Here is a 144179-nt window from a genome sequence, read left to right on the forward strand (position 1 = left end):
AGAACACCCTCTTGATGGCTTTGTTATAAATGCCAATCAGATATTCCAATTTTAAATAATAATTTGGTTTATTAATAACAAATCAAATCACAGAATTTCGATAACCCACCAACAGCGAAGAAACTTGACAGAGTTTTCCCAGGAAATGTCAAGGGTGAACCGTGAGATACAGGGTCTGGCAGCCTGCTATCTCCCCCAACGGTTCACAAATTAGCCCTGTTTGGGGCTTGGGTTTTATACACTTTATTCAGCCCGCATTTCCCCATATTTCCCATTGTTTCCCCACCAACTATACAAATCCGGAAGTTGCCTCAACCAAGCAAAAAGAGTTCTTTTTCCCAGTTCAAATGTTAATGTCCAATTTCAATAGACCCTTATAGCTGGCGAGTGGTCGAGATATCGAAGATGTGGCTTGATGGTCCATGAAGCTGGCATCCAAGGTGTGAGTTGCTGGTGCCAGCTTATCTCCGGGGTCCCCTCCCTGGTGCTTGGGCAGCTGCGGGCTTTCCCAGAAAATCCCTTTGTTCTCTTATGAATGGAGGCGCCGGCTGTCTCAGGGCTGTCAGTTTCACCGGCTGCTGCAAGATCTCTTAAAACATAAACTTTTACCTGACATCACTTTATATGACTTTATAAATTTCTAATTTATCATAAGAACATGAATTAACTATCTATATTTATAACAGCTTTATGAATTAATCTCTGTACACACTGAAGCAAGCAAGGAATCATAACTATTACAATTATTATTAAAATCATTACATGTATTCTTATCATAAGAAAATCTTTTAGCCAAGGTGTCCAACCCCAGCCATTAAACAGGTTATCTAGCTAAGATCTAGATTCTACTTTTAGTTTAAACACACTGTAAAATATAAGGAATAATTATAATAATACATAATATAATGCTTAATACATAACTAAATTTCTAATATATTTATGGAGTCTTTTGCTTCTTAGGAGTTTATTCAACTATTCAAATCTATTATCTGTTTGCAGGTTTCTTACACTTTCTTTTAGGGCTGAGGCTTCATGATTTTTGCAACATAAACTGAATCTGTTACTAGATTAAAAGGAACAGAAAAATTTTGGAAAGCTCTGACAACAGTAGCAAGATCAATAATTTGAGGGGATTTTTCAAATGTGGATACATCTGATCTTTAGGCACTAGAAAAAAAGTCTCTTTATACTGTTACTGATTTATGAGAGCGATCAGAACCATCTGTGAATACTGTTAAGGCTTGAAGTGGAACTTTACTTCTCTTAGATTTTTCTATTATTTGAAATAAAGGTCTTAAAAGCTTATGTTTTGGAGGCTATATTGAGATTTGTCTGCAGAATTCAGCAAAGGCTATTTGATTAGCTTTAGATTTTTAAAATGTCTAATTCAAATAAAGATGATATGAGGCAGAAAAACAATAGAAAATTTCACTCTTGCAAGACAAGTTAGTCTCTGTCAGGCTTTAACAATTAGTTGAGCTATCATTTCATGTTGGGTACTGATGGTTTTGGTCGCTTGGTGAGGTAAAAAAATCAGTGATAAGCACAGGGCCTGGTGCTTTGGAGTCTCCTAGACATATCAAAGTGTGGGGCTGTTTTGCTAGATGCAAAATTGTTAAAAGGAAAGACAGTTTAAGTGCTTAGTGTGCAGCTTGCTGGTTTACCAAGCTCTGCAGTGCATCATTTCTGAAGCATCTTGATGGATCACATTGACAGCAAATACCTTGACTTTTTGAGATGCACAGTACTACAGTATTTCACGTATAACACATTTGAATTCAACATAGGTTTGATGACAAACTAAACAAGAGAAAGAGAGAAGCAGTTCTGCCTTAAGTTTTCACTCAAAGGCTGTAACCATTTGTTTAGAGTCTATCAAGAACAATTTAAAAGATTGAAAACATAAAAGAGCTTTCTGCAGTCTTCTCAGTAGGGATGTCATCCTCAACTCCCCCTTTCCTGTTAAGAACTTAAGAGACATTAATTTACCAAACTGTTTTTTGCTTGTTGGTTTGTTCTTTTTCTTTCTAGGTTAGTTTTAAAGTCACGTGCTTCAATGACTTTTATACAAAATCTGACTGCATAAAACTGCTCTACTGAGATAGAACATCTCTCTCTCACAAAATCAGTGGCTCAGACAGCACAAAAAGCTTGACAGTACCTACTTTCCTCTCAGGTCCTGTAATCTGTACCAAGTGTTGGCTTTGATAGGTTTGACTGCTTCTACTTACCTTTGAAAGGACCTGGGAGACAGGCATTAATGGCCAATCTTAGGCCATTGGTTTTAGGAGACAAGACTAATATTTGTGCTGGGATCAATGAGTCTGGTTAAAATTAACTCCTTGCTTTTTAGAGTCACTTTGCATTAGGATGTGGGATGCTGGGATGTAATACCTTCTGTTCAGAAAATTTGTGGTATCCCTGTTGAACCAAACCTGCCTCCTCTCTGATTTGCTATCGGGGGTGTGGATAAGGGGGCTGCTGAGAAAAGTACAAGCTGGGAGATTTTGGTCCCTGCTGGGACCACGCAGGGGGGCTGTGGGGTCTAAGCCATGATTTTTATTTCCCCAACCTTGTCAGAATCAATAATTCCTGGTAAAACAAACAATTCTGCTACTGAGGTAGAAGATCTATCTAAAAGCAAAGCATGGTGACCTGGTAGCAAAGGTCCGTAAATTCCTGTGCGGAGACAAAACACTGAGCAATTGGTCAACGTTACTGTATCACGGGTTGAAATGTCCAATCCGGCGCTCCCTGGGGTTGCTGGACATAGGTCGGAGATGGTCCGGCGGGCAGGGCCTGCGCTGGCTAGAAGCTGAAGGTTTATCGCCGTGCAGGCCTAGCCAGAAAACAGACTGGGGACACAGATCTGGGTGCAACAGAGCATGCAGGACAGAAGCCTGCCCCTTAGTTTATTTTGCCATTATATACCTGTGGCAAGGTGACCGTGGATTGGAGAAGGGTATCCCCACCTCTCCTACCACATTGGTCAAGGAGGCTGTCATTCAACCTCCCCTTCTCTTGGAGAAGGAATTCATAACATTGCCAATATTTACAAAACATGGTCCTGTGTTTACAATTCACGAACGTGAGAAACTGCACATTTCTCCTTTAATATGAACGCTCAGCAAACCAGGAAAATTCATGGCAACAGAGGTTGGTTCTGGTTGTGACAGCTGCTGGGTTGGCTGTGGGACTTGTGTCTGCACTGGTTGCTGTCCCGTGCTGTGAGATGATTTTCTGTAAAAGCTGGCCATTTGGTGAAACTTGAAGAAGCATTGATTAGTGAAATAAAGGCAAAGTCTCTGTCTTTAAGGGCTTTCTTTTGAATCTGTAACCAATTGTTATGCATATTTGAAGGGAATAAAACCGGATCTTAAGGCCAGGGTCAAAAGGCTCTCTGTCACTGCTAGAGTCAGAGTCCCCATAAGCGATTAGTGCTTGGCGGCTCTGGGGTCGCTGGTGGGATACCGGTCATGCTGCAGATGGGCTCTATTCCTGGCATTCATCAGGGACAGGGAACGGGATCTAGGCAGGTTTTGGTCTAGCACGACCTCCAGGGCCATCTCCGTGGTGGTATCGCAGGCTGCCTCGCTCCCTCTCTCTTTTTTAATCGCGTCCATAACCGCCCTCCATGCAGGAAGCAGGCATAGCTCTGGCTCGTGGCCAGGCAGTGTAGCCAGGTCGTAGAGATTTACACCGACCTTGTCCCAGTAGAAGAGCGTAAAAATAGAGGAAGGGGCGGTATCAGGGAACATGCGTGACACCCATCGTATGAGCGACTTAAGGTCCTTCTTAAGGATGGGGATCCATGCTTGCTCAGCAAGCATAGCATGGTTTTGTTAACGTCTCTCTCATTGGACACGTCCTGTCCCATACCTTGAGTTCCCCTGGCTCACCTGTCATGTCCAGCGTACAGATGATTGCAGGCTCAAACGCGGTTCTCTCACCATCACGATCAGTTCCAGGGGCGTCGCCAGTTGCCAACAGATAGACGATTCTTCTCTGGTCACACGGAGCACAAATATTGGCGATGATTGAGAAATGGGAAGACTGATTCGGTGATCAGAATTTGATTTTACTCAGGTTTTCCAAAAGCTTATATACTATTTCAAACAGGTTAATAATTTCTACTACAATAATCAGGTTAAAAATCACACTGAAAACTCATGCATTTTACAACAATTCTTTGCTTACAGAAGTTGATTGAATCTTCTCTCTTCCCGTAAGCAGGTTTAATACCATCTCCTGTAATTTTCACAGTTCTGTTTGTTCCTGCCATGGCATCTTGGTTAGGAAACCAGCTATGCTAATCAAGTCTGTTTGACTCTCTGTCTTGTGTATTTCCATACCAACAGTGTATTCTTCATGGCCAAATATACCATGGATTTTAAGGGGTGATATAATTGTGCAGCCAAAGGAATAATGATGTTTAAGTGCAGGCAATTGTTCAGAGGTGAAAGAAGAGACCTAAAGATAATAAGTATAGCACAGAAAAGACTGTCAAAATGGTGCTCGTGGAGAACCATTAAACACAGGAAACAGTGACAGTCAGCTGTACAAGAAATTACTGTGCAATGCAACTTATCTGTGCTCAGCGGTTAAAATGCTCATACCCCAAGTGATCAAGAGCCTTGGAAGATGTGTAGGAGATTCTCTGACATATTATACATCTATAATTTCATCTTTCCCCAAACTTTTGTGGCTGCTTCTCTAAAGACATCTGAACGCCATCTGGACATGTTCCTGTGTCACATACTCCAGATGCATTGGATGGTCCAGTTGGACTTGGGAGCAGAGCCTGGCACCCCCGGCTGCCCCCTCCTGTCAGGGAGTTGTGCAGAGCCAGAAGGTCCCTCCTGATCTTCCTTTTCTCTAGGCTGAACCTCCCCAGCTCCCTCAGCTACTCCTCGTGCTCCAGTCCCTTCCCTAGCTCCATTCCTTTCTCTGGACATCATTCCATGATGTTTATATGAGGTTGGATGTCCTGTGAGGCACCTTTACTTTACCTCACATCTCACTAGTCTTAGTATTTTTTTTTTTCCCAAAGTTGTGGTGTTAGAAGAAATGGTAATTTCACAATGGTGGCACTTGGCAGAGATGCAGCCATTGGGCTGAAGTACAGCATTGTGTTTTTGTGGCAGAAAAAAAATACTAAAATCCAAACAGATTTTTTATCTCTTAGCCTGGGAGGCAGCTGGGCCAGAAATAGTGCCTGTGGTCAGACACCCAGGGGTACCAGTAACACTGAAGTCCCCTGCAGTGTATTGGGATGGGTGATCAAATTGATTTCTGCAGTTGGGGGTCCACTTTTTAATTCCAGATTGGATTATGTGGGAAGATTCAACCACAAATTCCTTTCTAAACTGCGAATGCAGGGGAAGTATCACCATCAAGAAATATTTCCACAATTTTGTGAGTACCTTCAGCACTCTTGTGAACATGAGTGTGGAGGAGGGCCACCCAGGTAATCAGAGGGGTGGGGCACATCTCATACAAGGAAAGGCTGAAAGAATTGGGATTGTTCAGCTGGAGAGGAGAAGGCTCTGGGAAGACCTAATCCCCATACCCAAAATAGCCAACAAGAAAGATGGAGAAGACAATTTACAAAGACTTCAGTTGACAGGGCAAGGGCGAATGGCTTCACACTGGCACAGAGCAGGGTTAGATTAGGCATTGGGAAGAAAATTCTTCCCTCTGAGGGTGGTAAGGCCCTGGTACAGATGGTGGTGCTAGAGGCAATAAAGAATATCTTCAAAGTCAACACTCTTATCGTATTTTAGCCAAAAAGAAATGTCACAGACAGAAGACCCAAAGGAAACAATGGCAAGAAGTTGGAGGAGGGAAAAATACTTTAGGCCACTAAAACAATAATGGACCAACTTGGGCAACCAAGTAATAATAATACAATAATACAAGTAGAAAATGTATCTATCTCCATGCAGGATAGTGAATGCTATAAATGCCAATCCAAAAGTCCAATTGAAAATATGATTTGGTTTATTGAAAAATCAAATTACAGAATTTCAGTAAAAACCCCCAGCGGAGTTACATTGACGATGACCCGGGATCATCAACGGGTGAACTGGGATGCAGCCTCTAGCGCACCGCAGCCCCCCCATTCACAAATTTGCCTCATCTGGGGCTAAGGTTTTATACACTTTATTTTGCCCTTTGCACAAGATTTCCCCACAGTCTCTTTGTTCCTGGGACTGGTTATTCGCATTCATCGTTGTCATTAGTCTGGTGAAAAGATCCTCCTCTGGTAAGGAGAAGTGCCAATTTCGGGCTTCCTGTGGATGAATGGAGACCGAGGTTTGTGAATGGAAAATGTTCTTCTCCGGAGATTTAAACGGGATGATATTCTGATGGCTCGGCTGTCCACGGGAGGAAGGACTGATTGCTTATCTTAATGCATCCTCTTTTCCGATGCCAATGACGGAGCCTGGTTTCCCGACAATTCTTTGTCTTTTCCTAAATGGTAATTCTAGGGTGATACCTGCCTCGGGATTAGTAAATTCCAAGGCTGGCTGAAACTAAGGTTACATTTCATATAACATATTTACAGTGGTTACTTATGATTTTTAACATACCATAACCCATAAGAACACGAATTAACATTCCATGTTTTTTACAGTGAATAAGATGTATCTCCTTATCATTATTTGAAACAAAGGTTAGAATTTTAAGGAAGGATTTTTTCCCCTGAGCAGTTTTCTTCTGCCACCAAACAGTGTTTCCTTTCACTTAACACCTGAAGCATAAATCAAGAACTAGCCTCACCTGGCCACCTCCTAAACGCACTTACCATCTGGAAAGTCACAAGAAATAGGATATTCTAGTCTTACTGCTCCGCGCATAAGATAAGGCTGTTGTGTTTTCTTCAAACAATAGCCGGACCAGGCACTTACATTTATTTACAGTGCCAGATAAATCTTTGTAATATGAGAGGAGGAGGCAGCAGGTTGTTGCATTTCTGTGTGTGGCTCTGGCACCAACTAACCTCTCTCCTTGCACACCTGCAGATCACTGTGACTTTGGAAAGGGCTATTTTGGGATGGTTAAACCAAACTCACAACCATCGATCTGGAGCCCTCCTGTGTTTTGCGGGGTCTATAAGTGGACAAAGCAAGAAGTGAGTCACAAACTGCCTCAGCAGGCTCTTCATTGGTGCAGGCTTTTCTTAATGCATCATTCTTTTCTTGTTTTTCCCTATTTTGTCCCTATTTTAAGACAGTCACCAGCACAAACAATCAGCCAGAGTGAGATCTGCGAAGCAGCAGAGAAGCTTCTGTGTACAGGGCATGAAATAATCTGAGAACAATAAACACTTCCCCGGCTGTCCGTCCATCAAACTACCTGAAAATGGCTGAGCTGCACAGCAGGGAATCACTTTGGGTGGGCTAAGAGATCATGACAATGCTTGTTTATCACTTCATTACCTTGATGAACAACAAAGCCCCAGAAGTCAGTCCACTGATGGCTTGTTGTCTTTGGATGTAATTAATGCAGCCTTTCTATAATAACTCAAGAAAACAAGATTTGTGAAGTTCTCTGCTCCCAACTAACTGCTGCCTGTCTCAGAGGGTTCTGCTGCACAGTGTCCTAGTTTAGGACAAAATTCCACAACTCCCTTCCCCACCACCGGGTTCGGGAGGAATTTCCTCAGAGGAGAAAGTGGAAAAAATTTGTTTATTGAGAAACAACAAAAAAAAACCACTCCCCAACACAAGGAAAACAGTCCGAGATGACAAGAAATGTTTTCACCAGTCCAAGAGAGGGTGAGCAGTCTCTGCTGGGGAGGATGCCAAAGCTTCTTTCAGGTGCAGACTCCGGGGGGTGTTCCCTTGATGTTCCCGAAATCAGGGCCCGAAGCAGGTCCGATGTCTTCAGGGAAGGGAGGAAGGAAAGAAGGGGAAACACAAAAGCAGAAAAATGGCAAAAAAAAGCAAGCAAAAAGCAGAAAGCAAGAGAGCAAAGCCAGCAAAGCAGCCTAAAGCTAGCAGCAAGCCAAAAGCAAGCAGCCGGGGGAGGGGCTCAGCCACAGACAAAACAAACTGAGAACACGGGAACAGGGGAAAAAAACCAAAACAAAACAAAACAAAGCAAAACAAAACAAAAAAAACCCAAACCAAACCAAAACAAAACAAAACAAAAAAACCAACCACGATTTGGGATACAAAGCATGAAAATGTCCTGTCACCCCAGGACATTCCACCCCTTATCCCATACTGTGAACATGTTACTGAACACAATGAAAACAAACTTTCTTCTCACTTGCTCAAACCTTCCACACTTACACATTTCCTTCCATCTTACTTGCTCAGACCTTTGACACTTTCACGTTTCCTTCTGTTTCATATCTTTATGATCTAACGTACAGATAATGGTGGTAACGCTCAGCGAACAATGATATCATCCCACAATCAGATCTCCCTGAGGTACACAACGGGTTGTCCCATCTTTCTGCATTATCCACCAGGTATAACCTCGTCCTTGAGCAAAGACAATCCCACGAATGGGTTTGCCTGTACTCAAGGCAGGATTAATCCATACTGTCTTCCCCAACAAACCTCTGACATGGGCCACTGGGACTTTATCTCCATCTACTATATTAAGGGGCTCAGACTGGGCAGGACCTGCTCGGTTGGTGGAACCTCGAGTGTTAACTAACCAGGTGGCTCTTGCTAAATGCTGCTCCCAGTTCTTGAAAGACCCCCTACCCAGTGCTTTCAAAGTGGTTTTTAACAATCCATTGTACCTCTCCACTTTACCTGCAGCTGGTGCATGGTAGGGGATGTGGTACACCCACTCAATGCCATGTTCCCTAGCCCAGGTGTTAATAAGATTATTTTTAAAATGAGTCCCATTGTCTGACTCAATCCTCTCAGGAGTACCATGCCTCCAAAGGACCTGCTTTTCAAGGCCCAGGATGGTGTTGCGGGCTGTAGCATGAGACACGGGGTAGGTTTCCAACCATCCCGTAGTGGCTTCTACCATGGTTAGCACATGGCGCTTGCCTTGGCAGGTTTGAGGCAGTGTGATGTAATCAATCTGCCAGGCCTCCCCATACTTGTACTTGGACCACTGCCCCCCATACCAGAGGGGCTTCACCCGCTTAGCCTGTTTAATGGCAGCACACGTCTCACAGTCATGAATAACCTGAGAAATGCTATCCATGGTTAGATCCACCCCTCGGTCTCGTGCCCACTTATAGGTGGCATCTCTACCCTGGTGGCCTGAGGCATCATGGGCCCATCGTGATAGGAACAGCTCTCCTTTGTGCTCCCAGTCAAGATCTATCTTCAACTCCCCTATCTTTGCAGCCTGATCTACCTGCTGATTGTTCTGCTGCTCCTCATTAGCTCTGCTTCTAGGGACATGGGCATCTACATGGCGAACCTTCACAGGTAGTTTCTCTAACCGGGTAGCGATGTCTTTCCATTCTTCAGCAGCCCAAATTGGTTTTCCTCTGCGCTGCCAGTTCGCCTCCTTCCATCTCTTCAGCCATCCCCACAGAGCATTGTCTACCATCCAGGAATCAGTATAAAGGTAAAGTTTTGGCCACTTCTCTGCTTCAGCAATGTCCAGGGCCAACTGAATGGCTTTGAGCTCCATGAGTTGACTTGATCCACCTTCTCCTTCGATAGCTTGTGCGACTTGTCGTGTGGGGCTCCATACAGCTGCTTTCCACTTCCGGTTCATCCCCACAAGGCGACAGGAACCATCAGTAAAAAGAGCATAGCGTGTGTCTTCTGCCGGCAGTTGGTTATATGGTGGAGCTTCTTCAGCACGGGTCACTTGCTCTTCTCCCTCTTCACCAGTGAGACTGAAGCTTTCACCTTCAGGCCAATTGGTAATTACCTCCAGAATCCCAGGACGATTTAGTTTCCCAATTTGGGCGCACTGTGTAATGAGGGCAATCCACTTGCTCCATGTAGCATTGGTGGCATGGTGGGTAGAGGGAACCTTTCCTTTGAACATCCACCCCAGCACAGGTAGTCAGGATGCCAGGAAGAGTTGTACCTCGGTACCAATCACTTCTGAAGCAGCTTGGACTCCTTCATACGCAGCCAAGATTTCTTTCTCTGTTGGGGTGTAGTTGGCTTCAGACCCTCCGTAGCTCCGACTCCAGAATCCCAGTGGTCGGCCTCGAGTCTCACCAGGCACTTTCTGCCCAAGGCTCTAGGACAGGCCATGGTTCCCAGCTGCAGAGTAGAGCACGTTCTTCACCTCTGGTCCTGTCCTGACGGGGCCAAGGGCTACCACATGAGCAATCTCCTGCTTGATCTGGGCAAAGGCTTGCTGCTGTTCAGGGCCCCAATAGAAATCATTCTTCTTACAGGTAACCAAGTAAAGAGGGCTCACAATCTGACTATATTCAGGAATGTGCATCCTCCAGAAACCTATAGCACCTAAGAAAGCTTGTGTTTCCTTCTTTTAGGTTGGGACATAGCTGTGATTTTGTTGATGACATCAGTAGGAATCTGGCGCCGTCCATCTTGCCACTTCACTCCCAGGAACTGGATCTCCCGAGCAGGTCCCTTAACTTTACTTTTCTTAATGGCAAAGCCAGCTTCCAGGAGAATTTGGATGATTTTCTCTCCTTTCTCAAACACTTCTGCTGCTGTGTTTCCCCACACAATGATATTATCAATGTATTGTAAATGTTCTGGAGCCTCACCCTTTTCTAGCGTAGTCTGGATCAGTCCATGACAGATGGTAGGACTGTGCTTCCACCCCTGGGGCAGTCGGTTCCAGGTGTACTGCACGCCCCTCCAGGTGAAAGCAAACTGAGGCCTGCATTCTGCAGCCAGAGGAATGGAGAAAAACACATTAGCGATGTCGATTGTGGCATACCACTTTGCTGCCTTGGACTCCAGCTCGTACTGGAGTTCCAGCATGTCTGGCACAGCGGCGTTCAGCGGTGGAGTCACTTCATTCAAAGCACGGTAATCCATGGTCAATCTCCATTCTCCTTCAGATTTATGCACAGGCCAGATGGGACTGTTGAAGGGTGAGTGGGTTTTACTAACCACCCCTTGGCTCTCCAGCTCTCGGATCATCTTGTGGATGGGGATCACAGCATCTCGATTTGTTCAATACTGCCAGTGATGCACCATCGAGGTGGCAACAGGTACTTGTTGCTCTTCTACCTTCAGGAGTCCTACTGCAGATGGGTTCTCTGACAGTCCAGGCAAGGTGTTCAATTTCTTAATGCCCTCTGCCTCCACGGCAGCTATTCCAAAAGCCCATCTGAACCCCTTAGGGTCTTTGTAATAGCCATTCCTGAGATAGTCTATGCCCAGAATACTCGGAGCCTCTGGGCCAGTCACAATCGGATGTTTCTGCCACTCCTTCCCGGTCAGGCTCTCCTTGGCTTCCAACAGGGTCAGTTCTTGTGATCCCCCTGTCAAACTGGCAATAGAAATAGGTTCTGTTCCCTCATGTTCTGATGGCATTAGGGTACACTGAGAACCGGTGTCAACCAAAGCTTTATATTTCTGTGGCTCTGATGTGCCAGGCCATAGAACCCATATTGTCAAAAAAACTCGGTTTTCCCTAACCTCTACCTGGCTAGAGGCAGGGCCCCTCTAAGCCTGGTTATCCTTCTTTCCTGAGACATATGTCTTGGAGGTTCCTTCAAGGGGATCAGACAAGTCATCATCATCATTATGCCTGACAGTTCGAGTACGGGCAACTGGAGCTGCTTCCCTTTTCCTACCTTCCTTCAATTCACGCACCCGTTGTGCCAGAGCAGCAGTAGGCTTCCCATCCCATCTCCTCATGTTTTCTCCAGACTCGCATAGGAAGAACCACAACTCAGCTCGTGGGGTGTACCTTCTCTCCCCAACAGAGGAACGTCTGCGTTGGATACTAGGGCCTCTAATTTGTACAGCTGAGATTTGGAGGAGGTCCTCCTTAATCTCTTCCCTGAGTTTCTTACGACTTTCCTCTATTTTGTCTTCTAATTTCTGCAGTCGTGTTTCCACAGCTGCAATTCTGGCATGAGTTGGGCCATGTACAGCATCTGCATATGCCCAAAGCTTCTTTGCCATATCGAGCACAGTCTCATATACCTCATCCCGCTTCATTATTGCTAGAGCAGAAGCGTATTCAGGTGGCCCAAGGCGCACAAGTTTCCTCCACATTACAGGTGTGCACAGTACTAAGTCCGGATTCCTAGTTGTTATATCATCTGAAAAAATGATCTCTACCACTGCCATCTCCCTCAGGCGTTGGATCCCCTGTTCTATGGTCTTCCACCGTGTCTGCTGAATATAAAGGTCATCTGCACACAGGTATCTTTGTGCTACGCTGTCCAGGACCCGTTCCCAGAGGCTGTGAGGGCTAGCCCTCCTCATCATGCCTTGGTCGATGACAGGATCATGTGACAGGGATCCTAAATGCCTCGCTTCAGTGCCATCCAGAATGGTAGCCTCCCCTGCCGCATCCCAAAGGCGGACTAGCCAACTAATTATAGACTCATCAGGCTGTCGCCTATAATCCTTCCTAAGGCCTCAAAGGTCCTTCAGGGAGAAGGAATCAATATTGGCTCCGGAATCTATGCCACTTGCTGTGGTCTCTGATTTTGGTGATGGTCCTTCTCTTGGATCATCATCATCCTGCACCCTTCGGTCAGTCTTGCTTTTGCACTTTCCACCTCTTGTATTTGCAGCAACAGCCATTGGTTGGGGCTTACTCTCTGATTTAACTACTGGCCTGGAGCCTGGGATGTTTGCTGCAGCCTGAGTGACTGGGACAGTAACTAATTTATCTCCCTGTTCCCTTTCCTCTATCTGCTGCCCCACAGTATCTAGCAGGGTGCGATAAGCATGTGCCAGGGCCCAGCTCACTGCAATGATCCTTTCCTCCTTAGTGTTACCATGGCACCTCTCTTTCAGATACTTTACCACCTCAGCTGGGTTCTGAATTTGTTCAGATGGAAAGTCCCAGACTACAGGATCAGAAAACTCCTTTAAAATTTGGCCCATATCCTCCCATTTCCCATGCCACTCAGAATTCTTCACCCTTGGTTTTAGTCCTAAATCACGAGTCTCACCAGCCCCTCTAGAAATCTCAGCCTTCATCTTATATAAACTGCAGACAGTATAAAGAAAACTTACTAAATTGAATGCCACAAAGATGGTGTCCTTGGCAGTCAGGGAGGACCAAACATTTTCTAATAGAGATGTAAACAATTCGGAGGAGAAGAAGGAGATCAAAGGCTGAAAAGCCTCCTCCCCTGCTTCTCCCCTAACAAACTGAGTACACAACCATAACCATGAACCATACATTCCTGGAACCGATAACAACATTTTTATAAACCTCTTACAAATTATCACAACCAAGCCCAGCTCGATAAATATTCTGGTTAGCGCCCCATGGTTACAAAAGCTATGCATCAAGGACAATATCGGGGCTATTGCTGGATAAGAGAATAAACCTAATGACCAAAAAGGTATTAAAACTTCAAAGAACCCTAATGACCAGAAATAAAGGCAGGCTTTCACTCCAAATGACATTATACCTTCAAAAAGAGACATACCAATATGCCCACAAAACAACAGAAACCAAAATATTATTAGAATAAAGGTTTTTCCACTTTGTATGATCGTCTCCCCGTACGGGCCACCAAATATGTTTGTCCTAGTTTAGGACAAAATTCCACAACTCCCTCCCCCACCACCGGGTTCGGGAGGAATTTCCTCAGAGGAGAAAGTGGAAAAAACTTGTTTATTGAGAAACAACAAAAAAAACCACTCCCCAACACAAGGAAAACAGTCCGAGATGACAAGAAATGTTTTCACCAGTCCAAGAGAGGGTGAGCAGTCTCTGCTGGGGAGGGTGCCAAAGCTTCTTTCAGGTGCAGACTCCGGGGGGTGTTCCCTTGATGTTCCCGAAATCAGGGCCCGAAGCAGGTCCGATGTCTTCAGGGAAGGGAGGAAGGAAAGAAGGGGAAACACAAAAGCAGAAAAATGGCAAAAAAAAGCAAGCAAAAAGCAGAAAGCAAGAGAGCAAAGCCAGCAAAGCAGCCTAAAGCTAGCAGCAAGCCAAAAGCAAGCAGCCAGGGGAGGGGCTCAGCCACAGACAAAACAAATTGAGAACACGGGAACAGGGGAAAAAAAAAAAAACAAAAAAACCAAAAAAAACCCCATGATTTGGGATACAAAGCATGAAAATGTCCTGTCACCCCAGGACACACAGCAACAGAGGACTGTGGGCAAATGAAAACAGGCTTTTCCTCAGGTCTCTGAATCAGTCATTGCACTGAAGGAGACACAGTAAGGTTTTATTTATGTGCACACAGAGAAAGCTGTGACTATCAAATCTACTTTATTGTTTCTGCAGTAAGCTCTGCACCTATTTAAAATCAAAATTGCACACAAGTGCAGCTCTGTGATAAAAACTGTGTTTTATGTATGTATACTTAGTATGGTAGAGCTCTGATTCTTGGTGGATTTTCTTAGAAATCTTCCAGTTAGAAAGGGAAGAAAATAAAATATATTCTGAGACTTGAGCAACTGATTTTTCTCCCCTGGAATTCCCATTAAAATCTACTTCCTTTCTAGTTTTATACACATATTGTAGTTTTAATCCCAGCTGGCAACCAACCATCACAGCCACCCACTCACTACCCCACCAGCTGCATGGGGGAGAGAATCAGAAGCATAAAAGTGAGAAAACTTGTGGGATGAGACAAAAAAACCCCTAAACCCTAAGATTTTAATTGCTCTTCACTTAGTGCTACCTTCATGCCCAGTATCAATGTGACGTCAAATGAGGATTTGAATCTTTAAAACTAGTATTTGTATCATTTAAAGCACTGTAAAGGTGGTAAAGCTGTCTCCAGTGGAACTGCAAGGAGGGAGGAAAAGAGTTTAGTGAGATTGATGTAAAATCACAGTCATGACTTAGTACATCATAAATCAGAATAGGTGGGATGAAATATTTTTCTCCTCAACTCCAGATTCATATCATCAATGTGACAGAAAAACTTGCAGTCTGAATCTTTTAAGGACACATGTACATTCCTGTACCATGTAGCAGAGTGTCTGTGCTAGCTCTCATCTCTCTGCTCCCTGTAGCCTGGAGTTCAAACGTTGGGTATTTCTGAAGGGAAGAAAAAAAAGAAAAAAAGAAATGGGGCATAGAGCACCTCCTTTGTCAGTCACAGCCTTTGGAAGTTTTCCTATTTGCCTGGGTAGAAACCTGATTCCTGTAACCACAGTTAGCTGGGAAGGCAATGGATGCAGTACAGGCTGCCCCACAGGACACCTGTAGCTCCCGGAGGGAAGTGTTTCTGACCTGGTGTTGAACCACAACCTGTTCCAGAGGACATAAACATCCTGCCCCATGCAGATTAATTTCATGGGTTTGTTGCAAACACCTGTACATGCTCCTGGTACTCCTTATGTTCTTACAAAGGTTATTATCAACTTTTAAAAATTCCAGGAGAAGTGACAGAGAACCATACTGAAGCTAATCAGGTAGACACCATGTGCTCTCCAGAGAGAGCATTTAACGTTTCATTGTTAAATTCTACATTCCTTTTCTCTCCCACTTTCTGTTTCCGTATCGCTAAGTTTCATACTCTTGATATTATTACCATGTATGACTTTCCCTTGTACACCACACACCATTTCACACCTGTATTTTAATTCAGCTCCTTTGTCTGAGTGTGGCCCCCTTTTAGACAAACTTCTGAACTCCCAGCTCTCACTCCATGCCATGGCATCAGAGACACTCAGAGCTGTACTGGGGTCACAGTCTTGTTCAGATCAGTAGAATGGTAACAAAAACTGCATGGTGTTGCAGGGGAAATATGTGCTGCATATTTGGGATACATTTAAGCCTGCAGAAAACAACCCTTCAGTCTCACAAGTTGATACAGAGCTCATGGTAGCAAGGACTGAAACAAAATAGACATTTTCCATGCTTGAAAATTGGCCTGGCATTTAATTACATGAACTGTGAGAGTAATAAAAGGAAATATCCAAGCCCAGTAAAATCAGTTCTACTCATGCCATCCATTGCCCTCTGCTGCTCTGGTAACACAGCAGTGCCTGTACAAGGCTTGTGTCATGTCTGGGACACTGGCCTGCTGTGAATTTCATTTTCCTGCTGCTGACTCTGTTGGGTAAGTTCAAAAGTACACGGCTCAGTCGAGTTTGACCTTCAATTTCACTTAACTACTGTGAATTTATTTCTTTTCTGTGAAAAGTCATGTGCAGTGAAACCGCTTCAGTCCCGGCAGTTAAAGACTTGGGTAGTGGGAGTGTGACTCCCAGAGAGCCTCCTGACTGGTCAGTCTGGAAAGTTCCCTCAACCACCTCTGAGAGAGAGAGGCTGATCAGGAGAGAGGATATATTTGTATAAATAGATGTTGGGGGTTAGATTTGTTTGTTGTTTTGGTTTGGCTTGGTTTTTTTACTTATAGGATTTTTCCCCATAAATTGCTAGAAGACTAACTACTGGGTCTTTGACTGAAACAAAGAAGTGGTCAAAGGAGATTGTATCACCGGGCTAAACTATTGTTTTTGGGTCTCTGGAGTTTTCTCTCAGAGTTCAGAGGGAGGGGATAACGCGAGGTTTGGGAAAGGTAAAGGACAGCTGGGAGCAGTTTCGCTCTCTTGCTCTTGGCATTGAGGAGAATGGTCAGGCAGCTGCTTGCTGCGGGAAGAGTTCACAGTCATCACTCCGTCTCATCCTGGGAAATCTACCGTCATCTGCTCATGTACCCAGGAATTCTGAGCTCGCCTTCTCCTGCCCTGCTGGGCCAGCCCTGTCCCCACCGCTGCTACTTCTGGGTGCTTTGAGGCTTTTCTGCTACTCTGTAGCCCTGCCCTGCCCTACTCTGCCTGACATCCCTGCCGTTCCAGCAACCAGTGCAGTGCATCTGATCTCATCCACCAGCCTGGGACTTTCCACCCTTCCAGCTTGGTCTCTTGGAGTCCTGCAGGGGCACCGAGATCAGACTGCCCTGGGCTTTGTGAAAGAAAGCCCTCGAGGTTCCTGGTTCTGTTTATTATTAATGCTGTAGTTGTTGTTGTTTGTTTATTTTGTCATATATACTAGTAAAGAGCTGTTATTCCTATTCCCATACCTCTGCCTGAAAGCCCCTTTAATTTTCTAAATTAGAATAATTTGGAGGGAGGGGGTTTGAATTCTCCTACTCTAGGGGTGAAAAGAACAGGGCATATGCCTTTATTAATATTCACCTCATTATTAAAGTGATCAGCTCTTAATTAAAGTCATCGGCTGGATGATAGGGTCCAACAGGAGTTTTTCGCACTGCTGTAGCAATCCAGAGGAGCAGGTGCTGTCCCAGTTCATCACTGTCACCCTGGTTTTGAAGACTTTCCTAACCGTTCTGTAATGTTCTTCATATTGGAGGCAGAAATTTCACCATATCACACTTTCTACTATAAACATTGGCCATGTTTTGCTAACTGTCTTTCATTGTTTACACATTTCTAGGTGGGATGAGAAAGGTGATTGACAGTTAGCTTGACCAATGTGGATTGAGAGGTGGAACTCCATCCTCCAATCCACGGGCACCATAGGAAATGTATAAAACTGAGTTTTGTAAATAAACTCACCCCTTTTTCCTGCTTCACTCACCAGTGTGTCCTTGTGTGGTTCTTTCCATGTCCACTGTGACATCTGGTGACCCCGACATGTGTGGTAGGACTGTCTGGGTGAGCTCTGTCGGGCCTTTCACTCTTTGCCTAGGCTCTGTGGCTCTGTAGTGCCTTTCACTCCTTCCCTAGGTTCTGTGGCTCTGTCGTTTGGCGGGTTTACCCCCTTTTTCTGCTGCAGAATGCCTTTCGATACGGTCTTGAAAGAGGACTCCATGGCTTTGGATGTCTGGAAGTCTATTATGGAACGAAAGCACGTTCCTGTTTCCTGGGCAGAACTTCAGGGTTTGTTTGAATGGGCCCGGGGGCGTGGCTTCTTTAGTGATCCGGCAGACGCATTTTCTGGGGAGGTGTGGGGCAGTTTGGGGGAGTGCCTCATGGACTTTCTCTCCTCTCCCCTCATGCTGGAGGCAGCCAGGTTGTTAGTTGTGTGGCAAAAGATTGATCTCTTTTTCCAGGAAATGGATCCCGCTAGCTCGGAGATCTCGGCAGATTCTCTGAGCGACCCTCCCTCTCTGGTGGTAGGTGGGGGGCTGCAAAGGGACGCGGCTGCGGTGTTGGACGTGGGATTTCCGTCCGAGCTCGATCCCCTGTCTCCAAGGTCAGAGGATTCTTTTCCTCCCCCTCCGGCTGCTGCGCTGGATGATTTGTCCCTCTCCAATTCGGATGTCAAATTTTTGGGGAACAAGGGAAGCCTGAGCCCGCCCCGGCCGCTCGAATAGCAAGAGGGCCGGGCCCCACAGTCGTCACGGCTGGCCCCGCCCACTCCTGTGCCACAGTGCTGGAGAGTGGGGATGGGAGAGCCTTCCATTCAAGCCTTCCCAGCATTGATGGGTGGGGAGGAACCCATGGCACGGGCCCCGCCCCTTGTAGAGCATGATTCTATTACCATGCTCTGCCCGAACTGTGGAATTTCCACAACTTATCCTCTGGATACGTCAAGGGTGGAGCCGCCCCCGTGCCGCCCCACTTGGGCGCCGAGGGTGGCTCCTTGGGTGCCTCTGTGCCTGCGCCGTTGATCGCGGCGCGAGACGGGGATGCAGCCTCACGGGCAGCACCAGTGCCCACCTCCCGTTCCCCCCCCCCACGCTGAGTGCGCAGGTGCCCTTGACCACAGCGCACAGTGGAGCAAAAGCTCTGCCAGCCACACCCGTCCCAGCACATTGTAATCTGCCTGCACGGGACTCGGGGGTTCTATCGGAACCTACGCCTTTTGAAGAGCCCTATACCCATGCTGCGGCGGGCGCAGGCACCGCCGAGGCTGCGGAAGCGCCAGCGGGCCCGCCCCCGCAGCCTCCCACCGGCGCTGCGCCTGCGATGGGAGCAGGCACTACAGTTTTTAATTTCAGCACTGGTGGGGACGCAGCTGGGGTCCGGCCGGCCCTTCCCAGGGCCAAGAGACCCTGCACTCTGGGATCCTCCACCTGGACACTCCCTCCTTGTAATGTCGCAGTGCAGACCGATGTCACCCAGGTCGCCAAGTTTGGCCGGCTCAAGTATGTGCATGTCACAGTGGACACATTCTCCTCTGCAATAGGGGCTTTCAGGCAGAGGTATGGGAATAGGAATAACAGCTCTTTACTAGTATATATGACAAAATAAACAAACAACAACTACTACAGCATTAATAATAAACAGAACCAGGAACCTCGAGGGCTTTCTTTCACAAAGCCCAGGGCAGTCTGATCTCGGTGCCCCTGCAGGACTCCAAGAGACCAAGCTGGAAGGGTGGAAAGTCCCAGGCTGGTGGATGAGATCAGATGCACTGCACTGGTTGCTGGAACGGCAGGGATGTCAGGCAGAGTAGGGCAGGGCAGGGCTACAGAGTAGCAGAAAAGCCTCAAAGCACCCAGAAGTAGCAGCGGTGGGGACAGGGCTGGCCCAGCAGGGCAGGAGAAGGCGAGCTCAGAATTCCTGGGTACATGAGCAGATGACGGTAGATTTCCCAGGATGAGACGGAGTGATGACTGTGAACTCTTCCCGCAGCAAGCAGCTGCCTGACCATTCTCCTCAATGCCAAGAGCAAGAGAGCGAAACTGCTCCCAGCTGTCCTTTACCTTTCCCAAACCTCGCGTTATCCCCTCCCTCTGAACTCTGAGAGAAAACTCCAGAGACCCAAAAACAATAGTTTAGCCCGGTGATACAATCTCCTTTGACCATGAGCGATTTTGGGGGGAGGTTAAAGTCAAGATGGAGGAAGTGGAGGAATGCATGTGCACACATCATCCTCTGGAGTCTGAAAAGAGGCTCTTTAGCTCTACTGATGTTGTTTCTGATGCTGCTGGACCTCCGGTGTCTGGCATTCAGCTGGCCCCCAGCCAAGTGTCTGCCTCTGTCCCTGTGGAGCCCATGAGACAGGATGTGGAAGGTCCTGCCACCCTACCAGGAGGTCTCCAGGCTTTCCTTGTCATAACAGGTGTTACCCATAACACCCACCAGCCTTTGCATTGGAAAGCCTTGATGGAGCTTTGTGATAAGGTGAGGAAATATGGCCTGGGGTCTACTGAAGTAATGCAGATGCTCAGGTTTTTCAACCGTCATCTTTTAACGCCTTACAACATCCGGAGTCTAGCTCGGGGTCTGTTTCCACCTGTTGAATATGAAATTTTCAAATCAAAATGGAGTCAGCTAGCAAACAGCACAGTGGAGCAAAATGCCACATTAGGCCCAACTGATGTCAGGCGCATGGTTAATACCGATAAGCTGCTGGGCGTTGGAAATTATGCCGATGCCAATGGAAAAGTTGGGTTTGCGCCCTTGGTGCTTGAGCAGTGCCAGCAGGTAGGCATGGCAGCTCTGGTTCAGACCATAGCAATGGCTGCTCCAGAGGAATCGTTTGCCACAATTGTTCAAGGAGCTGATGAGCCATTCCTGGATTTTGCAGGAAGGCTGACTGCTGCAGTGGAAAAGCAGGTCGGTGATCCTGAGCATAGGGCTTCGGCTCACACTGGGGAAAAGGCCTGCGATGTCATTGCCCACTGGAGGCAGGCTTTTGCTGTACTATGCATACCTTCCATCGTGAAAACCAACAATGATCCTGCTTATGCCTCTCAACAGGTACGGCAGTTCCTACAGTCATGGGGTGTGACTCACAACTTTGGCATCCCCCATTCTCCAACAGGACAAGCAATTGTAGAGCGTGCTCATGGTACTCTCAAGCATGTTCTCCAGAAGCAAAAACGGGGAATGCAAGGTGAAACACCACAAAGTCGCTTGGCCAAAGCATTGTACACCATCAATTACCTTACAGTTCCGCAAAACTCAAGTAACCCTGTGATTGTGAACCACCTCCTCTCATTGCAGCCTTCAGATGACACGCATCAGCCTCAAGCGAAGGTTCGGGTCCGGAATTTAGTTACCAAACAATGGGAAGGACCCTATGACCTGATCGTTATGGGGCGTGGGTATGCGTGCGTGTCCACAGATACTGGGGCACTCTGGGTACCTTCGAAGTGTGTCCGTCCTGACCTGCGACAGCAGAGGCAGAATCCGGCCGACAGGCGAGGTGGAGGCCGTGACCAGACTGAAGGTCATCAAATGGATGAATCCTTGGGCGATGACTCGGACACAGATGACGCGAGTGATTTCTCTGATGATTCCTCCATGGATAATCACTGAACTCTGTACAGTTTTTTTCCATTGTAAAAATTGTTCATTTTTCTTTTTCTCTTTTTTCTTTTTTTAAAGATAAAAAGGGTGAGATGTCACCCTGGTTTTGAAGACTTTCCTAAGCCTTCTGTAATTCTCCAACTTCATATTGGAGTCAGAAATTTCACCATATCACACTTTCTACTATAAACACTGGCCATGTTTTGCTAACTGTCTTTCATTGTTTACATATTTCTAGGTGGGAGGAGAAAGGTGATTGACAGTTAGCTTGACCAATGTGGATTGAGAGGTGGAACTCCATCCTCCAATCCACGGGCACCATAGGAAATATATAAAACTGAGTTTTGTATATAAACTCGCCCCTTTTTCCTGATTCAGACGCTCATCAGCGTGTCCTCGTGTGGTTCTTTCCGTGTTCACTGTGACACATCACTCCACTGCAAATAGTAGGTGCCAAGTCTTTGTTCCCATGGGAACAGCTAGAAGCTCTCTCTGGTCAACCATCAGAAGGCAGAGCAGTGGAGGTCTGTTGCTGTAGTGCAGAGTAGCAGATGTCAGCTCTTCAGCTGGAAGAGCTCTTCAGGGAAAAACCTTGAGAATTTCCCACTCTCTGTCTGACACTTGAGCTGGCCCAGTCCCATTCCATTCAGACTCTTAACAGGTTATGGCGAACCTCCAAACCAGGCCAGGGGGGTGAGTCCACTCCTTCCTTGGCCAAGGCACCACCTGGATCTTTTCACCGTGTCCAGTCTTCCATTTTGGGGTGCCCTTCATCCCCAAAGAACTCTCTCCCAGCATGCTGTGTGTTCATCTTATTTGCATATGCCTGCCTCGAGTAGGCAGCATGTTGGTGGGGGGGTACTAGGTAAACTCCGATTACAGTAGGCACAGCTAGGACAATCACCTTGCTTTTAACATGCTAATGCAGGAATGCAGGACCAGCAGGATGGCTGCCCAGCCCCGCCAGGGACAGGAGAGGGTCGTCTGAGGTTCCGGGGCACTGGTGCCTCCCATTGCCCCCTCCAGAGCTCCACAGAACAACGCTTGGCACTCCCCCCCTTCCTGGGGGCAGGGGCTGCGACATCTTGGAGACATAACCCCACCACATCTCGGGCTATGGCAGCTACACAGGGGCAGCCTTTGGAGCATCCACACTCACTGAGAATTCATTCATAACAGGGGGGTCCTGCCCCTCCCTAGCAGATACCTGTTTTTCAAACCAAGACAATGGTATATACCCACATACATGGCTTGAATTAAGCAGAGCCAGAAGAGTTCAGGAGAGCTGCTGGAAAGAAACAAAAAGACCCACTACATGTATATTGTTTAGGAGTCACCCACCCGTGAAGCTGAAGCCCAAGTCCTTCAAATACCATCACTTTGTCAGTTTCTGAAGTTGCTCCTCTCATGCCAAAGCACCTATTGGAATTAGCTTTGAGCTTTGTCAAAGAGCAGGGAATAAGTATATTTTCTTAGCCACTGCCTGTGAAGCTTGGCCCAGAGCCACACAGTCCAGAAGTCACTTTAAATTTTAAAATCAGGTTTGAGAAGCCCTGTAGCCAGCCAGTAGCAGAAGGCAGACAGGCAGTGAGGAGATAAACTGCAGAGCAGCAGAGGTAACAAAAACAGGGTTAAAAAGGAGAAAGGGAGTTTTTTTCACCTGGCATAATAGCAAGCAGACCTGGAGAGTGCAGCTGCCTGTTTTTTTCAGGAAGCAGAAGGTAAGAGAAGACAAGAAAATAAGAGCTCCCTGCTTCAGGGAGAGATGTGCTGGCATACTCCAGTGGAGAGGCCAGTTGTGGTTTGGGAGAGAGGGATCATAATTAATCAGGTTTTCAAGGCTGTCTATACTTTGCTGGGCTATACAATCAGCTGCACTCCTCTGGCCATTAAATATTAAAGAATAGTATTTCTCCAGCTTGCAGCATGAACCTCCCATTTCTTTGTAAGAGTTTCCAAAGCAAATTTGGGACAGAAGCTTTTGCCTCCAGGGCAGACTGCTGCTAGGGCCAGGGCCACCACTAATGTCCCAGATTTAAGCCTGGCCAGCAACGAGCCCCATGCAACTGCTCACTCACTGTCCCTCCAGCAGGACTGGGGAGAGAATTAGGAGGGTAAAACTGAGAAAACTCATGTGATGAGATAAATACACTTTAGTAGGGAAAGAAAAACCCCACAGACAAGGAAAGCAAAACACGAAATTCATTCACCGTGGACAGGCAAGTGTTCAGCCATCCCCAGGAAACCTGGGCTCCATCACGGTGGCTTAGAAAGACAAAGGCTATCTCTCCAAACACACCCCCTTCCTCCTTCTTCCCCCAGCTCTGCATGCTGACCCCGACACCATATAGTCTGGAGTATCCCTCTGGTCAGTGGGATCACCTCTCCTAACTGTGCTTCTTCCCAAATCCTTGTGCATCCCCTTGCTGTTGTGGGGTGGTGTGAGATGCAGGAAAGGACTTGATGCTGTACAAGTTTTCTTCAGTGATAAAAAAAGATTCCTGTGTTATCAACACTGTTTCCAGCACAGAGCCAAAAAAGCCCTGTCCAGTAGCCTAGCTACTCTGAAGAAAATTAACATAATTAATATATCAGCCCAAACCAGCATACATACCAACCTCCAGGTAACAAGTGCTAGTGGATGGCAGGGTGCACCTTGCAGGACGCAAAGTCCTTAAATCTCCTTTGCAGCAAGGATTAGCTGCTGTCCTCTTAATGGGCTCAAGACCTCCTAATCCTGGTTTTGTGCTGCAGGCTGGCTTGCCCTCCTCACCTAGGGCAGGCACAGGCTCTGCGTGCGCTGTTGTCTGTTGCAAGTACCTTTTCCGGGGAAAAAATGAGGTTGTGTGGAGCCCCTGCCTCCGGGTGGGAGAGCGCTGGCCCCGTGGCTGCAAGTGCCCAGCTGATGGCAGTGTGTCCCCATGAGCCCGGCTGGAGGAGAAGGCGGTTCCCTTGTGCTTGCTGCCTTTTGCTGGCCAAATCAGTCACCGGCTTTACTCCAACGGGCATTTATATTTAATATTGGTTTTACCCGATCCTCCTAGGGGCATATCCTCTTCTGAAGTAGCTGCAGTTTTGCCAGTGGAAGTTGTTGTGAACATTTGGACAACTTTGTTAAAGGTCTGAAGAGCAAGGACAAGCCAGAGTGATGAAGGGTATGAATTTGCAAGCACTTCTGCTGGTTTTGACATGACCTGCATCATCCCAGGGCTTCTGCCACATCACCACGAGACCTGAGTCTAGGTTTTGCTTCTGAATGAAATGTAGCCAAATTGCTGCTTCTATTTATGTTTTTGTTGTCTTGTGGAGAGTGCAGTGCTAACAAGGGACCCGGCGTCTACCACTTCCACCTTAATGGTACTTGAAGGGTGAAGTTCAAACCCACCCTATATAAGATTCTTTGGTCAAGTAATTTTAAAGTGAGATGGTTGAAAGTACTTGAAAGTTCATTTCTGTTCTCCATTTTGCTTGCTGAGGGGGTCAGAGACAAGAATAATTGAAAATGCCACCCTGGCATTTTGTAGGGAGTGGTACCCCTGGTTTCCTCCACAAAGAGAGGAACTGTAGGATGGATGTGCAGTGCATCCAATTCCACTGTTGCCAGCAGAAATGAAGGAGATTAAAGCTTAAAACAGCATCAGAACTACATGGTCATCAGCTGATCTTGTAAAAGGCAGAGCAGAGATTTCAGTGTATTTCACCACCTGCTACGAGGGCAAGCCAGAGCTGGAGACAGCTTCCATTCTTTTTTTCTTTCTCTCAGGTGATGTTTAACCTGTAAGACAGACAGATTTTATATCTGGCTTAACAAATGACACAGAGAGATAGAGAGAGAGAGAGAGAGAGAGAGGTGGAAAGGTAAGGAACTTTACTTTATCCCAGGTTTCAGGAGCAGAGTTGGGGTGTGCAGCTGTGGCTGTGTGACACCTCAGGTCTGAGATGGAGGAGAAGTGACACAGAGGGAAGGTCTGGGTGGAGAAGACATGTGGATCACACGTGGTATGCAAAGCTGGGGCCATGGGTTTGATCTTGGAGAATGATGGGACAGCAGAAAACAGAGGGAGGCGCAACAAGTAAGGGTGAGGTGAGTGCATGGGGGAGAGAAGGGGCTTAAGGCAGATAATGGAGAAGGAAAACATCAGCAGAAGCCCAGTGAGTTTTACATGTGGCATTAAGACTTCCTGTGTGTTCAAAGAAAATTAAAAATTAGGACTACAGTGACTGAGATAAGTAAAAAGCAAAATTCAGGATGTGTGAGCCTGGGGGACAAGACTAGAATTACAAAAGGGTTGAAAAATCAACATTTCTGCACCTCTGTGAAGGCAGTATTGTGTATTCTTGTGTCCCCTCTCAAAAGAGCAGCAGTGGGTGATGGACCTGACCCCTCAACTTCCCAGATCTTGCAGGGTTAAATATTGGTAGCAATTTAAAACCTCCACTATGGTTGGGCATGATGAGGTAACACAAATCTGGAAACAGGAAGTGAGTGTTCTGACCCTGTTCTATGCTTTCTGTAAATGACACACAAAAGCAGAAGGTGACCTTTATGCCAAAGGCTGATTCTCTGCCACCTCTTAGAGAGCAGGAACCTCAGTTTGGTCACACAGGAGCCTGGAGAGATCATCTCCTGACTCTGGGCTGGAATAGTTGAGAGACAAGCTGCTCTTCTATTGACCATATTTCTGGCAGCACTCCTGCATTGTCTGCATCCAGGGAGCACTAAGGCACACAGCCAGCTCACTCAGGACAGGGCTGTCCCCAGGTGGAGCTGGTCCAGCAAGTGCCTTTGGAGACTGGAGATTTACTTGGGATTTTTTTTTCTGGTCAGAGATTTCATGTCTTGGGCTCTCAGGAGACAGACTGCACTTTGCTGGTTTGTTAGAGCCTAGAACAGATGTAAAAAAGAGCAGTGTGCTCTTGCAGGGGAAACCAGAAGAGGGCAAAAAAAAATTTCACTATTTCCTTCAAGAGAGTTGTGTTCAATGTCCAGTTGGAACACTGGGAGCACCATTGCTGGGGGGCTTCTAAATCCAGGGACTGCTGTATATCCATGCATGCTGTGAGAAGCAGTTATACACTGCCAAGATGTTAAATTAGATTCCCTAATTAACTCTGAGCTGCTAGTGAGATCCAGCAGTTCCAGAAAACTCAATTTGCAAGGATCTGCAGTGAAATGAGCAGGTCTGGTTTGGTTTCCTGATCATGCATAGGATAAAGAGGAGGCCAAGATTGTCCCAGAAGAATAACAATGGTCAACACACACAGTGTTGAAGTAAATGCAATTACTTATGGAGGATATTGCAGAGCTGAGCCTAACACTGGGTTGCTGCAGGTCCATGAGGGGAGCTATGGGCAGTCTAAAGCCTTTGCAGGTGACTTTCATAATTGTGCCCTCCTAGCTGTGCTGGGACAAGGGTACCACACAAAAAGCTTACTCTTCAGGTAGTCTGAGCACAGCATCCTGCAGAGAAATCCCTTTTGCTGGCAGCCCACGATGAAAATTGCTTCCTGACTTCTTTGTGACACTGCTTGAATAAACACATGGCAAGTTTCAGGGAATATGCATTTACTGTCATGCTGTTTTCATGTCAAAATTACTCAGTCAGCAGCATGTTTAAAATGCAGCTATGATGAAGCATTCTCATACTCATTGATTTTACTTGCTCTTCAGTGGTTGTGTGTTTCACAGCCATGTCACAATGGGTGGCAGTGTAGGTTATATTACCTGCTTCTCATGGTGTTACATACTTCTCTGTAGTGAAAAATTACTTAGTGTTTTCTTCTAAGAAAATCTTATGTTTTCTTCTAAGTGCACCTTGTATATAACATCAAATACTCCCAGCTTTTAAAGGGTTAAAGATCACTGTGGGCAACTTTGCCAAAGATTAGAGCATATTAATGGAAAACAACCATTAGCACATCTAAAATGTTCTTCTACATCCTACTAATGCATCATAATGTAACATAATTAAGTTGTGCAAGCTGAAAATGCTCAATTTCATGACAAACATCCATTTTAGGAGGCTACTCAGCAGCTAAAATTGGGGTGCTGGGCCATTGCTGGCAGCTGAATGTACCCAAAACTCACATGCTCTAACCTGAAAACAAGTTGTGAACTGGAGCCCTGGTTCCCTTCCATGCTGTGATGAGAAGAGTGACAGAAGAGGGAGGTGACAGAGAGGAATTTGCCTCTCCTGTGAAACATCCCAGTGCTGTGTTCCCAAGGCTTAAAAGCATGGTTCTCTCCTCTGTTTCTCTCACAAAATGGCTCCAGGTGTGGGAAGTCTTTTCCTCAAGTTTTTCCAGAGTGCGGGGGAATTGGGATAATTTTGGATGAGAAAACTGAGCAAGCAAATCAGCTGCACTGACCTTATGCTTTAAGCGGGTACTATTAAAAATTATTTTTGAAGTTGTAAGTAATAACAACCAAAACAATTGTGTGAAAGGATAGTATTATTTTCCTGTTGCTTTATAATTACAATAACAGTTTATTTCAATTAATGTTAAGGCTGCTGTGAATCATATCACCAGTGTAAGCCTGGACTCTTTGACAGCTTTATTGCAGCATGAAAAGGCTAATAATCCCCTATTTGGCTCTGTAAAGAAAGCACTTTATGGGTTGGAAGTGTTTATTGGCTGCTCTTCCTGAAAAAGCCCTTTTCTGGGCTTTGAGCACCTGGCTGGCACAAAAAAGAGCAATGGCTACAGTGCCCACGATTTAAACTGTTCACACTAATCAAAAAAGCAGTATCATATGTTTTTTCATTGTATATAAATCAGGAAACATGGCTTTTGTATTTCCTGCTGTGTATATGAAAACTGATGTCATTTGTTTTTGTATTGTCAAAGAGACTGCTTGATGTCTGATCATTTTGTATTTCCCCTCTGTGAAATTAAATCTAAAAGTAGTTGAGTTTTATTTGAATCTTTGTTGTTTTGTTGTTGTTATCAATATGGAGTAATCTACTTCCTTGGTTGAGGTTTGTTTCTTATTTGGGAGGTTTCTTTTGATCATTTATTTGTTTATTTTTCAGCATTAATAAGTGCTTCTCTTAAAATATATATGTATTTCAGTCTGGAAGCATATTACTAGGAGTGATATCTGGATGAAATCAGCAAGATTTAACCGTAAAATATTAATTACTCTGCTATTGAGGGGGAGAAGTGTATTTTCTTCAGCTGAAAAAGAAATAATTACTTTTGAAAAAGAGACTTCTCATGCAGTCTGTATCTACTGCATATGCAGTGAAAGCTAAGTTTCTATAGTTTTCCATTGCTGTCCCATGAGAAACAGTAGCAAATGTCTTTTTAAAGCAGAAAAGATAAAAATAAATCACCAGTGAAATGCTGTTTATATAATCTGCCAGAGACATTTTCTCCTGCTATGCCAAGTTATGGCCTTAGTGAAGCATTAGGGTGACCTTTATCACATTAAGGAATATAGCTTTCTACAATAGAAAAAAATCCAAAACACACACACACAAACCCAAACCAAACAAACAAATCCCACCAAAACCCAAAAAACAAACACTTGTTTTGCCGCTTCATGAAAGAGTGATGTGAACTGTGAAGTGTCATTTCAAATGGTCAATGTAGCCTAAAAACTGTAGGGGTAATCATGTAATGATTTCCCTACAGCTGGTGGGGGCAAAAACTTCTATATTCACATTTTGTGCATCTCTGAAGGAAACAGTGAAACACAGAACATAATTACTGTTTGCCTAAACTGCTTGCCTAATTGACAATTAAGGAAATAACACTGTTTATGAAGTTCTTTGTAGATGAATTGTATATGAAATAACCCAGTTCAGAAATATTCTATGCAGTTCATTGAATATACTGGGGTACTTTCCTTCCTTCCTTCCTTCCTTCCTTCCTTCCTTCCTTCCTTCCTTCCTTCCTTCCTTCCTTCCTTCCTTCCTTCCTTCCTTCCTTCCTTCCTTCCTTCCTTCCTTCCTTCCTTCCTTCCTTCCTTCCTTCCTTCCTTCCTTCCTTCCTTCCTTCCTTCCTTCCTTCCTTCCTTCCTTCCTTCCTTCCTTCCTTCCTTCCTTCCTTCCTTCCTTCCTTCCTTCCTTCCTTCCTTCCTTCCTTCCTTCCTTCCTTCCTTCCTTCCTTCCTTCCTTCCTTCCTTCCTTCCTTCCTTCCTTCCTTCCTTCCTTCCTTCCTTCCTTCCTTCCTTCCTTCCTTCCTTCCTTCCTTCCTTCCGCACCTTCCGCACCTTCCGCACCTTCCGCACCTTCCGCACCTTCCGCACCTTCCGCACCTTCCGCACCTTCCGCACCTTCCTTCCTTCCTTCCGCACCTTCCTTCCGCACCTTCCTTCCGCACCTTCCTTCCGCACCTTCCTTCCTTCCTTCCGCACCTTCCTTCCTTCCTTCCGCACCTTCCTTCCTTCCTTCCTTCCGCACCTTCCTTCCTTCCTTCCTTCCTTCCTTCCTTCCTTCCGCACCTTCCTTCCTTCCTTCCTTCCTTCCTTCCTTCCTTCCTTCCTTCCTTCCTTCCTTCCTTCCTTCCTTCCTTCCTTCCTTCCTTCCTTCCTTCCTTCCTTCCTTCCTTCCTTCCTTCCTTCCTTCCTTCCTTCCTTCCTTCCTTCCGCACCTTCCTTCCTTCCTTCCTTTCTTCCTTCCTTCCTTCCTTCCTTCCTTCCTTCCTTCCTTCCGCACCTTCCTTCCTTCCTTCCGCACCTTCCTTCCGCACCTTCCTTCCTTCCTTCCTTCCTTCCTTCCTTCCTTCCTTCCTTCCTTCCTTCCGCACCTTCCTTCCTTCCTTCCTTCCTTCCTTCCTTCCGCACCTTCCTTCCTTCCTTCCGCACCTTCCTTCCGCACCTTCCTTCCTTCCGCACCTTCCTTCCGCACCTTCCTTCCGCACCTTCCTTCCGCACCTTCCTTCCGCACCTTCCTTCCGCACCTTCCGCACCTTCCTTCCGCACCTTCCTTCCGCACCTTCCTTCCGCACCTTCCTTCCGCACCTTCCGCACCTTCCTTCCTTCCGCACCTTCCTTCCTTCCGCACCTTCCTTCCTTCCGCACCTTCCTTCCGCACCTTCCTTCCGCACCTTCCGCACCTTCCTTCCTTCCGCACCTTCCTTCCGCACCTTCCTTCCGCACCTTCCGCACCTTCCGCACCTTCCTTCCTTCCGCACCTTCCTTCAGCACCTTCTTCCTTCCTTCCTTCCTTCCTTCTGCACCTTCCTTCCTTCCCTCTGCACCTTCTGCACTTTCCTTCCGCACCTTCTCCACTTCTTGCCCCTGGAGATGGTTTAGTGACCACAAAACAGGAGAAACAACAACAAAATAAAATTATGATCTAAGATTGCAGCTGTGTAGCAATTCATGTGCACCTCATAGTATCTGTGCAGATATATCCCAGCAATGTGTCTTTTAATTTATTTTCTTTTAAGACACGGGGAGAAGGCAGCATGCTGTCAAAACCTGGCCAGACTGGGTTCTAAGATTGTGCTAATCACAGCTTTAAGACCACAGCTCTCTGAGAATGCAGTTCAAATGTATTTTGGAGCCTTGGCTATATAGATAAAATATGGATTTTCTCTACTATAGTAGGGACTAATTTAGGGTAGCCCTGTAAGTAACAAAATTTGGTGGTATAAATATCACTATAGTGTCCAAATATTAGATGTATGTTTATTTTTACTTGTTTTGAGCAGTGGAAAATTGTCAATAAGTAGTTGTCACTTTATGCCTTGGAATTCAATTACTTTCCCAGAGATGTCGTTGTTAGCGTAGGAAAACATATAACCACACAGAGGCGATCATATGCGGTTCTTTATTCCAGCGCGCGGGACACCGGGGTGATAATACACCCAAATCTGATGTCCGAAGGATACAGAGTTGATTCGTGATTTTTATAGTTTAAATTATACACATGTTAACTAACCCCCACCCCTAGATACTGATTATCCTATTCCTTAGTTACTATCTTAAATCATACCTACGCTTCTACCCTGATCCACACTTGATTTGGTTAAAACAATAGCATGGAGCTGTTTACAAAAGCTGACGCTTGTTCCCAGCTAGCTGCGTCAAGTTCCAGTTGTACGTTCTCTACTTTCCTCCCCCTACACATTACTCAATCCAGAAATTATATTTTTTTAACCCTCCACCAACATTCCCCCCTTTGAAAGTATTTTCACTCTAATATACTAAGTGTAAATGCTTTCACTTAATACAGTCCATTAGGCTTCAGAGTTCATACTGGATGTTCATCTTCAAATCCTCTGTTGTCATAGGCTTTGTCCGGGATGTTGTTGCGGATTGAAGGTGCTGGGTTCCGTGCCAATGCCTTCATTATGGTCCTGTTCCAAGATGCCTTTTTCTGTATCTCTCTCTTCAGGATTCTGTAAACTAACCAAATTACTAAAAATATAATCAGTAAAATTATCAGATTTTTAAGGATAGACTTTATCCATGAACTCACATTCCATCCTAATCCTTCAAAGATTTTACCCAACCAGCTAGTAGCTAAATCCTTTTGTTCCTTTTGTGCCTCATGCTCTATTTGTTTTAACTGACTGATGTCATGTTCTACATCTGCAGTTACATTTGGGATGTGGATGCAGCAATGGTCGATTTGTCCCTTTAAATATCCACACACTCCGTGTTCTTTCAAAAGTAACATATCTAAAGCCAAGCGATTTTGCAGGGTCATTTTGGTGGTGGCCTGTAATTGCACATTGAGTTCTTTAAATCTCTCTCGTGTGATTCTTGCTAATCTGTCTACCTGACCTGTGAGTCTATATAGCATTTCTCTATTTCGATAATTTGCGATGGGACCAAACAAGGATTCTAGGGCCCACCCAATCTTTACTCCACTAGAGGGTTCCTTCCAAGTGTCATCTGGGTTCTTGTCTTCTGAGACGTCTCGCTTTGCTTTTATTTGCAAGGCTTCACTGCTCCTGTTAAATGGGGATTTCTTCCAAATTGGACATAAAGTGGGAAGGCCCAGGGTGATTTCTCTTACCTCCCCATCCATAGGCAAGTGTGTTGTCCATGTGCCATCACTCATTGCCCATACAAATGGTCCTGGACTTCGAATTGTACTCCTGCTACATCCTACTATAATCTTAGAATCTATTTTGCCTTGTTTGTGTTTAATTTTCCTGCAGGCACAACCAATTTGTAAGGCTATTGCCAATGGTGACCACTGTTTCATTTCTAGATTGTCAGAGGTGCAATCATAAATTTTCTTACATACCCACCAACTTACCTTATTTGCCTCTTTCTGACTGCTAGTATCAGTATTTGTCACTGTGGGATCTGTCTCATTTTCAGAGCCTTTCCATTTAATGCACCAGGGTGTGCTTTCCATATATTGGAATTTCTGGAGGATGCTCACAGACCATGCACTGTCCCAAGGTTCCAGTCCTTTCCAATCCTTCTCTTCACATTTCCACACCACAACACTTTCTGTAGCGTTGTCCCTGATCTTTTGATAGCGTAGAAACCAACATTGCCATTTTGCAAGGTCTTGGTCCTTAACCCACCACTCTATGATTTGTCTCAATTTGCCATTACTAAGAATGCACTCTGACTTTCTCATGGGTTGCATATAGGAATCCTCTGTTATCTTCCAGTATTCTCTGACCACCACCCTTGACTCTGGTACTTGTTTACAGTTAATTGTTTTGTTCCCTCCTATTTCAGGTAATTTTGACGTTATTATTCTCCAGCTTACTGGGTCCCCTGCTGCCTTTGGTATTGGCAGACAGGCTGTTATTCTGCTGGTATTATGCATTTTGGCAAAGTCTCTGACCAATCCAATCATTACATTCTCAGCCCGAATTTCATTAGAAATTTCTATTACTTGTGTTTTTGCCTGTATCTCTCTCTTCATTCTAGAATGAAGAGTTGTTAGTTGACCCTTCTGTATCCCATATCCCAAAGTAACAGCAATCCCTACTGGTGACATTAGTATCCATGAAATTAACATTACCCACAGGAAGAGCATGAGCACAGTTACCAATACCATTTGAACAGTTACAGACGTTTCAGCCTCAGCTTTGTTGGTCCAAAAGTTTCTACAGCCCACGACTGGACTCCACGAGGGACCTTCTTTACACGCGTGTAGTGTATCCAGGGTTCCACTCCAGCCACTTTGACTGTTGTAAAGGTGGTTAGCAGTACCTGATGGGGACCAGTCCACTTCTCTTTTAGTGGTTCTTTGTTCCAGGTTTTGATGTATACCTCATCTCCTGGTTCGATATTGTGGACTGGATTCTCCAGGGCCAGTGGTCTGTTCCACACGAGAACACTTCGAAGTCGAGCTAGAGTTCTCCCGAGGGACAGAACATAATTATACACATCTTGTTTCCCTGTGACATGAACATTTGGATTGGGGTTAGGAGATTCATATGGTTTCCCATACAATATTTCATAAGGACTAACTGACATCCCACTCCTAGGCTTTATCCGAACCCTCAGCAATGCGATCGGCAAAGCCTGTGGCCACTGCAGTTTGGCTTCTTGGCATATTTTACTGATCTGCCTCTTCAGTGTCTGGTTCATTCTTTCTACTTGCCCACTTGACTGGGGTCTCCATGGTGTGTGGAGGTCCCAAGATATTCCCAATAACTTGCTTACCTCTTGTACCACCGTGGCTATGAAGTGTGGGCCTCTGTCTGATGATATCCCTAGGGGCACCCCAAACCTGGGAATGATCTCCTGTAATAACCACTTAACTGTTTCCTTTGCTTGGTTTGTGCGACAGGGAAGGGCTTCTGGCCATCCAGAAAACGTGTCAACCCCTACTAACAGGTATTTGTATCCCCAAGTTTTTGGCAGTTCTGCAAAATCCACTTGCCAATAGTCTCCTGGTTCTATTCCTATCCGAATTCTGCCTAACTGTGCCTGTCGTCTAGCTACGGGATTGTTTTTCAGACAGATTTCACATTTAGACATTACTGACTTGGCCATTGTTTGCATCCGTACTGAGATTAGGTATTGTCTTAACCACTTTACCAACGCCTCTGCACCCCAGTGACACTCATTATGTTTTACCTGTAAAATTTCTCTCATTACCAAAGGAGGTACCACTATTTGCCCTTGTGCGGTTACATACCACCCTTCTGCGTTCTTCTGTGCCTTCAGCAGTTGTGCTAGTCTGTCATCTTCGATTGTATAGTTTGGCTTCGGAGGCAAATTAAATTGAGAGATATTAAGTCTTGATGGTATCAATGCCATTGTTTTCTGCACCTCTTGCGCTACCTGACGGGCTGCCCAGTCTGCTTTTCGATTTCCTTCACAAATTTTGGAGTTGCCTGATTGATGTGCCTTGCAGTGCATGATTGCTACTTGTTCAGGTTTTTGTACTGCATCTATCAATTGTAGGACTGCATCTTGATGTTTAATATTTGTCCCTTGGGAGGACAGCAGTCCTCTTTCTTTCCATAAAGCTCCGTGTACATGCACTACTCCAAAGGCATATTTGGAATCAGTCCAAATATTCACTGTCTTCCCTTCACTCAGCTCGAGTGCTCTGGTTAATGCGATTAGTTCTGCCCTTTGTGCAGACGTGTTAGGTGGTAGTGATTTTGCCTCTATTACTACATCAATTGTAGTTACCGCATATCCCGCGTATCTGGCTCCGTTCTCCATGAAGCTGCTTCCATCTGTAAAGAGTTCCCACTCTGGTTGCTCCAGGGGGACATCCTTCAGATCTGTTCTTGCTGAATAAGTGTGCTCGATGACTTCTAGACAGTCATGCTCTAATGGACCTTCCTCAGCTGTGGCACCTAGAAATAGAGCTGGATTCAAGAGGTTAGTTGTTTTTAGTGCAACGTCATCCTGCTCAGTCAGGGTTACCTGAAACTTCATCATCCGGCTTGGAGAGAGCCAATGGCCCCCCTTTTGTTCCAGGACTGTAGTTACCATGTGTGGCACATAGACATCTATGTGTCTTCCCATTGTGAGCTTCCTGGCTTCCTGTATCAGCAGCACGGTAGCTGCCACTGCCCGCAGACATGAAGGCCATCCGGCACTTACGTTGTCGAGTTGTTTGGAAAAGTAACCCACCGGCCTTTTCCAGCTTCCCAGTCGTTGGGTCAGGACTCCCAGTGCCAGTCGCTGCCTTTCATGCACGTACAGCTGAAAGTCTTTAGACAGATCAGGTAACCCCAAAGCAGGAGCAGTTGTCAGTGCTTCCTTTAACTTCTGGAAGGCCTCTTTCTGTGGTTTGCCCCAGGTGAACGGCTGCGTCTTCTGAGCCTCGTACAAGGGTTTTGCAATCAGTCCATAGTCCATGATCCACAGGCGACACCACCCTGTCATTCCGAGGAAGATCCGCAGCTCGTGTAGATTCTGGGGCTCTGGAATAGCACAGATAGCTTGAATACGATTAGTACCCAGTTTTCTCTGCCCTTGTGAGATTTCACATCCCAGGTAAATCACAGTCTGTTGGGCAATTTGTGCTTTTTCTCTGGATACCTTATACCCTCCCATTCCTAATGAATTTAAGATCTCAATGGTTACCTTTATGCAGGTCATTTCTTCCTCTGTTGCAATCAAAATGTCATCTACATACTGGAGTAATAAATATTGGTTTCTTGGTACTTGCCCTTCTCTGGTCCAGATTTCCAGTTCTTTTGCCAGTTGACTTCCAAAGAGAGTGGGGGACCCCTTGTACCCCATCGGTAATCGAGTCCAGGTGAGCTGAGTTTTTCTTCCACTTTCTGGATGTTCCCACTCAAAGGCAAATAGTTTCCTACTTTCTTGGTCAAGGGGTATACAGAAGAAAGCATCTTTTAAGTCAATTACAGTAAACCATTTATATATCTCTTTTACGGATGCTAACAATGTATAGGGATTGGCAACCACTGGATGAATGTCTTTTGTTATTTCATTTATACCTCTTAAATCCTGTACAAGTCTATACTCACCATTGGGTTTCTTCACTGGGAAAATTGGGGTGTTGTATTCTGATTTACATTCTTCTAGAATTCGATATTTTAAAAATTTATCAATGGTCTTTGCTATTCCCTGTCGTGCTTCTGGTTTTATAGGGTATTGTTTGATTCGTACAGCCTTTGCTCCTTCTTTTAACTCTACATGTACCGGTTGTGCCAATTTAGATTTTCCAGGTACATCTGTTTCCCAGACAGAGGGAATTACTGCATCTTCTACTTCTTTAGGAATATTAGAAATTGGTTTTTCTTTTATCATCAAAATCTTTCCTGTCTTAGACTCCGGAATTTTCATTACGAGTTCACCATTCTCAAAAGTAATTACTGCCTCCAGTGCTGCCAGTAGATCGCGCCCTAAGAGCGGAGTTGGGCAGTCTGGCATGTATAAGAATTCATGGGTCAAGATCTTATCTTCAAAGCTCAATTCTAGGGGTTGCAAGAATGGCCGTACCTCCTCCTTCCCTGTGGCTCCAATGACTGCTGCTGACTTGTTCCCGATTTGCCCCTCAAGATAATTTAGTACAGAATGTGTGGCCCCCGTGTCAATGAGAAAATCTACGTCTTTTCCTTCTAAATGCAAAGTCACCATGGGTTCTCTTGATCCTGGCTCCCTCTCATGTAAAACCATGACCCTGGCTACACCATCCAGCTGATGCTCACTACTTTGATTAAACATACTGTCTAACTGAGGCTGACCATTCTGGCTAAACCGGTTTGGACACTCCCTTTTCCAGTGTCCCTCCATCCGACAATATGCACACTGATTCAGACCTAATCTACCATGACTAGAACCTCTGCCAAAGCCACCTCTATTAACGCCACTACCACCTCTACCACGTCCCCGCCCCTGTCTCTGTAAGACTGCCAAAAGGCTTTGCCCCTGTTTCTTGATAATTTCTCTGTCCCTGTTATTATAAACTTTCCAGGCAACCTCTAGGAGTTTATCCAAGTTTCTTAACTCTTCACCTTCCAGTTTCTGTAGCTTTTTCCTAATATCTTCCTGTGCCTGACCCAGAAAAATAAAGGCAAGCTGAGTTCTTCCTTGCTAACTGTCTACTCGAAGATCAGTATATCTTCTAGCTGCTTCCTTAAGTCTTTCTAGAAAGGCAGTGGGAGATTCTTTCTTTTCCTGTCGAATTTCATACAACTTAGACCAGTTCATACTCTTAGGTATTGCCTGTTGAACACCAACTGAAATCCACTCCTGATATCTCTTTAGCCTTAACATATCCACTCCAGAGGGGTCATTAGCATCCCACTCTGGGTCTGCAGTGGGAAAATTATAATCCAGTGTCCCTGTCACCAAACCATTTCGTATGTCTTCTCTAGCTCTTTCTCTTGCTGCTCGAAGAACCATATCTCTCTCTGTCTCATCCATCAGAGTGTCTAATATGACATGAATATCTTCCCAATCAGGGTTCTGAGTTTTCATTATCATCTTAACCACACGAGCTACCTTATCTGGGTTTTCTCTATACGTTCCGGCTGATTGTTTCCATATAACTAAATCAGCAGGTGAAAAGGGTACCTTTACAAAGACGGGTCCATTAGTTCCCACCCCTTGCCTTAGTGGTGCAATAATCGTTCTCTTTTGTTTGCCTGATTTTAATATACCCTTTCCTGCCTGAGGCCACTCCAGGGCCAGTTTTCCTCGTGTTTGGTGAGCTACTGGGGCGTCTAGTTCATCTGCTTCACTGTCACTACTTTTCATTCTATCTGTCTTCTTCACATTCCCCCTTTGCTTCTGCCTCACAATCACATCCTGGACAGGTGAATCGGGGAGGGGAGGGTACAGGGGGGCAGACGGGTCAGAAGCTGGTGAAGGAGGTGTAGGTGGGAGCGGAGGGTACCCTTGAGCTGGTGTTAGAGGGGGGATAAATCTTTCAGCGGGTGTGGGCGGGGGAGCAGGATAGCTTTGAGCAGGTGTATGTGGAGAAGGGGGGGTTCTCTGAGCAGGCGGAGGAGGGGCAGGCACCTGGGCAGGCGGAGGAGGGGCAAGCAGAGGAGCGGCTGGCACAGGCAGAGGAGGATAATTACCTTCAGCAGACAAAGGTGGGGGTGAAACATATTGTGCTGGCGCGAGCGAGGGGGGTGTAAGAGAATCAGGTGGGGTCAGGGTGAGCGGGGTAGAACTTGGTGTTGAGGGGGCCGTGGTGGTTCCGGGAGCCATGGGAGATACCAATAATTCCGATTCCAGTTCGTCTCTTTTTCCCCCTAAAATTTCACTTAAAACTGCATGTTCCATACAATGCTTATTTTGGACGCAAGCCAGACACTTATTATTCTCAAGCTTCATTGCTTTCATTTTGTCAAGCCACAAAACCGGTTTCTCAAGCAAGCACAGAAATAAGTCAATATATGGTAATTGTTCTACCCTTCCATCTTGTGTACAAAGCGATCTAAGTTGCATAATAACCTTCACATCAAAAGACCCGTTTTTCGGCTACCTCTGATTTTCAGGCAAAGCGTATTTTGGCCAGTGAACATTACAATATTCAATCAACTTATCTTTTCGTAATTCCTGACCGAAATTCCCCTCTTTCCAATGTGCCAACAAACAACCCAACGGAGAAGAACTTGGTATAGAGGCATTATTGCTGCCCAAAACCTCTTTTAACCCTTTTAGTTTCTCCATATTACAGATACATAAAAACCACAGATGCCGAACCTGCAACGCTTTCGCGATGTCTGACGGATGGCTGCCTAGGCAATACCACCAGGAATTCCTTTTGCCCAACCAAGCGTAGCTTTCGCTGCGTCTTAATGGCAGGCCCCCAGACCAGAGAATAAAGAACCTTACCTCTCACCAGGGGTCGTTGTGAGCGGCGAGGGTCGCGGCTCCGATGGGCTCCCCGAGAAATCACCCGGTGCCGGCTGGAGCGTGATCGGGTCGCGGGGTCCTGGCTGCGCCCACAAGGTCCCGTCCTGGGTCGCCAAAAATATTAGCATAGGAAAACATATAACCACACAGAGGCGATCATATGCGGTTCTTTATTCCAGCGCGCGGGACACCGGGGTGATAATACACCCAAATCTGATGTCCGAAGGATACAGAGTTGATTCGTGATTTTTATAGTTTAAATTATACACATGTTAACTAACCCCCACCCCTAGATACTGATTATCCTATTCCTTAGTTACTATCTTAAATCATACCTACGCTTCTACCCTGATCCACACTTGATTTGGTTAAAACAATAGCATGGAGCTGTTTACAAAAGCTGACGCTTGTTCCCAGCTAGCTGCGTCAAGTTCCAGTTGTACGTTCTCTACTTTCCTCCCCCTACACATTACTCAATCCAGAAATTATATTTTTTTAACCCTCCACCAACATCGTGAGTATCCTGCACACCTGGAGAGGAGCTTATCCCACCCTACTCCAGGCCTGAACTTTTCTTGTAAATGACATGTACCAACCACAGGATTACCATGCTATGTGATGAATGTTCAAAGTGAGCATTCAAACAACCCCTTCAAATTTACAGGTACTCTTTTCTCAAAAAGAGAAAAGATGGAAACCTATCTATTTAAAAGTTGTCTGCATTACCCTGGCATAAGCTGTGTCATTTTATATGGAAAATTGTTTGGGTAGTTTTGCAAAACGATTTCCTGGAAAAGCTCCATAGTTATTTATAAATATACATATAGGTTCCCAAACCTATATGTTTGTTTGTTCTCAAAACAAGCAAGTTTTGCAAATTGCTCTTATGGATGCACTTCTTAGAAAGCAATAATAAAGATAAATATTTTGTGCCAAATAATGGTGTTGTAGAAGATATTTTATTTTAGCTTTCCTGGGAGTTTCAGTATTTAGCAAGGGTTTTCATTAAGAATATGAATCATGTGAAATATGAATTATTTCTGAGCACTATATCTGCCCAGAGAAGCAGCCTCTCAGGGTTTCAAGTACTACAGGGATTGGAGATAATTTCTCAGAGGAGATGCTGGGTATGTCTAAAACTGAGGGATTACTAAATTTTTGGACTGCAGTACTTAGGAATTCCAGAAGTTTGCTTCAGGTTCATCCAGTATTTTCCTTATGTAATTAAAGGCATTGCTACATGATAGCAAGTTTTTGGTTTTGAGCTTTGTACCAGTAATTTTAATTTGTCAAATTGTTTGTCATCTTTGGAAAAAGAAACTTAATATATTGTGTATACCTTTCAAGCTGGAAACCTCTTAAGCTCCAGGTGAGTGAGCAGTTTGGCCAGTCTTCAGTACAAATTAGAAATGGGCAGGAAATCCCACCCTGGCTCTAGAAGTGCTCAACATCCTTGGTGACACTCTGATAACAGATTTTTGGACTGCTTTTAAGATATCTTTTAGAGCCAAACCTATACTTCAGGAAAAAAAGAACGTCTTGACCCAGAGACAGAATTATAGGAAAGTCTGGAGGTGGATGGGCAGCCTGGAAATTGATGCAGGCTTACTGAATGCTTTTTTAGGTATGCTTTAGTCCTGATGTGAGCCTAGGGAAGTCTACCTGTTTGTTTAATTTGTACCTAGGGCTTTCGATACACATTTTCTACATTTCTTTTCCACTCTGGCTAAAATTTAACCTCAATTAAATTTCCCCTGGAATGTGTCTGTTTAATCAGACAGAATACTGAAAATAAAAACTTGACATACTGACTGCACTGATTCGTTGGTTTTGTTGATTTTTTTTTTCAACTTTTAGTTTGCGCTGAAATATTTGGTTCAGAAACTCAGAAATATTTAATTTTATAGTTAAAAATATGATTCTCCTTTTGAATCTTTTTTGTGCTCTTGATGCCATGAACGATTTTTAGATTTCTTGCTTTAAACTGCATTTGAGTTCCTAAAAGGTTTTACATTTGTTGTCTTTACTATTATATTACCTTTTTAATGATAATTCAAGAGCAAATTAGCATTTGAAGGACAGTAATCTGATCTTAATTCCTGGGCTGTTTTTCCCTAACCAACCATCCCACTGGAGCTCCGGGACCATCTTGAATCCTTCCCTTCTCTCTCTCTTGTGAAACCTCAGGTGTGCCAGGCGGGATTGTTTGTAGATCAGTGGGATGTTAGATGCCCAACTCTTGGAAGAAAGGTTCCTTGTGGAAAAGGATCTGCCCATGGGTGAGGAGCAGATCCAGTTGGGAGATGTGGATGTCAGAAAACACCATTTCCTTCTGCTCACAGGGAATTTCCATGTACTTTTAATATACATATTTATTTATATATAAAACAGGGATTCTGAGAAAGCTGTAAGTCAAGCTAGTGACATTTTATGCATTCAAGTACTGTCAACTGCTGCCTTAAAACATTTTAAGAGCTGAAAGGAGATTTGACAAAGAATAAAATTGAGGGTGATTTTAGTAAAGGTCTTCGTTTTTGCAATTTTCTGCAGTCCTTTGTTTTGCTGTTGTGAGTGGTGGTTAGCATTGCTGTTTTCTGCTTTATCTCTCAGTTTTGTGGCAGATTAAATGGTCTTCCTTGTACCCTGCAGCCCTTTCATTACTCACTCCGCCCCAGCCTTTTCTTTAATTAGGAACGCACCTCTTTGCCCGTGTGCGTGCAGATGCTCCTTCTAAGTTTTAAAATAGGATTGTCCATGAGGCAGGAACTGATACAGGAGCCCTTTGGCAGCTTGGGATGAAGCAGGTCATGGGTATGGGGACCAAGAGGCATAAATGGGGAGCCAAGGGGATTTTTGGGATTTAGTGGATTTTTGGATTCTCCTGTGGGGCACAAACCAAAGCAAAGGCGAGGCCCAACACAAATAACCAGGCACTGTCACCTGGTTGGGAAAGGGGGCACATGGAAAAGCCCTCCTGGGACATCTTGGAGTGACATCAGTTCATCAGGAATCCTGGGAAGTGCAGAGGAGGATGAGTGCCCCAAGGGTGACTGAAGCACTTGGCACTGGGTGGTCACTTGCCAGGGACAGAATGGGGGACCCTTGTGTTAAGGACACCCACCCCTCCAAGATCCCACAGCCATGGGGATCCCACCGAGTCCTGTCCCCTAAGAAATGATTGTCCAAGCCCTGGGGGTCCTGAAAAGGCCAGAAGATGCCCCTAACAAGGTGTAACATGGCTTTGGGAATCCCAGCAGAGGGATGAGGGTTAATAGCCTGGGAGTCCTGATGAGGCCAGCCCCACTCACAAGGGGTGTCACCACCATGGGGATCTCATGGAGAGGGGGTCTCAGAATCACTAAAGGAGGGTCTCAGAATTTGGGGGTTAATGCTTTTGAGTGTCCTGATGAGCTCTGACCCCCAAAATGGGGTTGCCAAAGTTCTGGGAGTCCTACTGAGCCCAGGCTCCCCTCACGAATGGGTGTCCCAGCTCTGGGGGTGCTGCAAAGTTCATGAGACCCCTAAGAAAAGAGTATCCTAGCTGTGGGTGTCCCACAGCCACCCCAAGTGTCCCAGGGGACCTGCCAAGCTCAGCATGCCCAGGAAAGAGGGTCCCACGGGGGTCCAGGGCCATACTGCTGCCAACCCACCATGCAAGAACAGCAGCCAAGGGGCCAACACTTGCCCCTGCTCCAACCACCTTGTCCCTGGGTAAGTCACCTCGCCCCACAGGGAAGACATTGCCCCAGCCCTGTCCCCTGCCAGCAGCTGTCCCTATCCCCAAACCCTGAGATGAGGGGCTCCCACCCCTGCAGCGCCCTGGTGTAGGCAGTGAGAGCTCAGGAGCCAGATTTGTTCTCCTGCAACAGGAGTTTATCAACAGAGGCTGTAACAAACCATCCTAACAACAGACAAACACAAAAATATTCATAACAATAAACATAAAAATATTTATAACAATAAACAAACAAAAATACTTATAACAATAGAAGTATAAATATAATAGAGAATTTTACATAATATATAAAATACTTATAACAATAAACACAAAAATATTTATGACAAAAATTTATAACAATAAACAAACACAATACAAATCTTAACACTAAATACCACCCCAAACCCTTTCTAACAAATCAAACCAAGCATCCCCGGCCAAGGGAACTCATCCGATAATCTCCAGCATCCCCCCGGTGGGGCTGCGGGACCCCTGAGCGCTCACAGGTCCCGCCCGCAGATGAAGAGCACCCACCGGCCACGCCGGCTCTGCCCGCCGAACTTGCGCAGCTCCTCCTTGAAGGCCGGGTGCTCTATGGGCTGATAGTCCTGCGGCTCGTAGTAGCTCTGCAATCCACGGCTCCGTCAGCCCCGGCAGCGCAACCCCCGGCCCCCCCCGCCATCCCGGGCCAAACCCAGCGCCTTGGAGGTCCTCTCCCACTTCAGGGAAGATGCTCAGAGCCAGAGTTGCCACTCCCCACTGCTTTGTGCCCCGCAGTTCCTGCCCTCCTGCCACCGAGGGGACCTTGGGCGGGGACTCACCGGGAACTGGAAGAAGAACTCGTGGTACCCCCCTTTCAAGACGTAGAGCTCAGGGTAGTGCAGCCGGGGATAATCGTGGCAGGACCGATCCCTCTCTCGCAAGAACTTGCACCTGTGACACAGAGAAAGCCCACAGGATCATCCCCGTGCGGGGATCCGAGTGTGCTGTGGGGGCTGGCACCCTCCAACGTGCCCCCCATGCCATCACTCACATTTTGGGCCCCCGCTCAACAGAGAATTCGCAGTGGAAGATCATGATCACTCTCTTGCTGGCATCCAGGGGCATGATGGGCTGCTTCAGCAAGAATTCCTCCACATCCCGCTGCAGTGGCAGGTTGACAGCGCCCTGGGAGGGACAGGAGGCATCTTTTCCCCTCTGCCTCCAGTTTCATTTTCTTCAGGGACCCAAGGACGTTGTTCCCCAGCCTCCCCCACCATACATGCTCCTCTTTCCAGTTGAGAGTCAACCTTTTAGGGCGTGGCTTGGCACTTCTCATGGGGCTGCTCTATCCCTCTGGGCAGTTCAGTACCCTTCATGGAGGCCTGCTCAACCCCTCTGGGGGCTTAGAATACCTCTGGGGGGGCTGCTTTACTCCTTTCTGGGAACTCAGTATCTTTGGAGGGGCTGTTTAATCTCTCAGAGGGTACTCAACAAATCCTAGGGGGATCCTGAATCCCTGTTGTCTCAGCACTTGCTCAGGAAATGGTCAAACCCTCGGGGTGGGCTCAGCACCTCTGAGGTTGGGTGGGGTTCAGAGACCACCTTCCTCCCGGTCCCAGGGGCTCGGGGGGCGTCTGACCTTGATGTGGCCCCCTGCATACTCGTAGGGGTACCGGCAGTCCACGACAATGCTGCTCTTGATGAAGCTGCTGAAGTGCCCTGTCAGCACCGCCGCCAGCTGCGGGGGGAGCGCATCACCAAGGGGGGACATACGGAGGCAGGTGGGGGAGCCCCCCCTCGGGGGCGCTGGGGAAGGGTCGCTGTCCCCTTACCGTGCCAGGGGAGATGTACTTTAGGCCTGGGTCCTTCCCCTCCACCGTCGACAAGAGGTGAGGCTGGAGGAGACAGGCTGTGGGGTCATCCCCATCCCAGGGACACCTCCCAGGGACGGCACCTGTCCCTCCAGCCCAGGAGCCCACAGTGGCCAGTTCTGCACCCACGGGAGGGAAAGGGGCAGATACACATGGCTGTGCCACGGGGGTGGACCAGAGGAGCAGTGATTGCTTCATCCACTCCAGGGGCTGCAGGCTGAAAAGTCACAGCCCTGTGTCCCCAGACAAGGGCCACCACCTTGCTTTGGGCTCTCACAGCCGTGCAGGGTTCCAATAATGGTCCCTGTTCAGAATAACGGGGGCAGCACCCACATCCTTGTGTCCCTACCTTGGAGAAGTCCCCAACAAGCTCCTGGTCATCATTGGACAGCAGGTTCTCAATCTCCTCAAGCTGGGCAGACCTGGAAGGCTTCAGCCACATTCCCTGGAAGGCACCAACCATAGACACCCCCAGATGTCAGCAGGTGTGCTGGCAGAGCTGGGGCATGGCCTGGTCCTGCCAGTGACAGGCTGGGTCTCACCCCACACTTTCCCCATCACCCACCAGCTCCACCGATGCCTCCTGGTCAAGGCTGCCAGCCACCTTCCTCTGCCGCTTGGCTTTGACAGGGATGCCCCAGTCTGAGGGCTGTCTCCGCTGCAGGACAGATCTGGGAACACTGCCAGGTCCTGAGGGTGAGCAGAAGAGCTGCTGGGACTGGCTGAGCTTCTCTGGATGCTTTGGGGAAAAGCCCATGCTGCTGTCTGAGACACTGGCAAGTCCCCAGCACCAGGGCTGGTGCTGCTTAACAACGAGCCCCCTCCCCAAGGACTTTCGGCCCCAGGCCCCCCTTTGGAGATGCCAAGAGGAGACTGTGGAGCTCTGTGCACTGCCAAAGGCTGCCACATACCAGCTTTGCCTCCTGCTTCATCACTGGTGTGATCACCACATTCTCCATCCCCTGGAGCATGGTGGCATCATTCTGCCAGGACAGCAGTTGGGGGGACTTGGGGGAATAGGAAGAGGAGATCGTGAAGGGGAGAAGTCCTGCTAGCTGCTTCCCACCCCCAGGCAGGGATGGGTCCCGTACCCAACGACCATCCACCTCCCAGTGCCTTCCAGGTTTGGAGTCCAGGTGTCCCCATGATGCCCCAGCCCATCCATCTCCCACATCCACAGGTCTCCAGGGCACCGGAGGAGTTGGAGCGGCAGCTCCCATGTGTTCAGCCCCAGGATCACCCATCCTTGGTGCTTCCCGAGCATTCCAGCCTCTCTCACCAGCAGCTCTGGTGCGCGACAGGGGCTCTTGGCAACGGGGTCTCTCCTGGAAGCCCAATGGCCGGCGAGCAGTCGGTTCTGCTGGTCCAGCCTCTGCAACTTCTTGGGTACAAAGCCTTCCTGCAGCGAGGGGGACACGTCGTTAGCACCTCTCTGCCCCCTCCCTGACCTCCCAGGTCTCGCTACCCCGAGGTCTCGCTGCCCCCTCACCTCATCCTCGGGCTCCCTCTGGCGTCGCTGGACTCTGTCCCTGTGCACCTGGAGCTGGGAGATGTCCTTCGGAACAGGGCTGGCTTCCAGCTGCCACTGCTGTGGGACAGCCAAGGGATGAGAGGTGCTGTATAGCCCTACCCCGTCTCCTGGCTCCATCCTCCTCGTCCCAGTTCGGCCAGGGACTCGGCAGGATCCTGCACAGTCTTCAGCACCTACAGGCAAGGAGTGGATCCTCTGGCAAAGGAGCTTCCTGCTGCAAGAGCCGGGAAAGGAAAGGATCAAATGACAGCAGGTGTCCTGGACCGCTGGACCTATCCTCTGCCATCGTCACCTCAGTCCCCTAGGTCCTCATGGGGGGGTAAGACCTCCCCAGGACTGTCACAGCTCCCAAAAGGGACCTAGGGCAAAAGCACTTCCAGGCACTGAGCTAACACCAATGGCCTGAGTGGGATTCCAGGAGGGGCACAGGAACAACCTGGCTTTTGGGTCTGGGACAGGGACAGCCTGACATGTCCTGCCGCAGGGACAGAGTCCCTTCACTTACTCTTTGAGAGCTCTCCCAGATTTCGGAATTGTTTTTTGGAAGCTATGGGGAGAGCAGAGACGCGGTTTTATGGGGGTTGGCATTCACGTCCCAGCCCAAGCAGCCCAGGTTGTCACTCCCCAGACAAAGACTGGGGGTCACAGCTGGATGCACAGCTCCCAGCCAGGCTGAGACCGGGCCCTGCTGCTCGGGAGAGGCAGGGTAGGGACAGAGGGTGTCCCCGGGGGAACACGGGGATGGGGCCACTCACTCTTCCTGCACGGCTGTGGGCCTCTGCTCTGTGTGTGGGAGTCCGGTCCCAGTCCTGCGGGAACAAGGGACAGGAGTAGCCCCGGTGTGGGGTCCTGGCCCCAGCCCAGGGCACCGGGCAGGATGGGACTGGGCAGAGAGGCAGCCAGCCGGGTGGCACCGTCGTTGGGAGCACCGGTCCCGCATGGAATGTCGCGTGTCACCCTGAGCAGGGTCCCCACCAGAGCGGTTCCTGGCTGAGCCCCAGGGAGTGCAGGTATGGGCTGCTGCCTATCACTCCCCAGAAGCTTCCCTGCCTCGACTCCCTCTCCAGCCCCTCGGCCAAGCCCTCCCGAGACATCCCCGATTCCCCTCCAACACCCTCGGCATCACCCCAGGGGCGGCTGGGGACGGCTGCGGCGCGGAGCAGCCCCATCCCTCACCTGCATCCGTGGGCTGGGAGGAGACCGAGTCCCGGAGACAGTCCGAGGTCACAGGCTCCGGAGACAGTGCGTGCCACGGCCGCGGGAGGAGCAGCCCCCCGTGTCCCCTCTTCGGGGTGTCCCGGTGCCTGCGGGCGGTCGGGACAGGGAAGTGTCAGTGTCCCGGATACTCCTCGCCCCTTCTTGCCCCAGCAGGGCGGGGGCAGGAGCTGAAGGAGGGGATCTCAAAACTGTCCTTTGTCACGCCGAGCCCCGCGCGGGACAGCCGTGTCACGTCGGGCGAGTCCCGCGTGGGGCGGGCGGAAAAAGGAACCCCGGTCCCCGGACCCTGGCCACCCCCCTCACCTGTCCGGGCCCGGCAGGTCACCCCTGTCCAGCGGCCGCGGCGTGAGCGGGGCCGTGCCCGGGGAGGGCAGCCGTGAGATGGCCGCCATCCCGGGCAGCCCGAGGCCGCCGCACAGTGACATGGCCCGGGCAGGGACCGAGCGAGGGAGGATCGAGCTCCGGCAAGCGTCCGGGGACAGCGGCGAGGAGAGGACGGATCCTCTTACTTATAGGAAGTAAGAGGTGAAAAGAGATGACAGGTGAGAGGTGGGGGCTGATAAGAGGCGATAAGAGGTGACCAGAAGTGACCAGCACTGACACCCTCCCCGCTCCTGTTTACAGGAATAACAGGAATAACAACAATAGCGGCACCCGCAGCCAATGGGAGACCGCGGTGGACACGAGGCGACGACCCAGCCAATCAGAGGTCGCGAGGGGACGCCGCCGGCCAATGAGAGGTGCACAGTGCGCTTGGGGGCGGAGCTGCAGCCAAAGGAGGACGGTTCAGAGAGGAGAGGGGCGGGGTCACGTGGATGCGCATGGCCAATGGGAAAAGGGGCGTGGCCAGCGCTGCTCTCATGCGCGGCGTGGTGGTACCGTCACCGCAGAGGACTGAGGGCCCTCGTTGACACCTGCAGGGTAATAACTTTATGACCTAACACTACCCTGACAACCAGGCCATGGCACTGAGTGCCACATCCAGTTGCAAGAAAACAAGGTTGAAATCTTGGAAGTTGGGTTTTTATTGGTGGAGTTCCTTTTTTTAAAGGCAGTTGTGAATGGCCTGCTCTGTTCACCTGCTGAAAACTCTTATTTCGGTATTAAACATAACCAAAATCAGTTAATTGCCACTTGTGCTTAAGGGCACGCACTTATTTGCTCTTGCAAACACGCCCTTGACATTTAAGTCCCTGGTGTTTACTTCCTCTGTGGTTCCAGCCTGTCTCAGGTTCCTCAGGGACGTGCCAAAACAGTTGAAATTTTAACAGACGGAGGAAAAAAAAATCATAATCTAGAACTAATCCCAACTGCTTGACTGTGCTTCCCTTTTCTCCTACCTGGAGATAAAACCTGCCCAAGGAGTCCAAACCCCCTTCATGGGTGTTTGGAAGGCACCCTGTTCTACTGTTGAGAGCCAAGAACTCTGACACAATCCTGCAGAAAGCACCACTTCCTCCTCCTCAGCAAATTCCATGTATTTTTTTATACAGACATACATTTATATATAAAACAGAAATTCTGAGAAAGCTGTGTGTCATGCTAGTGACATTTCATGCTACTCAAGTACCACCAACTACTGCTTTTAAAACATTTTAAGGGCCAAAAGGGGAATTTGACAAAACCTCAAATTGCAGGTGATTTCAGATTAAGGTCTGTTTTTGTCCTCTTTGATGCAGTCATTTATTTTCTCAACTGTAAATGGCATTTCTGCTTTCTGCTTTTAATTGCTTAGCTCTGAGGGAAAATTAAGTGGCCTTCCTGGTACCCCAGAGCCTCATTATTACTCCCTCTCCACCCTTTAATTTTGGATGTGCCCATTCTCCCAGATGCACTGCAGCCCTCCTAAAGAAGAAATGTGACCTCCCACACAGGTATTTCAGGATCTGAGTTTACTGTGCATTTATCTGGGCACAATACATTTCAGTGACTTATATCTTGCTCTTCCAGCTGCCTCCCATAACAGTGGCAGTTCACAAGTTATATTTGGGCTAGGCCAACTATGATGCAGCTTTGAAATCCAAAGGAAAAGTAGCAAAAAAACCTGTAACTGTCTCAATGTGCTTGTGAAGGCTTTGGTGGAGTGTCACCAACATGTAAAGAAAAGAGGGACTGAGCACTGGAAGGGGCTGTCCAGGGAGTTGGTGGAGTCACTGTTGCAGGAGGTGTTTAAGAAAAGGCTGGATGCAGCACCAAGTGTCATCATCTGGTTGACAAGGTGGTGTTTGGTCATAGCCTGCACCTGATGATCTCAAAAGTCTTTCCCAACCTAGCTGATTCTGCAATTTGCAGGCTTTTTAAAAATTTTAGATTCAATTTTAATATGCAAACGTTTGTGGGGTTTTTTATTACTTGTAGGCTTTCTTACGTCCAACAGCAGCAGTGATAAATGAAAAGCCAGGATGGACACAGTGCACGCTTAAAAACTTTATTGGAGTGACACGGTGCAGACTGTAACTACAGTCATGAGTCTAAATATCCCCAACTTCAGTCCCTGCGCTGTCCCTGCCAGCAGACCCTGGGCTCTGCTGCCAGTGGCCTCCCTTTGCTCACTCATGGCAGAGCTGTACACATGTCAGGATATGCAAAAGGACATTCTGCAGGGCAGGGAGGCAGAGGAAAACCCATGGTGGTGGTGGCAGCCCAGGGCTGTGGCGGCTGACCCAGGAGAGGCGCCTGGCCATGTCTGTCCTTGCAGGGAACAAGAGAAATGGGGCTTTGGTCTCTGCAGCATCACCTTCAGCCCGATCCCTGAATTCCCTGCCAGAGTGCCAGGAGCAGGAGGACTAGAAACAGTGCAAAGTAAAATAAAAAGGAGCCCAGCCCTGGACCTGAGCTTTGATCGCTGCTGAGGCTTGTGCCCCTCTTTTCCTTCCCCACTCTTGTGTGTTGGTAGCTGTCACATTTGTTATTTGTCCAGACCAGGAGACTCCTGAAATTATGAGATAACAGTACAGATACAACTGGAAATAATGGTAATAATAATAAAAAAGAAGGTCCTGCCCTAGTGTGTTTTAACTATGGCAAAAGGCAGCATTCCAAATACCTGCTTGATGTCCAGATGTGCTGGAAGAAGCGGTTAATCCCCAGTTTTCTCACTCTAGCCACCCCACAGCTGGCCTGCAGCCTCTCACCCGGAACTGGCCTGAGAACAAGGCTGCACAGCCCAGCTGAGGGTAACTAAAACTCACTATATTCCAGAATACTTAATGCATTCACTGCAACATTAAAAATGCTAGCACATATGAACTCTTCAGAGATTTACAGGCACTATGTGGAGATTATGTGCAAAGGTCTGCAGATTTTTTTTTCTCTATTTTTTGGCATAGCTCTTGATTGATGCAATATATTTTGTGCAAATAGAAAGCATTCTTTCCCCCTGAGTGCTGATGGGAATTACAAGGAAGTCAGACTATATGAGTCTTAATAAACTGAATTGCTGGAGGAAAGAAACAAACCACCTGAGTCTACTACTGGGAAAAAAGAAAAGATGAGAAAAAGTCCAGCAACTGTCACTGTACAAAAACCACCCAGAATAACTATGTGCTTTCGACATCAGCTTTCGTTCTTCAAGAATAATCATCCACCAACAGAAAGGAGACATTTTACATGATGCAGCAGGATCCTGGTTGGGAGAAAACAAAACAAAAACATAAAGTCAGAGTGCTCATCTTCTGTTAATTTGAAATAAAACTCACAACATAAATCTGGGGAGAATTATGGGAATGAAACCTCCAGATGGGTCCAGAGCAGAGGTGATGACACAAGATCAATATCCTAAAGATCTAAACCCCAAGCTGAGATGTGCTTGGTCCTTTTTACTCAGTGAAAATGTCTTAGGGAAGCAGCACTTCACACCTTGGAATGCTTGGCATTCCACCAGCCTAATGGAGTTGAGCTACATGAAGTAGTACAAACTGAATGGATAAAGGGTGTGAAAGAACTTTCCTGCCTGGGAACCCTGAAGTGCAAAGTCATCCCAAGCATTTTGATTTAGCAGCAGTTTTAACCATGTCTTGGTCTGCTTCAAGGACTGCTAGCAAAATTCGGCTATAATTCACAAGCATGAAATTGTGTTTGTGGTAACCCAGGGAACAAGAAAGAAATCTTACCTGGTAAGGTTAATGTTTAGCTCGTTTTCTGCTTCTCAGATTTGCTGCTGGAGGACTGTCCCTTTGCCTAAAGAGAGGATGAGACAATGAGCCTGAACCAAGCTAAAACCTGTCAGGCAGTGACAAGACACTCTCAGAATCACAGTTCAGATTGAAATACAGATAGTGTAGCAGGAGTATTTGTGACTCCTGTGGTGTACAAATATTTTCACCTTTTTGCCATCAATTGCTTTCTTTCAGACAGAGTGGGCTGTGCCTGACCTCATCATTCCCTATTCCTTAACACCCTTTTACCCACACCAGTGATCAGGTCACAGCTCCTCCTGAAGATGAGATAAAGACACCCTTCAGTTTTACACTGAGAACTGCAAGTCAGTTCTGTGGTCACACAAAAGGCACCCGTGGTGATTTAATAACAACAACCAGAAATCCCATCACTGACATGTGAAATGTAAAATTTCCAGAGCAGACGTAATCATCTGAATCAGGCATATACTGCACATATCCTCTGTGAGAACATAATGGAACAAGCTTCACCCTGACCTGAAACAATTTTCTGTACTTCTGGATATAAAAAGTTAAGCAACCCTTTTTATCTTCCCCTTCTCCCCTCTTTTTTGCCCTTTTTTTGAATATAGAAATGGTGGTGGTTGTGGTGTGGTTGTAGGAGTACTTGTTAATCACTTTTGGGATGCTGTTACTCAAAACTATCAAGAAATGAGAGAAATGGTGGGGATCCTGCCCACAGGCATGCAAAGTGGGACTCTTAGATCAGCAGATCTGGGAAGGAGAACCCTTTGGAGCATGCACTGAGACCCCCCCCCTGAGAAAACCACACTCTGTCTGAAAGATATGGGGGTGGGGGGTTGCCCCTGTTTATTGCCAATTTCCCTTGAAATAGAGAGGCCCTTCTTCTACGTGCATGTTTACAAAAATGGATCAAGTTCAACCTATTGATGTAAAACTCCCCCCAAAATAACAATCCTTTAATATAAATCCAAAATTCAGCTGCCCCTCTTGTATGACTGCCAATATTATAATAAATATGTTCCTACCGTTTTAGGGTTTCTGGGCTTTCCTTCATTCTTTGAGCTTGGTTTAGTGGTTGTAGCTTCTTTTCCACTTTTGCCCTACACTCCAAAGAAAAAAAGAGTAATTACAGTTACAAGGACAATAGAGCACTGGTAGCTCATGGTTTGACATCTGCCAACATACAATCTTTTGAATAAGGCTGGCAGCAACACAGGCCATGCTGACAGGAGACTGCATCAGAAAAACCTGGTAGAGATGGGAAGATTTTGTATTTACTACCAAGCAATAATGCTGCAGGAGCAGATTTAGCCCTGGATTTCATAAGCAGATGAAGCACCACTTGAAACACCGGTGGTCCTGTCTTCAGTTGCCTGAGGATTCTGTGCTGAGGGAAGCCCCTGGGGAAAACACTGCAGCAGCCAGGAAAGCTGTTTAGAAACAGCTCTTTTCTCCCAGGAATACAGCTGATTTAAACATCAGTTTCAAAGCTGCTGCTCCTTTTCTCAGTTGCAAGACCTCTCCAGTTTGTTCCCTCTGCTTCTTCCTGTCAACTTTACTGTTTTCCCTAACACATCTAAAAGTCTTTGCTGCTCCCTGCTCTTCTCTCTACAAAACCCTCTTGAACTGTGTCTCGGCTGCAGCTAACAACCATTGCTACACAGTGCCTCCTATGATTGAACAAAGGTTTCTCTGCCGTTTCTCTGCAGTTTTTGAACACTCTTAAAAGCTGTTACTGCATTTCTCTGCCCAACTTGCTTCTCCAAGTGTGTCTAAAAGGCTCAAATTACCTTCCTTTACAAACGTTTGTTTCTCCAAATATTTAATACACAGCAAAATACATCCAACTTCCACTCCAGAAGTGAGACAATCCCTGCATCTGAACAGGCTTCCTGTAAACCTAAAATGAGCTACTGCAACTCAAAAGTGAGGAGTGAAAAACTGTTTATTTTGCAAGTTACTAGCAGAAAATGTCCTACCTTTGAGTGCTGTGGTGTAGCAGGAGCCTTTGCACAAGTATCAAAGTCACCTGATAAGGCATCAATAGCTGCACTGTCATCTGTAGGTTTCTGCAATAAGTTTAATTTGAAGTCACGAAATGTGCAACCCAGCTTCCCACAGTCAAATTAGTGGTTCAGGAATTTATGCCTGCTTTAAGTAATTATCCCTTTTCTTATGGAAAAAACATCTGAACTCCACATATATGTCAGAGACACCTATTTGAGGTTCCCAAGAGGCATGATTTCCTGAACATTCATAATGCAGTTGTACATAAAAACTGCATTTATTGTGAAGAGTTACTCGTCACAAAAGTTTTACTGTCCACTACTGTTCGTATTACTTCCTGCCATTTATGAGTATTTGCAATAAATCACCCCTTAAGCCTACAGTGACACAACTTTGAAACAAAATCAGAGTCCACAGCACGAAAAAACCCACAGAATAAATGTCATGAATATAAAAAAAAAACCCCTCAATAAGCCCCATCACAAATGTTACCTTCTTTCCTTTGTGTTTCACATCATCCTTTGCTGTTGGTTTTGCTTGTTTACTCTTGGGAAGAAAAAAAGGCAGATCCCCATTTTGAACTGGACAGATTAGTTTTAAAATACAAGTATTTACATATGGCACTACTGGATGTTCATAGATTGCCAATGAACCTGCAACGTTCTGAATGTATTCCTTTAGTAGTTCATAGTGATTTATTTGTTCAGACTGCCCAGTTGGAAAAGGTAAAAAGAAAAACATAATACAAGAATAAAGCCTTTTTTTTCCCTTTTATAAGCAGGATAGAGAGGATAGAGCTACTCTCACTGAGGGATATTTCCATGTTTTACCCTAATATGTAAATACAGTACAGACACTCACTTATTCAACTTGTAATTCCAAAGAGGACAGTCTGGCTCAGACAGACTCAAGTTTCCACTGCTGCAAATGAAAACTAGGGAAGTTTCTCCTTACCTGCTCACCTGACTCCAGAAGTTTTCGATAGTCAGGTGGGATTGTTTCATCTCTCTCTCCAAGCTTGTCTCTGTGTTCAGATTTAGCCTTTTCCTGAAAGTATTTCATTTTTGAACAACTTTAATACCCATGTTAGAAATATTAACAATGAACAAATCAGAGAGCACATCAGACTAAGAAACAGATATCCTTTTTCACTTTAAAATTTTAAAACTACTGAGAAAACCCCAATATATTCATATTACTATGAAGTGTGTTTCACACCTGGAAGTTTTAAAAACTGCATTTATTTTTCAACTTATGCTGCTCTGATTTTTGGCAGCATACCAGGAACATGCCACACAGAATGCCACAAGGAGGTTTTAAAGCAGACTGCCGTAGAACATTTTTGTCTTTCTTAATGCAGACGTTTTAAGAATCTCTTTTTTCTTTTTTCTCCAGCTAGGATTCCAACCTAAACTTACTGATTGTTGGGAAGGATGACATTGTATCACAACTCGTCCAGACAGTCCCAGCCAAACACATAAACCATGCAACGAAAAGGGGGAGAGTGGAATACGACAGCTGCTTCAATGAATACAGGACAGACAGAGAACTATTTTGTCCCTGCAAATGACAACCCTTTGATTCAAATACAAGAGAACCTTCAAATACAAATAAGTCTATTCCCAAACAGCTCTACAGGCCCCCCTGTCCCTGTGTTTGGGACAGACTTCTCAACCCAAAATGAGACATTAAACCCTGATTATTCACTAACATCAATCCCAAAAGTACAAAACCCCCAGAAGTGTTTTGGCAATTGCCAGTTCACAGACTGGCATGAAGTCAGACGCCTGATTTGCAAAGAGGAAAGTCTCAATCCTCTAGCTATGCCTGTGCTATTCAGCCAACAAACCAAAGGTACAAAAACATGGACAGCTATCCCACCTCATGAAATAAAAGAACTACGAAAAGCAGTGAAAGACAGTGGCATTTGCTCACCATATTTTAAACAAGTGCTGAAAAGTACTATAGAAGAACACATGCTGACACCAAATGACTGTAAAAATCTCGCCAGTGTAATTCTCACAGATTCACAATATATGCTGTGGGAACACATATGGAGAAGAATGCTTACAGGAGTTTTGACCACTTACAGGCAAAGCACTGATGCAACCCTTCGCACCCTTACCATATCTAAGTTGACTGGTGAGCATCCTGATGACCGGAATGAAGATCAAGTGAACCTACCCAGAATAGTATTTGATGACATTAAAAAAATGGCTCGTAGAGCCTTTTTGCAGATTCAGCCTGCAGGAAGTTTTGAAAAAGCCTACAATCTGATTAGTCAAGAGCTGTCTGAACCATTTACTGCATTTGCAGACCGAGTGATACAAGCAGCAGAAAGGCAATGTGGCGATGATATAGCTTGCCCAATTATGATAAGAGACATTATTGAAAATAACGTCAATGCTGAATGTAAAAGAGTAATCAAAGCCCTAGGAAAAGAAAGACCCACAGTACCTGAAATGATTGAAGCCTGCAACAGAATTGGAAGTCCACAGCAAGTGGCAGCTATCCAAGCAAATGAACTTGGAAAGACTTTAGGAGAAAAAATTGAACGAGTTCTTACAGCTCAAGCAACACAGGCAGAGGCACGAGACCAAAAACTGACTGAAATTCTAGCTGCTTTGCACCTGAACTCCCAGCAACAAAACAACACCATGGCTGTTATGCAAACTGCTGTAACCTCAGCACCTTGCTACTTTTGTAAAAAACCCAGTCATATTGTGAGAAATTGCCCAGAAATTAAAAGGGGTGCACAAGCACCACATCGCTGCCATGCCTGCAAGAAAGGGAAACATCATACCTGACAATGTCGAGCTAAGCATGACACAAGGCAAACCCACTCTCCAAAAAATTCCAAAGCGAGCGCGCAATGCCATCACGTGACGAAACAAATAGTGGCATCCCAAGCACCCGAGGCAAAATTTATGAATGCCCCGACTCCACAACACTCCACTACATTACCAGTCAGATCCCAAGTGCTGACCCAGACCTACTACCACCAAGATCCTGGCGAACTTTGGCAACCTCCAAATCAACAACACTTTTAAAAGACAATAGCTAAATTGTTTGTTTGATGGTTGGAGCTTTGCACCTTGGCTAAAGGAACTTTGCAAAATAAGCCTGTTCATTTTAATAGTAATAGTAATAGTAATAGTAATAGTAATAGTAATAGTTGTAGTTTTAGTAGTAGTTCCCTGCATACTTCAGTGTGTGCAGAAAATTATGAGTAAAGCAGTTTCTATTATTTTAATTGTTCATCAGAACGGGGGAGATGTTGGGAAGGATGAAGTAGAAAGACCTTGCAAATATGGTGGTTTAGATTCTGGGAGTCTGAGTTCAACAAGCGAGATAGAAATGAAAGCAAGCTTTGAGATTTAGGGTGTGGGGTGCAGGGCCATCAGCTTGTGAACAACGACGTGCTAAGCTGAGGGCCAGCCCCCTTGATTAAACAATATACTCCTGCTAAGCTAAGGGCCAGATCGTTTGATTAAACAATCCCCTTCTGCTTGCCTTGGGTGGTGGGTCATTTCTATTGGCTGTATATGTTGTCATCTTGTATTAGATTGGTTAGTCCAACTGATACTATTCAACTTAGAAAGATATTTAATGTACGGGATTCGGGGCTCGCCCCTCTCTCGGTTGGGTTTGCTGTTCCTGCTCTCCTGGCCTGCTTTAGCTACAAGCAAGGCCTTCACAATAAACCACGTGCTACCCCTGCAACATTGCTTATAGAGATACTTTGTCGCCGGCTCTACCTCACGGAGATACTCCTTCAATTGATAAGGCAGCAAGCATATGGTGGTTTTGTTTTTCCCCACTAATTGTACTTTACCGTAGCTATTTCAAATGACAATTTATTACTACTATTATGCAGAAATTTATTTTCTTGTTAGCAGAAGGGCCTTTATAGGATTTTATGAAAGACTAAATGAAGACAGAACCAGCAGAAACAACAAAGTTAAAAAATATGTCTGATTAAGTGCACTTGATACTTGTGGTTATAAAAGTCAAAGCTTGACAAAAAGAGGGCCAGAAAAGAAATTTTAGAAACTGAGGCCCGAGAAGGCACCTGAAAAGGATGAGAATAATGTCAATGAAAAGCACTGAACTAAAATTATTTCAAATCTCCCATAACATTTCAACAATTGCCTGCAAGTGGCTAACATATATTAACCAAATCATCCTTTTTCACAAAAACCACATGTAATCCAGATGACTGAAAAGTTGTTGATATACCTATATATAAAAACATGGATTTTTTTTTCTCCAACAACCTTACTCTTACAACATCTAGAATTCCAACGCCATATTCTCCTGTGACCATATGAGAACTACTGCAGATTTTGATGGTTTTGTAGAGGGTTTTTTGTTGGTTTGGTTTATTCCATCCTACCCCTCCCCTCCCTAAATTGTTCAAGTTTCAGAATGTCTTTTGTTACCTTCAGTTTATCCACAACTGGTTTGTTCTCATCAGGGTCAGGTTCTCTTTGTCCCAGGGAATCAGATAGGAGATCCAAGGCTTCATCCATCTCTTTTCCTCCCTAACAAAGCAGAAACACATTTCTGAAAGCACATCTGCTGCAAAAATGATGAAATTCATCAATCTACTATTAGTACTGGCTAATGAACTGTAGAACTTGAATGAAGAAAGAGCGCTCCCTTTGTACTTGCAGTGTAGCACAACAGCTGGGGAGAAATGCAGAATATTTCTGACCTGCCTGTTTTCTGAGCTGCAGAAATTTACTTGAACAGTTTTCTTTTTTTATAAATAAGCCTACCTGCTGTAATGAGAACAGATCTATGAAATGATTGGCAATTGTTTGGCAATTATTGTTTGGCAATTAACATTCATTTTGCTATTTTAAACAGAAGCTGGACAGAAAAAAAGCCCTAAAAGCCAACACAGGAAGGAGGAGATTTATATTCCCCTATCAAGTCAGGCTGGGAGCACCAGGGGAAGATCTCTCTGCATGGATCAAAATGTGTGAACAACATTACAAGAAACACCATGAAGGAAAGTTCCCCAGGTATTCAAAGATGGTTATGATGCTGCCTGTGGAACTTTGTTGAAAATGGAGTGTCCACTCATTCTTCTTCTCTTCATTTTCTTTCCTCCAGGGGAACATTTTCCTTCTCTGCAATTTTTAGCAATAAATTATTAAATTCTGCAACAGTTCACACTGGTCACACTGTCTGGATCACACTGTTGCCTCTCCTCACTACTCAGCCCCTCATTTTGGGGTAAGGACCTACAGGAGAGGTTTCTTACTGAGGTAGAAGGTGCAGGAGCTGCTGAGTGCACTGAGGAAACCATTGCAGCAGAGATCACATCTGACGAACTCGCAGGCTTGGCACCATCCTTGGCTTTCTGGAAGAACAAAGCACACAAGGGTCCCAGAAGAAAACACTAACCACACCCAAGAAGACATCCAAAACACAGCACCCCCACAGCTGATTTCCAGGATTCAATTTTTCTAAGGAGCTTTGCTTATTTCAGATTAAAACACACCTCTGCACACACACTGTGCAACTGTTCCTCATCTTAGTTTGTTCTTCCATCTCAATCACTGGGTTAAACCTTACAACAGTTGAAATTTGAACAGGTTTAACATGACTCCAAAAGAACAAAGATTTCACCAAGCCATCTAATATTCCCAAAAAAACACTTTTAAAATCCTCGGCTGGAAAGCACTACTTATGCAAGCAACTGGTAAAAAGAGGGATCACGTAACTAGTTTTTTGTTGGTTTTTCAAGTCCTGCTCTTCTACTAAATTCCTGCAAGAAGTATTTTAAATTTGTAGCTATTGGATTTTATTTAAGGAACTTTATATAAAGGAAACATAGAAAATGTCCTGATTATTCAAACAACTTGAAAATAAAACCAGATTTCAGAAATCTAATATACTCACCTTTAGTACAGTTGATGTAGGTAATGGTGCAGGTGGTAATGTGGAACAGGAAAACCCTTCTGTCAAGCCCTCTAAAAGATCATTTTCACTCATAGGCTGCCATTGCTAAGAAAAAAAAAGAATATTTTAAGTCTCTTAATCTCTTAAAAAGTAAGCAGGTAGCACAGCCCATTTTTAAAATGAACACTAGGTAACACTGCTGACATTTGTTAAGCCATGAATGAAACAGTTATTAGAAATAATCACTTTTTTTTTACCTGTGACTTCTCTTCTGGTTTTGGTAGGAGTGGTTTTCCATCTTTATCCTATTAAGAAAAAAAATCCCTTGCATTAAACTTTAAACAGCCATGCAATACAAGCACTCTGGGAGAATTCTCTGAGCAACAGGAAGTGTTACACAGGACAGGGATACAACCAGCAGCCTCTACAGCATCTACTGCTGCCACTCAAGATGCCGCTTAAAATATCCAGGTCACTGGGGTTCTTTTAACAGCTTTAACCAATCACAATTTATTTATTTCTAAAATACCAGAGCTACTGAAAGACTCCAGTGTACTAATCTCAGACAGAATTATTAATCTGCAGGTACCGGCATCTAAACCACTTCTGTGCCCATGCAGGCATCCAATGACAGATGATAGATATTTGTGGGAACTACAAAGCAGAATTTCTAGACATTATAAAAATGGCTGAACCAAAACATTAGTGTTTCAAAATGAAATGGGAGTCTCAGTTTCACCCACATGTTCTGAGCAATGAAAGGGAAGTAAGACTGAGCATATTAAATAAATTACTTTGGCTTCTGTTAATCTGTACTCTGGAGGAATTGTTTCTTCTTCTTCACCCAATTTTTTGTATTGTTCCTTTTTGGTTTTCTCCTGTGAAGGCAAAACAGAAATCACAGTAAGAAAAACAACTACCCACAGAAATGCACATGAGCAAGCTTCCAGCCTTCAATCTTCTGATTCACACTGGTCTTTCTCATTAAATCCAACCACCAGATACAAATCTCATGAAAGTTAAAAGAAAGCATTTTCTCTTGAGAAAGCCTTTATTCCTCTGCCTATTTCTTCCTCTGTGTATCAGAAGTGGCTCTGCCTATTTCAGTGAAGCTAGCAGAGGTAAGTGAATAGACAAGGGTGGACCAAAATCAAAAATACCTCTGAGTCTTAATTCTAAAAATTTTTGGAAATCCACTCAACATCAGTCTGGGCTGCATGCAAAGTAAGGCTGAACAGAGAAATCACTGTCCCACTTCAAAAATTATTACCCCATACAAGTTATGAGGGGAAAATGCCAGCTATGAAAAGGGACTAATACCAACTTTGGGAACCTTTGCCTGACAGAATTCCAGCCACCAGAAGGGCTGGTTTCTGACTCTAGTTTCTGGTTTCTGACTCCAGCCAATTCCATCTGGTTTGGGGTGGCACATGGGGGTATTCAGAAGGTGCCTGTGAACAGCATTTCCTTGGACAGGATTTTAGTGACTTACTTATGGCTCCCTATTTCAATATAAAAACCCCAAAAGTTTTGTGCATAGTTCCTATTTTAAACCCCTCATCATAAATTTGGTTACTTCAGAAAAAAGATTATACTGTGTGCTTACCCCAGTGTGGATCTTAATTCTGCTTCACCTCAGCAGAAGGGCACAACAGAACACAGAAACTGAGGGAACTACTGCACTGCAATAGTCAGAATTCTTGGGAAAGTGTACTCATTGTGTTGAAATCCTACTAGTATTTCCTAAGCAGAACAGAACTAGTTTCAACAGTACATTTTGTTTGTAAAAAACTTGAAAACATAATGTCTACTTTGTTTGTAGGAAATGAGGAATACTGAAGGAAACTGAGGAACACTGAAGGTAATTACATCAACAGTATATTTTTTGAGGTCTGACTTTTTTCCTACCTTAATTTTGTCCACAGCAGGCTTTTTCTCATCTGGATCAGGCTCCCTCTTTCCCAGGCTACTGGACAAGGCTTCCAGTGCTTCATGTAACACAGGACCAACCTGCATGGGTGTTGATACAGGAAAAAACAATTTTTAGTTCCAAGAAACCTGACTTTATCTTTTCCTGCAGTCCCTATTAGGTTCAAAAACAGGGCAGTAAAAGCTGGAGGAAATTACAAGAACTATCAGTTTGGCTTTCTCTATGAGGAAGGTCACTGATGATTCAGTTTGTGCTTGACTCGTTGGTTTTTTTTTTTCATGAACCACTCAGCATTTGTGGATTACCACCATGGAGGACAAACACGCAATACTTAAATGAGCATCCTAACCACATGGTCTACCATCCCATACATGAAACACTGAGTTTTGCTCCAGCTGAAGGGGCTCCACTACTTACTGAAGGCACGGGACCTGCAGACTGCACAGTGCAAGCTGTGGCACAAGGGACCACTTTATCCTCAGTGGCTTTTGCAGACACAGAACCTGACAGCTTCTGAAACAGAACAATTTACACTGCATTTTAGTGAATATGCTTAGAAAACATAAAATGTGCCTGTTACATGTTTTTTCTTTCCTAAACACAGTACTAAATGAAAGTCTAAATTTAAGAAAGAAAAGTCTAAATTTAAAGGCAATGAATGCTCAATGAAGAGCTGAGTGCAAATACTGCATGTTCCACTAAAGACAACAGGGAGGGTAAAACAGGAAGAGAATAAATGTTTTTTTTGAAAGAACAGTAGCGCTACCCAGTCTTAGCGAAACTGTCAGTGTCAGCTTCTCCAGTGAACCAGAAAGACATACTTTGGATATATTGCAGGGCTTTGGTGCTTTGGGTTGTACTGCAGGCTGTGAAGGGCAAGCAAAGTCCTTTGAAAATTCATCAATGAGATCAGATTCACTCAAAGGCTGAAAAAAAAAACCCAAAACCAAAACCAAAAATGTGGCACAGGTGATTCACTGCCTTTTAAATTTATGTTTTCAAGAACTGTATTTCAGCTACTCAGAAAGCAGGAAAACATCTGTAGCTTACACTGAAATAACCTTTCACTCTTCCACAATTATGTGCAACAAACCAGAATTAATTTTGCTTTGCACAAAATAAAGAAAAACACACTTCAGAATTAGTTTGTCATCATAAGGCAATATAATGTAGAGAACTGTACATATGAAACATAATATAGAGAACCAGATATATCATAGACAGGGCTACTGAAAAGGAAAATATAATCTCTTAATTAGGAAGAAAATGCTAATATTTACTAGCAGAACTAGAGTTCCCTGAACGTTCCCTTAGCCTGTCCACTGACTGCTAACATCCAGTGATTTTCACTCTGCGTGTTTTGGTGAATAAAAATGCAGTTTTAATTTCCTATTGTGTGTGATATATTACAATCTACTAACACTATGTGAACTAGACCTCTGCAATACATATATCCCTACATCTATAGGCTGAAGCTCCTGGAATCCTCCAAATTACTGTTTGAAGCTAAATGTTCAAATATTTGCTAGCAGTGATGGGCCATTCACCTGCTGCATGGAACTCAACAGCTTAGGGACAGACTCGTAATGCATAAAATGACATTTCTGAGAGAGAAATCCCTCCCTCATTCCCTTCCCCTAATTCTTTATAAAGTGTCTCAACATGTAAGGCCCCACTTTTCATAATGCCTGAAATCCTCCTTCAGACACTAAATAAGAAAAGGCGTAAGGCATTTAGGCAGTAACTTTTATTCACAAAGCGTAATGCTACTGCATGTGCCTAAGGCTACACAGAGTGGAGGCCCCCAAAAAGACAAACACTACCTGAAATCCTGAAGGAAAGACTTTGCCTTCACCAGGAATCATGAAAGAACAGCAAGTGCCTGATGGTTTCCATTTATTAACACAGCTTTTCTCATTTTGTTGATTTTGGTTTCACTGGTCTCAGTATCAGTGGTGACCCCACGGGGTTATCTCCTGGCAGCAGCACCTAGTTCCCCCACAGCAAAGCTGTTCCCACCTTCTCCTCATGACAAGCCTGGCAGGAGCTCTCTTCTCTGCAACTCTCAAACATCCACCACTCAAGACAACCACACGTGAGACCTGACAAAAATTTTTAGAGACCAAAAGTGTTTTTTGCAGCACTTTGCATTCCTTCTCTCCACACTTTAACCCTGAATAATATGAATGACTTCAGATTTCTGCTCAGAAGGCATTAAAACTAGTCCTGACCTTCACACTCTTTTCAGGAGAGCAGAGACTTCCTGTGCTTTTCTAATTTTAGGCATCCTCCTCAGCTCAGTGTTTCCAAAGTGGAGCCCTCAGTTTCTTCAGTGCACAGTGGCTTTGCTTTCTTCCTAGGCCTTTAAAATTAGTATTTGCAACTGCCTCTTTCAGTATTTTAATCCTCTCTTGCACTTTCTAGGCCATGATGGATACTCTTTGCAAAGTCCAGGTTGTTCTTTGTGATTAGGAAAATGTCCACAGCAACATTTTTTCCTCCTTTCCAGTCAAATTCCTTTATAATTGATCACTAGCAAGAGGAAATTGTCAAGAAAACGAAAGATTTTCCTGCTTCACCTCTCTCTATCCTTAAGAGCTCCAACAGACCTTTATACAATACTTTACACTAACTCCCCATACAGCCTTTCTTTGAGTCAGCAATAATTTTTGTAACTCTCTCCTGTCTTGAACTCTCTAAACATTTTCCTTATATGAGCTCCTCATTCACAGACAAGTGAATTTCAATAAAACCAACTTCCTCTTGACACTTCTGACCAGCAAGTTTTGTGCAAGAAAGTAAAACACACAAGCAGACCAAGAGACTTACATCATGGCACAGAGAGAAGTGATGACAGAGAGGGAGAAAACAGGATATCTAGCCACACTCCTACAATACTGTCAGTTTTCTAACCTTTGGTTTTTCTTCAGGCTTCAGCAATATTGGTTTTCCGTCTTTATCCTGGAAGGATATGAAGTATTATTTTTCTGTTGTTACAAGAAAAGCCATACTCAGTAATCACCAGCAAAATAATGTAAAGTAAATTACATACTCAAGAATTAATCAGTGACAGGAATTCCCATAAATGGGGAACGTTTACATAGCCAGATGAGTAGTTAAAAATAGCAAATTGAATGTCAGCACATTACAAAAGACCAAAAAGTGTTCTGCTGTTGTTTTGGTTAACTTTGAATCAATCTCCATCATTCTGGGTGACAATAAAATAAGTAAATAAAATTTAAAAGTGTGCAGTTTTTCCACCATTTTACATCAATGTTTCAAGGTTATATTACAAAGTGATACCAAAGAGCAGTCCTGCAAAGGGATGAATTCTATTTTACAAGGCTGAGATTGTCACTCTTGGAGAAAGAATGGGGAACTTTGCCATTTGAGATGACTCACCCATCTCATGGATGAGATGAGATCTTTGCCCAGACTGCCTAGATAAAACAGTGATGCCCACAAAGGAAGAGAAAGAAATAAGAGGTATAGAAATCACCAAGGAGAAAGCCACTGATTAAATACTAGTTTAGTTTGCTTTCCCTGTGTTCTTTCCCTCTCTGTAATGAAAGAAAAGTGTTGGGCACAGTACTTTGCCTACAAAGCAATGGACGTATGAAAAACTTACCAACTCTGGCATTAACCTGTACTCTGGAGGTATTGTATCATCATGTTCTCCAGCCTTTTGTTCCTTTTTCTCTTTGGCTTTTGCCTTAAAGAGAAACAACAATAATGAAACCCCACACTTAAAGAAATTAAAATAAAAGCTCCAAGTACACAACTTCACTATAAGGATTCTTCTGCCTACTGTGTACAAAAGGACTGGCATCAGATGAAATCGTTCTATGTAGCAAGATACTGAAATGCCTCAATTTAGTCCTGTCAAATGTCTGTGGTAAAATCATAATGGTTTAAGATTCAACACCATATGTGAATACAGCTAAATTATTTTAAATCCTAAAAAACTCTAGACAGTATTCAGAATTGTGTTTGTGGCGGACAGTTCTAGAATCTTTGTGTGTACAAAATCCTCAGGTTTTCTTGCATTTCAGCACTCTGATTACACATGCCATAATTCTGTGTCTTTTCCATCATTGGCACTGAAACAAAGTTTTTAATTCTCTGGTTCTCCTCCATGAAGAAATGCATCCGCTAAGTTATCTAAAGGCCCAGACTGACTAAATCTGCAATACAAGAAGCTCTTTATTTGTCAAAATTTAGCTCAGCAACAGAAGATTTTCTACTATTTACTTGTTGTTTGTGTGTTCTGAGCTATAAGTGAAGACAGGAAGAAAATTGCTCTCACTATGGTTATAGAGAGTTTGCAAAACTAAACCAAAAAGTTAAAGCTTAACAAGCAAACACAGGGTAGCTGTTTAAATTCTATCTGTTGAGGAAAAACAAAACTCTGAAAAGACAGTGAAAGGCAAGACTCAAATTAAAAAGATAACGGCATTTGATGGAAAAAGGAGCACACATGCCAGAAGTCAAAAATCAAACAGCAAGTACGTGCAAAATGAAAGCTCGCTATAAAAAGTGTATAGAGTGGTGGGGGAAAAAAGAACCCAAAACAGAGCTGTATCTACCTGTGAATGTATATATGTATATATGTATGTTTGCCTGTATAAGCAATCAAATGATATGGTCATAATTTTCCAGACCACTTTACTGTGTTCTACTCTACCTGTATCCTCTTGAGATTCTTAACGTTTTTCATTTTCTTAATCATTGAAGACTCACACATTCCTTAGGACTTTGATATCAAAATCACTTTCTTGTTGTTTTACACATTTGTCCAGTGTCTAACAAAAAGAACTTGGGATTCCACAGCCTGAGTTTGGAAGTGTCGCGGTTGCGGGGGGAAGTGAATTTTTCTAGGGGGAGGTGAGCAGGCCAATCAGTGATCAGCTTTTCTGCTAGCACTTGGATTAGTCACTCAGAGGTTTAGACATGCCTCTGAGGACACAAAGAGTTAAAAGCAGGACTCTAAGGAGGTTCGGCTTCTTTTTAGATTCTGGTTTCAGCAGAGAGACGTCTCAGGCCTCCTTCCCCTGCCCAGCCACGAGGCTGGGTGGGGGAGGGGAAACACGTAGTCAGGCTCAGGTAAGCCGGAGCCCCGGGGGGAGAAGAGAGGGGACAGGACTGGAACTGAGATGCCCCATCCAAGATAGAGGGGTGGAAAACTGTGGAAGTGCCTTCTGTGTGTGCTCACCCCCCTTCCCCCCTCCAAACTCCGGGAGAAGGTGCCCAGCCACGTGGGAGTTGCTGAGCCTGAGAGTGCCTGAGCCTGCACCCTGCCCAGAGCTAGAAACTGTTAACCCTTGCTTGGCAGAAAGAAACTTTTCTTAGACATTGATTCTCATGACTGGTAGTTTCGGAGGAGAGAGAAGGAAGCGGCCTGGGACTGAGATAATAAAGCACAATTAGAAAGAACCCAATAGACAAAGAATAAGAAGAGTACCTTTCTGAGCTAGACTTTTCTTGCATAATGTCAGCCATAGACTGAACTTAAGTCTCGTTTGAACATAAACTGCATTTTGGGTGGATACAGCTGCCCTTGCTTTTGCTACAGTGATTGGCACTTGAAGAGTTGAGCGAGCAGAGAAGAGAGGGGGAAAGTGAGGTAGCGCCCTCTGCCCTCAGGGGAGACCTGCTCTTGGAACCCTGGCTCCTGAGTAAAAAGAGAGAGAACTCAGCATGCAAGTATCCTTAAAAAGAGCCCTGTATGCAGCTTCAGCCTATGGACAGCGGTGAGAGCGCTGGACATAGGAAAAAGAGAGTGTCATCCTGGCAGACTTCTCCGGGCGGTGCCAGGGGTGACATAGAAACACATAAGGGGTAGACCCGTGTTTTCTGAGGAACAGTCTGTGGTGCAAGAGAGACTCCTCTCTCCCTTGCTGAATTGAAGATTAGTTTGTTTTTAAGTGGTGATTGTTTGATCTAAAACTCAAAAGTTTAGTCTGTGAAGAGTAATGTGTGGGGGGTAGAAACTAGGAGAAGAAATGTTCTGAGAAGTTTTTATTTCTGTCTCTATGTGTGTTTAAGAGTTTTTCTGTCTCTGTTCTTATGTAATGTAATAAAGTTTTAGTGTTTTTTTTGTTTTCAAGATTTAAGCCTGCTCTGCTCTGTTCCTGATCACATCCCACAGTAGTTGTTAGAGAAAAAACATATATTCATAGGTGCATTAACATCTAGCCAGTGCCAACCCATGACAGGAAGCCAGGATAAAAAAAGGAGTGAGGCATTACCTCTGACACTTCTACAACAGGGGTGGGATCTTCTTCAGGTTCAGGTTCAGGTCCTCCAAGTGTATCAAGAAGAGAATCCATGGCATCATCGTTAATTTCCTGTATTTTAAAAAAATGTGCAAGCCATTTTCTTACTTCTTTAAACTGACATGGGTTTTTACCTTATGTATTTTTATACTTTATATGAAGAAAACAGCTAGCACCAGGTTGGTATTTTTGGTTTGGCTTTACCCAATTTCCTTAACACCAAATTACGTGACAGAATTAGAACAGCTTTAATCAGACATGGGGCTTTTCTTAACCAGAGAAGAAAGAAAAAAGGAAGTAAAAAACCCCCCAAAACCCACAGCGTCAGAATGCCAGCTAACACAATTCTCATATACTTTGACATGACAAAGTGAAAAAGAGTAAGGTCACACTTGCTCTACTCAGAGGGAAAAAACAGAAGATTCATAAAACCTGAGAAAATTACATCATATCCAAGTTTTAAACACAGATCACAGAGCTAAGAAAATTTTCCTACTAATATTTCTACTCCACTTCCTCTAGTGAGAAGAATCACATTTATTCTGCAGAATCCAGAGGGAAAATCATCTGATATGCTAAAGTCAGATCTTTAGGATACAATGGAATCTGGGCAATGGAATTTCTTGTTATTCCTATATTTTCTGTAATAAAGAGGATTTACAATCAAAAATGAGAATTATGAGCATCTATACAAAAACAAATAATAGCAGCATATGTCTGTAAATTTTAATTACAAGATAACCAGTGAAAGAAGGACTATGTATACCTGTTTTGATTTTGTTTTCTTCTCCTTAGGAGGAACTGAGATCTTAACTGAATTTGCTGCTTGTGCTTGCACAATTTCTCCTTCTTTCGTTGGTTTCTACGAGTGAGATGAAATTACAAGTAAATTTGCAAAAATAGAAGCAGGAAATTTTATCTACTTTAAAATGAAATTATATTATTATAACAGTATCAATTTTTCTTCACAATAAATGCATACAATGGCAAGGAATGTGTCAATACCTCTGTGAGAGTTATCTTCTCCTGAGCAGAAGCAGCACTGCAGGTGAAGTCAGATGACAGGGCCTCTGCGAGCTCATCATCCGTCATTGGCTTCTGAGCAAGGAATTGCAAACCAAGTTATGACCATGAGAAAGTTCAAATATCATCACGGCTCAAGCTCAGTTTACAGCCTGAGTGTGTCCCACGATTGCTCACCCAGTGACCTCACTGGCACCAGTTCCTGACACAAAAAAAAATAAAGATGTTTGCCCCCACTGGTTGATTCATGTCTCAGATAAGCTTTTACTTTTAGTCTGTCAGACTTCCCAACCAGCAATATTATGCTGGCTGATAGAAATCTCTGGTGTAGAAATACAAGTAGTCTTTGCTAAAGGCATTACAGAGAGACTCCTGCTTGCACAGTATTTCTCCCTTTTGTTATTCATATGCGCAATTATTTCTGTAAGCATTTATTTGACTTACTTCAGTTTCAGCATTGTGAAAATTCCTACACCTTTATTAAAAACATCTGTGCCAAGCTCTATTTAGTTTCATCAGTAGCTAGGTTATCTGGCATCCCACAACCCCCTCCCATTGCCTAGGGCTTTTGGAGAACAGGTAACATTTATATTTTCCTAGGAATCCAATGATAACTGGGTTATTTTCAGCTGGGTTACTTTCACCTTCCAGTATATTAAAAAAATTCTTACTTCATCTTGCTCATTTGCTTTCGGTGGGACCACATCTTTGCCATATCCTTTGCTCTAAAATGAGAATTAATTTTGTAGTAAATGGGAAGCAGGAATATCCAATATTACAGAAAACACACATGAAGAATGTTTTTTAACTCACTCACCTTCAACAGTTTCACATACTCCGGAGGGAGACTACCTTCCCGTTTGCCCATTTCTTCTAAGTATCTTGAATATATATCTTCCTGTGAAAATAATGCACACATTAATGTTTGTGTACTGTTCTCTACTGAAATAAAATTCTGATAGAGCCACCTACAGCGATACCACCAGAAAGAATACACAAATATTGACTATGACACTCTGCAGTCTCTTTCAGTACCTACTGTCAAGCACATGCCTCCCGACCTGCTTCAACAGTGTTCATCACCCAGCAGAACATTCCCAGACTCCTAATTGAAGCCATTTCACTCTCAGACCATAGGCTGTATCACTGAACCTACACTGCTTTCTAAATATTTATAAATTCCAAAATTTTTGTCTGTTTTACTGAGCCACTAAGCTTGTAATCTAATCCTTCTTACATGACCCTCCCATTCAGACTCAGAAAGTTATGCATTCTTCAACAAATTCCCTAAACCCTCTCATTTCTATATTAACAAAACCAACATTGAACCGTAACTGTGCACACTCTATTTTAACGCTTCACAGATCACAGCTACAAGTCCTGGATCAATGCAGTAATGAGCAACTACAGATGTAATTTAGGGATGATTCTTATAAGAAATAAGAATGCGAGGTGTAAAATACCGTAATTTCTGGACCAGTGTAAATAGGAGTAGTAGGCACATCTTTCTCAGGTCCACCAAGGGTATCTATTAGGCCATCAAGTGCTGACTCATCCATACCAGGCTAAAAAAATAGACAAATCATTATAGAAGTTACCAAGGTGTACACAGGGGGAAAAAAAATCTGAAGCATCTGGTAAATCTGTAGAATACTGCTAGAAACCAACCTAAAAGCTCTCTTTCAGCAGTACGTGTATTTGCCAAATTCTTCAGTGAGAATGGCTGTAAACTCAATTCTCCATTGTCATTAACAAGGTATTTCATTTTTGTGTGTCAGTGGATACACATTTATATTCAAATATAACCGAAGATAGGAAATAACTGATTTTAAGCCTGTATAATTTTAAGCTAGCTTCTGAAGAAGTCCTATTTGACAAAACATGAATAACACACCACTTATTTTTTATCTCCTCCTTTAGATGGCCCTCCACCATCACAGATACATTGGAGATGTATCAGTACTTCAGCAGTTACCCATTCTTTTCTTTTTCCCTGAAACTGAAGTATTTCAGAGAGAGAAGCACTCTCTGAGACATTATGACAAGGGAAGCCTTTGTCTGGGGCTATGTTTACTTACCTCAGTACTTGATTTGTCAGCAGCAGCAACCACACTTGCACCTGCTGTGCCTGCTGTGGACTCTTGCTGGAGAAGAAAAAGAGAAAAATTAAGAGAGAGTTTATTGCAATGTTAAAAGAGAGAGAAAACAAAGTAAAACATCCAGTGCTGAGGCTGTGCAGTTTTTTGGACTCATCAACTGTCTGGTGCAAATGCACAGCACCCAGATGCTTGGGCAGAGTGCGCTACCACCAGAACAGTTCTGTTTCCAGTGTGATTCTGCTGTGGGGAAAAAAGCTTTCCATTTTAAGCACTCTGCCTCCTTCTTTTACTCCACCAGTGAAAGAAATTTGCAGGGCAAGAAAGACTTTGAGGCCCTTTCCAAGTTTCTTTTGCAAAGCTGTCATTTACTCCTGGTAGCTCTCAATGCACCACTAAACTCCAGCTGTAAAAGGCGCTCAAGCAGGTGGGGGAAAACTTCTGCAGGCAGGGAGGTGGAGAAGCAACACCACCACACAAAATGCAGATTTCTGCATTACTGACACTTCCATTTACTGCCAAAAATAAGTATGTTGTAGCAGAACTCCAGGAGCCCTCTATGTTACCCCAACTTTACCACCAAACATGTGCACACCAGCAGATCAAAACATCCACATCCTGATGCCACCACATGCTTTTCCTTCACATTTTTTCTCCATTTGCTCTGTGGAAATGATCTCTCCCCAGCTTTTCTCCCCAACCTTCCTCACTTTCATTTTTTTCAGAGCCTTCCATTTAGGGCTGACCTGTTACATTTGGAGCCAATACTGCAGAGAACAGCCTGACAATGAACCAATGACAGCTGAGTAGCTACAAGGAACTTTCAAAAAACTGAGAGAAAAACAGAAGAGCCCCAAACACATAGGAACAAGCCCCAAACTGATGTTCTTAATGTCATTTGCTTAGCCAACAGCTTAACTACACCATGACTTTTGGGGGCCCAGAAATCTCACTTAAAACATTCAGCTAAAGAATCCATCTTGATGTGGATTCCTAACATCCCTTCAATAAAATAACAAAAATTGGCTTAAATAATAAAAATTGGTTGTTGCTTCCACAACACCTTTGCTGTCTCTGTGGAGGTTGCTGGTGGAGGCTGGTCAGCCTGAGTTGTAGTTACTTTTCCTGTGTTACTTGGTTTAGAAGCTGTTGTCACAGTAGGTGTGGTTTGGTTTTTCCCCTGTGTAGAGATAAACTATTATCAGTAGTTATGGAGGGCTGGCTTTTTGTTTTTTCGAATTATTTTTTAAGCGAAAGATGGAAGTAAAATACCAGAAGAAACCCTCATTTAAAAATTCAAAGGGAGACAAGGGGAGAGAGTGAGAGGTAGAAATTATCAACTTACATCACTGGGTTCCTTTTGCTTCTCTTCAGACATCTGTTTATTTTGAGAGTCTGTTTGCTGTCATAAAATAAAAGATTTAGATAATTTAGCATTTCCACCACTCAGTGGTGGAACATGATCCATGCTTGTCCAAACATGTACAAGACAGCTCTAAGGGTGGTTAACAGGACACTTCTTGGGCTCTTCTGAAGTTTATGCACAGGTATGTCACTGATCATACACCAGTATCATGTGACACAGAAATAGCCAACAGTTCAGCCTCTTTTGTCAAAGTTAGTAAAAGATCTAAGTGCAGCAACTCTGCAAAGGTGAAAGGCAGGTATTCACCTTGTCTGACTCGGTGTTTTTTGCAGATTCTCTTTTGGTTGTTGGTGCGGACTGAAATATAAACAACATTTATGTAGAGATTAATATGCATGGTTATTTGAAGAGGATCAGATTATGTAAAGCAGAATATCAGGCAAGTTCACACTTGTCAGCACACATGTTGTCTAACCACTACACACTGATCTTGCAGTTCACAACCTCCTAACACAGGCTGCCAGTGATTTAAGAGCACTCAAATGTGTGCACACATCCACACACAGACACGCTCATTCCCCATGTGGGGGATTGAAAGGGAAAGATGTTAAAATATAGTAACCAGTTTGATACCAAACCCAAATTACCAGTAGCAATTTCTAAAATAGCCTCAAATATTATTTAATTACTTTTTCACTAATTTATCAATAAAATAATTATAATTGTAATGTAAGTAATTATAAAAATACATACAGTCCTGATAGAAAAGACATTAATTACTTAGATTCAACAGCACATACACAGTATGGGATATTGTTAGTTAATATCCTTATACTATACAGAGCAGAAATTTTGTATTTTTCCTCTCCTCTGTAACCTCAAAATGCTCTTATTTTACAACAGAGCTGGACAACCTGGCTAGGATAGTATTACATGACTGCACTTCCAAAGTTTACACCTGAAAATCTTCTGCAGCCATGCCACAAAATCAATTCCTGTGATTCATTCAGTCAAAGTACAATAAGCAATAAATTACAACAATAAAAATCAAAATTGAAAAACTAAAGAATTGTTATATCTGTTATGAAAAGAGAAAACCAGCCTCCTCACCATATTTTTCTACCTATTTTTTCTTGCTACTTCAGCTGCACCATGAGCAACACAAGAAGAGCCTTTCATCTGCCAAATATTCATTACCATTTAGAATCATCCAGCTTCCGTTTTCTGGCTGACCACACAGAGAAATTTGCTAAGTTTGTTTACATTTTGTTACGCAAGTATTCACACCCTCACACCGAACTGCAGACACTTGGCTGGGAAATCCTGAGCACACATTAAATGCAGATACCTGGGCATAATCCTGGCAAAAAGTCTCGGAGCTTGGAGGGACACACCTCCACACACAAGTGGGGAAATACTGATGGAGAGGGAGAAGCAAAAATTCTCCAAGTGAGAAAAATATACTAAAAATAAATATTTAAAAAAAAAAAAATCATCACTTAAGGTCACAGATTCCCAACCTCTCCCCAAATTCCCTACTTTGAGTTTTGTATTGATGCCTAAAACCTGATTAAAGCACAGCAACTCTCACGTTCAGTCATGCCTTATATGCTCCCACTTGTGTATCCTTATTACATGACTACTGTTAACTCAAAGACACACATCCACTTTTGTACCTGTAACTAAACAATCCTGTAATGAAAGGATAATCCAAAATTTTCCTAGTTTGTACAATAAATTGAGTTTGGATATGTTTCTGTAATATCTATAGCAAAGAGTCAATCAGACATGAGATGTACTTCAGCAGCAAGATGCAAAAAATCTAACAGAAGTGCAAAGATGATGTACAAAAAACACAGTTTGACTTCTCTTGCGCTGGGACTACTGCCTGCTCAGAATTCTACGTACTCTGCTGTCAGAGCACAAATTCAGATTTTTCTTATCTGCCCTTCAAAAGAAGACTAAACACACCTTGGTTTTGCAGAAGCATAAAATATATGTGCTTACAGTTCTGCTCACACCGAAAAACACCTGTACAGAACATTGAATACAAATTCTCAACCTGCCAAACCAGTTATGAATAACTGCATGTCTTCTTTATATACTGTAAATATTATTTTACTGAATACTTAATGCACCTTCCGTGTGAGATATGCATCATTTATTATTCTTTTGTAATGTTTAAAATATGCAGAATTGCCCATACTATAAATTTATGTTTGGTGATGCTGAAGAATAAATAGATCTGAGGCCGCAATAAAACACATGATTATAAACACCTGTTCACATGCAGAAATATGTTGGAGTCTAGAACATCCCTCTGGCCACCCTGGAGGGTTTGGAGACCGGACAGGGGGGTCTGGGATCTGTACAAGGGGGGTCAGCCAGCCTCACACAGAGCCCAGGAGGACACTGCCTCTGATCCCTGTCCATGGGAGTGAATGCCCACATTATATGAAGAATCACAAGCTGAGAGAATTCAAAATAAGTAGTAGCTAGTTTATCATAGAATGTAAATGTAGAAGCTAGGATTTTTAGTATATGGATCTGAAGAGACAAGATGGAGGAATTGGGGAGTGGCCCCTGTCCTCCTTGTTCTTGCTCTCATCCCCCATCTTTTGCTGAGATGGATTTTAAGGATTGATTTAGAGTAGAAATGACATGTTAACATAGGTAGTAGGTATTGGCAAAATTTTGTAAATAAAAAGTACATTTTGGACGGTGGTTGGGTCAAAGGTACCGTACATAAAGTGCGGGCTCTCTGATCCACCCTAGTCCTGCCAGGTGTCCTGCTCTGCTGGGGATGCCTTGCAGAGCTGGGAAAGAACTAAGAGATAATGAAGAATAAACAACCTTGGAAACATGCACTAGCGGACTCAGTTTGTCTTCTCTGGCTCCGGTGTGAGACCTTTTGAGCAAGGGAAGCTTGAAAGCCTTATTATCTCGGGGAACAGCAACCCCAAGGAGAATCTCAGGGAACAGCAACCCTGAGAAGGAGAGAGAGTCCGGAAAACCTTATTACCTTGGGGAACAGCAACCCTGACAGAAATAATCTATTTAGATACATTTTTCACAATTACAAAGTTCAAATCTAAAAAAAAAAAAAAAAAAAAAAAAAAAAAAATCAGGCAATCAAACCAACGATTTTACTACGAGACTATCCATTCAGAGGAATTTTTCAGCCATCCTTTAAACAGAGTCAACTGTGAGCAGCCACAGACTGAAACCATGGCATCAGCTGATGGCATGCACTGAATTCCTCTGGCAAAAAAGATGTTCCACTTCTCCTTCAACTGTCTGCTTCCACCTGCACTGTGCCATGATCTGATAGGATACATTTCAAACTGAGTGAAAAATGGTCTGGAAATGAAAAATAACACTTTTTCACTGGTTCCCTGGTTCACAGTGCAGTTGCACAAACATGTGCAAAAGGAAGACAGCCGATGGGGATGTGTTTGTGACAGTGGCAGTGGCAGCACCCTGCTTCCTCCAACCCTGCAAAATTCACAGGGTGCTGGCTCTACACCTTGGTCCTCCAAACTCTCCACCTAACCCCAAGCTTTGCCTACAGAACAAGATATTCCACATTCTTTCCTCTGCCACAGTGAACTCAGGGCTTTCTCAGAGAGGCACAATGCTGAGGGTTCATTAGAGACAAAGAATACACACAGAGAATTGAAGGTTTAAGGAGGGGTCCAGGGCATGTTTAAGAGCAGTAGCACACTAGAGAGACTTCAGGAAAGACAAATGAGACGTGGTTATAGCAGGCAATTAGGAAAGATCTGTTAATTTGCAAGGAATTTAGGACTAGAAATTGAAGTGACTCAGCAACCTTATTTCTTTTCAAGGAAGTCTACTGTCAAAAATGCAAATGACTGGTTTAATCCAGCAGAAGAAAGACATTAATAATGCAACAGACATTAAAAGAAAACATTAATTATGTTACACACGTGAATGCAGGCCACTGCTTCAAAGGGATTTGTGTTTACCAGTCTTACAGTGCTGAAGCATGCCTCTGCTATTCTATTTTTGGCTCATTTACCACATTCTTCTGCTAGTTGTTTTAAATTTCAAGTAGGGAAAGACCATAGCTGTCGGGGTTAGACCATATGGAGAACCACAGCATTAATGAACATGACACAAATGAGTTTGCCCACAAACACAACAGGGAGGAGAAACCAGAGGCTGGCAGATGCCTTCATTTATGAGTAATGATGATGGTGCACAAATGGAAAATTTGTTCAATCGACATTCAGCTCTTAGATGTATGTGTGCATGGAGGAAAAGGGTTTTGAAAGGTTGAGTGTAATGTAATGGCTAAGTTAAAATGCAGAGATGGAGATGCAGGCCAGAACAAACAGAGACAAGAGGAAAAGGCTGTCGCAAAGAAACTTCCCATTTGATAAATGGAAAAAAAATATCACCATGAAGGTGACCAGACCTCAGCTCTGATGGAGCCAACACACTGTAGGTGCTCAAAAGCTGCCTGGCAGGGCCTCCAGCAGTGCCATTTACCTGCAGAGCTGGCTCTGCCTGCACCAGAGCACCTGCAGGGACCTCTCCCACCCTCACCTTCATGCATCCCTTTACTGGCATTTACACAGGGTGCAGGCAGCCCAAGCCTTTACCATCTCACAAGTCCCTGCTGGCCTGCTCTGGCATCCAGCTGTTGGTTTTGCTGTTATGGTTATAGAAAATGGAAGAGGTGGGGGGAGAACCATTAATCATTTGTTTAAACAACACACATAACTCCAGTTAGGCAACGTGAGGATGATGACTCTCCCGTAACAAGCAAAGCACAGGATGATGACACAGCCATGACATTGAGGCAGGCTCAGTCACAAAACAAGACAGAACAAGTGTGAAGGGGAAAGGCAGTGGAGCTGTCACAGACAAACACAGGAGATTAACGAGAAGATGCAACTGCACAAATAGAGAGAGCTGAAGCTTATCCTGGGTTTGTTGAGTATGTGAAAAATCATCACCAGGTAAATAACCCTGCAGTTACACTGTGGGGAGCTATACACATGTCAAGAAACGTGCGAGAACTAAAATTAAACAGTTTTCTTTTTATTGCAGTTGTAAAAACCTCCAGTTGCCTTGAATAGCACTTTTTTAGATTTCATTTTTTTGTTGCAGGGGAAGCTAAGCTACAGATAAGCAATACGGGTAAAGTTACTCAGTATCAAAGTGTTAAAAGGGAATTCCACCACTTCATACATGTGCCATGCAAGCATGGTTTTCTTCTGAAATTCTTACCCTAGTTTCAGATGGCTTCATAATTTGTGGTTTTGATGCATTCACAGAAGGAGGCTGCTTCTAAGAGAAAAAAAAAGCCTTTACTTTTGTAATAAATACTTATATCAAGCAAGCATAATGAATCTGAATTCACTTGTTATCCAGATGAAAGTTAAAAATAAATTATTTCTGAAAATTAAGAGTTATTATTTCAGATCTTTTGCCTGGCCTGTATTTCTACAATACATACATGTAGAATTTTGACAGTTTGATGATGCCCACAGACTTTCTTCAAACATTATTTTTTTTCTCCTCTGATATGTACTGACAGCAAATTTTCCATCAAGGACCAAGATACATCAAATTCTGCTCTCACACTGACTCACATATACTTACTTTGTAGGATCCATCCACACCTCTTTTTTTTTTTTTCTTTTGAACAAAAATTTTGCCTTTGGATTTACTGGTTTGTTACAGAAAATATTTAATACTGAAGTATCAAACTCAAATATGTCGAGATAAAAAGCAGTAGTTAATATGTAAGCACCATATGTCCCCCCCCCAGTGTTCCTATCTATCATCTGACCGTTTTGGAACTCCACAAAGGACACTGTCTGTTCTCCTGGCTTCAGGGATGTCAATCCAAAAACATCACGGTGTGTTTCTGTTGTAGCTGTATCAAATTTTAAAACCCAGAACATTCGAGTTGTCTCATCAATACAAGTAATATTCTTCTATTCCTGCTTCAAGATCCTTGTCTTGAAGGTGTATTTTGTATTTTTGCATACGCTCATGCTGTATTCTATGATTCTGTGATTTGCCATGTCTGTCACAGTAACACCTTCATAGGCCACTTTAATTTACAGCACAATTTATAATTTTTTTTACTTTTTCTCTTCTCTTCTCTTCCATTTTTACATTGTCTCTGTTTACCACGTTACTTGAAGTACAAAAACACATACACACAGTTTGAATGAACAGAAGCCATATTACTACTTTAAACCCCATGGTGGCTTCTTACTTCCACATGGAAAAAATTTTAATCTTGTAGAACAAGCATTTCTCAGCAATAAGAGAAAAGCCTTACAGAAGTTAAAACGCACACTATGATAATGACAGTATGGTCTCCTCACCAGCTTAGTTGGTGTCTCACACACCTCAGTGAGAGGTTCAACTGTTCTAAACACATATATTATAGAGAATCTGCAGTTGTCACACTGTAGAAAAGTAAACAAGTAATAAATATATGCTTTCATATACCTACAGATTGACTGCTTAATAGATAGGAGCTTTTGCATGGGTGGAGACACACATAGGAATGTACAGAGCCTCCTACATTAGGGCGGAGAACAAAAGTTTTTAACAACCTTTTAACATATTTCCACTACCACCATCAGGCAACCTGCTGGCAACATAGTATTTTTCTTAATTTGCTCTTTAACAGTTTTTTCTCTCACTTTCTTTCTTCTGCAAGAAATTAATCTGAATTCCTTCTGGATGACTAACAAGTTCTGTTCTACACCTTCATATTAGTCACCATAGTCCCTATCTGTTGAATAAAAAAACTTTTATCTGAGCCCTTCTCCCTTCCAGCTCTCAGAAAACTTCTACCAAACAACTATCTTATAATGCACTGAAAAATTCTTTTTTCCCATGTCCCAGCACAACAGCACCACCAAAACCTGCAGGAATGAGTGAAAACCTCCCAAAACCTCAGCTGTTTCTTCCTGCCCTGTCCACCTGGAAGGCAGTGACCAGCAGAAGCAAGAAAGTGAAGAATGGGGGTACTCATGGACAAAGAAGAAGCAGTTTGAAAACAGAAAACAGCTAAATGCTTGGCTGCTGACCAGTGGCTGTGGATGACACCAAGCCATCCTCCCTGGGGACACTCAGGGTTAACTCAGGAGAAGAAAGCCCTGGGGAGCCAAAAGAAAAAAGACCAGACCAGAAGAGCAGAGGAACCACCACAGAGCACCTTGCTTCACTTCCCCCACTTCCTGCTCAAGTTCCACAATAAAGACCCACAATTTTCCACTCTCTCCCCAAAAAGGGCCACTCCAGGGAAGAAGCAGGGTCCTTATTCTCCCAGCCCTTCAGCCAGCAGGGTCTGCAGCCAGACTGACAACGCCAAGAGGCTGCTGAGCTCCTGCCTCTGGCTGGTACCACCGTACCACCTTGTCACCATCAGCCTGGCTCTGGGATCAGCCTCTTACCGCATGTTGCTCTGGTGCTCCCGTCCCCAGGACCCTGCTCTGCTACCAGCTGTGCGCAGATGTTTCTGACACAGCTCCACAGAGGGACTGCAGAAGGCGTGAAGCAACACAGGGGTGCGTGCCAGGCACAGAGGTAAATACTGAACTGCTGCCTGGCAACTTGGCAACAAAAACCTCCTGACGCAGAGCTGCTGTGCGGCTCTGGCACACCCAGCTCACACCCTGGCATGGTCAGCCTGAACACTCCCTCGCAGGAAGACTGGGGTGTCAAACAGCAAGGGTTTAACCTTGCTGTTAACCCAGACCAGGAAGCTGGGGCAGAGAAAGTCAGGAGGTGCTGTAAAGAGAGAGTGGGGTGTCCTCTGAGTTGTCAGGGATCCCTGGAGGGCAGAGCAAGAGGGGAGAACCAGTGCTGGTTCCCCTTTTCCTGCAGCTGCACCCCCATGGGTCCTGCCTGAAACCAGGCATGGGTTCTGGAGGGTGCTGTGCCAGCCCTGGTGCCCTGTGAGTGAGGTGCAGGAAGGATCCCAGTCTGGGGGATGGCTAACATATAGCTCTTGTGTGAGCTGGGAGGCAAATCCATAGCACAGCAACTAGGACCACTGATAGCCCTCCAAGAGCTGCTCCCTGCCTAAGACTCTTGAGACCACCACAGCAGGGACTTGACATACAGGGAAGATGCTGCTACAGGACAGCACTGATTAAGCAAAGACTAATCTCTTAATTACCTCACCTTGCCAGCAGAGCTGCTGGGTGACCTGCAGTGTGGGGATCAGTGTTAACACAGAAGCTGGCCAAAAGACCTCAGGTGCTCCTGAGTTAGAAGACAGCTTTCCAGGGAGGGCTGATGAAGAGATTTGGGATCTCATTTGATAGAATTAAGTGAAGGAATACCCTTGGAAACTCATTTGTCAAGTTATTCATGCTATGGTTGAAAGGGAACTGTCACAGAAGCCAAGCAGTGGGTTAGCAAATCAAATCAAAACAAAAAAAATATCAAAAATTGGTTATTCAGTCTCACTATGAGTATCACAGAAATCTGCATGAAAAATATGGAGAAGAAGGACAAGAAGAAAATAATGATAATACAGGAGAAGAAGACAATAACAATGACATCAAAATAAAAAAACTGAACAGCTCAGAGGATTGGATGCAAATGCCCTGTGGAATAAAAAACAACAGACAAAAAAATCCATGAGTGCTCTCATTTTCACAAAACTAAAAATCATTTAAATTACCTCAAGTGTAGCAAGAGCTAACGTCAACTAAAATTATAAATTTTGAAAATTCATGAGGAAGATTCATCAGGCTTTGTCATTGAGGAACGTCATTGTCCAGCCTCAGAAAGGGGCACAATGCACCAGGTGGAGACCTTCTAAACCAGAAGAGGTGCTTTAAACACTTACCAAGCAACCCATACAGAAATGCTGAGATGAAAACAAGAGGATAAATAAGAATCAACAAGAAGAAGGCAACAAACCTCCAGAGGAGGACATACTGTCACTGTAACTTTTCATTTTACCCGAGGTGACATTTTCTTGAGTGAAATGGGGAAACTGCTCTGTAACACTGGGTTACAATCTTGTTTCAGACAGCTGAACAAAACAGAGCTCCTAATCTCTGACACTTGTGATAGGTTGAAGACATCAACACAAACAACAAACAACAAACACAAAACAACATCAAACCCTTCTAGATAAGCAGCAATACTGACAAAAACATGCAAAAGCCATAATGTCACAGATCAAGATTGTCCTACAAAAACAAACAAGGAAAGAGGAATCTGGGGAAAAGTAATTTGTTGCTGTGACAACATAAATATAAATGTAAAATATAACTTCCAACCTCTTTGGCTTGAGCTTCTCTAGGTCAAGTGCTAGCACAATTTCCACCATCACGCTGCAGCAGAGATGAACATTGAAAGACATGGGGTCAGGTTTAGGAAAAAAAAAAAAAAAAGAAAAAAATAAAAAGTATGTATGAGGGACTTAGAGGAAGGAAAAGACCAGTCAACACCTGATGTTTTGTACTCTGGGTCAGAGCCCCAAGGAAATGGAAAACAAAGAATAAAGTGAATTTCTTTTTTAATAAAGAATTTTTCAGGTCTGTGCTCTATGATCTTCCTTCTGGAGAGAAGAGTCACTCTGAGGCAAAGGCTACCTGGACAAATCAGGCACCTCTAGCTCTAGCAGCCTTTGGGGGAGCTTGTATTAACATTTTTAGAGTGATCTAGCTGAACTCAGTATAGAACAGAGGACTGAAGAGCTACCCAAGTTCTCTTGTGGGTTAACACTCCTTCGGTATGACTAAGCTGGGACTGCTTCTCAGGCTTTGAGCTCACAACACCTATGATTTCACAGTTACTAATTCACAGGGCGTGTAATTCAAGGGAAAACCTAATCTACCTGACTACAAGTGGCTGCTTCTTTCCATGAATGGTCCTGATACTGAGCTTTAATTAACGGCACTTGTAAGATGTGGGCAGCAAAAGCTCTTCAGAGAATCACTGTGTTAAATAATGGGTTATTTCACTGAAGTGTGAAACACCACTTGAGCTGGTAAGAGGTTAAATATCTCTCTTGCTTTGATGGTGTGTGGCAAGGGTGCAACCCTTTCATCCCTGGACACACACACAGAAGGCAGCAGGTGGGACAGGGATAGGCCCAAGGGGGTGTATAAGCACACGTACAAATAAATACATAAATCTATAAACATGTGTATTTAAAGCTACACTGCATCTCAGACATGCAGTGACTTAAAATGGGAAAAAATGATTAAGCATTAATTTTTATATCTCTTTTATAGTTACACTATTTATAATAGCTGAGTCAAAAAATTACAACTTTGAGTGTTCCTATGTCATTTTCCATTCCAAGTAATTTTGGAAATATCCTACTATTTTGCAACTGCTGTTCTTATACGCAGTTCTGCTAATACACTTATAAGAAACACAACTGTTTTTTAACAGAATGACAAAATACCCACAACAACCAAGAAAACAATATTTTTCTCAAGATTTCAAGTTCTCAGTTAATTTTGTGGAGGCTTAATATTAAGCACCCAGTGAAATGGAAGAGCAGGATGCAGGTTTATAATTAGTACCTGCATATTACTCAGACACTGGTGCACTTGTACTGTCCTGTTGTGATGCGTTTCTTTATAGAACCAATGAGAATCATTTCTGAGAATCATTTCCAAATGATTTACGCTGCAATTTCTGATGGCTGACTGCCCATGTGTAAGTTGCCTTTCATTTCTAAAGCCCCCTGTCATCACTGAAACCCACCAACACTGCATGTTACAAAAAAGTCTCCTGCCCCTGCCAGCCACTGAAGGTAGGTGGGGCAAAAAAATCCTTGGAGGACAGTTCAAGTTACTTTTATGTAGCTCTGTTCTAACTCAATCTAAAATTCTTTGCCAAAGTTGTTATTTTGGCTGGTTTTTAAATTCATTGCTACTGTAGTTGAATTCTTCAATATACCTGGTTTTAAAGACCTATCTTTGAAAAAAAAAAAAAAAAAACCCTAACAAAACAACAAGCAGAAACCCTGTCTCTAGACATGTTTCCTTGTGCTTTTAGCACTCATAAATTCAGCTGGTGTGAATACAACTGAAAAATATCTACAATCTATTACTATAATTACAGTTCAAAACTCTGCAGCTACCATCGTAGAAAAGAATATCCCTAAAATTTCATTATTCTGCCATTTTCTCACCACACAGAACAAGCATTTGCAACAATTATTATTAATCTATACCCAGAAGCAAGATAACCAGCATTTAGAGATGGTAAAAAACACAGAGAAAATACAGCCATTTCCTCAGGAAACAAAAACATGAAATTTTTTGTAAGGAACTGGATTGAACCAGGATATTGAGGGGCTGATTAGCTTGTAAAACTCTTTTACAGCCTCAGGTGCTGCTAAATTTATTGATGGTCATGGAACATTGAGCTAGACAACTTAAATTACAGAGATTCACTGGTGTGAATATTCTACTTTGAATACTAGAATAAAATTTCTGCCATTCTGGCACAGAGATGAAACTCTTCAGTATTTTACTACAGAATTTTATGCATCAGCTAAAGCTGGCTAACCACACTAGTCAAATTTAACACAATAGGTTTTTAAGCAGTGTTTTTAGAGAAAATCTACTTGCATTTGAATTTGTTCACACTAAACAAAATGTTATCACGTAAATCAGTAAGATCAGCATTTTATTTGCCACAGGCTTTACACCTCCTAGAAACTGTCAAACCACCTTTAGGTGAGATGTCTGTTTTAAGATGTCGGGATTGCAGCAATCTGACAGGCCCAAGGCTTCACACTGGCATGTTTTTCTTTATTTTAGGAAGAGTTAAGACTCTGAAACAACTTTTTTTGGAACAAAACACAACTGAGGCCAGCAAATGGCATTTTACTTTAAGTTATTTTTGTACTGTTTGACTCTTCCCTTAACTTCCAGCACCTCAGTTTATGCTTACTCATATGCAGGAACTTAGGATTGTCAAAAATTTTTAAGTGTCCCACAGCTGATAGCAAGAAGCACCATGCCCATTTGCTTCCTTTGGAAGCAGAAGAAAAGAGTTTAGTAGTTGATCACAGTTCATGCACACTAAGTATACAGCAAGAACTTTACATACTCACAGTTCAATTTGTGGCCATTAGACTTGCAGCCGAGTCTTGCAGCTCGGCTTAGTTCTTTAAAGGTTTGACTACATACAAAGGCAATTTCTATTTAATGTCCTTCCATGATACTGGAAGTGATCTGGAAACAAAGTCAGTATATTCCAAGCAGACTTCATCTGCTGCCTTCACATTCTGTGTGTCTGCAAACAGACCAATTCAGTATCTCAGGCTGCACAATGCTTGTTTCTTTTAAATTAATCAACAATCAACTTTAAACTCCCAATTCGTATTTCTCTTAAAGCATGCTCTTCCATTACCTCCTCCTGTTCCTGTCACAGAAACTTCCTGTTTCTGTCACAATAAATTGTACAAGCTGGCACACACTGAAATTTCACTTCCATTCAGTCATATTCAGACATTAGAAGCAGTGCCCCAGTCCTGTCATGCCTCTTCTCAGGTTCCCACTCTGCACAAGACAGGATTACAGTACTGTATGAGCCAGTCACTGCAGATGAGCTCTCCTGTTTTCATGGGCAGCTCAAAAATCCTCTTTTCAGTTTTGCCTTATGTGAGCACTCAGCATTTGGCTGCAACTTCTCCAGCCAACTGTTTCCATTTTCTGCATGCTGTTTTAAACACCAGAACATTCCACAGTTATCTGCAGCAGCAAACTGCAGGCTGACAAATAAACACCAGGAAAACAAGAGATTAGGTGCCAGCCACACGCCATGCTGAGCTGCTGAGCTCAGCTAGGATTTGTGTCATTTGGTCTGCAGTGTCACGCAACACTCTGCTCTGCAGAGCTGGGATGCAAAGGGGAATTACAAACAGAACCAGGGACTCACAAACAGAATGAGTGTTCTCTAAAAGAGGGTTGAAAAAGACACTAAAGTTACATATAATTACAACTTAATCTTGAGATTATGAACTAAATTACTTCTATTGTTACTTCTATTACTTCTATCTATTGCAATAATCAAGCCAGGCAATATCCAGTGTGAGAGCAGCACTCAGAAGAGGAAATTTGTTTTTCAGTCCCAGAATGCAGAGAAAATGGAAAGAAAAAATTATTCATGAATAGTTGTATGGAGTGATACACACATGGCTACCAAAATGAATGTAGAACACAGGAGAATAAATAAATACCACCAAGACAAGAGATCTTAATAGAATTTGGCTGTTAAAATATCATCCAAAGGCAACACTGCATAATCAGGGGTGGTGGTGGTGTGTCCTTGGGCTTTGTTCTTCAATCATTTTAGAAAATTTCAACATTGTTTTACTATTCCCACTTAAAAAGAGGTAGATTGGGGCACCTCTTCCTTCAGCATCGTCTTCAATTCAAAAACATTCAGAAAGGCCTTCAGCATGCTCTGGAGGAATACTTGCATTATGGTTCAGTTAAAAAATATGAAACCTCCACTTTAGTGATATTTTATCCAGCCTCACAGCGGTCTTCCCTCCTGGGGATCAAAAATGCTCATTTTCAAGCTGGTTCCAGCATTTGTGCTGAGCACGGCATAAAGGCAGGCACAGACCTGACTTCTTCCAGAAAAGCAGGGTTTCTGAGCCTTAAGGAGCTCTCAAAGAGTGCTGAACGCCACCACCCTCCCTGTCTCCCTGCCAGGTTCTCCCTTTGGCAGAAGAGACTCTGGACAAAGCCCCGAAGTCTCATTGATCACAATCATCTTCTTTTTAGGGAAACAAAGGGCAGAAATGGTGACAGTGGAGAGGCTGGAGACCAACTCAGTGAAACAGTTCCTTTGCTTTCTGGAGATAGAGGTTTCTCTTCTGTCCTCACTACCAGTCCTCCAAGAGCCACCAAGGCAGCATAGCCTTGCCCAGAATTCAAACTGGGAGTGTCTCCCTCATGTGCAAAGCTGTACATGAGCTCTACATGAGCTGGTCATGGAGCTCATTTCTACAACTCCAAACCAGAAACAGAAAAACAGAATTTCCTGCAAACTCTACATACCCTATGTATCTAACCACTCAAAGGAAACAAAAAAAAAACCCCAAGCCCAAAAAACCCAGACTGCCAAACCAAAAAAGTACTGTGTTATATGAAAGGCTGAGAGTAACAAATGTTAGTCTAGAAAACAGAATGTCTAGTGCAGAAAAAGCTATTATAAATTGGTTTATATAAATCTAAAATATGCAACTTTGAGGAAACCAGTTACCAAAAAAAAAAACAAAAAAAAACCAAGACCTCAGCAGAGTTGTTCTAGAATGTTTAAAAATTCTGGGCTATTTCATGCACTACTTTTAACTTTCTTCAAAGGAGAGACAATATTACCAGTAATAATTAAACACTGGTATAACTTATGCAATGCCTACCTATCTAGTTTTCACTACTGCAGAAACAATACAATTTATTGAAAAGTACTATTTTTTCTCAGATGTTTTAGCATCTTTTAGATCATATATTTTTAGTGCAATAAATGACTGACACCTGAGCGCAGTTCAAACAAGAATTTGCTCTTGTCGATCACCACACCCTGACTACGTAATACGCTGTACAAGCATACAGGCTCTGCATTAGTACGCTAAAAAAATCACACAAGTCTTGGAAGCCAGAACAGCATGGCCCATGAGCAAGGAAAAAATACCAACCCCACTCCAAAACAAAAATATAAATACAGAACAACTTAGACACCACTTTTAAAACTTGCTCTTCCTTGTCCCTCTCTTCTCCAAACTGCTGTGTCATGTGGTGTCTGAAAAGGCTCTTTCCAGTATATCAAAATAAATTCAAAAGCTTATTAACTACACACTGCTCTGGAATGAGTCAAGCCGCCTGACACAGGAGTCAGGCCAGAAAGCTCTGGAGCTGGCAGCTTGTGTTATCGTAGCTCACAAAATTCCAAGAAAAGGGGGAGAAAGGGGACAAAACAAAACAAAAAAACACGAAAAGGAACAACAAGAGACAAAGAACACGAACACAAACAAGCCTCCCGCAGAGGCAGCGGGAAAGCAAAGCAAGAACAGCTAACTTACATGGTAGACGTGTGGCTCCTGTTTCCGGCAGGGCCACCAGGACACGGCTGCTCCTCACCCTGGCGCTGGGGCTGGCTTCCGGGAGCTGCTGGCCAAGCCAAGCCCTTGGCAAGGCAGAGTGCTGAGCCACACAGTTCCCACCCAGCAGCACAGGGAGGGCATCCAGACCAGCAGGTTCGGGCTCCCACACCGAGCCACAGTGAGCAAACCCCTCCTGATCCTTCTGGGGCTGCTTCTGGAGCTGGCCAGACCAGGGTGACCCAGCAGGGACAGCTGTCACTGAGCTGTCACTGAGAGACATGCGGCAAAAGCAAGGGGTGAAGCTAAATTCAGCATTCAAAAAGCAGTACTTGCCTTCCACTTTCTGATTTGTCAGCACTGGTGCCAAGGGAGGGAACCTGCTCATTTCCCCTCAGTAGAGCTAGCCCTATTACAAGTTTACAGTCTCTAAATTTGGACTGATTACCCAGACTCTCTGAGTACATGGATGTTACTAACTGAAAGTAATTGAGATGGTTTAGTCCACTTAAGGCCTAAACCTGACTGACTAGGGTTACTCTTAAGCATAACAAATCCAAATAATCTGTATTGGTTTAGAAATTAAGAGGTGCTTCTTGAAATACCAATAGTGATCTGCTTTTGAATTTCTTTTGCCACATAATCAAATTTTCAATATCTGTAGTAGTTTGGGAGAGTTTGTTTTTTAAAAGAAAAAGCCCTTATGCCACTAACAAAACCTTCACCCACTTTTTCATAATAGCCTCTGTATTGCCTTTTATCTTGAGCAAATAATAACAAATTAGTCAGCCCTGGATTAAAAGGGATAAACATCGGACAAAGAAAAGATCCCATTTCTGAGTGAAGTATAAAATTTTTTTTTGTGAAAGGATTGTGCTATTTTGACCACTGCACAGGTCTACAAGCTGCAAATCCTGCGTCTTTACACAAGGCCAGCTCTTCCATGCATGAGGCACCTTCTGTACTCCAGCAGCTTCCAATTTTTAATGTTTAGGTTTATTTTTAGGATGCTGCTGCCACCAAGAAAGGCAGCACTGTTCTCCACACAGGCACAGCCCTCCTGATTTTCACATGCTGCCAACAGCTCTGAGGGCAGCTTCCAGGAAGATGCCCATAATTTGCCACAATCCTGCTGCAGAACACCTATAAATTGTGAAACTGTGTCATGACATGCACCTACCCCAGAGAGAACATGGAAAGGAAGTCCTCAGATAACCTGAATTGTTATTTTTCTGAATAATCTCAAATTTTACAGATAGTCTTCTAACCTTCACAATATGACTGGGAATGTAAGAATAAACTTACATATTTCTGTGGACATTCCCAAACAATCCTGTGACTTCAGATGCCTTCCACTCAAAAATTCCTTCCTTCACAATAAGGTACCTATCTGCTAAGCTCACAAAATAAAAATTTGGTGACAGTTAATAAGGTGTGTAGCAGAAAAAAACACTGACAGTATGTGTCACTTGTGATGATAAACTAGATAAACTTGCCTGCTGCAAGAATGGTAGGAATTTCACTCTAAGATACTTAGCAACCGCTCCTCTTTTTCCTTGTTTTCTCCTTTGTTGCATGAGAAAGGAGAGAGAATTCCCCTTTAAAATAGTGTTAACTTGGGTGCCAGCTTGAATCAATTGACCTTAAATTCCTCATGTCATTAAGGTCAAGAATCCTCCTCTGAAAATCAGAAATAAAAATCATTCTTACTGCATTTCCACCACTGTTGTTGAACAGTCCCAGTATGCTTCAATAGTTCATGAAAGTAATACAGACAAAAATTCTCACTTATCTAAGCTATAGCAGCCAGTCAGAAAAAGAAAATAATTACTCATTAGAAGCAATGAAAAAAATCTGCTACATGAAATGCAGCAAAACTTCATGTTATCAACAGAAATACTATATAAGAACACAAAGATTCAGGAAGAGTGGCTGGATCCAGCTGTGTTCAAGTATTAGTGCCTTCTATTAATAGACACGATAGAACACTGAGGTGGAAATTGGCTTTCCAGACAGCTGTGGGACTGGCAAAATTTTCATTAAAGGCTGTAAAAAGGAAACACAGCAGCACTGCCTGGAGACCTTTTGAAGAGAAAGGAGGTTAGTTCAGTTTTTCCTCCCCACTGATGCCTGCTAATCCTGGCAGCCATGACCTGGTTTATGCACCTTGGCAGTCAGTATGTACATGGAAGAGGCTGCTCTTATAGACAACTCAGTAAACATTCCTGATGATGACAGCCTTACCTGAACTTCCTTTTTCACTCCATTTACCTGACAAGCCAGGTGCTCACTTGAAAACCCCCCTGGTCCAAACCAACATCGAACGGGACTCCCCCATCAATGAGGAAAGATTTGTCACAGAAACAAAGGAGTCAGAACCTCTGCTTCAGTGAAGCCTCTCTAAATTGTTTAGATCTGAGTCATACAAAAACTGGGCACATCCAGGTTGCTGACTGACCCTCCTGAGTGCCCTTAAAGCAGAGAAGGAGGCAAGAGAGGCAGCACTTCTTGCACCACAGGGACACTTAGACAGCCAATTAACACCCCTCTAAGAACACACAGAGCAGAGGCAGTGAGTAAATACTGGCTGCAATTCCAGGAACTCAAGAGTGACACAACAGAAAGCACAGGTGTAAAACGAAGGCACCGAGAACTGCATTTCTGAGGGACAGTGCAATGAAAACAAAACCAGGCACCTGAGTGCTCTTCCTTGGACAATCAGACTGCCCACATGCTCAGCATGACATAATGACCATCCTTCACCACATCCAAGCTCCTGCATCTGAAAGCCAGAAACCCCAGAAGAAACAAGCCCTCAGTTATTACTACTTACTAGCTGAAGGAAAAATTACTCAGGTCTGCTGTGGAGGCAGCAAACCCCCTCTTGGTTCTTCAGTTTAATTAATTTCACCATAAGATAGAAACAGGTTAAAAAAATAAGAAGCGTGAGCTGAAGCAACTTAACTATACCACCTCCCTTGCCTCTGATAAGGATATAGAAATTTATGATAAGTAATGACAAGTACTACTGACCAACAGAACTAACAAAGCTACATAAGGGCAAAATAAATAATAGAAGAAACAGAAGTCCCAAACTGTCCAAAAACTGGTGGAGTATTTCTGATTGCACTAAAAGATTTGATCATGTTTTACAGGAAAACAGAAAGGGCTGTCTTGCCTTTTCAAGAAATATTCATTCCTGTAAAATTCCTGTTAAAAAACAAAACAAACAAAACACACAAATAAAACACCCCCCCAAAAAACCCCACTGCAAAATTTTTGTTTTCAGTAAATATTTTTAGAGACAAAAACAAAGGCAGAAAAGAAAATAGCCAGACAAATGGCTTGAAAAAAGGTATGGGTGGCACAAACTACAATAAATCTGAGTTTTCCTCTGTTTAGATAATACAGAGGACCACAGGAGATTGTTGAGAGTAAAACGTACAATTACCAAAAGATTTAGCCTGAAAAGGTGGAAAAAGTTGGAAATGGCTGAGTGGGAACTTAAAAGGTTGAATTTAAATTACATTTTGATTAAAATTCAATATTAGATAGTATGAGGTGAGTATTTTCATAGTACATAATCCTTACCAGTAAGCATGCTGGAATGTCCCAGAAACTGAATAAACACCAAATATTGCTAAAATACACAACCTAAGCTGCCTTAACCTAATATACAGCAATTCCTGGCAATTCCATTGCATTATTTTCAGGACACCACCCTCCAGTTCTTAGGCTTAACAGCATGTATGAACTGTGCCTTCCATACTTAAAAGTTCTTTTTACTTATAACAGAAAGAACATATACTGAAAGAAAAAAAAAGACTCAGAGATCTGTCAGTCAGCAAATTAGATGTAAGCATCTCTGAGACTATGCAGCTGGTGACATCCAAGTTGACTAGGAGGAGAAATCCTTGGCAAAGTGCAAGGAACAGAAAGAAAAAAAATTAGAAAATGCTGGGCTCTCTTTAGTGATAGACAGAAAGGGACAACAGGATTAATATCTTTGTCTCCTCTCTCACTGAGTAAAAAGGAAAAATAAATTACTTAGGAAGCATGCAGCTGTCCTTAGGTGTATTATTTTACAAAAGCACTGATTAAGAAAATAAAAAAAAAAAAAAACATTCAAAAGCAGAAACATTTCCTACTGCTAGGATCCTTCAAAAAATAGGCTCTCTCCAGACATGGAACACTGTGTTGGATCTGTGGATCCCTCCCAGAGTGACTTAGGAACTCTGCCAGCCTCACATTGTAGGTGAGAACTGAGGAGCGGGAAAGCCCCTGGCTCACACATGGGAGTGAAGGTGGGTTGAGAAATCTGTCAAAAGGTACTTCTGAAACCCAGAATTTCAAGGTAACTAAACTACAGAACACGGTACCAGAACTAAACAAAGACATTGCTCTTACCTCCAATGCTGAATAGCAGCCAGCTGCCTCACTCTTGAATACTGCCATCACAATGGGCCCAATCTGAGTTCTCCCTGAACTCCAGGTGGAGTTAAACTTTACTTTCAAACCTCACTAACTTTCACCAAAAATATTTATTTATATCAATAAAACATACTCCTACTTCTCTTTTAAGTGATCTGCATTTTACTCACCTGTGACAACCATGCACCTAACAATGGCTACCAGGTGCAGCATCAACAAGAGTATTTTTAACATCCTGTTTCAATACCCTGCAAGAACTGAGCACCCTGTTACCCCTCAGAAAATATCATCTGCACTCTTTTGCTACTCAGCTTTAAAATGCTTCTTGAATGATCAGCTGAACTGCTCTAGGGGAAATGAGAGCAAAGACAAGCTGTCAGGTTTTCAAGCACACCAAGTTCTACCAAGTAAACAGAACCCAAAAAACACAAACACCTCAGGGTGAAAAAAGAAACACAGCCTCCCAAAAGTCAAATGCAGGTACCCACTGACATCAACGGGACCTGGATTCTTTAAAATAACTGAGAGACTAACAAAGAACATGTGAAAAGAAATAATGTTACCATTTACTTCCTCACCATGTTAACACTGGCATTCTGCTGACTTGTGCTCCCCTTTTATTTCAACATGCTACAATTTCTAGCAAGTCATGAAAAGCACCCTTGGGGTGTTGAATGTTGGCAAACAAACCCTTTTCTATCCCAGTGCAGGGGATGGAGTCACACCACATCCTCTTCACTTGTAAAAAACCATCACTTCCTTAAGTACACATTACCTTAGCAGAAGCATCTGCTCCACTTGTCTCTGTTTTGGTTGGCTGACTGACATTAGCGGTTGCTTGTTTGTTCTAGAAAATAAAAAAAGACATAATAACGGTCAGAAATATAGATGAAAGAAAAGCCAAGTAAAACTGTAAACAAACAAAAAAAATCCCAACCCAACCAAAAATATTTAAAAAAGAAAAAGCACACTTAAAAATGTCTCCTAGAACATTTTTGCAAGGCGAGTCATCAAAAAATAAATTCTCCTACGTAGCTTTAATTCACAGAGGCATACTTCAGAGCCCAGAAATGTGCACACCCAGAACAGCCTGAGTTCTCTTGTATGTTTTATGGACTATATATAAATCTGTCCTATTTCCTGTGGCACAGTGACTCCATTTTAAGCTAACAGTTAATGCAACAGTAACTATATAAAAAGTATCATGAAAACAAGAGGGGCAAGCTATTGCTGCTCAGACAGACAGTGATGACTAGCCAGAAGGTAACATCCTTGAGCAGAGAAGTAGAGATACAAAGTTATGGACAAAATTATGTTTTTTCTAAGAAGCACAAGATTCACAGTGCAATTAAAGATTTCACATTTGAACCACTCTCCACAAGCAGGGCAGGCTGCAGAAGCACCAGAGATTCAAACAGCAAACTCAGAAGCACTAGTTTTCAGTGGATGGGACACCAGACTTGCAACAATCTGGGAGATCCAGAGACCTCTGCCATTCAGGTAATTCCCCCTCCTCTTTCTGATTTAGTTTGAAAATCTGGAGATCAGCTAGAGCAAAGATGCACATTGGGCAGTCACCTCCAGAGATGGGGCAATGGTTCATGTACACAAGATTAACTTGACAAAAACATGGCCCAAATCTGGAACCAAGAGGGATCTTACATCAAGGATTACACTGGTAAAAATGACATCCCTGAAAGACTCCACAGGGTGCTGCAAAACCCAACGCTAACACTGATTTTTGCCTGTTAAAAGGATGTTAGGAGTGTTCCAGTCCAAGACCTTCCCACACAAGCGACTGAAGTCCAGTGTTGCTGCCCATTACAGACCTGCACAGAACCTGGGGTCTCTGCCCAAACTGAGGGATGTGGACAGCACACTCCTCAGGAAAGGAAAAGGCAGCAACAAAACCCAAAGACCCCTAACACACCCCAGAGACACACATACCCTCATCACAGCCTCCCTCTGTCATATGTCAGGTTTGCCTCGATATTTTCTCCTCCGACCACACATTCCTAAGGGAGCAGATAGTCTTCTTCCACATACTCTTCAGCTCTTGTAGAAGAACAATAAACATTTTTAACTCCCTTAGGAAGGAAGGAGTGTTCCAGCTGAGGTGGTAATGAACCTGGAGGCAGGTGATGTAGGTGTGATGCATTTACAATTTTGCAGAGACAGTACCAAAATGCCATGGGCTTTGTCTCTGACATAGTGCACTGAAGAGTCTGTAATAAGCATTACTCACAAATCCTTCAACATTTAATTCAGTTGTCCAAGTGGCTCAAAATCTGAAGTGCTAGCCTCCCCTTTACGTCACCACAAAAGAATCACCAAAAAAAAGAGAAAACTCCGAAGAGCAAAATTGTGGGCACACCTTCAGCACCAAAGATCTTGACTGCCACCTCACGCTCAGCCTCTGGCTCAGGGTTTACAGTGTTCAAGATTTACTTTTGGCATCAAAGACGACGTCTAACAGAACTGTGACGCTCCGAAAATATTACAGAATCACAGAATTCCATAAATCCATATAGTACTGTTTTAGAGAAGGGAGTCTTTATGACACCTACCAACATACTCAAGAATTTCAGGTGCAAGGGTAGCTTTCCCCAGCCCCCAAATCTGAGCTACAAAAAAAACCCCCAAAACCAAACCAAAATAACTATTAAAAAGAACAACAAAAGCCCAAACATCCTCCAAAATAAAAAAAAAGAACCCCCAAAACCAAAAGAAGTCAAGCCAAAAAACACACCAAAACCCAGAAACAAAAAATCCCTCCTCCTAAACCTCTCCCAAAAAACCAAGAAAAAAAAGTCCCACCAAAAACAACCAACCAAAGAAAAGCCCTCTCCACAAAGAGAATCAGTTAACAGAGTGAAATACATCCTTATTCAGAGTATGAACTTATGCTAATCAACTAAAAAGAATAATAATAAAAAAAAACATGTTAATGCAAATATTTGTTTGTTGGTAAACCAAACAGCGACAAAAGATAAAGAGAGAAGAAAAATGAAAAAATAAATTCTCCTCTGGAACAGAGAAAGACTACCTGGAGATAAGCCATGTGGAAGTTTAAGCCACCACATCAAATAAGTACCACTTAGTAAATATTTACCACAGCACATGGAGTAATAGACACTTTAAATCCCAGAGTCACCTTTCAACAGCAACTTCTCTGATATTTAGGTATCCCTTAATACATTTGTAAAAACAGAAGGACTGGTCACATCATTCAATTAGGTTTATCCTTCTTCTACCCATATTAAAATAAGGATGTTAGATATTCCAAGCATGCAAACTAGCTCAGAAAGCCTTTATTGACAAATACATCAGAGCTGTTCCCTCTTCCCCACCCCCAAGAACTGGAAGAGTATTTTTCTTCTGTGACAATCTCAGACACAAATAACTAAGAATTGCCTTGCAGCTGTACTCACACCTTGATTCCCAACCTGATATCAACAGAAACAATGAATTATCAAAACACAGCTTCTTTATAAAATGAATTAAAAGAATTATGGGCCTGTAAAGAATTGTGCGTAAAGGAATAAAAGCTGTAGCACGTTAAGTACTTATAATCTACTCTTCATTACTAGCAGTGGCTTCAAAAAGACAGAACAGTTTCAGAGTGGAATATTAATTCTGCAGGTTTATTAAAGGGGAGATGAAATACATTCTTCTGATAAACGGATTTTGCAAAGGAAGACATGTATTACGACTGGTGTCCAGAAATGTGGACTTTATGTTCATTTTGGACTACAACATTCAAGTGTTCATTGTGAGATTGCAGTAAGAATGTTTACAGTACACTTGTCTTAAGGAAAAAAAACCACAGGAGGCAAGGATGTGCCTTGTCTTCTGCAAATGCTTTTGGCAACAATCAGGAGCATTTCAGCCTTCCCCCATCAATCTTTCATTCAAGAACACGTCGAGCAACAAACACCTTATATTCCTTCTGAAGACAGAAACTCACATTACAACAGCTCTCAGCAAATACCAGAATTTAACTGAAATAATGTTATTTTTTAACTACCTTCGGCATTTTAGCCTAAAGAAGCACTAAAACAGAAAAGGGAGACAGATAAAGAAGCTGTAAAGAAGCTGCAGCTGTGCTTCTCAGAACCCTTCCACACCTCTGCTGAAGATGGATTAAGGCCACATCCTCCTCTTGCCAGTGCCAAGGTGCAGTGAGGCACAAGGGAGAAAGAAAACAAACAATATAGATATAAATTAATAATTTGGTACCAAAGTAAAAAGAAATCTCACAAATACTGCAGTAAAAACTACCCATGCACTTCCACAACTCAGACCAGCAGGGGGCACCCCAACGAGATTGTCACCAGTCATAATCCCTTCACTCTGCCTTAATGCTTTTCCTGGATAAGGAATCCTAAGCAGCAAACCTCAAGATCAAAATGTATCACAGACACACTGATTTCAGAGCAAAGAATCAATTCTAAAAGGACCGAGATGCTTTAGCAGCAATCATCACTGTCATCCTTTCAAAGTAAAGAATAAGTTTCCTGATAAGTAAAGTACAATGGGATGAGTAAGCAGCATAGGTTCTGCCTACAGTCCTGTAAAGAACAACTCAAAATGCCAGGACACGTTAAAGAGGGTCCTGTTTCACACCATACCTGGTGAAATATGGCCTCACTCTAAGCTGGGCTTCCAATTCCTAGAATATATGACTCTTCCCTTTTAATATCACATTTTCAGATCCAGACAGCAGCCATGCACAGGCTAGGCTTTTACAGAGATACAGAATCTCTCTTTGGTATTTCTCTGCAACAGAAAAAAGAGAACAGGTCTTTTTTCATATTATTAACATGGATCAGCTCAGAGCAGGGGGATTTCAGAGCACAGCCACACACAATGTGAGCACTTGTTCTGCCTTATGAATTTCATGTGATTGTGCAAGAGAACACAGTGTGGCCCAAGGGCAGCCCTCTGACAGGCACCACTGACTGGTCAGGGTGAGCAAGATTATGACAGCAGGACCATGCACCTCATCACAGTGCAAGACCTGCCTTCCTGAGTTTGGATAAGCTTCATTTTTATCAATCTCCTGTCTCTAGAAGTGGTCAGCAGCAGATAGGAAAGAAAACAAAACCAGTGATGTAAAAACAGTTCAGGTCCATGTTGATGTTTCTTCTAAATACTCTTCCAGACTCAATTTGTGGGCCAGGAATTTCTTAAGTTCCGTGTGCTTTATAAACTATCCAGGGTTTTTCGTCAGTGATTTTGTGCCATCTGCCCTTGAAAGCATTTATATTTTAGCATCCAAGAGCTTCTAGAGCACTAGAGCCCCAAAGACCTCAAAAGTCGAAGTGATCTGAAATTGGTAGAAAGGCACACACACATGTAAGCTGAAGGCAACGTCCAGATGGGGGATAAAATAAAACCACAGCAGCTGTCCCTCAAATTGCTAAAAGCCTTGGAACACCAGGAAGGAGAAGAAAGGAAATTTACTGCTTCACATGCTTTGCAATGGCATGCTGCAAACACATTGGCTCAGGTCAATGATGTCACATCACAGAGAGAGCACAGAGGATCAGATATGGGAAACCTGTGGCACACCACTCATTTTCATTGGGTGGAACCTGCATCCCAGCTGCCACAATATGTCACAGCTTCACATGCACAAGCAACCAGCAATTCCAACAACCCCGATTTCTTTTCTGTTAACAACCCCATACACACACCCACAAGGAATGAAAACATTTCAGTAAAGCTGAATGAGATTTTCAGCAAGTGCCTGACCCTCCCTAGAAGGTGAACTCAATAAATGTAAGGTTCTAACAACCAAGACATAAAGATTTTAAGACAGATCCCTGTGACTTGTGCCTTTGTCCTTAGAGCAATGCCTAACACCACATTGCACATACACTTTCATTGATGTCTTCACTGATGAACGCCCTTTTTTTTTTTTTTTCAATTACATATTCTAACACATCTGGAACTTCCAGCACATCTTATGTCTGTTTCTGCAAGGCTCCATGCACAGATACACACTCAGCTCCTCATCACTGGACACAGATTGTGTCAATCTCAATCAAAAGCTGACCCTTCCTGTGCAAGCAGATCCCACATCCTGTCTAGACTTACAGCTTGAGCAGCTCTGCTGAAATGATGCAAACAAGCATGACATTGTTTTTCCTTGGCTAACATCTTGAGGCAATGAAGTGATTGGAGATCAGTCTTTCCAAGGCAACATGGCCCTGTCCACCATGGTATCACAGCTCCATCCCGTCTATGCGAGTCCATGTCTTACCAAACAGGTTTCTGTCTACAGTAAACCTGTTGCGTTTTCTTCAGTCTACTTTGAAGTCTCCAAGAAGAAAGGGTTAAGAAGCCTGTTCTACACCCTAACAATATTCATAGGGAATTCCTCTTGATGATGTGACGAATTGGGACCTCCCACTTAAATCAGTGTCAGGCTCTCCCTAAGTTTGTTCTTCAAAGTTCTACCCTCCTTCTCTCATTCCTTCTATATACCCAAAGAATTTGAGAGGCAAGAGTTGTTTGTTGTTATTTTTGGCTAAACAACAACCATACTGATTTTACTGTTTTCCTTTCAGTATGGATATGAACTCTTCAAAGATCTTCACATTTTCTAGTAGTTTTTTTAATGCCAAACCTTTTCTAGTAGGCAGGTGAACAAACTCAGTATTCTAGACAACATTACCCAAAGCTCTCTACAGATATATTATAAATTTCTGTTGCAAAAATTGAAGACTATAGGAATCATCTCTGACTTAAAAAAAAAAAAAAGTAATATTGCAGACTCTTGGGAAAGTTCTTGAAAGATTTTGAGTTGCTTCCTCAACTGCTTAACAAGTCAGAATGTTTTGGAGAAAGGTATGAATCACAGTCAAGTTAATGCCCCTCAATGGGTCTGTGGAAGAGGTTTTTGATCTGTTTCCACTTTCAAGCACTGCAGAGTGGATGGAATAAATAAAACATATGAAGAAATTCACAAGAGGAAACATGCTTTCTGAGTTCTTAGACTACTGTATGTATAAGTATCCGGACAATAAATTTTATTAAGAGTCTTGTTTTGCTGGAAACAGATCTTCTCAGTAAGAGGTCAGAAACATTAGCCCCAGAACCCCAAACTACAGGCCTTGACTCCCACCCTTCCCACAAAAAATGTCAGCACTTCTCTACTATGAAGAATGACGTGCAGTCACAAGAATATGGCATTAAACCAAGAATGTAGAAATGCACAATAGTATCTATAAAAAAAGAACAAGCTGTCTCGAGAGGAATGGAGAAACATGTTCTTAGGCTAGAGAAGCCTTCCTTGCTTTCTGGACAGGAAAGAAAAGCAATTGCTTGAACCGTCTACTTCAGAGGACTGTAACAAAAGCATTCACTGAGCCTGATTTGCAGTGCAGTCAAACAGACTTAGGCAAAGTTATTTCCCACATAGCTTCTGCTGTGGATGAAGCATCAGGTGGAAAGCATTACAGTGCAACTTCCTTCACCTGTACTTCTGGGCAAATGAAAAACCAGGGACACTAGATGTGTCCCACACAGCTGTGTACCAGCACTGCAAGGCAGACAGTTCACTGAGGTAACTTCCACTGAGGATACCAATGTGAAGTATTAGGGAAAATATGAACAGAGGAAAAAAAAACCCCCAAACATTTCCAGTAGGCTGCTCAGCAGCACAAGACAAAACTAAACATTCCTGGGATGAATAATGACTGTCTGGATTAACAAGTTAATTGTCCAAAACCTACCACTTTGCTATCAAAAGGCAAAAATCAGTATAGGAGGAAATTCACTGCCAACTTTTCTTCTTAATATGTTCAAACACTTGAATTTACCTCTTCCACTTCTGCTTTTTTCTCTCCTGCCTTGGAAGAAGCTTCACCTGCCTTCTTGTCACCATGCTGTGAACAGAGAAAATAGATGAGTAGTTATTTAGATCTTAAGTCATATCTTCCACACAAAAACATTGTCAAACTCCTTAGTGCAAGGATGATTCCTTTCAGCTACCACAACATGAGACCAGGGAACACTTAAAGTTTTTCTTCTCACTAATGGACAGAATTTCTAACTGGCCTGCTGGATAACTTCAAGAGAAATCAGTCATAAGGTCATGACTTTTAGGGCAGTTACATGACTGTTCTTGTGAAAAGTTCTGGAAGATATTCAGCTTATCACTCATCCCTCACCAGCAATGCACTTTCCAGTGCCCGTTTTAGAAATGTCAGAATGACAGGCTTCATCAGCAACTGAACAGCTCTCAGAGACACCAACATGTGTGCAACCCACTCCAACATCTGAACTCCCCTTAGCACGGAAATGCTTGTTATGTCCAGCCCTCCTCACCTGATAGAAAGAAGTTACCATAATTGCCATAACTCTGGTGCTGATACAGAAATAAATAAATGCTCCAACAGTTCAGGCACAGGTCACATTAGGAAATACCATTCTTCCAGGATCCCTGAACCTCCTGCACCTTTTATCTCCTCCTCTTCCTTCCACTTAACCTGATGTGCAAGCCCAGTAGCTTCCCATGTGCAGCAGTGTAAAGAAAGACACATTTTGCTCAGCACACACACTGGTATCCAGCATGTTGTAACTTCCTGTGGTGATATGGTACCTCAAAAAATCTGTTTTCAAAAATAATAAAAGCAAAAACAAGAATATAAAAGGCAACATATATAGCTACTCTCTAGCATCTCAGCTAGTGTAACTTTCCATGGAAACTGAGACATCTGGGAGGGAGGATTCACATCTGGTTTGTTTTGTTAAATAAAGACAGGAGATTATTCAAGACCCATTTATTCCTTTCTGTTTTCAGGACTAAGCAGCAGGAGGCAGAGCCTGCTAATTTACTAAGTAATGAGCTCCCACAGACTTTTCTTTACATGGCTATAGGGGAAAAGTAATGATCCATGTATCACTGCACTATCTTCAACAGGAATTAGTTCCAGCACATCAGCAGGAAAAAATACAAGCTAAAAAAAGTACTACAGCAACCGAAATTTCAATTATTGTTTTGGACAACTAACAATTCAAGTTTTTAAAATTAGTTTGGTTATGACTAAGACACTTGACGAGTTTTAAAATTGGAACTGTTACACTCGTATTCCAATTGTGCCTCTTTAGAGGAAAAACAAGCCCAAAAGGTTGTCTGTTCAGGTAAGAGATTAATTGATTCACTGCTCCATAATAGCACTTCCAGTAGAGACACAATTTACCCAGCTATCTGTGCTTTTCATTGCTACAATAAAAGCACATTGCACACATATCAGTAAGAGCAATGGCAGTGAGTGTCCTGTTGCTGACAGAACAGGAATTTCAGAGCCAGCACTTCCAGGAGCTCAGGAGCTAAAGGAGAACACTGTTGATCAGGCTCTCTTCTTGCATGGATACCCTCAGCATCAAAATGCTCCAAAAATCAAGTATTGTCTTGAATCCAACTATTAAAGTCTTCTATTGCTTTAATTTGTTTTCTTCAGATTCAGACATAGCTTTAAAAGCAGCAACACCAACTGAAGTGCAGGGTCTCTAGGGGTTTTTTTGGGTTTTTTTTTTTCTTTTACTAAAGCAAGTCAAGGAATGTAGGAATTAAATACTTGCTTCCCACTGAGTATGCCAGGCCGCCTTTATCAGGGCTGAATCTGGTTAATCACCCTAAGTCCACCTCCTCATCTTCATACCAAAGAAACCTACAGCAGAGAGGACCATGGCATCAAAAGGGCACTCAGACCCAGGACTAGGAAGAGGGAGATATGAAGGAGACTGGCAGGATTCCTTCAACCACCCCTCAGGCAGAACAACTCCCTGAGGAATCCCAGGGCAGCTTCACTGCCCAGAGAGGATTCAGAATGGACCAGGACAAGGATCACAACTTTGCTATCCCTGAACTCAAGTCAGAGAGACATTAAAAGCATGACATCTTCCCTCCAGAATGCTATGTCAAGCAGCATCTGTAATAAAGAGACTTTGACTTAGAGGCCAAATATATTTATTCCAGCTCAGGGAACAACACACATACGGTCAGACCAAAGTAGTTTTGTTTTGGTTTTTTTCCAGTAAGTTGAGTAATCCATCATGTACACACAGAGCCCTGATACTCACTCCCTGGCCTCAGATAATAAAACAGCCTGTGAAAGTACCGCCTGCAAGAAAATCTGCTGTCCTGAAGAAGGTAACCTTGGAAAGCACAACTTCATCATACACCTGAAGAAACCATGCTGGTTTGCTGAACAGTTGATGCATAAGGTATGATGAGGATAATTTCAATAATGCCCTTCAACAGCTCTTCTCTTATCTGGATTTCCAAGCTTTGAATCCTCCACTAGAAAAAAATTAAATATACCAAAACAAACAAACAAACCCACTAACAAAACAGACAGTAAAGTAATCTGTTTAGTCAGAAGGCTAAGCTCAGGTTTTGTGGGATAGTGTACATTCACTGCTCATTCATATTCACAACTCATGATGACAAGCTGACTTTTTCTTTGGACACTCTTTCTTTTTCCTGCTCATCTTCCCTTACAGTGCCAGAGATACAGATTCATAACCAAGGCAGCGGACCAGAGCAGATCCAGCTCTCTCACATCAGCAGTGAGTGTACAGCTAAAGTGACAATTTTAGTTTAACTCATAAGCTAACAATTCCTTGTAGCTTTTAAGCTGGCTCAAAATATTTACCAACCTTACTAACTTAAAAAAAACCCAACAAAACACACAATCCTACCCATAATCACATGCTCAGGAAAATATGCAAGTGTCACGAGCATTAAAGTCTATCCTGAGATCTTCATCCTGTTCTAAAGTGCACAAACATGTCACCACACTATTAAGACACACCTTTAAACTTCAGACTCAAAGAGCACTTGTAAACTAGAAAGTAACTGGTGAAAAAGCACAGAGAGAATTACTAAAAACTGAACAGATACCTACGCGCACAAAAATTCAACTCTCACTGAAGACTTTGCTTCCAAGAAATGCCTTCTAAACCTCAGGAGACTTAGAAGGCATTAACAAGCCTTTGGTTTCCATGCAATAACTGGGTGAGAAGCGAAGTCTTGCAAGATTCTCAGCTGAAGTCAATCAACTCAGCATTACAGATATTTAAGAAGATGGGAACCTGACCTTCGCTCTCAGCTGGAACCGGGAGGAAGACAGGGTTTTTTGACACTGCTTGGAAAACTGTCAGATGCCAAGAGTTGCCAGGGGAGTTATAGTCAAGCCAGGTAAGGAATAGGAATGTGAAACCCAGATTCTTATTACATCCAACACCAGCTTTAAATACACCAGCCAGTAGAGCTTTAATCTCCTTTGTGTCTGTTCCTCTCACCCACCTTTCCTGCTTCTCTTACCTCCCCAGTGTGGATCACATACACTAGAGAGGGCTCCAGTCCCACATGGAGGCCCACAAAAGCCAACAACCACAACCACAGCTTTCCAAAGGAGCAGCTGGGGGAGCAGTTTTCTTTCCTGATCGCAAATAGCCATATCTTACTATCTTGTCTTTGCCTGGATGCAATGACACGAGCTTTTACACCCATTCCATAGCTTAATGCAGTAATTCTCAAACTTTCTGCTTAGTGGTTTTGTATCACCTCCACCACACTGATATCTGAAATCACTGCTAAAACACTGATCTAAGCTACGTGGAGAACTTAAAACTACAGTTATAATTTCAAGAGAGTTAATCGACCTGATCAGTGCTATTTTCTCTGAAACCAACATTTCACAACACATGCCTTCTGTAAAACTTTAACAGAATGCAAACTTTTTTCTTTTTCCATACAGATACCAACTGCTTCCTCCTATGTGTAATAAACCACAAAGGTTTCTTAAAGGCTTTTTAAAGCCTTTTAAAGCAGTCGCGGGTTCGTCACAGTAATAAGCAGCGACCCAAGTCCATTCCAACCACACAGAGCCGTCAGAGAACTGTGGTTTGCTCAGGGAGGATCTGGCAAGCGACGGTTCTTCCCGGCAGCACCGCCACTACCCACCTGCATGAAGAACACGCTCCGGGATTAAAGCGCAGCGCAGTTTTTCCCAAAAGAGGAACATTTCCACATAAAATCCTGTTTTACGCGTTCTGGTGCGGTTTTATCACCCCGCGAGCCTGAGTCAGTCGGGCGAAAACTAAAACTGCTAACAGCACCAACACCCCCAGTTGGCTGTGTCGCTTTCTGACAGCGGATCGGATGCGAAGGGACAGCTGGAGCACACCGCGCTTCCACCTGACCTGAAGCATTGGTTTGTTTTTTTTTTGGTTTTTTTTTTTTTTTTTTTTTTTTTAACAAAAAAAAAAAAAAAAAAAAAAAAAAAAAAAAAAAGAAAAAAAAAAAGGCGTTGTCTCGCCTCTAGGCGCACCACAACCCCCTTTGCTTACCCGCTTCTCCATCCCGAACCGGGGAGCGGCGGCACCATCTCGCCCGCCGCACCCCGTGCCCCCCGCCAGCCGCTCCCGTGGTGCTCCCCGCTCCTCATCGGGGTGGTCCCGGCTCTGCCGGGTCTTTCCCCCACACTCACCATGGCGTACCACCAGCGGGCGAAAGCCATGGCGCTGCGCCTGCTCCTCTTGCCCGTGCTGCCCAGCACTGCGCGGCCCGGCCCGGGACGCGCCCAGGGCGGTGCCCGGCGCGGAGCCGCTCCCCCGCCGGGGCCGCGGGGCACCAGGGGCAGCGCTAAGCGGCATCGCCGCCCTCCTCACACCCTTCCCCGCATCCCCGAGCCTGCCTTACCGTCGCGGGCAGCGGCTGCCTGCCCGTCCCGGGCGCCGACATGCCGATCCCGGGGAAGAGGAGCGGGGGCTGCCCGGTCGCTCCCAGCTCCGCAGGCGGTTGGATCGGCCGACGGTCCCTCCCCTTCCTGCCGAGGCCGAGCAGGGAAGGGGGAACCAGGGGGACCGCGGGTCGGGTATGAGGCGGCGGGGAGGGGATAGGGAGCCCGTGGAAGGACAATGCTCAGCTGGAGCGAGGGTGGCTTTTCTTTAAAACAGCGGGGTTTTTTGGGGGGGTGGCAGGAAGTGCGCGCAGACTGTCTTCTCGTCACGAAAGTCATTCACGTTGGAAAAGCGTTTGGGTGTCGACAGCCGACCCTAGGCGGCTCCAGACTCCATGGCAGTCCCCCGCGAGGATTTTGCCCTTCCCCCGGGATGGAGCAGGGTGGAGGTTGCTTAAGGCTGCTCCAATACCCGGCTTCTCCACCGGCCTCTCTCCGGCTCCTCTGCCAGCTTCCCTCCAAATTTGGCACCCTATTCTTTTGACAGCCTCCTTCCCTAGCGTCTGCATTTCGGCTCCTCCTCCAGCCTCTGGCTCCTGTGCCAGCTCCCCTAGAGCTATGCCACCCCAGCTTCTCGGCTGGCTCCAGCCTTGGCCATCATCTTGGCATGAACTCATTCCCACCACACAAACACGCTTGGTTTGGAAGTTGGCCGCGCTGTTGCGTGGGTTGGTGTGGTGGTAACCCTCACATCCAGGGGATTTGCTGCAGGTCAGGTTATGAAATGGACAACACAGGTATTGTGTGCAGGAATGGGCACAGTTTGACAAATCTGTCTTGCCAGGTTGTGTGCAGTAAAAGAAGTCAGTGTTCAGGATGTTCTGTGCCAGGGAACCCCAGACCCAGGCTGGATGGGTGGAACAGCTTTTGGATGGTTTGCACTACTCTGAAGGGGTAGCAGCAGCTCCTGAACACATTCTTGTGTCAGGGGGCCCTGTCTATCAGCAGGAGGAAGGAAAAGGGACCCAGTCTTTAGGGAGTGCTTGTCACCTGCTTCCTTGGGAAAGAGGCAGTAGGACTAATCCACGTGGTAGGAAGCCTGTAAACCCAATTAGTCCTATGCCCTCGGCTGTCAGACAGGAGACAAGTGGGTGAGGTCTCCCCTCGAGGTCTTGGGAAATGTCTTTGTTCTGCAGAAAGAGAGGGAATGTTCAGATGGATCTGACTAAAGCCACCCCTGCTTTTCCTGTCTGATTAGATCCGTGCAGATTTATGGCTGACTCTGAAGTGTTTCAGCCTCTGACACCTTGGAAAGGTGCTGCAGAGAAGGTGGAGGTGAGGGCCATGTTTAAAATGCATGGCTTCTACATGGGGCTGCTGTGTGCAGATTTACCTGGGGTCACTCTGACAGGTCTAACAGATTGTTCAGCATTCCTGAAGCTGCAGGCAGCAGACCCTCCCTGCTGGCCAAGGCTCCAGGGAGCCCTCAGGAAGTGTCACTCATCTCACTATGTTGTGCCTGATGCCAGACAACTGGAGCTGACAGTAACTGGAGCGGTGGAGCTGCACAGGAACAGGGCAGTAACACATGAAACCCTCGGTGATGTCAGCCTGCATCACACTGGACATTTAGAGTTCTGCTGACCCAGAAGCACATCACCCATTCCAGCTCTGCTAGTAGGTTCAGTTTATAAATGAGGTTTGAACTCTGCTGCGGGAAAGAGGGGAGCTGCCCAGACACTTACCACAGTTCCTGCAGTTGTTGCAGTGTTTTGTAAACTGACTAGGCTCCATCCAGCCTTACAAGGAAGTCTTCAGGACTTTAGGCCGAAGGGCTTGGCATTGTTGCATCTATGAGAAGGCTCCTCTAGCTTGCCACTGCTTCAAGAAACCATTGGTTATTGGCAATTTCTTCCTAACAAGTTGAGATTACTTTTGTATATTAATTACTTTTGGATGTAGGCAGCACATATTTACCTGGGGATGGAAAAGCAGATTCTTGTTTGTCTGACAGACGGAGAGTCAGTTGATGAATGCCTAAGTCAGCTTTTTAAATACTAAAGGCCTAAACACTACTCCAACAGTTCACTCATTTGGGTAAAGATTTGTGTATTTGAGCCGAGCAGTCATTAGTAATTAAATAAAAAATAGTAATTAGTAATTAAAAAAATAGTAATTAGTCATTAGTAATTAGTAATTAGTCAGTCTGACACTGATTATCTTTAATTAGGAAAACAATAAGTTTTGCTTGCAGCAGCATACAAGTGTGTGGTATCAAAACCATGCTGTGTTTTCTGTCACAGTTTCTACTTCTTCAGAACATCTGCAAGTGAACAAATCCACTGAGGCTTGCTGAGATTTTACACGGCATTAGCCGTGGAGTTCTGCACCGGGCTGATCAGAAACAGATGCAAGAAGTGATGGACAGCACACACATCAGGCTTTTTTCAATGTTTATTGGCTGGAAAAGAGCAAGTGACCTGTGATAAACGCCAATCACTCGCTTTTTGAAATTTATGAAAATTTAATAAAGAATAAAAATTGGTTACAAAAAATTAATACAATAATAAAAGTTCAAAAAGTTTTCAGAGACAGGACAAATAATGAGACAATAAGAGCAAAGAAGGTAGCCTGGGCCTATCGTCCCCTCTCCTCTCCAGACAAAGGCTCGCAAGGAGAAGGGCGAAACCTCTCTATTTTTGAGGACAAACTTTAATGATTATGCATACTGTATCTAAGAAAAAACCCGTTTGCCAAGAGCTTTCTGCTAAACCCCTGGCGTCCTGGAGTCTGGCTTAACCAGGTGGCTTCTGTGGATTCAAGGAGATATGCATAGTCTGGCTTGACTAGGCTGGCTTCTGTGGATTCAAGGAGATATGCATCTTTCCCTCTGAAAAATCCAAGAGGAGTTTTAGTCTGGCTTGTTGTAATTGTTCTCTCTGTGCAGAAACCTCCAGGTTATCTTCTCTTTTCTCTTGAGCTAAGGAAAATACCTTACACACAATTTTTACTTAGATTCAATGTTAAAAACTACATTTACTATATTATTTAAAATGTTAATACTACATAACTTTTCTACCTAGCATATTACATATAGTAAATATCTGCGTAGAGCCGCACACACACAATATGCCTTTTTCACATGACCACATCAGGAACACACAGGTTGTTCTTTACTGCAATGATGTGTGATGTGAACAAGTATTCAAAAAGAGTTTGTGTTCTTTTAATAGTCATGGATACATTTCTGTGTAATTCAAGGTATTAGCAGTCTAAAATTGGAATGGAGACTCACAGACTCATTTTGCCCACTATGCCTCATCTCCAAAGTGCACCAGTTGACGTCAAGTGCCTCTCAATAAAAAGGTGCTCAAAATTCTGGCAGGATGGGGTGAAATTTTTGCCAAGTATACATATTTTATTAATATAACTTGCATAATGGTATGACTGCAAACTTATGAGTCATTCACAAAATCTACAAAATAAAGTACAAAATCTCTTGTGTAACTGCATTTTTATCTAGGGTCATTTAAAAGAAATCTTAATATAAAAACTAGCTAAACAAATAGATTTTAAAAATTTCTTTCCTCCTCTTCCTGTGGTTTACAAAGAAACTCATTGCAAGTTTTTGTTCTCTTGTCTTCTGAAACCCAAAATCATCAGGATTTACTTTTTTTTCTTCTTTTTAATTTGATGCATTCAGTCCCGCCCTGTTTTATCATACCCACAATAACAACGTGGTACAATTACATTTCATTTCTTCTTCTGTTGTTTTTGTTCACAGCATGCTCAGTAAATGGAAATTAGAATTTTAAGTCATGGAAATTCTGTTTGTTGATAAGCCTAGTGTGATGACATTCTTACTCTAGAAAGCAGTTCTGTCAGTTCTGGAAGTCAGCAGAAATTCAAGGTAATTGGCTTGAAAACCACACTATAAATTAAGCTTTTAGCAAACCACAAGCATTTTTCTAGAATGGATACAGATCCAGATGAGGTTGTGACCCCAAAGTGAGTCCAAAAGGAGGATCAGCACAATGAGTGAGGCGTTGCCCCAGTGAATGTCAAACATTGCAGCTATGTAGGAGTGGCCAGCCTGCAGCTTACATCTGCTGGTTTTATCTGAAAAGAACTTTCCCAAGATGAGGTACATTCTCTCAGGTGTAAACTGAATTATGAAAATACAGAAAAATATATGAACTAGGCCTCATTAATTTTTATAATCCCGATTTGTAAAAATTTATACATATGAAAATGACAATACCATTTGTCTTGGATTCTTAAACTGTAGGGTTAGAGTAGTCTGTAGGTAGAAATTGCAGATGGTGTGCTCTGTGAGAGGTGAGACAGAAAAGCCGTGTGTATTTAGAAACATAATTTAAACTCTTTGTACATTATTGTTTCAAAATCAATAGAAATCCCTGCTAACAAAATAAAATACATAGCTTTTAAGTACAGCTTACACTGGCAATATGCAGATTTTTGGAAAATGCTTTGATATATGCCAAATCATAAAATCCATGCAAGTGATTAAAAATTCAATGGGCATTTTCTCACTTAGTCTCCATTTGCTACAGAAACAGTGATTTGCTTGAGACTGATAGCATTCCCTCCAGTGCACTTATCCTTTATTATAAAGGTGAACAATGCTCCCCTCAAGACAGTACTCTTCTTCAGGTGAAATTAATCCTGAGATTCTTGGTATTAAGAAGCTCCCCAGAGGAAGGGTTGTGAAAAAGTTGTGATTTTCTGAATTGCATCTGGTAAAAGAAGTAAAAAATTGTCAGGTTTGGTTTGCAAAGATACAGTGGGTGACTTATGATGCCAGGGTGACGAAGGTGAGGTTTTACATGTCATCACACCCCTGCTTATGTTTTGGTTTGTCTTTTATTTTTCTCACTGTCTAACCCATGCACAGACACACATGCAATCAGGGTTGAAAATGCCCAAGCCAGATTAAAATACAGTTTATAACTAATCCAAAAGCAAACATAAGCTAATTCTCAACTACTTAACGTATAGTGTGCATATACATTGTGTTATAAATGGCCAGTCAATTTCCAAATTAATAAAATAAAATAATTTTTATTAATTAAAGAAATTACAAATCAAAAATTTAGGCAAGCCAGCAATCAAAAGTGCAATGCTGATAACCCGGGGATCGACACTGGGTGAACCACAGGCACAGACTCAGTCGCACTGAGACCTCCCCCTGTTCACCAATATTACCCATTTTGGGGTCCCTTTAAATAGTCTTTATTTAGCCCGTGGTCCCCCAGTTCTTTGTTCTATTCAGCAAAATCACCTGTTAAACTGACTCTCCACAGAAAGATGAAGAATCATTTCAGTTTTTCATTCAGTTCCTTCCTTTGCTGAATAGACCTTCCGAAGACAGATGAATACTAATGTTGGGGTTTGAGCTGATGAATAGAGGTGTGTCTCCTTCCATGTAGTTGCCGAGATAACTCCTAATGACCGAGCAATCACTGTCCTCCTTGCTCAGAAGGAGTTGCTCCGTCATCTTTTGTTCTGGTTAATGGCTGTAGTTCTTCGCCATTAACTACACCCAGCCAGGGTTTTATTCTCCTGAAAAGCAATCTCTACAAGCCTGGGCTTGCCCAATTTTTCTCATCAAACCCCGGCTTGCATGTTACATTTATTTTATACATACCAACTGCACAAGTATATTATTAAAACACAAATTATCCTAGGTCATTTATAACACATTGGTACATACATAAATATCTTGCAACTATTTTGTAGAAGTATTAGATGTAATGCACTATATCACTAACCAATGTTCCCATGATTTGCAGGTAGGATAAAAGACTAATGACTAAACACTGCAGAAAAATAACTCAAAATAGCACTGATAGGTATAATAAATTTGCAATGAAGTTACACAGTTACAAATGCCAATCCAATATTCCAATTGAAAATATGATTTGGTTTATTAAAAATCAAATTACAGAATTTCGGTAAAACCAACAAGCAGAGTTACGGTGACGATAACCTGGGGATAGTCAAAGGGTGAACTGGGACACAGCCTCCAGCGCACTGCAGTCCCAAAGTTCACAAATTGGCCCCGTGTGGGGTCAAGGTTTTATACACTTTATTTTGCCCCTGGGATAAGATTTCCCCACAGTCCTTTGTTCCCCTGAAATAGTTATTCGAATTCATCGCTGTCACTGGTCTGCTGAATGGGGTCTCCTCTGGGAGGGAGAAGTGTCAATTTTAGTCCTCCGGTGGGTGAATGAAAGCCGAGATTTTTTGAATGGAAAGGAGTTCTCCTCTGGAGATGGGTTCTATGATGATGCTCTGATGGCTCTGCTGCCCATGGGAGGAGAACTGATTGCTTATCTTAATGTGTCTTCCTTTCTGATGCCAATCTCGTCGTCTCCAGTTCCCCACATCTCATTGTGTCCTCCTCCTCCACTGAATGGTGGTTACTGGGTGGTGCCTGCCTAGGAATTTCTTAATTCCATGGCTGGCTGGAATTTAGGTTACACTCTATATTACATTTTACGAAACCGTGATTTTAACATCTTATAATCCATAAAAACACGAATTAACCTACTATATCTATCACATACACCAAAAATATTAGCGTACAGTAGAATTTTGACAGAAACCTTGGAGATCATCTAGGGCTGGGAATTTGAGGAAAATGTCTTCCATCTGCCTCCATAAGGCTTTTGCAAGGGTTGTCCAGAGCAGCAGCCTGTAGCTGGATATCAGCTGTAGCTGTCAATGATAGAAGCAGCATGGAGTGGCCATTAAAGATTTTGCAGCTGTCCCTTTGCAGATTTTCATGACTATGCTTCTGGGAGAGAACTGGATTGTGCCAGTTCTTACGAAACACAAAATGCTTTTTTGCCAGGACTGCGAAATATCTGTTTTGCTTCCTCCATGGTAGGTGTTATAAATGCCAATCCAATAGTCCAATTAGAAATATAATTTTGGTTTATTAAAAAGAATCAAATTACAGAATTTCGGAACCCCCCCCCCAGCAGACTTACGTTGACAATTCACCCAGGGAATCGTCAAGGGTGAACTGGGATGCAGTATCTGGCACTGCCGTCCCCCCAAAGTTCACAAATTGGCCTTGTTCGGGGCTCAGATTTTATACACTTTATTTTGCCCCTGGCACAAGATTTCCCCACAGTCTCTTTGTTCCCAGGGCTGGTTATTTGAATTCATAGTAGTCTCTGGCCGGCTGAAAAGATTTTCCTCCAGTAGTGCGAGGTGTCAATTTCAGGCTTCCCGTGGGTGAATGGAAACTGAAGTTTATTCTCCAGGGATCCAGGTGATGATGGTGCTCTGATGGCTCTGCTACCCACAGGAGGAAGGACTGATTGCTTATGTTAATGTGTCCTCCTTTCTGATGCAAACAAGAGGGCCAAGGTTTCCTGTCAATTCTTTCTCTTTTCCTAAATGGTAATTCTAGGGTGGTGCCTGCCTCAGGATCAGTGAATTCCAAGGTGGGATGAAACTAAGGTTACATTCTCATATAACATATTTACAGTGTGTATTTATGACTTTTAACATACTATAACCCATAAGAACACGAATTAACATCCCATGTTTTTTACAAAGGGTTTGAAAATTCTTCCCTGATGCTATGTTGTTTGGAGAGTGATGCTGCCTAGGGCAGGAGTGGATTCACCATGTCTGGAAGGACTTAAAAGGCATGTAAATGGGATACTTGGGGAGGTGGTTTAGTGTTGGACTTGGTGATGCTAGGTTAACAGTTATTCTTGATGATCTCAAGGGTCTTCTCTGACTTAATTTTTTTTTGTGATTTTGTGATTTGTTATAAATGCCAATCAGATATTCCAATTTTTAATAATAATTTGGTTTATTAATAACAAATCAAATCACAGAATTTCGATAACTCACCAACAGCGGAAAAACTTGACAGAGCTTTCCCGGGAAATGTCAAGGGTGAACCGTGAGATACAGGGTCTGGCAGCCTGCTATCTCCCCACCCGGTTCACAAATTAGCCCTGTTTGGGGCTTGGGTTTTATACACTTTATTCAGCCCCCGGCAATATTTCCCCATATTTCCCATTGTTTCCCCACTAACTAAACAAATTCGGGAGGCTCCCTGACCAAGCAGAAAAGAGTTCTTTTCTTAGTTCAAATGTTAATGTCCAATTTCAATAGGTCCTTATAGTTGATGAGTGGTCGAGATATCGAAGATGTGGCTTGATGGTCCATGAAGCTGGCATCCAAGGTGTGAGTTGCTGGTGCCAGCTTATCTCCGGGGTCCCCTCCCTGGTGCTTGGGCAGCCGTGGGCTTTCTCGGGAAACTCCTTTGTTCTTTTCTGAATGGGGCACCGGTTGTCTCAGGGCTGTCAGTTTCACCGGCTGCTGCAAAATCTCTTAAACATAAACTTTTACCTGATATCACTTTATACAATTTTATAAATTTCTAATTTATCATAAGAACATGAATTAACCATTCCACATTTATAACAGATTCTTCTTGTATTCTTTTAACAGCTGCCCATGAAACAAAATGTCAGTAATTACAAGAGTACTTCCATATGTTTACATCTGCACTTGTGACAGGGTATGAAAAAAAACTCTCTGGCGAACAAGAAATTCCTGTTGAGAGGCAGGGAAATTACAATGCTGGGCTCTGTCTGCTCTGTAATTGCAGATTGAATAGATGGGGGTTGGTGGATGTGGAGCACGTATCAGACTTGTTAGCATCTGGTTCATCCTGTGTTTAACTTGGTTAACTAGTGCCTCATCTGAAAGTGACACTAATATGTTGAAAGCTGCATTAATATTAACAACAGTGTATCTGCTTACATCCTGCCTCCCTGAATCCATTATATCCACTGCTCTGCCGTGACTTCCCTCTTCATATGTTTTCTCAGTTGCATGGATCAAGTTCTTCTCCATCGTTGGCATTATGGCTCCCTACAGATAAGAGTTTCACAGGTCTTTTCTTACATTAATATCACATTGCCTCTTAAAAAGCACAACTTCCAGTCAGAACAACAGAAAGGAAGCCAAACTAAGGACAGGCTGGCACAGGAATGTTTTACGGGAAATTGCAACACTGCTTTGCAGTAAATCATTTCTTGTTTCAGAAATGCATGAAAACATGGAGCTTGGATTTCTTGAAAAGGAAATATGGGTAATGTGGAAAATATTTTATAGCTATGTGTTGCTCTGAAGGCAGCAGACATTTTTGATAGTTAAAAAAGCAAGCAGATTGAAAGGGCATTGAGCTGAACCACAGGTAAGTGAGCACCAGAGCCACAGCACTCAGTGCAGCTTGAATGGGTGAAAGCCTCTGATATGCATTGCCCGAGGACACCCCTGCTTGCAGCAGCTTCCCTTCCTACTCATGTCCCTCTGAAATCAGACATATGGCACTAATGGAGCCAAAACGTGGATAGCTTCCACTCAGCACACACTGCTTTTCCTTGGGAGCAGTTCCCAATTCCTCCTTTTAAGTTGCTGAGTTTGTGTTTGCCCTGAGATGTGTGATGGGGCAGCCCTGGATTGCAGCAAAACCCATTTCTGTGCATGTTCAGGAGCAAGCAAGAGCACAGGAGTGCATGAATTGCAGTGAAACCACTTGGTGGAGAAACCCAGTGCGATGTACATGTGGCTGATGTGCAAATCATTATAAGTGGTGAAGGGGGAGGGATTTTTTTTGCTCATCACAAACCCACAAATCTGTCACTTCTACACAGAGCCACATGCTGCCTCTCAGAGGCAGGGTGATGGGGCCAGATAGCCTTGTGAGTTGAGGTGATGCTCTACTCCATGTGGGTAGTGATCACCCCAGAGCAACCTGTGGGTGTCCATTGCCCTGTGCCATGTTGTGTGGTTGACAAGACTCCATCTGCCGCAAACGTGGGCAGGTGACAAATGTATGGCGGTTTTGGGGGAACTTAGGTTTTGTGTACAGCAGCCCCAAATGTTAAATCTGAAGTAATTCAAGTCACCACGGGGCAGGAGTGACAGGAAGTTGTCTGTTTGAGGAAATGAATTTGGTTTGTGTGGAGTGGCTTGTGATGGCACGGCACAGAACAGACACACCGTGCCCAGGCATGTGCTGCCAGAACCTGCCTGGCCACCCCTGCCCACAGTGATGCTGTACACTGCCCTGGCACCAGCAGAGCACCCCTGCCCCTTGTCCAAATTCTCTGCTTCTGGACAAGAAGCAGAGAAGGTCTCTGGCAGAGGAGAGGGGCTGGACCCTGGGAACCCGTGCTGGGAGGTGGATGACACCATCACGCCATGCCTGCTTCCCTCACAGCTCTGCTGTGGCTTACCTCAGTCAGCTCCATGACAGATCTGTCCTGCTCTAATCTCCTGAGGCACCAGGGCAGCAGCAGAGCAGCTTTGGGGTGGAGTAATAAGCTAAATAATTAATGTGCAATCATTAAATGTGGCAAAAATAACAGCCTCGAGTGAGAAAATAAATACATCCTGCTGTTTAGACCCTGAAAATAGATATTTATGTCTATTAAATAATAGAATAAATATATATTAATATATAAATACAATAGATTAATAACACAGTATGTGTGCAAGTGCCCACCTGCTAGGGGCACCAGGAAGTCACAGTTGTCCTCCACCACTCAGAATTTGCCATAACTGGAGGAAATGTGGTCACTTGTTCTTTCCAGGGACCATCTTCAAACCTCACTGCAAGTATCGGCTTTTCACTGCCACTCAATGAGATTTAGATCAAGTCCAAACCCCATTATTTCTGCAAGAATAAAGTGTTGAAACAGTGCTTTGCATGAGCCAGGTTAATATACCTGAACCTGTGAAAATCCCCTTTCCCACCATAGGGAAAAAATTGGTAAATCATGATAGCAACGTTATCCTTTTAAAAAAGGCTCTGGAAAGCTCTGCCAGCATTGTGCACTGTTGTCAGAAGATAACTGATGCTTTAAAATCCCAAACCCACTGCCAGTGGCTGCAAGCAGGCTGGTAATTTGTGAAGAACAAAGAGTTTAAAAAGTTCGGTGCCAGCGTTCCTGTACCCATGCGGTGATGCTGGCACAGACATTTCCTCTGCATCCTCTGTCCCTGCTGCTGTGTGGGTTTGCAGCAAGAGCTGGGGGACCGGCTTTGCGTTCTGAAAAGAGAATCCCTAGGGAACCAGGACACCTCTGGGGATGGGAAATACTAAGTACAGCCCACAAACCAAAATGCGAAGGGGAATTCCACAGCACTGTGGGAGGGCTTGGGAAAAAGATGGCAATGGTCTGAGGCGGGAAGCAGCCCTTTGCTTCGACAATAGCTGAGCAGGCTGTTCACAGGGTTGGCTGCTGGATGATTTTCCTCCCTCCACACACAGTCCTGCTGTTCCCAGCTGCTCCTCACTGTCTGCCGTATTTACAGAGCAGCTCTTTATGGGATACACAAGGTGTGACTCACCCGCAGCAGTGCCCGGACTGTGGTGGAGCTAGGTTGTTAAAGCTGAAACTTTCCTTTCTCTACCCTGACTCTGCAGATGAGCTGGGTTGCACAGACCTGTTGACAAGACTGTGCTTGTACTCTTTGTTTTTATTGTTTGTCTTGCCAGAAATCCTATGCGGGAAGGTTCTTAAGAGTCATTCCAACTTGGATCTGAATTTCTGAACGACGTGTTTGCGACAAGTTGGGCACTATTATGCTTGTGCTGTTGGGGGAGTCTCCTGGCTGTCAGTGGGGCTTCACTGCCTCCTCTCCTCCCCATCTCCTCACTGTGTGGGTCAGGGCTCTGTAAAACATGCCAAAATCAGCTACACCACACACCCAGGAGATACTAGACTTTATACCCTTGTCTTTCACAGCTGAAGATGTCTGTTGGACATTTCTTGACCTTGTCCAATAAATTTCATCACAGTGCTTTTCTTTTTTTTTTTTTCTTTTTTAAAGGACTACTGGATGCATCAAATTGTCCTACTGGTAGTGCAGGTTCATTCAAGGTAACTGGGTTAGTATTAACCTGGGTTAATATTTGCTGTACACAGGCTTTTGTGTCCTCAGCCTCAAATCTTCCAGAAAGAGTCTGTGGTATACCCTCGTTTCTACCATTCCTGGGAATCAAAACAGCATCAACTAAGCATCATGACTTTGGCTAAATTATATTACTCAACCTTTTTTTTTTTTTTTTTTTTTTCTGATACTCTGATGACATTTGTGAGTTTCAAGCATCTCCTTACGGTACTGAGGAATACTGAAAAATGTGACAGAAAGACCTAATCTGAGGAATTTAAACTCTTAGAACTACACAGCCCTTTCACAGCTCAGAATGGCTTTGAACATCAGTGGCATGATAATGGTGGGTTCTCTTGTCCACTGGTACACTTTGTCCCAATTTGTGTCTCCTCTTCTTCAGAGTGCCCCAGGAGGATAGCAGGCTTTGATTTCTGCTGTCTCTTCTCTGGGGAACTCCCTTTGCCCCTCTGGGCCTGTGACTCATTTCCTCCCTATGGCTCATCTCATCCTGTCTGCTGCCAGAGCTTACAGCTCCCTCTTCCCCTCTGCGGCTGCAAAACTTGTTACAAAAACAAGATATCACGTTGTTGGAACTCTTGTCCCCTTTCCTGCAACGTGTAGAGAGCCTTGTCTGTCAGGCTCTGAGTATGATGTGACATGTAAGGAAAAGTGGGGAAAAAATCCAGTTATTGGCATGTAAAGCCATTTTATATTCTGTTGTGCAAATATGGGGGGAGACATAGGCAATAATAACTCAAATAGTAAAGTAGCCTCAAGCTTCAGTCTCCAATTTGTTAATATTAATTAAAAGCTTGAGTAGTGAATGGAGGCAGAAATAACTATGCTGGAAGTGCCAATTCTTGTAGTGAGAGGCATTCTGAAAGAGAGCTGGCCAGGAAATTGGGGTGCACATTTCCCTGCCCTGTGGATGGGACACTTCCCTTGCATGTGCAGCAGAACTTCTATCTTTATGTTGTTCAGGATAGGTGATTTTTCTTTGCCTAGGGAACTGATCCTTTCTGAGATTGAAAAGACAAAAGTTTTAGTTCTTTGTGAGATATGGGGTCGTAAATGTTAAAGTTATTAAAGTATGTGTTTACCAGAGCCCTGTAGGAGGACACAGCTGCAGGCTCTGGATGGTTGGAAGCTGCCTGGGGGACAACGTATGAGTGGGAAGCTGACTGGATGATAGAGTGTGTGGACAGCAGCACTGCACCTGAGCAGCCAATGGGTGCCCTTCTGTTAAGTTTTGGTTATGTCTGGTGGAAATTAAAGGTGTACAAGGAGAGTGTTTTCTACAATAAAGTGATTTAAGTGATTTCCTTTGGATGCATAAGGGGGTTGTTCCCCATTGCTACAGTTATTATCTTGCCTTGACTAAATTTGTTTTCACTTGTCACTCAGATTCAGTTTGTGTCATTATTTCTATAAATTTTGAAATAGGAGGCAAAGAAGACTGAGTGGTAGAAATCTTAAAATTATGCAATCTCCTTTTAATATAAAAATATAACTCTGGTATTTGTCTCCCTATAGCTACAGGGGAAAATAAAAGCTTTAAAGGGGTTTTGTTTTGTTTTGTTTTGTTTTTTTGTTTTGTTTGTTTGTTTGTTTGTTTTTGGTGGGTTTTTTTTGTTTTTGTTTTGTTTTGTTTTGTTTTGTTTTTTTAATTCTTCATCTGGTTGTAAAACCCACTGGGGGTCTGCCCGTGAGGTTTTTTTGCTTCTGTGAAGAGTTACTAGAGCTTGCCACATTCAAAGAGATGGGCTGATGGATCCTGCAGCTGGAAGTGAAGGATTGTCATCATGTTGGGCCTTATATAGGATGCAGCAGGGCTGGGAAAGGTAAAGAAATGAAAATCATTCCATGAAACAGTGTCCAGGCTGTTCTCAGGTCATGAAGGGACTAATACATGGGGAAAATACCAATCCTTTGACAAGTGAGAGAGAGCAATCTGCTGTACACTTTGTCAGATGCATCCTGTTATTTCAGACTTCAGTTTTAACAGGTAAAATACAGACAGTATACACGTGACGACACTGCTGAGATGCCAGTAATATAAAGCCTGTTTAATTTTTTTTAAAAATGCACTTACTACTAATTACAAACTAGAGCCAAACTGGCAGGAGAGGTATGGGAATACAGAAGACAGAGAGTCAAACAGACTTGATTAACATAGCTGGTTTGCTAACCAAGATGCCATGGCAGGAACAAACAGAACTGTGAAAATTACAGAAGATGGGATTAAACCTGCTTACGGGAAGAGAGAAGATTCAGTCAACTTCTGCAAGCAAAGAATTGTTGTAAAATGCATGAGTTTTCAGTGTGATTTTTAACCTGATTATTGTAGTAGAAATTATTAACCTGTGTGAAATAGTATATAAGCTTTTGGGAAACGTGAGTAAAATTGAATTCTGATCACCGAATCAGCCTTCCCATCTCTCAATCAATCGCCAATAGAGAGGGATTGTAGTCATGAAGCATAGTCTGTTGATTCTTTCTTATTTTCTCTTGAAACATCTAAAATATGTGCCACCTGGTAAAGGCATGGGATCTGTTTCATTTTTTTAACAATTCCTACTGTTTCCTTTTTCTTCTTGTTTTCCTTTTTCTCTTCCTCTTCCTTTTCTTTCTTTTACTGCTTCTTTTTCTTTTCCTTTTCTCTTCCTTTTCTTTCTTTTACTGCTTCTTTTTCTTTTCCTTTTCTCTTTCTTTTCTTTATTCTTTTTCCCTTTCTTTGTTTTGCACTTTGTTTTTCCTCTTTCCTTCCTTTTGGATGCCAAACAAGCAGCTGAAAACTAATCCACAGCCAAGACATTTCTACATGCAACTCTGTGCTCATACTTCACCCCTAACACGATGCTTTCAGTTCCTGGCTGCAGTGGGCTAAAAAAAGACGCTTCTTAAGGCGGAGGTGCATTTTGGAGTGAGGGAATGGTGAGCCTGCCAAGCCACACTGGAGAGTGAGACAAAGTTCTGGATATGGCCCAAGGACACCCTTGTTGTGCTTTTGTGCTGCCCAGGAGATGGAGATGGTGGGGACAGACACAGGTCTTCCTGTGCCAGCAGCTGGCCAGGGAATGGGTACAAGACCCTTCTAATGACAGCGAAATTTGAAAAAGTGCTCATTTCTTCCTTGATTCCTGTAATAGCTCAGGATTACTTCACTTTCCTATTCCAAAGTTCCTATGTAGCACCTGGGAGGTGGAAGTCCTGGAATGGGCGGTGGCTTTTGGAGGCATTGGAGCTTCTCCCGCACTGGTGCACTCTGCAAAAGGCACTCCAACGGCTCCCAGGGTAGCTGTGGACTGGCAGCTAGATCAGATTTCATCTTTTCCTCTTTAAAGCAGCACACTCTGTAGCCATGGCAACTCACTGCCAAGCGCAGGCAGGCCCCAGAGCTGGTGCTCTGCAGCAGCTCTGGTCCTGCTTGCCGTGGTTGGCTAGGCAAGGGAATTTTCAGGAGTCTCCTCATCAGCTTACAGTCAGCTGTTCAGTCTCCCAGAAGACACCTATGAGGCTGAAATCAGAATGGGAGCATCCCTTCGTATGTTGTAGGAGGATAGCTTGTATCATAAGGTAGAGCTATCCACACTTGGGCCTCAAACTAGGCCTCAGACCAGGCCTCAGGCCTAGTCTAGCAGGCCTCAGTACGTTCAGCATACGTACTGACAGATAAACTTATCTACTACTAAAGATATCTTAAAGTAATAGTATCACTAACATAGAACAGTTACTGAGATAACACAGTAGCTACCTTAAACTGCAATAGCTTACATACTTCTGTATGTTCACCACCTATCACAATACACCTGCTACTGTAAACTATTCGCTCTGTACTTAACCAGCCATCTCACAGAATAAAGCAGATTACGTGCTTAGAACCATATTAGTGTAGACACACGTTATTCTAGTCCCCAGTCTTTCCAGGGTTCCACGTCAGTATGTCACTCTTTGTGAGGTGCAGCATCCCCTCCATGGCCACAACATCCTGTCAAGGGCAACAACATTCCCTCGTGGCATGCTCTCATATCCCCACGAGGGCTGTGGAGCTGCAGACCTTGAGTGAGATTCATCACTAAATCTGAGCAGGGAACAGGGCTCAGAAAAGGGCTCAGTTCTCCTCAGAGAGGCTGTTTGGGTTTGGTGCTGTCACAGAGAGCCCTGTGCCACAGTGCACCATCTCTCTGTCTCAAAAATTCTCCACTGAGATGTGTATTCTGGAGTGGAGCAGGGATTTCATCCTACTTCAGCAGTGAGCTCTAAGGGGTTAAAGGATGGAGTCATACAGCTGGGACTTTGCTCATCGACTTCTTGCTGTTGTTTGCTGTTGCAGACACTTGTTATACCCTGCATTAGTCATACTGTCCTTTAAGACACCTTCCTATTACAACAGCAGCCTCCACGACTGAAAATTTCTTAATTAAGCTTTCTTAATGAAAACCTTTAGGTTGCTCTTCTATATTAACACAGGCAGCCCATGCCCTTTCCTTTCATTATCTTGAGGAGTTCTCCTCCTGAGGGAAGGGATGATGTAAGAGAAATGCAAACCACCACATTCTCATCGTCTCAGCAGCATGTTTTAGGTCTGTGAAGGGAACGAGGGACAGCTCCCTCCAGACACCACCCTGAGGTGGTAAGAGGAAATCATGGGCACATCTTGACCCTGGTGTGAGGCATGGCTCCACCTTTGCTTCTCAGCACCTGCCATTCATCTCCTGCTACCAGAAAGCGTTGCTGTAATCAGGAGCTGCAGCTCCAGAAGTCTGATATTGCTCCCTGGGGAGTCATTCTGGCTTTGCTGGAAGAGGCAGCAAGATACCTGTGGAGCAACACATTCCAAAAGCCAGGAAGAAGGTGGTGCTGGAGCCTCGGGTCTGCATTGCTCATATCTGCAGTGCTGATGTTTCTGTGTGCCCAAGCACCCACCCCTGGGTTTTCACGCCAAGTGTTGTTTCTAATACAATGATTTCCCTGGAAAAGGGCAAATCTCCACATTCACACATCCGTTATGACAGGAGAGATGAGGAGGTGGGACTGGCTGAAGAAAAAAGATAACACTTGGAAAATAGAAAACAACCCATGGGATTTTGTTATACCAAAGAGCTGTTGGCAGATTATCAGTGCCACCGTATAGACACTTGTTTAAATGTTGTAAGGATTCACAAATGAATCCTAAATTGTAGACTGAAAACTTCTGCACTGGCAAACATCACACAGTCAGCCTGATTCCAACCTCACAAGTGTCTTCTGGGAGGCCAGAACAGTGTAAGCAACTGAGGAGGCTCCTGAGGCTTCCCTCCCCTTACTAGCCAGCAGCCCATAGAAAGCAGAACCAGAGCCAGGGCTGCTGCAGTGACCCAAAGCAGCCACTGCTGTTGCAGTGCAGAAGAGAGCAGGGTTTCCGTGGTGCCACTGCTCCCCTCAGTCTCCTGCAGGAGCTGAGTCATCTCCTAATGCAGATATTCTTGATGCTCCTGTACCCCTATGGCTGTGGATACATCAGCCTGGTGCTTCAGCTTCAAGCTGGGCAAGATGCCCAGCAGAGCCAGGATGAGAGTTGTTGTTGGACCCATGGCCTGGAGGAACTGGGGGAAGAGGGCATTCAGTAGGTCTGGCTGGGAGGGAGCAGGGGCCTGTGGGCACCTGGAATGTCCCCAGAGCCTCACTGGGAACCTGCTCTCACTGAGAGCCTCAAGCTCCATCTGCCTGCAGCCCCAAGAGAGATATCATGCCCTGTCCTGAGGGTCCCAGTTCTCACTCTGGGTTTAAACCCCAAGGGCATCTTTTCCAGTCTCCATTCAGCCCAGCACTCCCCTAACATGCGCACTCACTGGCTGCCAGAATCCAAGTGTGCTGGGGCTGGGGCTGCCTGGTGATGTCCCTGGACAACTTCCATGATAGTGGAACCCCAGAGCTGGATCTCCCAGCCCATATGCCCCAGCTTTGGTCCCCACTGCTGGGCTCAGCAGGTCCTGGGCATCCTCACCCTGGGCCAACCCAGCCACAGGAGCCCCCTGGAGCTCTCTGGACTAAGGCGGCCCTTGACGAGACCCTCCAAAGCTGTAACTGAAAGGAACATGGGGGCTGTTGGTGGATGTTGCCGGCTTAGGTGGAGAGGTGAGATGTTTCTTGGGCCATATCATCTTATTCTGAGTTTTCTTGCAACAGAGCAATGTCCCCTTGTGCAGAGACAAAATTCTTCTCCTCCCTCTCCTGATGTAGTCTTGGATTTCTTCTACTCTTTTAATTTGTTACCTTGGAGAAGAGATCCATCCCCACCTTGCTGCCTCTGCTTCCAGGGCATTGTAGGGAGTGATAAGGTCTCCCCTGAGCCTCCTTTCCTTGAGCATAAACACTTCCAGCTTCCTCAGCCACCAGTATGACTTAATCTCTAGACCCTTCTCCAACTCCACTGAGTTTCTCTGGAAACACTCCAGCACCTCAATGCCTTTCTTGCCCTAAGGGGCCTAAAACTGCACACAGGATTCAGGATGTGATCTCAGCAGTGCTTTTCCCTCACCCACTCAGTGGGTAACCTTGTCACAGAAGGAGATTGGGCTGGTGAAGCAAGACTTTCCCTGTCGTCACAGTTCTCCCCGACAGTTCTGCTTGTCAATACATTGAAACTAAATCTGTGTCTAGTTTACATGAAACAGTTTGCATGATGAAACTGATTCTTTAATTCTGGTTGTTTTGTGGTCAAACTGGAAACACCAGTGTCAGCAAGTGACCTGGACTGCAGACAACATTTTTGGGTCATGGTCATATGCTAATAGTGTCTATATTTGCCCCTTTTTTGCAATCTACAGTTTCATATCATTGGTACATGCTACAGGCTTTTTTCTTTCTTTTTTTTTTTTTTCAAACTATTTGGATTCTTTGAGGACAAGGAAGGGCCAACATATGTAAGGACTTTTGACCTCTTGATCAGTGTTTGCATATTCACCCGGAAAGAGGAAAAGCTGAATGAGAACAAGCCAGCCAGCAATGAGGAAGTCAGATTCCAACATGTTAACTGCCCTTCTGTGCTGCAGGTTCATCCACTTTTCATCTCCTTACAAGGTCAACCCTGCAAGGCAACACGTGGAGCAAGGGTGACACGCTGTGATGATCCAGGAGAAGTACAGGGGCATTGCTGTAGTTGTCCCCTCTTCGTTCAGGTAGGTTTCAAATGCACTGCAGATAGACTTCATTCACTGTGGCTCAGGACCAACTGAATGTCCACCTCCCAGGGTCTATGAACACACAGGATCAACATTCCCACAGGAACCAGCTCAGTCCCAAAAGCAAGTGAGAAGAAAACACACTGGCCAAAGCACAAGCTAAGCAAGGATTAGCAAGGCTACTCATCCTCTTAAGGAAGAGAAAAATAGTTTAAAACCTAAAGGTAAATTTTTCCCAAATAAAATCCTGTAAAACAAGTTGCTCCTTGATCCTGGGAGCCAATCAAATTTGGATTCTCAGATTTGTGCCTTCTAGTTCTTTCCTACTGACTTTCGATAAGATTACAGCAGAATGGTCTGCCTTGCTAGATGTTAAGGGGTATATGTGAAGGTGTCTGAATCTATAGTCAGAGTCTGACCACAAGTAGGGCTGCCCCAGCATAACCAACCCTTTGTGCAAACTGCTGAAATGCCTCTGATTTATTTTCAGAGGTCTGGCTGCCAGTGTAATGGGAGGGAAGCATAAAATGGCCTGTTTTTAACTGAAAAGCTGTTTTCACATCATCCTGGCTGTACCTAAGTCTGTAGCCATCTGTGTGAAACATCCACATCCTTTGACTTACATGCAGCAGAGAAATTCATCACATAAGCAAGAGGACAAGCCAGCCTCTCCCAGTAACAGCTCTCCCATAAAGATTTAGGGAAAGGGAAGAAGATGCTGTGTTGGTCTGGCAGCATGCAGAGAGACAGCCAAGGTTCTGCTAACAAGACATGAAAATACCCACTGATTAAAAAAGGCCGATGAGTAGAGCAGGTTATTCTTCCTCCTACTTAGGAAATTGATTGATTTTCCAGAAAATGACAGCAGGGAGGTAATAGCTTCAATCTTCCAGGGTAACATCTTCTATTAAGAAAATATGAATAGTTTGACCTGTGCCTCTAACAACAGTCTAGAGCATTTACAAAGGACCAGGGCAGCATAAAGAAAAATGTTTACAGTCTGGCATCAGTCACTCCAGATAGTCACGTATGACAGAATATATTACGAGTGTATGAGAAATTAGAAAGGAAATGTAGCATAACATCTGCAGGGAAATCCTTGGTGCTGAGAGAGAAGAAGGTTCCATTAACAGTAGGAAGCCCCTAGGTAGAGATTTCAGGATAAAATTTACTCTGTACCACCATCCCAATAGCTCCAAAATGCAAATCATTTGCAGAGCCAGTGGAAGTTCATTTGCTTTCCAGTTGTGTTGCCTCTTCAAGATGCAAATGATCAATGAATAAAACCTGGAATGGTTAATAACTCAAAGCAGAGACAGAGTGAAGACACAGCAATAATTTTATATAGGTGTTACGAATGTCATTTTTTGTGGAAAATATTTTCCTTTCTTTTTCAAAGACAGCATGATGAGAACTGGTATCAGGTTTCTTATCCTGATTTGAGCAAAATCTCTGAAATTCAGTTTATGCAAGGGAAGGAGCCATCACATATGGATGGCCTTTTTGTCTGTAAGACCTCTGTATTTCAGTAAATGTTGGAAATCAGGCAACACCATTCAGCTGCAGCTCCAAGACAGAGATCAGACTTGTACGGCTCTGAGAGAGGAACAGCTCTTTATCATCTAGCTGCAACAGCTTGGGAGCTTTTTCGTCAGGAATCTGGAAAGAAGCATGGCCCTTCTGGGATGGAAACATGCTGTCTGTCCTCTCAGTGTTTCACTGGATTTAGGCTGCCTAATTTCCAGTTCTAACCCCAATACCTCTGGTCACAGCAGCCATGCTCCATGACCTGCTGTTTTTAAAGACACAGGGAATTCACATATGGTGAAAAGGCCAATTTCTGCCTCCTTTTAAAGACAGACAATACACAGAGCAATGCTGAAAATGAGCTGAATCGTGGCCAGGATGCTCATCATTACTAAATGTGTTTGTTTCCTGGGCTGTTATTTTCCTAAAGGAAAACCTATCTTGCATTCTTAGCTTAGTTTTCTGAAGAGCTTTGAACCCTGTGAAACCTTTTTTTTGTCTTTTTGTATAAGAAGTGCAGCAGACCCAGTGGCAGCAGGTAGGTCCATACTTGGAATAACTTTTCCAAGTTGTTGATATAACTGGTATTATTTGAAATGAAAACTTCCTTCAGAGTTCACAATTTATTAGGCACCAGAGGACACTCTGCTTGGTTTCTTTCCTAACTTTTTTTTTTGATGATCAGAAAGGTTTTTTGGTATCTAGCAGTCTGAAGCCTTTCTATATTAAAACAACAGCTTTTCAGTTAAAAGCAGTTATTTTTTCTTCCTTCCCATTATACTGGCAGCCTGACCTCTGAAAATAAATCAGAGGCATTTCAGCAGCTGGCACAAAGGGTTAGTAATGCTGGGGCCACCCTACTTGTGGTCAGACTCTGAGGGCAAGTCTCCTCCTGGTGACAGCAGACACAGTGCTCTTGGGTATCAGTGGGCATTGGAGGGACCTGGAGAAGCCCAGTGTGCAGTGATGTGGGTTTTGGCATCTTTTGTGTAGGCATATGAAGATGTGTATGTGACACTTGGGGACATGTTTTAGTGGTGGATTGGCTGTGCTAACAGTTGGAGCTGATGATTTTAGAGAGCTTTACCTGCCTGAACTATTCTGTGATTTCCTGTGTCTGTGATTCTATTCTGAATATAGACACAGTGTGAGCATTGCTGCTGGCTATGGCTGCATCCACCCTGATAAAGGTATCACAAAACTCAGTTTCTCCATGCTGAGATGACTTATTAAACCCCATTTTCACTATGGCTAAGTGTGGTTTAAAAAGGGACCCAACTGAACCTGATGAAAAGGTTTGTTTCTAAACTAGTGGAGGTACTTAACATCATGCTTCACATCACTGAGATATACCTGTCACCTATGCTGCCTGTCATCTCTGCTGATCTTCTGGTAATTCTCCTTTGAGTCCACTTTCATTTAAGGTTTATTCCTCTCTCTGCAGAAAATGCTTCTTCCCAGTAATCCTATTTCATAATCCCTTCTGTGACTGTTAGATTTATACTGCCTCAAGCCTCCCATGATCTTCTGCAAAGCAGCAATCATATCTCTGCAGACTTGTCCAGATACTTTCTCTCTTCTGTCAAGATGTAAACATCTCAAAAATGCCCCTGTCCTTTCCTGCTCTGCCCAGACATGGTTCAGACAGAGCTGCACAGCCTGACAGAGGCCAACCAAATTCTCTGGTGCCATGGAAAGGATATCCAGAGCTTATTGCTGCACTGTAAACCTTAAGGAAAACTGTCTCTGTGAAACCTGTAACTCACACTCCATTGTTTTTAGGAAGATCAGGAAGACTTGACAGTAATTTCTGCTGCATTTCTGCTGATGTTTTCTCAATGTTGCCTCCAAGGCATGGTAATGAAAGACAGTTTTTAGTGTTTTATAGAAAAGTCTATACAAACTGGGTTAGGGAAGTCCTTCTTCCACATGAGATGATGTGATATCCTCTCTAAACTCCGCGTTGGTGAAAATGGGGCTGCAACATTTTGCAGACCCTGACCAGAAGAGTCAGTCAGCTTGTTTTACAAGCACTAATTTTCCTGATATGTGCCTCGGCAGCATGAACAAACCATTGGAGCTGTCTCTCTTTCCCAGGCTGTCCAAGGAGTGGAAAGAGCAGTGGTCTAGAGGTTGAACTCCAGTACTTAGGCCACAGCCCTGGCCCTGTATTCCCCGCCCAGGGAAAGGACTACAGATACAGCCCCCAGTGCTCCCCCAGGTGCATCACTGTGCTCCCAACAGCAGTAGAAGGATTTCTGCCTCAGTTGAATAATGGGTTAATTAGTGCTCCTCTGTTAAAAATTGCTCCATTTCTGAGTCCATCAAAATCTGTGAAAGCTTTGTCACGTGTTTTATGGGGATTAGGAGGCAGCATAATTTATACAAGATATGGAAAAATGATACAGGAAAAGGAAGATATTATTTCAGAATAGAAGCCATTAGTACAAACAGTAAAAATTACTTTTTTTTTTTTTAATAAATATGTTTTAAGCATATGTATATGTATTTTTGCACCTCGTTCCCTCTCCTAGCACCACATAGTGCCATGGCAGGACTGAGCTCCATGACAGGATGCCCTGGACTTGTGCAAAGCCTTGGGTGACCCGGAAGCATTTCCCTCTTGGAGGGCAAGTGAAAGCTGTCAGGAAACATCTGGTAGTGGGGGTGGTCAGCTCCATGAGTTTGTTCTGCAGCAACTTCAGCAGAAGAGAGAAGGAGATCTGTTTGAAGAGACTCTGTAGGTGGTGCAGAGAGCACATGTACCTCTTTCTTTTTTTTTCCTGAGAAATAAGAGGAGATAAATAATTAATCAGGAGAAACAGTACAGAGGGTTGGATTTGCTGCCATTCCTCACAGAACAGGCTGTTAAAACACATAGTACTTTCTGCCAGGACCAGATGAAAACTTATTGTCTTAATGCATGAAAACATATTAGGAATCCAAGCATGGTTTCTTTGCATGAAAACAACAGTAGGTGAAGTCAATAAAATGTTATGCTGTAGGAAGAAAACTCATGATATCATTGCATACATTAGAATTAGTTGGTTCAGGATGAGCACATGCTGAATCTGATCATTTTTCTCAATCACCAGAATGCAGAGTCTCTGAGCTAACCAGGAGCCTTGCTGCGCTGCCTCCACTGGCAGGGCAGGCTCTGCAAGGCAGGGAACAAGCAGGAGAATCACAGAATCACAGAATTATTCAGGTCGGAAAATCCTCTAAGATTGGGTTGAAAAAGTTCTCCAAAATCATTGAGTCCAACCACTAACCCAGCACTGCCAAGTCAACCACTAAGCTATATCCCCAAGCCACATCTACATGTCTTTTAAATCCCCCCAGGGATGGTAACTTCACCCTGGGAAACCTGTTTCAATACTTGACAACCCTTTGAAGTGAAGAAATTTCCCCTAACATCCAAACTAAACTCCCCTGCAGCAATTTTAGGTCCTTTCCTCTTGTCCTATTACTTTTAATTTCTGAAAAGAGGCTGTGCAGAGAAAAGATCTGAATAGCAAAAGGCTCATTGGAAGGGAGTGAGAACCCAATATTGATAAGCACTGATCATTGTTTGTTAAAGTCTAGCCACCAATGTCACTAGAATTTACATTAATGTAAACATTCATGATATGCATACTTCCCTGTAAAAGTGATGCTTATGGCAGACTCTTGGTGTGGGGCTATCACAGCTTCACCAGGACATGTGGGAACCACTCATGAAGACAAGAGAGGATGCTGGATGCTGATTTACATCTAGGGATCTCTTGAACCAAAGTCCAAGCCACCTCCTTTGCACCAATGAGTGGGAACATGGACTGTCATGTTGTCTGATTTTAAGCCCAAATTTTAAAATCTGATGTTAATTTGTCTCATCTTGCCCACTGATGACATTTCAATTGAACAGAAATTCATGAATGTACTCTGACACCAATTCCGATTTTAAAAATTGCTATAGAGAAGCCAAATTACGGGAACATCTAAGGTCAGCTGGCAATTACCTGTGTTCCCAGGTATCATCCTGCTTCAGCATCTGATCACCACCTTTGCAACTCCTTTTCAGGCCAGTTCTAACTACCCAGGAAGTTTGTAATGAGAAGAGATGTCCCACTGGCAAAGAGATAAGCATATCTGAATGCATTCTAGAGGTTTTCCTCATACTTCAGTTTATTAGCAGGTGGCTATACAAACATGTTTGTGTGGTTACAACTGCAGCTCTACTTACCATGATTATACATAGACTGGTTACAACATGAAGAAACAGAAAAAGCAAGGAAACATCTTGGGAATGCCCTGGTTTCATAGCACCGTTCTTTCCTGTCTTTGTGGTGGCTTGCCAAAACTGGTACCCTCCACTACGCATCATCTGCGGGAGTTTGTGAGGTGGGGCCCTGGGCTGGTGCCAGCTGCAGAGCAGGGAAGATCAGTCCATTTATCAGAACAAGGGATGTGGAAGTGCGTTAGTCATTCCATACCTTTGACATGGGGTCAGAGATGATCTCAGGAACCAGCAACTTTCATTACCTTGAAAACCCTGACTGCCGGTCCAAGGCATGATTCTTTGTTTGCAGAGATAATGTCAATGGCTGGAATAATCCATTGACCTGATCCAAATGGAAAAGTAAACACTTTATTTCCATCCAGAGCTCTGTTTGCTAGGCTGTAGTGCTTGTGACACACTGGAGGATGAGCTCACACTCATGAAATATTTCAGTTCCCACTTCTATTGTCCTTTGCAATAGAAGTTCTCACCTCTGTTTTAACAATAAAATCCTTGTAGGAGACAGATAATCTGCTGTTCTGACTCAGATCATTAAGGGCACATTGAGAAATAACTTTCATTTCCCAGAAGACTAATTTACGTCAGCAAGCAAGAAGATAATCAGAGTCATAAATCTTTTTCCATGTCCATATCTCCTGATTGCTTTAAAAATATTGGGACAATACTTTCTATATGTTAACCGAAGGCAGAAATTCAGCTTTGTTTTCCTAAGATCTGCATGGTAGTTAGGCTGGTTTATATCTCCCTTATCTCCAGCAGGCTGAAATTAAGCATGGCCTGTAAATTATGTGTGACCTTTTTAACTTTCATGAATCTCATAATTTTACTTAATTGATCAGTACCTTACCATAATTGGCAACAACTCATGAGGAAATGGATGTTCTACATCAGGGAAATGGGAATTTTATTGATGTAGTATTGGGAAAGCAATAAGCATGATTAGCAGGTTAAAATGTTCCTGTCTCTTGACGTTTGTTTGAGAGCAGTGTTGTTGTCCTCCTGCTTGCCTTTTACCTTAGGTCTTCATGGTAAAGCATGAAAACCTGCTCTATGTAATATTTATAGGGAAGCTATCTTATCCATCTAACCCTCTATTAATATCAGTCAAGGTAACCATGTATGATCCCTCTACTAATATTAATGACAGTGAACAGAAGTGTCAGTGCAGGGGTTCTGAAGATTTTCCTTAAGACTAGAAGCCAATTTTTCCTTTTCCTGCTCTCTCCATCTTCATTCCACACACTTCCTGAATAGGCACACATGGCCAACTGCAAAACCAGGCTCTTCTGCTGATCCCCATTCTGGAGGAACAGCAATTTCTTCCACTTTAGGAGAAGCAAACCCACCATGAATAATCTGGTTAATAAAGGCCGTGTACTGAATTACAGCCTTTGCTCTTGTGTTGTAAATCACAGAGGCACAGAATCATTCTGTGGCTGGAGAGACCTTTAAGATCATCAAGCCCAGCTCCAGCACTACCAAGGTTATCACTAAACCAAGTCCTCCAGTGCCAATTCTACATATCTTTTAAATTTTTCCCCAGGATGGTGACTGCACCACTTCCCTGTGCCAACACCTAACAACCCTTTTGGTGCAGAATCTTTTCCTAATATCCAATTCAAACCTCCTCTGTTGCTACTTGAGGCAATTCCTCATCTGTTGCTCACTTACCTGTGAGAAGTACTTTCCTCTTCCTATAACCTTTTTTCGAAGGGTAATAAGATCCCCACTGAGCCTCATTTTCTCCAGGCTAAACAAGCTCATCTCCCTCAGCCACTCCTCACCAGACTTGTACTCCAAGTACTTGTACTCCAAGTACTTGTACTTGTACTTCTACAGCCCTGTTGCCCTTCTTTACACATGCACACGATTTAAGACATGTCAACAGCCAAGAAATCAATGTCCGGAGAGGAGTCACAGCCATATCTCTGCTGTCCTTATTTTCTGATAATGGGAAAGGGGAAATGGATCCCTTTATTCCAAGGTAAACACAGCCTTTAATTAGATAAAATAGATTTCTTATAAAAATAGTTCATGGTTGGACAGGGTGGCATCAACTCTTTTATTGCTTTTAAGAGTGAGAACAGAGAGCCTTTCTGGTGGGCCAAATAGCAGAGACTTTTACATGGTTCATCCAAAGCTCCGAAGAGTAATCATGATAACAAAGCCTTGATGGTAACCTTTCCTGACTCCAATTGTACATCTGTGGAGGTAAAGATTCATGGTGTGAGGGCAATTAAAGAAAATTTAATTCTCTATATGCACCCCTTAAAAAATTTTAAGGTGCTGTTTGCACTCCTTGCATTCTGCTTTAGGAAGATGCCTGATTATGTTGATAAAAGTGATTAGGGCAAGAGAGTCAATCCTATGTCAGTTATTGGGTGTCCATAATGAGATCAATTTTCTGATTTAATTTCCTGTTAATCAATCAATCTTATGTTTGTTGGGTGTAACTGAATTTGTGTCCAACAGCAAAATGAAGGTATTTAGATTTACTCTAATAAAATCTTGTACCAAGGTTATATTAAACTGCAGAGAAAAATGGGAACTGCTCTAAAACATCTTAACTTGAAGTCTGCATATAGCTAAAATGCTCCTTGTTCAAGCATAGCTTGGCTTTAACTCTTCATTTTTATCCAGAGTGCACAGTAACAGAAATAGAAAAATGGAATGACCTCAGGTGCCCTATTTTTTTTTTAAGGTGGGAGGGAGGGAAAGACCTTCAAAATAGTTGCTAAAAACTCCTTAATTGTGCTCTCAGAAGGTCTTGAATGGGCTCACACCTCACATAAAGTACAAGTCTCTGTAGTTGGTGTTAAAATTAAGAAAGGATTATTAAGAAGAGAAAAACCCATAGCACACAAATAATCCTAAAAGTGAAGTACAGGGTGCATTTAGTATCCATACTGGCAGGGAAAGCTGGTGTAATGCATCAGGCAGATAACACATTTCTGCAAAGATCCTGGAAGCCAAGAGCAGATTATAATAAAGCAAAATGGCAAAACAAAATATAGTCTTCACCTGGTACATAAATTTTTCAACTCTTCAGCAAACAAAGCCTACAAAGCAGAATCCTCCCTGCACCAAAAATCCCAAAACAGAGAAGGGGGTAAAAAGGAAACAAACCTACCTAAAACAGAATGTGTGCAGTCCTGGGCCAAGGAGATTTGTTGTGAAAGCATCCTTGTGAAAGTATCATCAGCCTTCTTGGGAGAACAGCATTCAGCATTCAGAGACCGCATTTTTGGGAGTAAAATCAAACACAACTTCCTGACATTTAACTATTGGCCAAAATAAATTGTTTATGAAAAACCCATTCTTTATTACACATCATGTGAGAGAACATATGTCTTCATTTTTGAGTTTTTGGGAAAGCAGGGATTGCAGTGACCATCTGATTGCATTACTGACCATTTTCTTGGACATGGGGAATTAAAATTCTTTGCTTTTTTATAAATAACACTTTTACAATAGGACTACCTGACATTACACAACCACAGCATCAGAGTGCATTCACCACACTTTTCCCAATGTCTTTAAATTTCACAGTAACTTTGTGACTACGCAGAACTCTTCATAAATATTTAATTCATATTATTCTGCAGGCATAAGTGCCAGGGAAGAGTCAGAAAGTGACTCATTGTTTCTTAATAAGAAATGAGAGACAAAGGAGCTCTGGCATCACAGTGGAATAGGGTTGTTGGTGCTAATAAAATCACCCAAGGATTTTAAAAGATCCTATGGAATGAAAAAAATTATCTCTTATACCATCAACAAGGTATGTGTGAGAAAACAAGCACAACTGGTCTACTCTGAAATAACAAAAAAGAATGTTAGCAGTAAAATAATGGTAAAAACAATAGGAATAATTTCTTTCACCTTTCAAGAGCTTTAGCCATGATATCATGGGTGGAAATAAGAAATAAACAGTGTGATCACACACTAAAATAACTAATTTATCATTGAACACTTAATGCAAGGTACAGCCATTATGTACCCTTTTGGCACAATTTAATAGACTTGTGTTTATGCTCACGTTTTTCTGGAATTTGTCTTCACTGGTTTGCTGGCCTACAGCAAATTTACCATAAATGGTTAATTTCTGGATGGCCCTGAGACAATACTAAGCATTACCTCAATCTTTTGAGTTTAGCTGGTTAAATAAGAGCAGATGCACTGAAAGCTATGAAGATCCTACAGGAAAAATTGGTGAAAAGACATTTTTTGCTGAAGTAAACTGTGCATGAGGTTTCCCACCCCACTCCATCCCATCCTCTGCGTGAGAAGGTTAGAACCTATGATCACTTGAGCCATATACAGAGATGGCTGAGCTGTCTATAATACTACCTGGGAATTTTATTTACTATTCATTTTAAGGTCAGTAAGAACCCTTTTAAAAAACAACAACCACAAAACCAATTGACCAAAACTCAAAACAAAACAAAAACACCACAACAAAAAGACCAAATGCCTACAAATGGCAGCTGGTCAGTGGCTCCTGCAGAATATCAGCTACCAGAGCAGGGACAGCAAGCTCTGCCTCCTCAGTGCAGCCTCTTGTGAATTCTTTAAATGTTCTTGAAAATGACTTTGAGATTATTTTAGCTATTTTTCCCCCAGAGTTTGTGAAAATTTCCACTCCATAAACCAATAGAAATTTTCTTGAAAAATGACTATGCAAATGATATATGAAAAATGACTAATCATCATTGCATCAGTCTCCTTGACTAATCCTCATTACCTGACACTTAGTCTCTACGCATATGAAGATTTTTGTCTACTTTACATACCCTGGTATTAAATTTTGCCTTCAAGCAAAAGTTTGAGCAACAGCCCAGGAGACAAATGGTCATGTGTACCTTGCTAGAGTACCCATATATTTCTATTTTTGGCTGGGCTGCATTTTGAGTTGCAGCACCACTTCGAAAATGATGTCTGATGTGTGACAGTCATTGTTATGAACTGCTTTTGCAGATCTTTCAAGCCTGTAGGATGCTATCAATCCTCAGGAAAAGCACTGAAGGGTAAATTCTACATCAGTTCCCATTTTAATTTTAAATTAACAGTGTCTTGATTACGTGGAGCTGCACACTAAATGAGCATACACAATTTCATGAAAAATACCCAGTTGTTTCCAGTTTTTGTTGTTCCTGCTATAATTTTTCCTGCACCAAGAGGTGCTGGAGGGTTTAACCCATCTCCTGTGGATCTGCTAAGTGCTGCTCAGTGTGGAGGGAGGGTTGAACATGGGGATGCTCTTGCCTTCACATATAAGGAGAAGGCATCTTCTTTTACAGCCCCACTGAGCCACTAAGAAGGTTATCAGTCAACCAAGAAAAATGTGATTGCCTTCACTTTTATCAACTCCAAAACAGCTCAAAAACTGTGGTGCTCAGCTAATGCATGTAACTAGTGTTTCATGAACCTGGCATTATCACAAATAGTATGTCTTGAAGTCTGTAACATCTCAGGTGCTGCATAAAGAGAAGTGCAAATCCTTTAGGATGGATTAATCCTCTATGTTCAAATCAATCCTTTATTTTCTTTTATAGCTGCTAAAATCCTGGTTCAGTTTTATGTTATAATATTACCAAGACTCACTGGGTACTGCTGCTGCATGACTTTGCTTTGGGCTGCTATGTAACCTTGGAATGGCCACAAAAATCAGAAGGAAGTTGTCCATTTTTGGGTGCATTGAAAATACAAACATTTGTAATATTTCAGGGGGCAGAGAGGCTACAACAAAAACAACAACAACAACAACAAGCTAAATTGCCTGAGCTATTTTACCAGCCATGAGGGTGGCAACCTTGAGGGCAGATCAGTAAAACCTGAGAGGCTGTGCCAGCACAATGGATAAGTGCTGAAGCAGGGCCAGGCAGACAGACAGTTTGCAGGCTATTTGTAAAACTCCTCTTTGGCTCACAGAAACTCAAACTCCAAGGTGAAGGGGGGTTTTGAGTGGTAGCTTTGGTCCTGTGTGGCCTGAAGCTGGAAAGGGAAAGCATCCCCAAAAGGATACTGGTGACATCACTGCCCTCCCTGCTACCAGTGGTCTTGCTGTTGTCCAAGAGATGGAAATTGTCTGTATTGCCCCTGGATGAAGAGCACTGCCCTTTTCTCTATCTCACAGGTATACAGTCTTCCAAACTTCTGCAAGAAGCAGTAAAATAAGATATAAAGTCAAGATACTGCCGTTTTAGTCCCTGAGCAATGCCAAAAGAGCAAAAAAAGACATCATAAATATCTGCCAGCAAATGAGATGGCTGTTGTGCTCGATGTCAGTTTTGTGATGCTAAGGTGAAGCTGGTTTAAGTCACTCCTATAACATGGGCATGCCACAGACTTTTGAAGCTCACTATATTTTCACTCCACCAAAAGTTATAATCCTGGAAGTGTGGATCCACTTTCTTTTCCTATCTTTTCTTGGAAAGGAGCATAATATGTAAACATTCTCAAAAACATGGTGCAAGAGAAAATCTGGGCTTGTTTCATCTGTCAAATTTGCTAACTTTTCTGAACCAAGTTTTGTGTCTTAAGTCTAGCACTGCCTAAAATATAAAGAATATTCCCATAAATACATAAGAAAAAGTATTTCTCCCATTTGAAATGTGTGCTTACTTTGTAGGAGAGGAGTTTACTTAGTGCCAAAGAGATGAAGATTTGAGCTTTGTGAGCTGAGAATGAACTTTCCACTACTGTTGTGGTGGCAGAAGACAATCCTGGCCCAGCTGGAACACTCAGCTGCTACTTTCTTTCACAAGAAAATAGTAGAAAAGGGACAACTGAAGAGGCTAGATTTATTTATTATATAAATAAATATAATAAATATAATACATCTGGAAATACAGAACATTTCACTTACCTTGATAGCTTTGAAGACTAAGATTTCCATCAGGAAATTACCACTAGTCATGAGACAGTGTGATTACCAGCAAATTGCATGTAGGTAGCCCATGCTATAAAACAATCTAAGTTTCATTTTATACATACATGTATATATGTAGGCCCTTAGCACACAGAACAGATCAGCTGGTGCTCTTTCAGTGAAGGCAAATGCAACATTAATAAGTCATAAAGAAACAAATTTCTGTCCTGGTGGACAGAACTTGAAAGATGGACAGACAGTCTGTGGGATGGGCTTTGGAAAATCAGTTTAATTTTCCCAGCCCCTTTGAGTGATGGATTAAGAAATAAAGTTCTTATGTAAAATGCCTAGCAATATTGATTACTAGTCCTGCTGTAAAAAGGACCATGATAAAGCTAGTGTACTGTTTTCTATGACTTTTGTTTTGTTTTGTATAGCACAATCACAATAATTTTGATTCCAAAGAATGCTGCCCATTTTAAAGGGTATTTAAAAGCTTCTTTCTCTCATTCTCTACAAAAAAATCATCATTTTAAAATTCCTCTCGCCTTACAACAGACTATCAGAGTGCTTTGCACAATGAAGGATACTATTGACATATTCAGTGAGATATTTTTAGCATAGTAGGAAAAATAAAATCTTAGGAAAGGTCACCTCTTTCAGTGCGCTAATTAAATTTCTGCGGAAGGAGATTATATCACGATGGTGACACACAGGCTTGCAGGGACGTCATGCAGCAGCCTGCAGCAAGCAGCCTGCGTGAGAGGGGCTGGCAAGGGTGGACATGCATGCCTGACAGATCACTCCTGAGTCATGCAGCATCAGATTTCCTTCCCTGATGTCTTCATTGTGGCAGGGCAAGCAGAGGGATCTTGAAAAAAGAGGTTTCTCATACGTAATGGTAACCCTGTGCATCCTCTCTGGGAGCAGGATGTGCTAAGGGAGGGATGGGTGCAAGATGGGGCCATCAGTGAAAGTCTGCTGTCCTAGCTCTACTTCTAACACAGCCTGGGACAAAACTCCCCGAGGATTCAGACTGGAGAAAAGCAAGAAGTTTTCTACAATGAGAATGGTAATGCACTGTGTCTTGGGTTGAAAAATGTAACCAAAAATGTGTATTCTATTTTCATCTATTGAAACCGGTTGGGTGATATTGTTCTTTATCTCTTGTAAATCTAGCAGGGGAAGAGGGTGGATGCCCTCTGTTAATGGGACACCTTGATAACACCAGATAAGGCAGTGCCTCCTTATCTCTTCCTCCACCCATCCTCCTCTGAGGGATATCACCTGTGAATGGGCCATTTAAGGCCTCTCACATGACTCATAACATCACCTCATTCCATTGAGAGATGCTCCACCCAGTGGGGAGAAGCCAAAGCCTTTCCACCAGCATAAAACCAACCATCCCAAATATCAAGATAGATGGTTTTTCCCTGAATTCTTGGAGGAAGACTGGACCCATTTCGCCAGCACTGGACCCTTTGTTCTACAGGACCATCTCTACTTCACAGAACAATATCTGTTACTCCAGGAGGACTTATTCTAGACTGCTTCCAACACCCTGACAAAGGGGTGTCAGATCATATCTCTGTCTCTGTCAGGGTTTTCTAGGACTTTTGTTTGTTTGCTTGGGTTTTTCTGTACTACTGCATTTGTATTTTTTAATATTCCTAGTAAACAATTGTTATTCCTGTTCCTATATTTTTGCCTGAAAGCTCCTAAAAGCAAAATTGTAATAATTTGGAGGGAGGGGGTTTTTACGTTTTCCATTCCAAGGGAAACTCCACCTTTCCCTGACAGATAGCTGTCTTTCCAAACCAAGACACACTGGCATGGGTTTTCAGAGGAGTTGTGCATATCCCATCTTTGGAAATGCTGCAGGCCAGGTTGGACAGGGCTTTGGCCAGCCTGGTCTAGGGGAAGATGTCCCTGCCAGTGGTAGGCAGAGTGGAACTGGATGGTCTTTAAGGTCCCTTCCAACCCAAACTGTTCTATGATCCTATGATTTTATGTCTCTGTGAATATATGTGTCCATGATCTGGTGCTTCAAAGCATCTTCAAATCTATGATTTTGTGATTTTGGGGGAGGAATTAAAACCTAAGGTCACTTTCAAACCAAAATGATGCCAGCATGATCACAGGCAGAGGTGGACTTGACACATCTTAGCATCAGCAAAGTGCTCTGTAGAGCCTGGAATTTCAAAGCTCTGTAGTGGTGATTGTCACTTGTCAGTAAACAGCCACCTTTTCCTCTCTTCAGGGGGCAAAACCAACTTGTTCCAGTGGAAAAATCAAAAATATGCTAAGTAAGATATTTTGAATAACTAAGCTACTTTGAAAACTGACTTCCAATGAATATGAAGAATGAAAATGTTTTGTGTTTTCTGTGGTAACTTGCTGTCTGGACAAGGCAAGGCACAGAATGTCTGCATCAGGAGATGATTTGTGTTCTGAGGAGAGTGAGAGGAGCAGCTGGGCAATAAAGCCAGCAGCTTCACAGTCACCTGCAGTCTGACAGGTCCTCCCAGGCAGCATCTCTGTCTGCACTGCCAGGACATAAAGAATGCCATTAATTTATCTCAGAGCAATGTCAGAAGAGGATGTTCCCATGAGATGAGCTGCCACAATAGGCACAGATGGCAAGCGGGAAGGCATGATGTTAGGCCTACATGGAAATGAAAGTCTTGGAATTAGCACGCCAGACAAGGTTCTACTAGGCAGCCTGTGGGAAAAACAGGGAGGGAACCAAGAAGAAGATGCCAGGCCTGGTGAGGCAGATCTGGGTAACTCATCCAGACAAAAATTCCCACCATGGCAAACTGTGGGAAAGGAAGCACCTGTTTACACATATTCCATCCCAAGCTGTGGGAACAGGCTGTATGGCTCGTGGGTACTTTGGACTTGGACAGTATGAATGTGGTACCTCCAGAAGAACAGTCAGGAACCCCCTCCACTGAGCAGAGGAAGAGGGACCAGCAGGACACCACAGGAACCTGTGTGGTGATGACAATTTACTTAATCTCTTTCTCTCTCTTTCTCTCTCTTTTTCTCTCCCCCTCTATCCCTTTCTCTGCCTCACATTTACTGTTAAATAAAATCCATACTATTGGCTTTAGCATATGGTCATGTTTGCACCTTATTTCTGGCAGAGGCATCTTTTGATAAGCAGATCCTAACACTGTTTTAGAAGTGGGATCCTAACATTATTCCAGGGGGTCATAATAGCATAACAACACCCCATGTCATGTACTATCTCTTCCCCAGCCTCTGCCCAAAGACCTTGCCACCCCTGCACCCACCAGTGACTGCTGCCTCATTCATCCTTTAGTCCTGCTGTGGCTGCTGGCGCCATCACAGCTCCCTCCATCATTCCTGGCCTGGGATGAGCAGAGACTTATTTTTCCAAACATGTTCACTGATCTCCTGCAGAGCCCTGTGATAATTTAGCAAAACCTTCATGGCTGGAGACAATTTTAGTTGGTTAGCAGTTGATGGCACAAGGGCTGTTCACCCTCCCAGTCGAGTCACTGTCACTTCCCAGCAAGTGTGAACCTGTCTTCACGCTTCCACAAGCAGACAGGGCAAGTTGCCTGCATTGTGTCTGTTCAGTGGGGGATCCATCCTTCTGCGTGGAACTGTCACCCTCTTTCAAGACTCAGATTTTAATAATATTTCTGTACAAAGCATCTTAACTCTGAGCTGAATGACTGCTTTGAATACAGCAATTAAGAAGATGAAAAGGGGGAGGGTATCCCCCTTTTGGTGTCATATGCTTCAGGAGAGTTCCTGGGGTGGATGTGATGAATCCATGAGCAAATAAGTCTGCACAAGAAGATCAACAGAGGTAAACCTGGGTGCTGCAGTCCTGCACCCAGCAATGCGAGATTGTGGCTGAGGATCCTGGAGGAATTTGCTGGGACTTCATTTGGGAAGATTAGATTTAAGATCATTATTTGCCTATGAAATCCTTGAACATATTGTATTTAAATTCAGATTAATTTCTCCAATCTGCAGTTAATTTCAGAGCTGCTGTCAGTGTATTCTCACTGACAGGCATGAAGGAGACTTCTGAATAAAATGTCTATGGCTGAGCTTTAGCCCCACAAATGAGTGAGAAATGCTCCCAGCATCACATCATTGGCCTCTGCCCCCTTTCCACAGACTTTTCAGGCTGGATGTGCAGAGGAATAGCAGCCCAGCACTTCTGAGAATGCTTCATGGCAGAGATAATTACATGGTGAAATGAAAACTAGTAAGCTGCATCTACTTAGTATTAAGGATTAATGATTCAGCTTTAGTCTTTGCTTCTCTGCAGGGTGGCACATCTCATGAAAATCATGCTCTAATAAATTCTGGGACAATTCAAAAAGTGTGGTGTGCAGCCTATGCAGAGCATATGTATAAAAAATAAGATTCTTACTCTTCTCATGCATAATCTGAGGCTGGACCTAATGTCCAGACTGAGGCAAAACCAAGATTCAGATTAAAGAATCATGGCATCACAACATGGTTTGGGTTGCAAAGGACATAAAAGACCATCCAGTCCAACCCCTGCCATGGGCAAGGGACACCTTCCACTAGACCAGGTTGCTCCAGGCCGTGTCCAGCCTGGCTTTGAACACTTCCAGGGACAAGCCACAACTTCTCTGTGAAACCTGTTCCAGTGTTTCATCACTTCAACAGTCAAGATTTTCTAACCCTGTCTTCTGTCAGTTTAAAGCCATTCTTCCTTGTCCTTTCACTCCAGGACCTTGTCCAAAGTCCCACTCCAGCTCTCATGGAGCTCGTTTAGGCATTGGAAGGAGCTTTAAAGCCTTTTCTTCTCCAGGCTGAACAACTCCAGCTCTCTCAGCCATCACCAGACTTGCCATGCCGTGACACAAACCCTGCTCTGCTCTCCACTCTCCAAGATTATTTATCCCCATTTCCAAGCTGCCTTTGCCAGCCCTTTCTCACTGTTCTTTCTGCATATTTCTTATGGTGAGATGACAGACACGGGGGGCCACACCACACACACAATACTTTCCTCTTAAGTCCTTGGCACATTTTATAGCCAAGATGTTGTATTTCACCAACCCTTGTCTATGACTACCTGTCTCTGGACCTTCCCTCTGAACCAGAAAATATTGCATATCTATGGGAATACACAAGACAGAGAGTCAAACAGACTTGATTAGCATAGCTGGTTTGCTAACCAAGATGCCATGGCAGGAACAAACAGAACTGTGAAAATTACAGGAGATGGGATTAAACCTGTTTACGGGAAGAGAGAAGATTCAGTCAACTTCTGCAAGCAAAGAATTGTTGTAAAATGCATGAGTTTTCAGTGTGATTTTTAATGTGATTATTGTAGTAGAAATTATTAACCTGTTTGAAATGGTATATAAGCTTTTGGAAAACCCGAGTAAAATCGAATTCTGATCACCAAATCAGAATTCTCGTCTCTCTCGTCTCTCAATCAATCGCCAATACATATCCTGTCTGCTTGCTCTTTTGCTCTCACTGGCCTCCATTTTCTGGTGGTGTGTTCCTTTGTTAATGAGTTTTGAATGGCTGATCCTCGTTTCCTCTCAAAAAAGAGGGGTTTCACTCCAAGTTATCTCCTCCCTCTCCTTGTTGTCAGTCTCTCCCCAAACACTGCCCCTTCTTCCAGAAAACCCCATGTCCCTCTTCCCTCGAACTAACCCCCCTATCCCACCTACCCAGGCGTCAATCTATATCTATCCCTCCCCCCCAGCTCTAGAAAGGTCTGAGTAGCTCGATGCTCTACTGGTTTGTCCGGGCTGTACCCTCCCCCTGTGTTCTATCACTGGTTATGGTTTTGTAAGTCCCTCCTTGAGCTCCTGCCCTGTTTGTCCCTGATTGGTTTTTGCATTGCACCCTCCCCTGGTTCCACTCCTGCTTCAGAGGCAGTGTGATTGGCTGTGCCTGGCCTTCGGTCCCTGACCCGCAAGAGCAAACACTCTTGGATTCACACCGGAGATCCCTCTCCTTTCTTTTGCCTTTGTCCTTGGCAGCGAACATCCAAAGCGCCTTTCCTTCTAAAGCAGCCTGCTGCTGCTAGGAGGAGCGGTGGCTCTGCTCCACTGCCATCCTGATCTGCAGGGGTCAGGGGTGGCCACTCTGAGCACTGTCCAGAAGGAAGGGGGCTAGCCGGTGTTCTTCCGAAGCAGTGTCACATTTCCCAGCCACCTGCTGATGGTGGGCTCCTCTGGAGCACTCTGGAACATGCTGGATAGGAGCTAGGAGACAACAAGCTCAACTGGCAGACAGAGGCTGGGACTTGGCTGGCCAGCCTGCTTCAGTTTAGCTCAGTTTGTCTTCATATCCAGGTTTTCAGTTTTCTCCAAAGCTACACTGCAGGGGTAATGTTACAGAAGTGAAAATGTTTAACAGAGCATGTGTAAAACAGGTTATGAAAACAGCTGCCACCCCTGTGGAATTTTTGGTATATCCACTTCTCTCACATTGCCTCTGGCAGACAATGTGTGTGTAAAGGCTGTTTCAGGTTATGATCTCCCACAGCCGGAGGATGGAGATCCTGCGCCTCATTCAGACTGATTTCAGTTTAAAGAGGTTTGACACTTCAAAGCGAGCCTGAATCTCTGTTTGGGGCAGCTTGTGTCGGACACTTACCAGAGACAGCACCTCCATCAATGTTCCCACATGGCTGTGAGCTGGAAAAAACCCTTCAGAGAGTAAGCTAGAACCAGAAATGCAACCAACCCCTCCAGGAAGGGTTTTTCCATCTGATTTTTTGTTTCCAAGAAGCTACTTGGAAATATTGTTCTTTCTTACCTCTCTTTAGTAGCTGGTGTATTTTACTTCCCTGAGGTGCTCTCATGGAAGGTTGTACATGCATACAGCTGGCAGAGATTCCCTTCTCCAGCTCTGTGGAAAGTGGTACAAGCTCTCAGACCTGCCGACACATCCAGCTTAATCATCTTAAGCCTGTTCAAGCAGGAAAGAACCCCAGGTGGGATAAAGGAAAAAGTGATATTTCTGTATGCAGAGGGAGAAGGGTTGCCTGAGTTACATAGGCATGAAACAACAGATCTGCCTAGGACACCAGATTTTGGATTCCCTAAATGAGTACCTACAGCAGAAGTGGATCCCTCCTCTCCTGGTGCACCTTGACAGGTTGGCTCCTCAGTCAGGATATCTGTATTCTGGAAATATGATGAAGGTTTCTTATTATGTCGTTTCTGTAGCTGGTTGTGTGAGTAAATCTTGTAGTCAGGCGAAGCGTGAATAGTTTGGCACATATAATTTACTGAATGTATTCAGATGCTGTGTCCTGAATACTAAACACCATTCTCCCATCAGTGAAAAAGACTGATTTTAAGTGTTGAGGGCTTGCTTTCTCTTTCTTGGCAGTCAGTGGGGATTATATGTAAATCATGCACTTGCATGTATGTTTCAAATAAATAGATCTGGATTGGGTTTGTTTTTTTTTTTTCAAAAAAAGAAATTATCCAGACTTGCAGTGAGACAACTGGCCTGTTGAATCAGACCCCAAGGGGAAATATGGGAGGAAGGAAAAAGGCAGGTCTGGACTGAAATGGAAGGGTAGTCTCTTGAAGAAGGCTCAAGGAAGTATGTCCTGTCCTACCAGCCCCTGGAGGCAGGACATCCAAGTTAGTTCTAGCCCCTGGAAGGCAGGCTCTGTCTCTAGAGAGATCTCTATCTCACCCAATCTCTATCACCCATGCCCACTGGATAACACTGTTAGCCATCATCAGTGACTTCAGACAGCTTCTGCTCCCCTGGCCACATCTGGCAACACTTTTGCTCCCTGTCTCTGATGAACAAATGGAAACATGTCTGTGCATCTGTGCTGAGAAGTGGAGGGTGTTTAGTATGCAGAAAGCTTCCCTTCTATTTTCTTTTTCCTTTTTTATTCTCACCTTTTCCTTTGTTTTTTTTCTTAATTAGAGAGCACTGTAACAGTGAGCAGCTATAATGGCACAGCCTTGTCAGCTGTAGTGCTGGCAGGTGGGTATCTGCGGGTTGTGTCTTGGGTTTGCTGATAGGGATATTACACAAATAGTATCTCCTGCCTTTCTCAGTCCCTCTGAACCAGCCTGTCACCTCAGGA

General features: G+C 43.6%; 1 protein-coding gene and 1 pseudogene across 13 annotated transcripts; both read right to left on the bottom strand.

Annotated features, from left to right (window-relative positions):
* Nucleotides 1–42923: 42923 nt before the first annotated feature.
* On the bottom strand, nucleotides 42924–47936 carry LOC134564366 (M-phase inducer phosphatase 1-like; annotated as a pseudogene).
* Nucleotides 47937–49719: 1783 nt separating this feature from the next.
* CAST (calpastatin) lies at nucleotides 49720–104720 on the bottom strand. Of its 13 annotated transcripts, XM_063421592.1 has the most exons (32): nucleotides 104304–104713; nucleotides 99412–99477; nucleotides 96214–96361; nucleotides 92358–92429; nucleotides 77317–77376; nucleotides 74911–75044; nucleotides 72364–72414; nucleotides 72037–72093; nucleotides 71755–71871; nucleotides 70674–70739; nucleotides 70059–70160; nucleotides 69413–69493; nucleotides 69267–69320; nucleotides 68578–68670; nucleotides 68339–68434; nucleotides 67546–67644; nucleotides 64926–65009; nucleotides 64211–64258; nucleotides 62119–62223; nucleotides 61715–61810; nucleotides 61276–61377; nucleotides 60162–60245; nucleotides 59625–59672; nucleotides 59368–59472; nucleotides 58727–58825; nucleotides 57897–57998; nucleotides 54409–54501; nucleotides 53947–54000; nucleotides 53427–53516; nucleotides 52473–52552; nucleotides 51418–51484; nucleotides 49720–50930 (listed from the first exon to the last, which is right to left on the bottom strand). In XM_063421592.1, the coding sequence occupies exons 8-31, from the start codon at nucleotides 72067–72069 to the stop codon at nucleotides 51427–51429; spliced, it is 1989 nt and encodes a 662-aa protein (XP_063277662.1). In that variant the 5' UTR covers nucleotides 72070–72093; nucleotides 72364–72414; nucleotides 74911–75044; nucleotides 77317–77376; nucleotides 92358–92429; nucleotides 96214–96361; nucleotides 99412–99477; nucleotides 104304–104713; the 3' UTR covers nucleotides 49720–50930; nucleotides 51418–51426. The 13 variants fall into 13 exon arrangements, with proteins under 13 accessions (XP_063277662.1, XP_063277658.1, XP_063277656.1 ...); XM_063421588.1 differs by lacking the exon at nucleotides 74911–75044 and having other exon boundaries at nucleotides 77317–77373; nucleotides 104304–104714; XM_063421586.1 differs by lacking the exon at nucleotides 74911–75044 and having other exon boundaries at nucleotides 104304–104714.
* Between the last annotated feature and the right edge of the window lie 39459 nt (nucleotides 104721–144179).

Source organism: Prinia subflava, chromosome Z, assembly GCF_021018805.1.
Source record: "Prinia subflava isolate CZ2003 ecotype Zambia chromosome Z, Cam_Psub_1.2, whole genome shotgun sequence".
Taxonomy (NCBI): Eukaryota; Metazoa; Chordata; class Aves; order Passeriformes; family Cisticolidae; genus Prinia; species Prinia subflava.

Excerpts from the sequence above, each read along its gene's own strand:
- CAST (XM_063421581.1), bottom strand. The coding sequence starts at position 104,345 with ATGTCGGCGCCCGGGACGGGCAGGCAGCCGCTGCCCGCGACG. Across the intron at positions 71,872-72,036 it reads AGCAAAAGGAACCCAGTGAT|GGGAAAAACCAAACCACACC; the intron begins GTAAGTTGATAA and ends ATCTCTACACAG. Across the intron at positions 69,494-70,058 it reads ACACTGGTCCAGAAATTACG|GAAGATATATATTCAAGATA; the intron begins GTATTTTACACC and ends TTATTTTCACAG.